General features: G+C 43.6%; 2 protein-coding genes across 3 annotated transcripts in view; one reads left to right on the top strand and one right to left on the bottom strand.

Moving 5' to 3' along the window:
• LOC132817305 (C-X-C chemokine receptor type 2-like) overlaps positions 1-3,762 on the top strand; it is a 4,964-nt gene extending 1,202 nt beyond the window's left edge. Inside the window, exon 2 of the mRNA XM_060827715.1 lies at positions 2,620-3,762. Coding sequence (XP_060683698.1) covers positions 2,620-3,762 — 1,143 coding nt within the window. The remainder of the gene's footprint in view (positions 1-2,619) is intronic.
• Positions 3,763-69,101: 65,339 nt separating this feature from the next.
• On the bottom strand, positions 69,102-136,468 carry LOC132817690 (FYVE and coiled-coil domain-containing protein 1-like). Of its 2 annotated transcripts, none has more exons than XM_060828204.1 (12): positions 136,360-136,468; positions 127,987-128,074; positions 125,961-126,164; positions 125,685-125,791; positions 125,023-125,148; positions 123,550-123,653; positions 112,903-113,046; positions 106,246-106,306; positions 103,296-105,530; positions 81,493-81,599; positions 72,017-72,163; positions 69,102-71,509 (listed from the first exon to the last, which is right to left on the bottom strand). In XM_060828204.1, the coding sequence occupies exons 3-12, from the start codon at positions 126,094-126,096 to the stop codon at positions 71,404-71,406; spliced, it is 3,273 nt and encodes a 1,090-aa protein (XP_060684187.1). In that variant the 5' UTR covers positions 126,097-126,164; positions 127,987-128,074; positions 136,360-136,468; the 3' UTR covers positions 69,102-71,403. The 2 variants fall into 2 exon arrangements, with proteins under 2 accessions (XP_060684187.1, XP_060684188.1); XM_060828205.1 differs by having other exon boundaries at positions 125,961-126,043.
• Between the last annotated feature and the right edge of the window lie 7,711 nt (positions 136,469-144,179).

Raw genomic sequence — 144,179 nt, 5'->3', positions numbered from 1 at the left:
AGCAATGTTTTGGCCTACGTAGCCTTCTCTCTGTGACCATTTTCCATTTGGTCACAAATCCACCTTGAATAGCATCAAAAGGAGGATCAGTAACCAGAGAGGAGAGATTTTAGAAAGTTGGAAAATGAAATTGAGGATAGATGAGCAGAAACAGAAACAGAAATTGCTGGAAAAACTCAGCAAGTCTGGCAGCTTCTGTGAAGAGGAAGCAGAATTAATGTTTTGTGTCCAGTGACCCCTTTTCAGAACAGTACTGAAATACATTATACTTTGCCCCTTCCAAGTCATTAATATAGATCGTAAATAACTGAGGTCCCAGGACTGATCCTTGTGACTCTACACTAGTTCCATCTGTCCAACATGAAAAATCCTATTAATCCCAACTGTTGTCTCATGTGCAGTGACTAATCTTCAATCCATGTGAAGACATTACTGAGATAATACCGTGAACTCTTCTTGAACAGGGACAGCATATTTCAAAGCTGGCAGGAAGAGAGCTAGGAGGGAATAGAAGAGAAACTTCTTTAATCAGAAAGTTTTTAGGATTTGGAACACATTGCCTTGGAGTGGTGGAGGCAGATTTCATCAGAGGTTTCAAAAGAGGGCAGAATATATATTTGAAAAACATAAAGTTAAAAGGACTACAGAAATACAACCGGAGATTGGCATGAATTGGATAGCTCTGTCGAGAGCTGGGACAGACACAATCGGTTGAATGACTTCCTTCTATACTGTGAAATTTTATGATTCTATGATTAGCACTTTTCAAAGTGAACGATGGAATATTCTGACCAAAGCCTCCACTATAGAGTCATAGAGTCATAGAGATGTACAGCACGGAAACAGACCCTTTGGTCCTACCCATCCACGCCGACCAGACATCCCAACCCAATCTAATCCCATCTGCCAGCACCCGGCCCACATCCCTCCAAACCCTTCCTATTCATATACCCATCCAAATACCTCTTAAATGTTGCAATTGTACCAGCCTCCACCACATCCTCTGGCAGCTCATTCCATACACGTACTACCCTCTGTATGAAAAAGTTGCCCCTTAGGTCTCTTTTATATCTTTCCCCTCTCACCCTAAACCTATGCCCTCTAGATCTGGACTCCCTGACCCCAGGGAAAAAGACTTTGCCTATCCACCCTATCCATGCCCCTCATAATTTTGTGAACCTCTATAAGGTCACCCCTCAGCCTCCGATGCTCCAGGGAAAACAGCCCCAGCCTGATTAGCCTCTCCCTATAGCTCAGATCCTCCAACCCTGACAACATCCTTGTAAGTCTTTTCTGAACCCTTTCAAGTTTCACAACATCTTTCCGATAGGAAGGAGACCAGAATTGCACACAATATTCCAACAGTGGCCTAACCAATGTCCTGTACAGCCACAACATAACCTCCCAACTCCTGTACTCAATACTGACCAATAAAAGAAAGCATACCAAACGCCTTCTTCACTATCCTATCTACCTGTGACTCCACTTTCAAGGAGCTATGAACCTGCACTCCAAGGTCTCTTTGTTCAGCAACACTCCCTAAGACCTTACCATTAAGTGTATAAGTCCTGCTAAGATTTGCTTTCCCAAAATGTAGCACCTCGCATTTATCTGAATTAAACTCCATCTGCCACTTTTCAGTCCATTGGCCCATCTGGTCCACATCCTGTTGTAATCTGAGGTAACCCTCTTCGCTGTCCACTACACCTCCAATTTTGGTGTCATCTGCAAACTTACTAACTGTACCTCTTATGCTTGCATCCATATCATTTATATAAATGACAAAAAGTAGAGGGCCCAGCACCGATCCTTGTGACATTCCATTGGTCACAGGCCTCCAGTCTGAAAACCAACCCTCCACCACCACCCTCTGTCTTCTACCTTTGAACCAGTTCTGTTTCCAAATGGCTAATTCTCCCTGTATTCCATGAGATCTAACCTTGCTAATCAGTCTCCCATGGGGAGCCTTGTCGAACGCCTTATTGAAGTCCATATAGATCAAATCTACTGCTCTGCCCTCATCAAACTTCTTTGTTACTTCTTCAAAAACTCAATCAGGTTTGTGAGACATGATTTCCCATGCACAAAGCCATGTTGACTATCCCGAATCAGTCCTTGTCTTTCCAAATACATGTACATCCTGTCCCTCAGGATTCCCTCCAACGACTTGCCCACCACTGAAGTCAGGCTCACCGGTCTATAGTTCCCATCTATTTCACTACAGTCTATATCTTCCATATCCTTTTCCACAGTAAATACTGATGCAAAATATTAATTTAGTATCTCTACAGTCACTTTCTTTAAAACCCTAGGTGCAGGCCAGGTTGTTAATAACCTGTCTGCAGTGACTTCCCCTCACTCGTTGATCAAACAACACTTGCAGCAAGTAAACAGCACTTGCAATTTCAGCCACAATTGAAAATACAGAAAAATGAGGAGATATCATCTTCACAACATACATGCTATAACAATACAAATTTGACAACATACTTTCACTCGAAGGTGAATCAGCTGAAACATGGAGAATAACCACAAGGCTTTTGCAGCATTTTGTTGGGTTTCTGATCCCACTGGCTGCCATGATTTGTCTCATTACCCAATCTACTCTTTTTCTTTCAGGAAATGGACGTGAAGACATTTGATTTGGAGGATTTTAACTTGAGTGATATATTTGAAGATTATACCATTTCCTATGATTACGTTTTTGATCCAGACATGTCACCCTGTACTTCTGTCGTGAATGAGTCAATCAACACGATTCTGGCTGTTATCTATAGCCTGGTATGCTTCCTCGCTGTGACAGGGAATATAATTGTAATGATTGTCCTACTTTATAATCGACGGACCATATCATCCACAGACATCTACCTGCTTCATCTGGCAGTGGCTGACCTGCTCTTTGCCATGACCTTGCCTTTTTGGATTGCAGATGCTGTATCCGGCTGGGTGTTTGGTGATGCCATGTGTAAAATTATCAGCATGTTACAGGAGGTTAACTTCTACAGTGGGATTCTGTTTCTGGTTTGCATTAGTATCAATCGTTATTTGTCCATTGTCTACGCTACACAGGCCCGCAAGCAAAAGAAACCTTTTCTAATTAAGCTGATTGTTGCCGCTGTTTGGTTAGTGTCTATTGCTCTGTCTTTACCAGTTTTGTATAAGGGCGAATATATTCATTCTGGTCGAGTCATGTGTTATGAGTTACTCGAAGGTGAATCAGCTGAAACATGGAGAATAGCCACAAGGCTTTTGCAGCATTTTGTTGGGTTTCTGATCCCATTGGCTGCCATGATTTTCTGTTACAGTGTAATGATCCTGAAACTGTGTCAAACAAAGGGATTCCAGAAACAGAAAGCTATGAAGATCATTATTGCCGTGGTGCTGTCCTTTGTAATTTGTTGGCTGCCGTACAATATAACTGTGCTCGTTGATACACTGATGAGAAGCAAACTCATTACTGAAACTTGTGACCGGCGCAATCATATTGACAGAGCTCTGTCTGCAACTCAAAGTTTGGGTATCCTGCACAGTTGTATTAATCCAATCTTATATGCATTCATCGGAGTGAAATTCAGGAGGAACCTGTTGAAAGTCTTTGTCAAGAAAAGGATCATTAAGCAAACAATTATGCCAAAGTACAGGAGATCTGTATCTTCAATCACTGAATCTGGATTAATCTCAACTAGTATGCACATTGCTTCTGATGAAAATATCAGGTCAGCCAGCAAGACAGCAGATAATAAACATGAAATAAAGTTTTAAAGAACTAAACGATTGAGTAAGAATGGTTTAGAGATTTCAGTTCTGAATACAGTAATTATGGAGTTTTGAGATGTATTGATGAGTCAATGAGATGGGTCAATGATGGTGCGATGAGATGTAACACGCAATTGTCTGAAAGCTTGATATGAGGAGTATTCATTCGGATCCAATTAGTTTCCTAAACTTGATAATGAGGGACATCCATATTATTGGTTGGATAATGAGCTGATTGCTAACTCTGAACAATGACTGCTTTGCTACCAAAGATACCCACATTCCTTAGTCACAGAATCGTGATAAGGAACAATTGCTTCATTTGCATGGCATGTAATGGAATTAATATAACTATGGTCAGTCTAAAACAATCCTGTGAAATGAACATCTCCTTGAGCTGGTCTTTCTTTTGACAATAACTTGAGTCAGTTTTATCAAAGTGCACAAAGACAGAACTAAGTCAAACAAAAGAAAAGGTTTCAAAAGCACAATGCCTGTACTAGAGCATAAAACATTACAGTTCAGTATAGGCCCTTTGGCCCTCGATGTTATGCCAACCTATGAAATCAATCTGAAGCCTATCTAACCTACACTATTCCATTCTCATCCATATGTTTATCCAATGACTATTTAAACACCCTTAAAGTTGGTGAGCTACTACTGTTGCAGGCAGTGCGTTCCATACCTCTACTACTCTAAAGAAACTACCTCTAACATCTGTCCTATATCTATCACTCCTCAATATCAAGTTATGTTGCCTCATGCTAGCCTCCACCATCTGAGGAAAAAGGCTTTCACTGTCCACCTTATCTAACCCTCTGATTATCTTATATGTCTCAATTAAGTCACCTCTCAACCTTCTCTCTCATGAAAACAGCCTCAAGTCCCTTACTCTTTCCTCACAGACCTTCCCTCCATACCAGGCAGCATCAGAATAAATCTTCTCTGAACCCTTTTCAAAGCTTCCACATCCTTCCTATAATGCGGTGACCAGAACTGCACGCAATTATCTATTTTCCCTGGAGTGTCGGAGGCTGTGGGGTGGCCTTACAGAGATCTATAAAATCATGAGGGGTATGCATAGGATAAATAGACAAAGTCTCTTCCCTGTGGTGAGGGAGTCCAGAACTAGAGGGCATAGGTTTAGGGTGAGAGGGGAAAGATCTAAAAGAGACCTAAGGGGCAACTTTTCATGCAGAGGGTAGTAAGTATATGGAATGAGCTGCCAGAGGAAGTGGTGGAAGCTGGTATAATTGCAACATTTAAAAGGCATCTGGATGGATATATGAATAGGAAGGGTTTGGTGGGATATGGGCCCGGTGCTGGCAGGTGGGACTAGATTGGGTTGGGATAGCTGGTTGGCATGGACAGGTTGGACTGATGGGTCTGTTTCCATGCTGTGCATCTGTAATACTTTATGACTTTAAGTGCAGCCGCACCAGCGTCTTGTACAGCTGCAGCATGACCTCATGGTTTCAAAACTCAATCCCTCTACCAATAAAAGCTAACACCCGTATGCCTTAACAACCCTATCAACCTGGGCAGCAAGTTTCAAGGATCTATGTACCTGGACACCAAGATCCCTCTTCTCAATACACCACCAAGAATCTTACCATTACTCTGCATTCCTGTGACTCCTTCGAAAGTGATCATCTCACACTTTTCTACATTAAACTCCATTTACCCACCTCAGCCCAGCTCTGCTGCTTATCTATGTTCCTCTGTAACCTACAACATCCAACATACTATTAACTCATTCCTCATCTGGTCTCAGCATTTCTTATCTGCATGAATTAAAAGGGCAGTAAGTAGTACGAACATAAGAAACAGGAGCAGGGATAAATCATTCATCCTCTCATGTCTGCTTCACCATTCAACAAGATAATCTCCTACTTGCGGCCTTCACTCCACTGCGTGTCTGTCCCATAATACTTGATTCGCCTGTCAATCAAAAATCAAAGTCCACTTCGAATATTTTCAATGACCCATCCTCCACCATTCTTTGTGGTAGAGAATTCCAAAGGCTAACAACCTCCTCATGTCGACGTTAAATGGGAGTCCCTTCATTTTAAAAATATTTGAATATCGCAGTGTACAAAAATTTCTTACCTTGACTTCTTAGTGCTTTTCCAACAGTCGTGGAAGGCTCCAGTGTGTTGGTGGTCAGAAGTGGAGCTGTATTCCATCTCCCACAAGTATAGGGACAAGGCCCAGACAAAGGGTGAACTCGAAATGATGTCATGCAAATGGGTCAATAACGAAAACATAAAAGTTACTTTCACTCAGGCTGGTGCATTGCAACTTTCAAAGGCCTTCAAGGAATGTTGACCCTGCTAATTTAATTACAAGGATTCAGGCAGAATTTTCTAAATCTTCCCTGAACTTTTAGAAGCATAGATGAGGGAATCTTCATTTGACTGGCGCTGGGAGGGAGGGGTGGAAAAAATACAGATTCCCGTTGGCTGGTTAAAATTTGGGATTGAAGTTCTCAGAATCTTTCAGGTAGGTCAGTTTTTCTGACCTTGAACTTATTTTGCATTAACATGCCAAGAATACTCAATAGTGTCTCAGCCTACTGGAATAACATTCAATTTAGAATTTCATTAACCTATGTCATGGTTATAACTGCTGCCTCACAACGTTGGGGACATGGATTTGATTCCAGCCTTGGGTGATTCTGTGTGGAGTTTGTACATTCTGCCTGTGTCAGTGTGTGTTTCCATTGAATGCTCCTGTTTCCTCCCACAGTCCGAAGATGTGTAAGTTAGGTGGATTGGCCATGGTATGCCTCCCCACTTACTTCTCTGACCATTTCAAGTTCTTTGTTGAAGACATGGAGCAGTTGACTAATTAGTTGTTCAGTCTTTTAGTCACTGATTAAACATAATGGCTTATGGCAAGTGATGAGAGAGAACTGCTTTCTTTCATTTCTAGGTTATATAGAAACATAGAAATTGGGATCAGGAGTAGGCGCCCCATCACTTTAAGCTTGTTTCATAATTCAATACGGGGTTGTGGCAAATGCTCTATCTCAATGTCATAATCCTGCTTTTCCCTCGAGATGCCTTTGAAAATCTAAAAATGTATCTCTTTCTTGAATATATTCATTGACTTGGCTTCCACACCCTCTTGTGGTAGAGAATTCCATTATCTTTTGAGTGAAGAAATCTTTCCTCATCGCAGTCCTAAATTGGTCTGCCCTGTATCCTGAGACTGTGTCTGCTGGTTTCCTCCTCAGCCAGGGAAGCCATGTTGGACTGGGGTGGACAAAGATAAAAATCACACAACGCCAGGTTATAGCCCAACAGGTTTACTGGTGTTGTGTGATTTTTAACTTCAGCCAGGGAAAACATCCTTCCTCTTTCTAGTCTGTCCAGCCCTGTTAGAACTTTATACATTTCAATCAGATTCCCTTTCATCCTTCTAAATGTTAGCAAACCAATATCTGCTCATATAACAGTCTTGCCATCCCTGACTTTAATCTAATGAACCTCTACTGAACTCCCTATGAAATCCAATCCACTTGCAATAAATGTCAGTATACCAGCTGCCTTCCTAACTGCTTGCTGAAACTGTTTACCCTCTTTCATTACTGGTGTACAAGGACACCCAGATCCATTTGTACATTTACACTCCAAATATATCACAATTTAAATTATACATTTCCTTTCCATACTTCACACTGAAGTATATAACTTCATTTAGGCACATTCACTCAACTTGATTAAATCACCTTGAAGCCTCTTTGCATCTACTTCCTAACTCACAATCTCACCCTGGTTTAAATGTGCAAATGGTCCCCCCATTCACATCATTTATGTTATATCATGAATAGCTGGGGTGAAGAACTGATCCCGTGGTACCACAATAGTACTGCCTGCCACTTAGAAAATTATCCATTTATTCCCACTCTCGGATTTCTCGATTCATGTCAATATACTATTCCCTTTTCCATGTGCTTAAATTCTGCCCATCAACGTCTTATGAGAGATCGTATGAAAATGTGTTTAAAAATCCAATTGATTTACCATACCTGTTTCACTTAGAGCTGTTACACAGGATCACCTTGCCTACATCCTGCCAGTTTTATCCAATCTCAGTCACACACATACGCATGTGCACAAGCGCGCGCACGCATGCGTGTATACACACACACACACCTTGGCCCAAATATTATACTGTAACCATTCTTGTAAATCTCTTTTATATTCTCATCCTTCCTACACTGTGGCACCCAGAACTGCTCATTGTACTCCATTGGAGGTTGAACAAACGTCATTCCCCCATATCTTATGTCCCTTTCAATAAACTCCAGGAAATGCGAATTGCTTTCTCCACCTGCCACCTTCAATGATCTGTGCATAGATATGTCTCTGCTCCTGGACCCCTTGAAAATTCTACCCCTTATTTTTTACTGTCCTACCTTTGTTGTTCTTTATATCAAAATAAACTACCTCACTCCATTTCTCTTCATTTAACTTCATCTGCTCTCAACTTGTCTATGTCCTTTTCAGGTCTACATTGTCTTCCTCAGAGTTTGCAATGATTCCCCTGGTACTTAAGTTCCATTGCGACTAAGACTAACATACCATTTGACTTCCCAACTGGATGCTAACTTTAAGTGACTCACTGAGCTCTTGTTGTGCCACGGTAGTGTCTTTACCTCTAGGCAGAAGGGCTGAGTTCAAGTCCAACGTGTCAAGGCATGTGTCATAAAATGTCCAAATACCTGATTAAAAATAATCTCAAATGACTCATGAACAAATGCAAATCTCTTTGGACATATGCATTTTCTAACTTCTCAGCATTTAAGCTAGGTCATTTCAGAATGAAATCAAAAAAACAAGATTTTCTCAGAACAGATAGCGGGAGTGGGGGAATGGGGGAATGTCTTCCCTGAAAAGCTTGTGGATAATGGATATAAAAGAAGGGCAGGGAATTAGGGTTAAGATACAGATTATCCATCATTTAAGTTAATAGAAAATGCTCAAGGTGGCTGAATGGCTTATTCCTGCATTTGTTATTTTACCATTCTGGGACATTTAGATGATATAATTCATGTAAATAACTTATTACATCACTGTCAGATTATTTGCTTGTTCATTGTTTATTTAATAAATTCACTTCATGTCTATATTTTAAACATGGTCTAATGGAGCCTCTATTCACTTTTGAAGACTTTTCCAGGTAATACTCAGTTTTATCAGACCTTAGGGCTGCTTTCTCATTAGACAGAGACACTGACAGTAGGTCATCACATCAGGTAAGGAGGGTCATTCATGATAAGATCAGCCAGCTGTAGGAATTGAACCCACACTGTTAATATTACTAACCAACTGTCCAGCCAACTGAGCTAAATCAAGTCCCTTTGAAGATTGTATGAAAATATTACACCAGTATTAAAGCATTTCTAAGCCACACTTTACAATTCATTAATGGAAGACTGCTTGTGAAGTCCTTTCTTCAAATTCTAGACAAAGATAGAAGGGATTATTTTAAGTAAAGAGTGAAACAAGTATGAATTGGTGCTGTGCAGTTTAAATGTCAATAGTTTTGAGGCTAATTAGCAATACCAATATATTAAATATGTCTGAAAGCATCATATATAGCTTCCAAAGATGCGCTTTCATTGAAAATGTGGAATGTGTGCACCGACAGTCAACATCTCATTACTGATGGTAGGCACCATGGGAGGTAGCTCATATATTCTCTGAGATGACACTGGAGATCCTGGTAGAGCAGGTATGGCAGAGGTTAGATATTCAGTACCTGCTATTGTGATGAAGGCCACAGAGGCAATAAATATGTTTCCAGTGCTCCAAAAATGTAACCGTTTGACCAGCCAAAATAAGAAACCACATCACAAACATGCGCTTCAATAAATGGATCACATCGAGAACCACAGTGTCATACTGCATGCACTATTAAACTTTTTAATGATATTGTACAACAATACTATTACATCCTTAGCAGGTAATACACACAGCTGAGCCTTATTTTACATCTCTTCAAACATGACATGCACACAGATGGACCAAAATACAATACAATTATTACTTTGTCTCCTCCAGGAACAAGATAGCAGATAAGCAGCAGCAGCAGGATTTATTGGGAAGGAGTAGCATGACTCCACGAGACTGTTTCACTTTTCACCGTGGCTCAGTTCCTAACATATTTGCCCCTGAGTCACAAGGCTTTGATTTTGAGCTAATTCAGAATCTTGTGTACAAAAACGTCTAACCAACATATCATTGTAAAACTGTGCACTGTCAGAAATACCTTCCTTGTGCAAGCATTTAAATGCCTTCTCAGGGGAACACAAATACGCTACACCACTGTTTAGAAGAAGCAGAGAAAATTTAACCCTTGTCAAGATTTATTCCTCAATCAGCATCATGAAACAGATTATTTGACCAGGATCACATAGTTGTGAGTAATTCTGTTGCTTATTTTTTTATATTACAACAATAACAATGCTTCTAAAATATTTATCTGGCCAGAGATCATGGTCAGTATAGCTTATGCATATTTTTTATACAGATATTTTTATTGAAAGAAAAAAGGAAATTTTTTAACATTTTTTACAAAATTACAAAGTAATACAAACAAGTATAAACACAAATATACAATTAAATATATAAAAAAGAAATAAATAACCAAATCACAACAAAAAAGAAAAAAAACTCAGCTAACTACTAATCTAGCCTATAAACAACCAAAGCATAAAATAAGATATCTTACATTACGAGTAAGACATAACATAATAATTAAGTACATACTCAAAATGGATTAACACCAAGTCATAATAAAACCCTTATTTATACGGGATCCCTCCCCCCCACCGCACCCCCCCCGGGGGGCCCCTGGACCAGCCAGAACCACGACCACAGCCAGACAAAAACCCTTGACAATATGGCCGCAATATCTGTGTCGATATAGTTCAGAAAGGGCTGCCATAGTTATAACTTTTCCTGATCTTTAATCAGCCAAACAAATATTCACTTAAAAGATCCGTCCAGTCTCATCACACATACTTTCTTTGAATGACCACATCCATTACACTAACACTACTCTAGCTATGTCACTGCACAGAACCAGTTGCAAGATTCACCCTGACCACCTCTCCCCAAATCTGGAGAAATTGGAAGAGGTTCTGAAGGAGAGTTCATTCTGAGATCAAAACATTAACTGTGTTTCTCTTTATACAAATTCTGCCAGACCAGCTGAGTTTCTCCAGCATGTTCAGTTTTTATTTCAACTCCCCAGCATGTTATTTAGTGTGTGGCTTTGTCATTGAGCAATCACTATCACAATCAAAATCACAATCACTATTCTTAGCCCTTAGCTTTGAAAAAAAATCTGAAATGCTTTTATCATTATTTCAGCTGTTGTAATGTGTAGGCATAACTGAGGACTGCATATGCTGGAAATCAGAGTCTAGATTAAAGTGGTGCTAGAAAAGTACAGCAGGCCAGGCAGCATCCGAGGAGCAGGAAAATCAACATTTCGAGCAAAAGTGCTTCATCAGAAATGAAGGCAGGGAGCCTCCAGGATGGATAGATAAATGGGAGAGAGGTGGGGCTGGGGAGAAGGCAGCCAAGAGTACAGTAGGTGGATGGGGCTGGGGATGAAGGTGATAGGTCAGAGAGGAGGGTGGAGCGGATAGATGGGAAGGAAGATTGGCAGGTAGGACCGGTCGTGAGGGCGGTGCTGAGCTGGAAGGTTGAAGATGGGGTAAGGTGGGGGAGGGGAAAATTAGCAAACTGGTGAAGTCCACATTGATGCCCTGGGGTTGAAGTGTTCTGAGGCAGAAGATGTGGCATTCTTCCTCCAGGCATCGGGTAGTGAGGGAGCAGCGGTGGAGGCCCAGGACCTGCACGTCCTCAGCAGAGTGGGAGGGGGAGTTGAAACGTTGGGCCACGGGCAGTGGGGTTGATTGGTGCGGGTGTCCCGGAGATGTTCCCTAAAGTGCTCTGCAAGAAGGCATCCAGTCTCCCCAATGTAAAGGAGACTGCATCAGGAGCAACGGATACAATAAATGACATTGGTGCCAAAAGAGAAAATGCTGGAAAATCTCAGCAGGTCTGGCAGCATCTGTAAGGAGAGAAAAGAGCTGATGTTTCGAGTCTAACTGACCCTTTATGACCAACTAAAAACATAATAAAGGAGGAAAAAATGAAATATGAGGGTAAGCTAATATGAAAAAAAGATTACAAAGGATTTATTTAAATATCTAAAAGATAACAGAGAGACAAAAATGGGCATTGGACTGCTGGAAAATGAAGCTGCAGAGATAATAATTGGGAACAAAGGAATGGCAGAGGAACTGAATAGGTATTTTGCAGCAGTTTCCACAGCAGAAGACACCAGCAACATAGCAGAACTTCAAGAAAATCAGGGGTCAGAGGTGAGTGCAGTGTTCATCACTAAGGAGAAGATGCTGGGAAGCTGAAAAGACCAGATAGGCTACACCCAGGGTTCTGAAGGATATACCTGAGGAGATTGTAGAGGCATTGGTGGTGATCTTTCAGGAATCATTGGAGTCCGGGAGGGTCCCAGATGATTGGAAAGTGACTTATGTAATATCTCTGTGTAAGAAGGGAGGGAGGCAGAAGACAGGAAATTATAGGCTGGTTAGCCTGACCTTGGTCATTGGTAAGTTACTAGAGTCCATTATTAAGGATGAGATTATGGAGCACTTGGAAATTTCTGGTAAAATAGGGCGGAGTCAGAACAGCTTTGTCAAGGGTGGCCATGCCTGACAAATCTGTTAGAACGCTTTGAGGAGGTAATGAGCAAGCTAGACAAAGGAGAGCCAGTGGACATGATCTATTTGGATTTCCAGAAGGCCTTTGACAGGGTGCTGCACAGGAGGCTGTTAAATAAGGTAAAAGCCCATGGTGTTAGTGACAAGGTACTGGCCTGGATAGAGGATTGGCTGACAAGCAAATGACAGAGAGTAGGGATAAAGGGGTCTTTTCAGGATAGCATCCGGTCACCAGTCTTGTGTGCTCTGGTCTTAAACTCTCCCATGAGGGGAAACATTCTTTCAGCATTTAGCCTGTCAAGCCCTTTAAGAATCTTATATGTTTCAATGAGATCACCTCTCCTTTTTCTAAACTCCAATGAGTGGAGTCCCAACCTGTTTAACCTTTGCTCATAGAATAATCCTTCCACATCAGGGATCATTCCTGTGAACCTTCTATGGACTATCTCCAGTGAAAAATATTTCTTTCTTAAATAAGGCCACTAAAATTGCTCACAGTATTCCAGATGTGGCCTCACCAGCACTTTGTATGGTTGCAGTAAGACGTCCCCACTCTTTAATTCCAAACCCCATGAAATAATTTCAGCAGCCTTCCTGATTACCTGCTGCCCCTGTGTGCTAGCTTTCTGTGTTTCGTGCACAAATATCCCTTTGTGTTGCAAACAGAGTCATTGAGTCATGCAGCATAGAAAAGGCCCTTTGGCCCATCGAGTCAACACTGATGTGAGAACCAATATAGACGTGCTAATCCTAGTTTCCTTGTCCCAATTCCTTGAGTATTATTGTATTTCAAGTACTAGTCCAAATATTTTTTTAAAGCTTTTAAGATTCCTGGCTTTCATTATGTTCCCATGCAGTGCATTCTAGATTCCCACCACCCACTGAGTGAAAAAGTGCTTTCCTACATCCCCTCTAAATCTCTTCTTCTTAATCAGCAACTATTCCCTTTTGTGATTGACTCCTCAACCTAGGGGAACAGTTGCTTTCTATTCATCCTGTCCTTACCCCTCATAACATTATACATCTGAATTATAACCCCCTCAGTCTTCTCTACTCCATAGAAAATAGTTAAAGCCATCTGGTCTCTCCTTACTCTTCAATTTTTCCAACCAAAACAACATCCTGGTAAATCTTCTCTGTACTCCCTGTAGTGCTATCACCACCTTCCTATAGTGAGGTGACCAGAACTGCACACAGTACTCCTGTGCTGTGGCCTGAACCAATACTCTGTACAATTCCAACATTAGCTCCTTGATCTTATACTCTATGCAATTGTCCCAAAAGCTTTCTTAACTATCCTATATATGTGCTCTGCTGACTTTAGTGATCTGTGAGTAATCACCCAAGATCCCTCTGTTCCTCTAAACTACCCAGTATCCTGCTAGTTATTAAATACTTCCTCATCTTGTTTCTTCTTCCAAAGTGCATCACTTTATACTTATCAAGGTTAATTGGCATCTGTCATTGCTCAACCCACCTGACCAATTCATCTATATTTTCCTGTGACCAACAGCCATCTTCTTCACTATTAATCACCCTACTAATCTTGGTATTATCTGCAAACTTACTTAACATCCCCTCACAATTTCATCTATATCATTTGTGCAAATAACAAACAATAAGAGTCCCAGTAGTGATCCTTGTGGTACACTGCTGTACACCGGCTTCCAGTCACTCAAATAGCCTTTGGCTACAGCAGTTTTTGTCCTTTTACTGAACCAGTTTCTGATCCACCAGTTTATCTGAATTTCACGTGCTTTAACCTTCTCAATCAGTCTCTCATGTGGGACCTTACCAAATGTATATATAATATGAGACATAATTTAGGCTGATGACTCGTCGCACAAATCCGTGATGATAACAATCAGTGTCTCATTTTCATATTCTGTGAAGAAATGTTGCAATACTCTGAAAAGCATGAAACAGCAGAGTTTTCAAACTGGATTTGGAGGGGTTTTATAGCAAGAGGAAATTGAAACAATTTACAGCAAATGCAAATCAAAACCACAGTTGCTTACCACTGCATTTAACAAAAAATAGATGCATTATGTTTTTAAGCAAAAAATAATTTATAGAGCGCTAGCAAAACCTTATCTTATGTTCTTTTGCAAGTTTATAGTTCTCCTTTTTAACAACCATTCAAGGCTAAAGTCCAGCACTCATCAGTTGCCCTTGTATACCATTTGTGATCACAGTCAGTGAATGTTGGTAATGAGTGCCAAATGTGAACATCTCATATTACAACAACAAACTGTATCAAAATGTCTTCTCTTAGTAAGATTTTTTTAGATTAGATTACTTACAGTGTGGAAACAGGCCTTTCGGCCCAACAAGTCCACACCGACCCGCCGAAGCACAACCCACCCACACCCCTACATTTACCCCTTACCTAACACTACGGGCAATTTAGCATGGCCAATTCACCTGACCCGCACATCTTTGGACTGTGGGAGGAAACAAGGCACTTCACGAGAAAATAATTTTGTTAAATAACATTTGGCACTGAGCCACACAAGAACTTACAATGAAAGATCTTCAAAAATTGAAGGGTCCAGGGAGGATTTCCTATGGGTTTAGGTCACAGGCTACCAAATGATGAAATTCAGAGTTGTACACATTGTATGTGGTGTAATAACAACTAGTCACTGGCTGGTTTTGCTGCTGCAATTTTCTATCCTTGACTAGGTCTAAGAGTTTATTTACTTTACAGTGATAAAGGAAAGTCTGGAGCGAATCTTTATGAAAAGTGGTTCATGTCTTACTCAAGATGTAGTTTATTGAATGAATTGAATTGAGTTGGATTAGCTCTATTGTCCCGTGCACTCGAACAAGTGCAGTGAAAAATTTGCAATGTCTCTACTTAAGCTGACATCTTAGATACAAGATACCTAGGTACAGATACTTAAGTATTTGATATACAGTCATAGAGTCATAGAGATGTACAGCACAGAAACATACTCTTCGGTCCAACCCGTCCATGCTGACCAGATATCCCAACCCAATCGAGTCCCACCTGCCAGCACCTGGCCCATATCCCTCCATACCCTTCCTATTCATATACCTATCCAGATGCCTTTTAAATATTGCAATTGTACCAGCCTCCACCACATCCTCTGGCAGCTCATTCCATACACATACCACCCTCTGCATGAAAAATTTATTACAAGCATCCAAGTTCCTCCTTCTATACTTCATCTGACATTATGGTTACTGTTCATCTGAGGATCACTCCAACAAGTGAATGTTTGTCGATACTATTCCTTATTTCTACTCAAACCAATTCTACAACCTGATTTTTTGAACTACGATCATCTCTAACTACTGTACCAATTCCACCTTTGATATGTCCTTTGCCTTTTCAAAGTTACCTATTCTTCTTGAATGGGTAAAAACAATGACTGCAGATGCTGGAAAACAGATTCTGGATTAATGGTGCTGGAAGAACACAGCAATTCAGGCATATCAAAACCCCGAGAATATTCAGGAACCAATCTTGGCCAAGCTACAGCCACCTCTCCATAATGGCCATCAGATCATATTTATCCACTCCAATGTATACTATCAGTTCATTTACTTTGCTATGAATTCTACAGAGAATGGATGCATGCAAAGCTTTAGCTTTTTGTTTGTTATTTTTGTAGCATCTAATCTTGACTGCAGGGATCGTCTTCTGACCTTATTTTCAACATTAGTACTTTGCTTGCTTGCCTTGACCCCATTTCAATTTGTTACATTTACCCAACTTTTAGTTGGTCAACAGCCCTCACCCTGTTTTGTTTAAAGTTTCTCTTTTTCCAGTTATGTGGCTCATGAGAACACCAATCCCAGCTTGATTAAGGTGGAGACCGTGCCAACAGTACAAACCCCATCTCTCGCAGTACTGGTGCCAATGAACCACAAACTGGAACTCATTTCTCTCACAGTCTTTGAATCAGGCTTTCATTACTCTTAATTTTTTTATACATCCTATGCCAAACTGCACACAGTTTGGGTCGTACTTCAGAGATTTTAAACTTTGCAGGTCCACTTTTTAGCTGGACACATACTTCTCATATTCACTCAGGAGAACCTTTTTCCTAATTCTATCTGTGTTGTGGTGCAGACTCAGTGCATGACCACTGGATTCTCCCTTTCTCAATGCAAGTTATTCGTTGGCCCAGAGCAGTTATTCCAAACCTTGGTACTGGGCAGACACAATACTGCTGCCTGGACTTTTATTCTTTGCCGCAGAGAACAGTGTCAACCCCCGTCATTAGATTCCTTCTAACCTCTCCCCACTTCCTGTACCATGGTGCCATGACCAGTTAAGCTCATCAACCCCACTGCCTTCACTCTCATCCAAACAAGCTGGAAAAACCTCAAACCTGCTGGACGATCGCAAGGTATAAGACTCCTAAACCAGCCTCACTTACAGCCATATCACTCACCAATCAGAACACCTTATTCCAAGGGAGTGACCACCTCCTTGGATAAAATGTCCAGTAACTTTCTCCACGATGTCTGCAGCCCTTGCGTCCAACTCAGCAACTCTGAGCTGAAGTTCCGACAGATATAGACACTAACTGCATGTCTGTTTGCCCTAGATTGAAGATGCAGAATCTGGTTTTAGAGAGTCAGTTAGCAGCAGCAGCCAGGATACTGAAACATACTGAAACATGTTTACTGAAATTATGATGCAGTGAGGGGAAATTATGATGCAGTGAGGGGGAAATTATGATGCAGTGAGGGGGAAATTATGATGCAGTGAGGGGGAAATTATGATGCAGTGAGGGGGAAATTATGATGCAGTGAGGCATGACTTAGGATGTGTGGATTGGAAAAACAGGCTTCAAGAGAAGAACACTAATGAGATGTGGGGAGTGTTCAAGGAGCAGCTACTGCGTGTCCTCGATAGGTATGTACCAGTCAGGCATGGTGTAAAGGGCCTTGTGAGGCAGCCGTGGTTTAGTAAGGAATTGGAGTCCCTTGTGAAAGGGAAGAAGGCGGCATATGTAAAGATGAGGCGTGAAGGTTCAGTAGGGGCGATTGAGAGTTATAAGGTAGCCAGGAAGGAGCTAAAGAGGGAGCTAAGAAAAGCGAGAAGGGGACATGAAAAGTCTTTAGCTGGTAGGATTAGGGAAAACCCAAAGGCTTTCTATAGGTATGTCAAGAATAAAAGGATGACTAGGGTAGGTATCGGTCCAGTCAAGGATAGTAGTGGGAAGTTGTGTGTGGAGGCGGAGGAGATTGGAGAGACATTAAATCAGTACTTTTCATCAGTATTCACTCAGGAACAGGACACTGTTGCTGATGTGAATATGGAATCACAAATAATTAGAATGGATGCCCTGGAAATATGCAGGGAAGAGGTTTTGGGAATATTGGAAAGGATGAATATAGATAAGTCTCCTGGGCCTGATGGCATTTACCCCAGGATCCTATGGGAAGCTAGGGAGGAGATAGCAGAGCCATTGGCCTGGATTTTTATGTCGTCGTTGTCAACAGGAATAGTACCAGAGGACTGGAGGATAGCGAATGTGGTCCCATTGTTCAAGAAAGGGAGTAGGGATAGCCCTAGCAACTATAGGCCAGTGAGTCTGACTTCAGTGGTGGGCAAAGTCTTAGAGAGAATGGTAAGGGATAAGATTTATGAACATCTGGGTAGGAATAACGTGATCAGGGATAGCCAGCATGGTTTTGTGAAGGGCAGGTCATGCCTCACAAACCTTATTGAGTTCTTTGAGAAGGTGACCAAGGAAGTGGATGAGGGTAAAGCAGTAGATGTTGTGTATATGGATTTTAGTAAGGCGTTTGATAAGGTTCCCCATGGTAGGCTAATGCTAAAACTTCGGAGGTATGGCATTGAGGATACATTAGAGGTTTGGATTAGGAATTGGCTGGCTGGAAGGAGACAGAGGGTAGTAGTTGATGGATTATGTTCATCTTGGAGCGCAGTTACTAGCGGTGTACCACAAGGATCTGTTTTGGGACCATTGCTTTTTGTTATCTTTATAAATGATCTAGAGGAAGGACTTGAAAGCTGGGTAAGCAAGTTTGCGGATGACACAAAAGTCGGTGGAGTTGTGGATAGTGAGGAAGGAAGTGGTAGGTTACAGCGGGATATAGATAAGTTGCAGAGCTGGGCGGAAATGTGGCAAATGGAATTCAATGTAGCTAAGTGCGAAGTCGTTCACTTTGGTAGGAATAACAAGATGATGGATTACTGGGCTAATGGTAGGCTACTTGGTAGTGTGGATGAGCAGAGGGATCTTGGTGTCCATGTACACAGATCTCTGAAAGTTGCCACCCAGGTAAATAGTGCTGTGAGGAAGGCATATGGTGTACTGGGCTTTATCGGTAGAGGAATTGAGTTCCGGAGTCCTGAGGTCATGTTGCAGTTGTATAAGACTCTGGTGCGGCCTCATCTGGAGTATTGTGTGCAGTTTTGGTCGCCATACTATAGGAAGGATGTGGAAGCTTTAGAACGAGTGCAGAGGAGGTTTACCAGGATGTTGCCTGGAATGGTAGGAAAATCTTATGAGGAAAGGCTGAGGCACTTGGGGCTGTTCTCATTGGAGAAGAGAAGGTTTAGGGGAGATCTGATAGAAGTGTATAAGATGATTAGGGGTTTAGATAGGGTAGATACTAAGAACCTTTTACCGCTAATGGAGTCAGGTGTTACTAGGGGACATAGCTTTAAATTAAGGGGTGGTAGGTATAGGACAGATGTTAGGGGTAGATTCTTCACACAGCGGGTTGTGAGTTCATGGAATGCCCTGCCCGTATCAGTGGTGAACTCTCCTTCTTTATGGTCATTTAAGCGGGCATTGGATAGGCATTTGGAAGTTATTGGGCTAGTATAGGTTAGGTAGGATTCGGTCGGCGCAACATCGAGGGCCGAAGGGCCTGTACTGCGCTGTATCCTTCTATGTTCTATGTTCTATGTTCTATATGCAGACAACCACAGCCTGCCAAGAGAGCTCGAATAATACAAAGACTTCAGCTAAGAATTGGCAAATAACAAATGGAAGCATATGCGTGTGTGTTTTTGTGTGTGTATAGATACATAATGTGTGTTTCTGTGATGGGTGTAGTGTGTGTAGTGTGTGTGCTTAATCACAAGCTTTCCAACAGCACCAATGACACCTAATTAAGAAACACAGAAAACCAATGCTATTGCCTTCAAATCCATTCACCCCTGTAAACCTTTTATGCAAGATAAACACAAACTCTTTGCTGTCTCTGGAAAAACAAAACAAATCTCTGTGATGTAATTACCAAAATACAATTGTATAGTAACATCATTATTAGCCCAACGGAGATTATTGTTCTGTGGCTTTTGTCTACCTAATGCTGTAAGTGGTAAACTGTGCTCATTTTGAACCTCAGTGGAGAAATACTTGGATAGCACGCAGAGAAGCAATGCTAGGCATGTGCAATAAAAGCACTCAAACTCTGCATCTGAACTCAGTGTCAAAACTTTATATATGAGCATTCACTCAGACCTTTCAAGATCATACTGACATCCAGAAACTTACACGTTCTGCAGTTACAGCACATCATTACTCTGGGAGAAAGTGAGGAGCGCAGATGCTGGAGAGTCAAAGTTGGATAGTGTGACATCGGAAAAGCAGAGCAAGTCAGGCAGAGTCTCGGGCATAAGCCCAATCTACCCTGCTTCTCTAATCTGGGTAAATTAATTGGTAATTGCTCATTAATTTATAATTAGTACAGCCTATACCCCTCAAGATTTTAGCACTGCCAGTAAACTTTACAACACTGATGAAACAAAACAATACCTAAAATACTGAAAAGGCTTACAATTTCTAATATAAGTTATTGATTTGAGCCACAAAAAATTAAAATCAATTACTGGAAGTTGAAAGAAAATATATTAAAAGAATGAAAGATATAAAATAGAAAAAATAATAAATAAAAAGTCAAGTATAATAAAAAGGAAAAATAAGAAAAAGTACTCAAGTTACAGTCTTTCTATCCCAATCCATGCAGGAACCTAGCCTGCAGACCGCACCAGACCAAGTCTCCAGACTATGCCAGGTTTCAAAACTTGAGGCCTCACCTCCAGTCTGCAAAGGACCTCACCTTCCCGCAACACCCTCCAGTCTGGAACTCACCTCCCCACAACAGCCCACCAGTCCTGAACTCACCTCCCCACAACAGCCCACCAGTCCTGAACTCACCTCCCCACAACAGCCCATCAATCCTGAACTCACCTCCCCACAACAGCCCATCAATCCTGAACTCACCTCCCCACAACAGCCCACCAGTCCTGAACTCACCTCCCCACAACAGCCCATCAATCCTGAACTCACCTCCCCACAACAGCCCACCAGTCCTGAACTCACCTCCCCACGGCAGCCCTCCAGTCCAGTAGTTATCTCCTATGAATTATGCGATCAGGTATATTACACTTGTAAGCTAGACATTATTACTAAGGCTATTGGGAGACCTGTGAATGCAGATCTTCATCTTCCATGATCCTACAATGTTCTGCTTTTTCCCTTACCAAGTCCATATGTCAACACTAGATTGGGTGGAGCTAAATGCAGTCTTCAACATTAACCGTTTCAAACCATTATCTTATAAACAGTACAAAATTTCAGAATTAGGTGCGCATCAATATCTTGGATTTGTGATACTGGAGGAAATCACAAAGATAGAGAAGGTTGAAACAATGGAAGGATTTGGAGACAAAGATCAGAATTTTAAAATGATGTCTTTGGAACAGAAGCTAACCACTGGACACAGAGGTGATGGGCAAATGATGTGCAAGATTAGAGACAGGCAGCAGACTTTTGGATGAGGCAGATGGAATTCAATGTCAGAAAGTGTGAGGTGATACATTTGGGCAGAAAGTATAGGGAGAGACAATTACTTTATGCTGCAGTTGCATAAGATGTGCAGGGACAGAGGGTCCTAGGGAAACAAATGTATAAATGTTGAAGGTGGGAGCCCATATTGAAAGAGTACCTAGCAAAGTACATGGGATCTTAGGCTTCACGATTAAAAATGTTGAATAAAAAGTAGAGATGTTATGCAGAATAGATACCACAGCTTCTAGTTTGTTCAAAGGCTTGAAGGCATTTCACTTAGGAGGGATGGATGACATTGTTCTTCATATAACTATGAATGTCGGACTGCTTTCCAACTCACTAATGACTTCAATTCAGCAGTGGTTGTTTAATCAATTGTTCAGTGAAATGTTATTATAAATATTTAGCTCTCCCACATCAACGAAAATTGTCAGAATTGAGTGAGAAGTCCAAAATCATGTTCCACCATCATTTTTAAAGCCAGCCCACTGTACATTTGCCCCAAATCAGGATGGAGCAATTCAGATGTCTAATTATGATTTTACAAATAAATTCCCCTGCTACTTTTTGATTATTATGTACAAATCAGCATCCACTTCTCCCAACACTCCCATGTTGTTTTTAATTTTCTTTTACAGACTTATCTTTAAAATGCTTTAAGGTTCTTTTAGATGGTTTTTTACTTTTTTCTCTTCATACTCTTTCAGCTTTCTTCTTTAAACTCATATTATTTTGTCAAATTTTTCTTGAGGTTTTTTTTGCTTGTATTCCTTTTATCTTTCCAAGATCACTGTTTACAACTTTGGTTGGCAACTCCCCTTTTCATTTATGGCATCCCAATAGTACATGTAATTTTTTGAGTAGTAAACTTAGTTATGGCATGGCTGAGAGATATATGAAAAGTGAAAGTCACCAAGTGCTGTAAAATGGGACAGGTAAAGATTTAGAGGATTTTTTTTGATTCAGACTCAAAGTGCCAAAAGGCCTCATCTGAACTTTATGGTTCTGTGACTGAAGGAGAAATATTGAGCTGACACCAGGGATAATGCCCCAGCTTTTCCTCAAAATAGTGCTAATGGATCTTTTCTGTCCCCCGCAGAGAGGACAAAGATTTGTTCATTTTTCATCTGAAATACAGCACCTCAGATAGTGCAACATTCTATCAGGTCCTTTTATTCCCATTGTTAACAAGTCTATTGTGTAATAATGTCTGCAACCTTTCCTTCCTCTAATATCATCCTGTAACAATGGAAGATCTGATGACAATGGCCAGACACTCTGCAATCTCCACTCTTAGTTCACTCAGTAACATTGCTGATGTTTCACTGCCAATACTTTGAATACTTCTTTATCTGATTTTATCTTATCCAATACTGTGATGACCTTCATCTGTCATATTAAAGGCATCCTCTTCATAAACGATAATCAATGTAAAGCATTAATTTAGTAGCTCTGCCATAACCTGTATCTTCACAAGAAGAGATTGAGAGTTTGTTCACAGAGCTCTGAAGGTGACAGGAAAAAAAATGATTCAAGCCTTTTATAAAAAGCTTTTAAAGTTATTAAGAATGTACATATGATTTTTTTTTGTCTCACAAATTGGGGTAGTGAAAAATTTTGAGAGGTGTTACAGATAAACGAGGAGAAATATTTTTAAATTGAGGGTTTTGGAGTTGTAAAACATTTTATGAAAGTTTGTGATTGAAAGAGACTTATGACATTCAAGGATAATTTTGATAAACATTTGAAAGAAAGCTGAATAAAAACATGAGAATAAGGTTTGCTGATATGTGGTGTAAAAACTAACAACACAGAATTGTTACATATCTGTTCGGTCTATCATGCCTGCGCCAACTCTTCAAACAAGTATCATTCCCAGTGCACATCTCCTACTTTTTCCCCACACCCTTGCACATAAATTCTACTCAAATAATCATCCAATGCCCTTTTAAATGCCACATTTGAACTTGTCTATACCGAATTTCCAGGCAGTGAATTCCATAACCTAACTATTCACTCTTATAAATGATTCTTTTCACATTACATTAAAGCTATGTCCTTTCATTCCTGTTCCTTTCATGAATGTGAACAGCTTCTCCCTATCTGCTGTGTCCAGTCTGTTCATGATTTTGAAAACTTCTGTCCGATCTCCTCTTACCTTTCCTCTTTCCACAGAGAACAGTCTGAACTTCTTCAATCTATGCTCACGATTGCAGTTTCGCATTCATGGGACCATTCTTGTAAATTGCTTCTCCAGTCTTTCCAGTTTAATAACATCCTTCTCAGGGCAAGGGTGACCAAAACTGAACACAATATGCTAGGTGCGGCCTCACTAATGTCCTGCATAACTGCAACATAACTTCCCATCTTCTATATTCAGTGCCGTGACTGATGAAGGCCAGTGTGACAAAAGCCTTCTTTGCTGCCCTGTCTAACTGTGACTCCACTTTCAGAGAACTGTGCACCTGAATTCCAAGATTCCTCAGTTCCACTACACTCTTAAGGCCCAATCATTTACCAAGAAACCCCTACCTTGATGGGTGAGTGCCGAACCAGAGGACACAGCTTAAAAATACGGGGTAGACCATTTAGGACAGAGAAGAGGAGAAACTTCTTTACCCAGAGAGTGGTGGCTGTGTTGAATGCTCTGCCCCAGAGGGCAGTGGAGGCCCAGTCTCTGGATTCATTTAAGAAAGAGTTGGATAGAGCTTTCAAGGATAGTGGAATCAAGGGTTATGGAGATAAGGCAGGAACAGGATACTGATTAAGGATGATCAGCCATGATCATATTGAATGGTGGTGCAGGCTCGCAGGGCAGAATGGCCTACTCCTGCACCTATTGTCTATTGATTTGACTTTCCAAAATGCAAAATCTCACACTTATCTATATTAAACTTCAACTGCCATTTCTCGGCCCACTTCCCCAGCTGATCAAGGTCCTGTTGCAATTTCTGAGAACCTTCCTCACTGTCCATGATACTGCCTATTTTAGTGTCATCTACAAACTTACTAGTCATGTCTTAGACATCCAAATCATTGACATAGGTAACAAACGGTAATGGGCCTAGCACCGACCCTTGAGGCACTCCACTAGACACAGGCCTCCAGTCCGACAAGCATCCTTCCATGATTACCCTCCGCTTCTCATCATCAAGCCAACTGTGTATCCAATTTGCCAGCTCACCCGGACTCCATGCGATTTAACCTTCCATGTGGAACTTTATCAAAGGCCTTACTGAAATCCATATAAACTACATCTACAGCCCATTTCATCAAAGAACACTAACAAATTTGTGAGGCATGATCTCCCACTCACAAAGCCATTCTGACTACTCCTAATCAAACTCTGTTCTTCCAAAAGCATGCACATCTTATCTCTCAGAATCTTCTCAAGTAACTGACTCACCTCAGATGTCAAACTTACTGGTCCATAGTTTCCAAGCTTTTCTTTGCAGCCCTTCTTGAATAAGGGCATAACATTCGCTACCTTCCAGTCTTCCAGTCTTCTGGGACCTCACCCATGGTTAATGATAATGCAAACATTTCAGCAAAGGGTCCTGCAATTTCTTCTTTACGTTTTTGCAATGTTCTTGGAAATAGCTGATCAGGACCAGGTGATTCATCCACCTTTATACATTCTAATACATCCAACAATTCCTCTACTGTGATATGGACTGTTCCCAAGATGTCCTCACTAACTTCCACAAGGTCTCAAGTCTTCATATCTTTCTCCATGGTAAACAGAGGAAAAATATTTATTGGAGACCTCGCCCATCTACTGCGGTTCTATACATACATGTCCACTTTGGTCCTTGAGGGGCCTTATTCTTTCTTTAGTTATTCTTCCTCTTTTAATACACTTGAAACACCTCTTCGGATTCACCCTAATCTTCTCAGCCAAAGCTATTTTTATGCACCCTTTTCACCCTCCTGATTTCCGTTTTCAGTAAACTCTGTATTCCATGTATACCACCAGGGATTCCCTTGATCCCAGCTGACTGTATCTGAGCCATGTGCCCTTCATTTTTTTCTGGTCAAAGCCTCAATATCTCATCATCCAGGGTTCCCTAATCCTGCCAACCTTGCCCTTCACCCTTACATGAACATATAGACCTTGAACTCTAGCTACTTTACTTTTAAAGGCCTCCCAATTGCCAGAGGTCCCTATGCCTGCAAACTACTCCAATCAACCCCTGCAAGCTCTTGTCTAATTCCATCCAAATTCACCTTGTCCCCATTTAGAATTTAAACCTGTGAACCAGTTTTGTCCCTCAGCATAATTATTTTAAAATTATTAGAACTATGGTCACTGGTCCCAAAGTGCTCCCCCACTGTCACCTCAGTCATCTGTCCTGCCCTATTTCCCAAGAGGAGGTTGAGCTTTTCCCCTTCTCAAGTAGGACCCTCTACATACTGCTTGAGGAAAATTTCCTGAACTCACTTAACAAATTCCACCCCAGCTAAGCCCATAATGCTCTGGCAGTCTCCGTCTATGTTAGAAATATTAAATCCCTTTCTATGACAACCCTATTGCTCCTGCAAGTCTGCCCCAATCTCCCTGCATATTTGTTTCTCTAATTCCCATTGACTATTTGGGGACCTACAGTACAATCTCCTTAATGTCAACATCCCCTTATTTCTTAACACCACCCAGAAAGCCTCATTGGATGATCCTTCAGTTATTTCATCTCTGACTCCTGCAGTAATACTTGCCTTAATCAAAAATACAACTCCCCTCCCCCTTTCCACCACTTCTGTCCTACCTAAAGTACCTGTACCCTGGCACATTAAGCTGCCAGTCCTGTCCCTACCTTAGCCATGTTTCTGTAATGGTTATAATATCCCAGTCCCACATACCTATCCGTGCCCTGACTTCATTGGCCTTACCTGTCAGCCCTTTTGCATTGAAATAGATGCAGTTTAATTTAACAGGCATTCATTGCTCCCTGTCATGTTCCAGCCTGACTTGTCTCTTCACCTTACTCTTTCTGATTACTATATCTCCTTCCAGCCTCGCACTTGCGTCCCTGATGTTGAAGATTCCCACCCCACCCCCACCCGCCAATCTAGTTTAAACCATCCCTTGCAGCAGCACTAGCAAACTTGGCCGCCAAGATATTGGTCCCCCTCCAGTTCAGGTGCAACCCTTCCCTCTGCCCCATAAAAGGTCCCAATGATTTCCAACCTTCTGGCACATCTCCTTAATCTCAGGAAGGTTGACAGATTATGGCCAGTACCACTGCAATTTCTATCCTCACTTCTTTCAGAGTGCTCAGATAAATCTAATTTGGTCCAAATATCTTGTCAACTTGAAGTACTGACAGATTATTCAAGACTTCTTTGTTATTAATTTTAATCCTGTCAAATGAGAGTTTCCTACTCTGTCATCATGGCCCGAGCAACAGCTTTTTTTTTATAAAGATAGATGCAAAGTATTAATTTAATACCTCAGCCATAACAACATCACCACTCTCACCTCTGTCCATGTGTAAATCCTCTTTCTAGTCTCAAATTAGTCTGACTTCTCCTTGAAATACTCTTTTACTACTTACATATCTGTAGAAATCTTTGGGATTCCCTATATGTTATCTTCTAGTGTTTGTTCTTAATTCTTCCCTGCTTTTCTTATTTGCTTTTTTACCTCCCCTCTAAGCCTTCTGTATTTCTCCAGGTTGTAGTTTTTCTCTACTAACGTAGCTTCTGGAGAGGGATGACAATGGCAGTATCAGGCTTGTTGAATCTAGCGGTTGGCTAGATGTCCAGTGCGAGGCAGTGGCTGGGCACCTGACCCATGACTCTCAGCAAGTTCCTAGCATTTGGACTGAAGGAGAACTGAGGCACAGACAGTGTCTGGATCAGGGTTTTGGTGGTCCAGTACGTGCCAGTGGCTGAAGACCTAGATCAGAGTTTTGACAGTCTGATATCCCAGGAGTGAGCCCAACATGGCAATGGGGGTTCCCCTAACACTGCAGAGATGATGAGCGAAGGGCAATCGAGCCAGTGTGAGGAAAGCGTGTCTAAACAAAGGAAATTGAGCCCTTGTAGAAAGTGCAGTCCCAGCATGCCCAAGCACTTAACAAAGACTGCCATGTTTGAACTTTGAGCTTTTTCTTTATTTTTTGACTTAATACTGAAAATGACTGTAATGTTTAACTTTTAACTTTGCTCCTCGTTTGTTTCTACCTTGCTCTTACATTTTTATACCTAGGTACTTGTAGCTAAATTGGCGCCGTATTTAGCAAGATTGAAAACTTCCCACTGTACTCCTATGCTTTTGCACTTTAGTATACCTGACAAAAAAGCCTAAATCTACTTTCTGCCTTATATATATCAGAAGCATGCATTTCTTTCTAATATTATTTTCAATCTCTTTTGTCATCTGGATTTGATGATCTACCTTTCCTGTTTGAGGGAATATACCTCGATTGTCCATGAACCATCTGCTTTCTATAAGTGGCCCATTGTATACTTTATGCTTTTCCCATCAACCTCTTGTTCCAGTCAATCCTGCCAAGCTCTGCTCTTGTTCCACTGAAGTCAGCTCTCTGCTAACTGATATTTTTTTTACTGTGGATTCTTATTGCTTTTCATTCTCCACCATAGTCCTGTGCTTTATGATACATTTTTATATCCATTACATGGACTACTTTTGAAAAGGTTACAATTCTCAGGTTACAATTTCTATGAAACCATTTGCAAAAATACAGCATGGGCAATCTGAGTGACTCATAATGTTAAATATTTAGTATTTTAATAATTAAGTATATATTGTGACCACAGCAAAACGGCTAAAATTTCCGTTTTGAGCATCTGTTTCCTTTATTACCCAAACTAAGTTTCCTTACACCAGAACATTAGCTAATTCAATCCACTCCACGTGATTAGATTCCCTACAGTGTGGAAACAGGCTCATTGACCCAACAAGTCCACACCGACCCTCCGAAGAGTAACCCACCCAGACCCATTTTCCTCTGACTAATGCAGAAAACACTATGGGCAATTTAGCATGGCCAGTTCACCTGACCTGCACATCTTTGGAATGTGGGAGGAAACCGGAGTAAACCCGCACAGACACGGGTCCACACAGACAGTTGCCCAAGGCTGGAACCAAACCTGGGGCCACAGCACAGTGAGTCAGCAGTGCTAACCACTGAGCCACCGTGCCGTCCCTAAATATAAAGAAATGGTTGGAGGCACTGAATACTGCAAAGGCTGGAGGCCCTGACAACATGCCAGCAACAGTACTGAAGACATGTGGTCCAGAAGTTGTCACTCTCCTAGCCAAGCTATCCCAGTGTAGTTACAACACTGGCATCTACCTGGAGAAAGTGAAGGCTATGGATGCTGGAGATCAGAGTCGAAAAGTGTGGTGCTGGAAAAGCACAGCTGGTCAGGCAGCATGCGGGGAGCAGGAGAGTCGATGTTTCAAACATAGGCTCTGCATCAGGAATGAGGGGGTGGCCCAAGGGAGCTGAGAGATAAATGGGAGAGGGGTGGGGTTATGGGGAAGATAGCTGGGAATGCGATAAGTAAATAAAGGTGGGGTGGAGGCGATAGGTCAGAGAGGAGGGTGGAGTTGATGGGTGGGAAGGAAGACGGACAGGTCAAGAGGATGATGCCAAGACGGTAGGTTGGATCAGTAATAAGGTCAGGGGAGGGGAACAGAGGAAACTGGTGAAATCCACATTGATCCAGTGTGGTTGGAGGGTCGCAAGGTGGAAGATGAGGTATTCTTCCCCAGGTGTCGGGTGGCTAGAGTTTGGCGGTGGAGGAGGCCCAGGACCTGTACGGTCTTGATGGAGTGGGAGGGGGAGTTAAAATGTTCAGCCACAGAGTGGTGGGGTTGCTTAGTGTGTGTGTCCCAGAGAAGTTCTCTGAAACATTCCGCAAGTTGGCATCCTGCCTCTCCAATGTAGAGGAGACCACATTGAGAGTAACGGACACAGTAGGTGACAGATGTGGAAGTACAGGTAAATCTCTGTCAGATGTGGAATGATCCTTGTGGGCCTTGGAAGGAGGTGAGGGGGCGGAGGTGTGGGCGCAGGTTTTGCACTTCTTGTGGTGCCAGGAGCGGAGAGTGGGTTGGCATGGTGGGCATGGACCTAACAAGGGAGTCACAAAGGGAATAGTCTCTCCGGAATGCAAATAGGGATTGGGAGGGAAACATTTCCCTGGTGGTGGGATCTGTTTGTAGGTGGCAGAAATGGCAAAGGATGATATAACATATCCAGAGGTTGGTGGGGTGGAGCTGAGAACCATGGGTGTGGGGCTTGTCCTTGTTGCGATTGGAAGGGTGGGGTTCAAGGGTAGAGTTGTGGGAAGTGGAGGTGATGCGCAGGAGGGCATGGGAGGGGAAATTGCATTCTTTGAAGAAGGAAGCCATCTCGAATGTTTTATGGTGGAATTGGTCCTCCTGGGAGCACATACGGCAGAGGCAGAGGAATTGGGAATAAGGAATAACGTTTTTACAGGAGGCAGGGTCCAAGTCCTCCATTTCTTCCTCTCCTGCCGACCCAACCACTACCCTCCATTGACACACATTGCTGAACTGGTGCTTATCCTCAACAATTTCCCCTTTGAATACTCCCACTTCCTCCAGGCCAAAGGGGTAGGCATGGACACCTGCATGGGCCCCAACAATGCCTGTCTCTTTGTTGAGTATGTGGAACAGTCCATCCTCCACAGCTACACCAGCATCATTCCCCACCTTTTCCTCCGCAATATTGACGACTGTATTGATGCCACCTTGTGCTCCCACAATGACGTTGAACAACTCATTAATTCCACGAACACCTTCCATCGTGACGTCAACTTCACCTGGACCATCTTGGACACCTCCCTTCCCTTCCTGGAACTTTCCATCTCCAGTTCCAGCGACCGACTCTACACAGACATCTAGTTCAAACCCACCAACTCCCACAGCAACCTGGACTACAACTCCTCCCATCCTGCCTCCTGTAAAAATGCTTTCCTCAATTCTCAATTCCTCCACCTCCACTGCATAGAACATAGAACATTACAATGCAATACAGACCCTTCAGCCCTCGATATTGCGCCGACCTGTGGAACCAATTGGAAGCCTATTTATCCTACACTATTCCATTATCATCCATATGTTTATCCAATGACCATTTAAATGCCGTTAAAGTTGGCAGGTCTACTACTGTTACAGGCAGGGTGTTCCACACCCCTACTATTTTGAGTAAAGAAACTATCTCTGACATCTATCCTATATCTATGACCCCTCACTTTAAAGCTAAGTCCCCTCATGCTAGCCATCACCATCTGAGGCAAAAGGCTCTCACTGTCCACCCTATCCAACTCTCTGATTATCTTATATGTCTCAATTAAGTCACTTCTCAACTTTCTTCTCTCTAACGAAAACAGCCTCAAGTCCATCAATCTTTCCTCATAAGACCTTCCCTCCATACCAGGGCAACATCCTAGTAAATCTCCTCTGAATCCTTTCCAAAACTTCCACATCCTTCCGAATGTGGTCACCAGAACTACACGCAATACCCCAAGTTCGGCCACACCAGAGATTTGTACAGCTGCAGCATGACCTTGTGAATCCGAAACTCAGTCCCTCCACCAATAAAAGTTAACACACTGTATGCTTTCTTAACAACCGTGTCAACCTGGATGGCAACTTTCAGGGATCTATATACATGGACACAGAGATCTCTCTGCATATCTGCACCGCCAAGAATCTTACCATTATCCCAGTAGTCTTTATTCCTATTGCTCTTTCCAAAGTGAATCACTTCACACTTTTCCACATTAAACTCCATGTCATCTCTCAGCCCAGCTCTGCAGCTTATCTATGCCCCTCTGTAACTTGCAACATCCTTCAGCACTATCTACAACTCCACTGACCTTAGTGCCATCTGCAAATTTACTAACTCATCCTTCTACATCCTCATCCAGGTCATTTATAAAAATGAGAAACAGCAGTGAACCCAAAACAGTTTCATGTGGTGCACCACAAGCATCTGCTTCCATGAGGACCAATTATACCATAGAATATCCCAGTTGGCCTCCTTCTTCAAAGTCTGCAATTTCCCCTCACATGTGGTCAATGATGTCCTCCAGCGCATCCCTTCCACTTTCTGCACCTCCGCAGTTGAACCCCACCCCTCCAATTGCAACATCACCTTCCACCCCAACAACCTCCAGATACAAAGCATCATCTTTCGCCATGTCCACCACCTACAAACAGATCCCACCACCAGGGAGATATATCCCTCCACACTCCTATCTACATTTCGTAGAGACCATTCCCTCTGCAACTCCCTTGTTAGGTCTATGGTCCCCATCAACCCACCCTTCACTCCCCCTGCCACCACAAGAAGTGCAAAACTTGCAACCATAACATTCCCCATTCCCCCTCACCTCTGTCCAAGGCTCCAAATGATTCTTTCACATCCAACAGAGATTTAGCTGTATTTCCACACACATCGTCTACTGTGTCCGTTGCTCTCGATGTGGTCTCCTTTATATTGGGGAGACAGTTCACCAACTTGTGGAATGTTTCAGAGAACATCTCTGGGACACAGGTACTAAACAGCCCCACCACCCTATGGCTGAACACTTTAACTCCTTCTCCCCTTCCGCCAAGGACATGCATGTCCTAGGCCTTCTCCATTGCCAAACCCTAACCACCCGACATCTGGAGGAAGACTGCCTCATATTCCATCTTGGGACCCTCCAACCAGACAGGATCAACATGGATTTCACCAGTTTTCTCAGTTCCCCTCCCACCCACCTTAACGCAGATCCAACCTTCCTATTCGGCACTGCCCTCTTGAACTGTCCTACCTGTCCATCTTCCTTCCCACCCATCCACTCCACCCTCCGCTCTGACCTATTCCCTTCACCCCCACCCTCATCTACCTCTCGCATTCCCAGCTACCTCCCCCCAGCCCCACCCCCTCCCATTTATCTCTCAGCCCCCTTGGACCACCCCCTCATTTCTGATGAAGAGTTTATGTTCAAAACATCGACCCTCCTGCTCCTCAGATGCTGCCTGATCGGGTGTGCTTATCCAGCAACATACTCTTCACCAGCATCTACCCAACAATATGGAAAATTGCCCAGGTATAGCGTGAACACAAAAGTAGGATAAATCCAAAGTCTGCTTTGATAATCGGTAAAGTGATAGACAGTGTCATTAACAGTGCTATCTAGCAGCACCTACTCAGCAATAACCTTTTCATTGACATCCAGTTTGTGTTCCACCAACACCACTCAACCCTTAACTGCATTACAGCCTTTGTCCCAACATGAACAAAAGTGGCACCTAAGAGTGGCAGTCCTTTACATCAAGGCCCCATTCGATCCTGTATGGCATTAAGGAATCCTAGCAAAGCTGGAGTTAATGGTTATTGGGGGGCAAACTCCCTACACGCTGCAGTCATACCTGGCACATTGGATTATGTTTGTGTTTGTTGGAGGTTAGTCATCTCAGCTCTGCAGGAGTTCCTCAGGTAGTGCCCAAAGCCCAATTATCTTCAGCTGTTTCATCAATGACTTTCCATCCGTGATAAGGTCAGAAGTGGGGATGTTCACTGACGACTTCACAATGTTCAGTACCATTCACGACTCCTCAGATACTGAATCAGCCTATGTTCAAATGCAAGAAGATCTGGACAATATCCCGGCTTGGACTGACAAGTGGCAAGTAATAATTGCACTACACAAATGCCAGGCAATGACGTCTCCAATAAGATAATCAGAGCATCATGACATTCAAAGGTGTGACCACCACTGAATCTCCCACTATCAACATCCTGAGGGCTGATCTCTAACCAGAAACTGAATGGACTTGCCACATAAACATAGTGGCTGCAAGATCAAGTCAGAGGCTAGGAATACTGTGGTGAGTAACTCACCGCCTGACTCCCCAAAGCCTGGCCACCATTAATAAGGCCCAAGTCAGGAGTATTATGAAATACTACTCAATACTCTAACCAATAAAGGAAAACATACCAAATGCATTCTTCACTATCATATCTACCTGCAGCTCTACTTTCAAGGAGCTATGAACCTGCACTCCAAGGTCTCTTTGTTCAGCAACATTCCCTTTCCCTGGAGGGTCAGAGGCTGAGGGGTGAGCTTATAGAGGTCTATAAAATCATGAAGGACATGGATAGGATAAATAGACAGAGTATCTTCCCTGGGGTGATGAGTCCAGAACTCAAGGCATAGGTTTAGGCTGTGATAGAAGAGATATGAAAGAGACCTAAGGGGCAACGTTTTTATGCAGAGGGTGGTACATGTATGGATTGAGCTGCCAAAGGAAGTGGTGGAGACTAGTACAATTGCAACATTTAAAAAGCATTCCGATGGGTATAGGAATAGGAAAGGTTTGGAGGGATATGGGCCAGGGGCTGGCAGGTGAGAATAGATTGGGTTGGGATATCTGGTCAGCATGGACGAGTTGAACCAAAGGGTCTGTTTCCATGCTGTACATCTCTACGACTCTTTGACTCCCCAATACCTGGATCAGTGCAGCTCCAACAACACTCAAGATGCTTGACACCATTCAGGATAAAGCAGCCCACTTGACTGGCACCATATCCACTTCATCCACCATTGACGCTCAATAGCAATAGTGTGCACCATCAACCCCAAGTCACTCACCATCCTGACTTGGAACCATGTCACTGCTCCTTCAGTCTTGCTGGGTCAAAATCCTGGAATTTTATTAGCTGTCACTTTTGTTGAGTTTGTTTTGGAGGGACATTTGTTGTAAGGTCTAGTGGGCATCATCTTTAGAAAGCCATTCTGCACCCATGAAAGCACTATCAGTCTGGATCTGCAGACGGGAAAATGGCTGCATACTTTGCCAGCAGGAGGCTGAATGTCTTGCTGTATGTAGTGGTGCAGTTGAGCAGTGTCCTATTTTCCAGTATCAGTAGCAGAAGTGAGCATGTTGTTATGAAGTTGAAGGCATGTACTGCACTTTTAAGAGAGAGTGGAAGCTGGCAAACAGGCACAGAGTGTACTGGAGAAGTAAAAGATGTCACATTAGTCACGGGGGGATGTGACTACAGATTGATTGTTTGGTTGGTCTCCCAACTGTGCCTGTGTAGTCACCTTTGCAATTGTTCTTATGTATTTTTACTGGGTGCAAAGTTGGTTGAACCTCCACGTGGTTCCCCGAAAATGGCCTGAAAGAGGAAGCTAGATAACGGAGGAATGATTTTAGCTTGCTTGAGGTGGTTTTACTGGTGTGGGTTTTAATCATTGGTTTTATTGTTGATATTATCGTTGGTTTTATCTGGTGCTGTGTGACCACTGCCGGTTTTATTTTACTCTTTCCGTTGCAAGAGCATTACTCTTATAAGGTCGGCTAATAAGACCAGAGCAAGAATATGGGACGGCTGGTGACCTTTCGGTCAATTTTATAAAACCCCATTGGCGGATTGACGATTATTTCCGGTTGGGTGGGAGACTGGGAAAATAACCGCCCCGCATGATTGCTATTGGTAGCACCATGCGCCAAATAAGGACTCGGCCATCCGTTTCCACACAAACGGAAAAGACCCTCACGATTATTCCTACAAGGTTACCCTCAGGCAGGCATGAGGGGACCACTTATAAGATCGGGACACGACAGAATCGAGTGGAAGGATCCGAAGAGAAGGTCCCTGTTGAATCTTGTCCGCTCGATACCCGGACGAGTTTTAACTTGAGTTTTAAAGGGCCATTCGATTTTAGTCGTAATAGAGAGTCAGAGAGCGACAGAGAGAGAAGTGAGAGTAGGGTTATTCCTCCAATTGTTACAGAGAAAGATAAAATTGAGATAATAATAAAGTACCCAATAGATAATTTTATATGTAAATTTTGTAATAACATTTATAAGACAGGGCAGTTTAGAAAACATCAAAACCAGTGTAAATCAGTAAGAGTAAAGTGTAGCAAGTGCAGCTGGGACGGTAGTTACCACTCAGTCGCGTGTCACTATCCTAAATGCAATAGTAATGAAAGAAATAATGAAGTAGATAAATTGTTCCAATGTGAAATTTGCCCACTCAGGTTTACAACAGCCATAGGTTTGGGACAGCATGAGAGGCACGTGCATCCAAATTTAAGGAATATTAAAAGACATAAAGATAAAAAAGATAGCTTGGAAAAGGTAGAAAAAGGTAGAAGAGGAGTCTGGCCCAACTCCGAAATAGAAATGTTAAAACTGTTAGAACAGGAATTTATAGGCTGTAAAAATATTAATAAACTTATCGCAGAAAAAGTAAAAACTAAAACACCAAAGCAAATCTCTGATAAAAGAAGATTATTCATAAAACAAAATAGGACCAGCGATAAAGAAGTGGGCATTAGTCAAGAAGTGGTCCCCATTAATGATAATAGAAATGAGGAGATTAGTGACATTGATTTAGATACTCCAACGTAAGGTGTAGAGATAGAAGGGAATAGTCAGCAAGAAAATATTAATATTAATGGGAGTTCAGAATCTATAAATAGGCCACTAATAGAATTACTAGACATGATGGAGGACAAAATAAGTAAAAGCAAATGTATAACAATAAATGACAATGATAGCATTATGAACATGGTAATTGGTAAGTTAGGAAGTAATAATGATAGCAATAATTTGGATAAAAAGGAATGTAAAGAGGATCTTACTCCTAAGCATAAGGATATTAGACAAAGATATAATACGAGATTAAAAAAACGCTATGAGAAGATATAATAAGAAAAAGGGAAAATTTAAAGAGGTACAGGTTTTATATAAAAATGAAAGACAATACCTAGCAAGATCTATGATGGGAGATCCATCCAAGTGTATGTGTCCACTCAGCAAGGAGGAGTTGGAAGAATATTTTTGAAACAGGTTGTCTCCTCCTAATGATAAAAGTAATTTAAGAGGCTTTGCCAAATATAAAGGTCAAATTGAGGGGTCCCTGTGTGACATGCTGACCGGCCCCATTGTGGTGGAAGACGTCAATCAGGCCTTCAAGGCGATGGATGTTAAAACCACGGCGGGACCAGATCAGATGACACTCAGAGACATAATTAGAATATTTAATAAAGATAATATGGTAATCCGTAGAATTTATAGTATTTGGCTTAAAATAGGCAGTATCCCAGACGTATTAAAGATAAGCAGTATTAATCCCTAAAGTCAATAATGAGGTCAGTTTAAAAGATATTAATAATTGGAGACCCATCTCAACAGGCCCAATTTTAAAGAGACTTTTCACAAAAATTATTGCAAATAGGTTAAGTAAGGTAATAAATCTAAATAAACGGCAAAAAGATTTTTTAGCAGGAGTGGCTGGTTGTGAAGAGAACATCAAAATACTTGAGAACATTACTAATAGAGCTAAGAAAAAGAAAATTGACTTAGCTGTGGAATTTGTCGACCTGGCTAAAGCCTTTGATACCATGGGGCACAAATTGATAATTAATGCCCTCAAAAGAATTCAACTTCCCCCAGTTTTTATTAAATTAATTATAAGTTTATACAACAATCATTTTACAAGGATTGAAGTTTTTCATTGTAAAACGAGTTTGATCAAAATTTTAAAAGGCTTTAAACAGGGTGACTCTTTGTCACCAATTCTTTTTAATATAGTAATGGACCCCCCTCATAAACACAATTGAAGAGGGTAAAAAAGGAATACTTTAAGGTCAGGATATGGACAGTCACCATGGTGCAACCCTAGCTTTTGTCGATGATATAGCATTGATCAGCCAATCCTATGAAGGAATGGCATACAATTTAAAACTCATAGAAAGATTTTGCAATAATACTGGTATGGAGGTTAACGTGAGAAAAATAAAAGGATTTTACTTTGCTAATAAAAATAAAACATTTATTTATAATAATAGGGCCAATTGGAAAGTTAATGAGGGAGACATACAGTTTATAGATCCAGGAAGCACCGATAAATATCTAGGTGCAAAAATTGATCCATGGATTGGGGTAAGTCAATCGCATTGGGAGGACCAGCTAGGAAACTGTTAGATAATCTTTAAAAATCTCTTTTAAAATCCGTACAAAAATTGGAACTCTTAAAAGTATATTTTATCCCTAGGCTTTATTATTATTATTTAGTTTTATCAGAGGCTTCACAAAATTATCTAAATAGACTTGATAATATAATTAAAAGTGCAGTCAAAGAATTATTACATCTCCCGCAATCTATCGCAGATGGGTTTTTATATACTAGGACTGGCGATGGTGGGCTTTGCGCTGAATAAATTATCAACATTTATTCCGATTGCCATTTTAAGAAAATATAAAATGTTATACAGATCCGCAGATCAAATTTTACATGCTTCATTTTCATTCGAGGGTAATAGTATAACGACAAAAATGCAAAAACTTAGTAAATTGAATGCGTTAAAGAAAATCTGGAGTCCATATATAAATGGGCAATTGGAAGAAATTATTAATATTGATGAGGAGAACAATGGTATTGAAGAATTTAGTAACAAAAATTATACCAACTGGAGGAATGTAGAACTACAGGAATGGATGGCCTTGCCCTGTCAATCTCCAATAATTGGTTGACAAAGATTCAGCATATGAAGACGTCCAAAGTAATAAATTTGATTTTATTACGAACAAATTTATATCCAACAAGGGCGTCGCTGAACTATGGAAGGCCATATAACATCAAAAATTGTCGACGATGTAATGAGACTTCAGAAACGATCGCGATATTTCGGGATGGTGTCCCTACGTAAAAAATATGAGGATCAAGAGACACAATAGAATAGCAGAAGAATTAACCAAGTTTATTAAGATAAAAAGATGGATAACCTACGTAGAACCACGCATTAAAGATAAAACCGGGAAATTATGGATCCCAGATCTAATCTTTAAAAAGGAAAATTGCGTATTAGTGGGAGATGTGACAATCAGAATGGACACTCAAACCTAACTCACTTGATCAGGCTTGTGAGGAAAAGAAAGACAAACATAAACATTTAGAGAGCGAAATTATGGCTCTCATAAAAGGAACAGTAGTATCCTTTTATGGATTCATGATGGAATTCCGACGAAAATGGTTTGAGAGAACAATGAGTTAATGAAAGACCTCGGGATCAAGAAATATAAGACTTTCGCCCAAAACATTACGAATCTCGCTTTATCTTTGACTCTTGAGCTTTTAAGGATTTTTATGGACTCTTAGGAATCTCTATTTGACATAATTTAATAACGTTTTAGAATTTTTAAATGTTTAATTTTAGATTAATTTTAACTAGGATTATATGTTAAATTTTACTTAGTATATTAATATTTTAACGTCTTAGTAATAAAAGTAAATAATTTTAATTCACCAATTAAGGGTGGCGGCTAATATGGGTGTATTACAATTAAAGTGCACTAAATACACAACAAATGATGAGCGGGAAAATAACTTAACGGTCGAAAAACCCAGCTCATTCCTCGCTTTATCGGTAATTCTGACTTACAATATTTTATCCCGTTCCCTTTAAGATTATCTGGCTGTGGTTAGCTAGATAGGAGTACACTTACGTCGACGAGCAACGATAAAACTCGAAAAGGACACGATCCATTCGTATGGCGAATGCATGAAATATGTAAACTTTGGCTGTAACCTAGACACTTCAATTGTTTTCACAGCAGCTCGAATTTAAATAATCAGCTTAAATTATGCCCCAAGACATTAAAACCCAATCAAATTTGAATTTTACTGTTTTGACAAATTGAACCAATGAGATGATCTGACGTTTGAGGTATACAAAGCAGGCATTTTGGACAGTTAGCCAGAAAGTGCACCAGCTGCCAATGTCAAACAGGCTATCCTTTTCATATGAAACATCTGTACAGCTAAAGACCAAAGATGATCCAGGGAGATCTAGAAACAGAGGAAGGTCGGCATTGGAAATGACATCCAATGTCTGGTTTTGAAAATTGAGTTGCTGTAGAGTTAACAGGGGCTTTATTGGATCAGTATATTGTTAAAGAGTGGGAGGTAGATAACAAACCTTCAAGAGAAAGGAGGCTTAATGTTGTAAACAGTTGTTGTTTAACATTTACTTTAGAGTTAAACAATAAAATTGATATTTTAGATTACTTACTTAGTGTGGAAACAGGCCCTACAGCCCAACAAGTCCACACTGACCCGCCGAAGCGTAACCCACCCAGACCCATTCTCCTACATTTACCTTTTACCTAACACTACGGGCAATTTAGCATGGCCAATTCACCTAACCTGCACATCTTTGGATTGTGGGAGGAAACCGGAGCACCGGAGGAAACCCATGCAGACATGGGGAGAATGTGCAAACTCCACACAGAGAGTCACCTGAGGTGGGAACTGAACCCGGGTCTCTGGCACTGTGAGGCAGCAGTGCTGACCACTGTGCCACCATGCCACCCATTATTTCTTGCTAAATAGTAGAATTTGGGTAGTTCTCTGTCACTCATACTTTAACAGATTACAAGGCGAATTGAGCTTTTCTGTGTGTTTGGTTTAATTAGCAGAAGGGTTTACAGCTGTGTCATAACAATGCAGGAAGAAGGTTCAACGACTTTCTCTACTCCATCTGCATCTTCATGGGTGGGTTGCTCTTCGGAGGGACTGAAGGGCCTGTTTCCACACTGTAAGTAATCTAATCTAATCTAATCTCTCTGATACCTCACACTAACCCTATTTTTAGCTACTGTACCCACCTCACACCAAGGCATATGCTTTACCACTCTCAATATTGCCTGCAGCATGTTGCCTTGTTTGCTTTCACCAATCCAAATCCCCAACAGCAAAACTTAGCATGCCCTCTACACTGTTCATTCACTCACTGATACAGTCATAGAGTTTTTACAGCATGCTAAAGGCCATTCAGCCCAGTATCTGTGCCATTCACCAAGCATCTACCTATATTAACCTAATTTTCCAGCACTTGGCTGAAAGCCTTGTTTCAAGTGCTCATCTAAATATTTTTCAAATATCTTGAGGGTGACTACTTCTTCCAGCTCTTTAGGCAGTGAATACTAGATCTCCGCAACTGCTAGGTGAAAGAAAATGCTTCCTCAAGCCCTATTTAAACCTCCTGTTCCTTTTCTTAAAACTATGCATCTTCGCAATGATTGCTCTCCTAAGGTGAAATGTTTCTCCATCGATACCTAGCTATGCCCTCATAACTTTGTATACCTCAAACATGTGCCCTCTACTCTAAAGGAGACAACACCAGCCTATCTAGTCTCTCTTCATAACATAATTGCTCCTGCCCAGGCAACATCCTTGTGAGTCTCCTCTACACTCTAGTGCAATCACATCCTTACGGCATGATTAACATCTTATAGAGCTCCATCATAACTTCCTTGGTGTTGTATTCAATGCCTTGACAACTAAAGATAAGAATCCCTCATGCCTTCTTAACCTACCCTTCAACTCCCCTGCCTTGTTAGTCCTCCCAAAATGCATCAACACACATCTTTTCCAATAAAATTCCATTCATCACTGTTCAGTCCAACTGACCAATCATTTATGTCGTTCTGCTTGGAATACCTCCCCACTTGCATCAGCATTAACAACTATGTCACCCACTTTCATCTCCCTTAATACCTGCCTTACTCTCATTCCAAGAGGAAAACTACAATAAGCAGAAATAGTCAAGACGGGCTGCCTGACATTTGGTTCATTGCCTCTTATAAAGAGAGGATCCAGACTTCTGACCACCCTAAATGGCTGACTGACCATGTCCAACTCCCAGACTAGTATCAGAGGCTATCTCTGACTTAGTGCTGGGAACACAGACTGAAAGCTACCTCCTTACATAGAATCCCTACACTGTGGAAGCAAGTCATTGAGCCCATCAATTCCACATCGACACCCCAAAGAACATCCCACCTAGATCCAGATATTTATTAAGTTCCAATTCCAACATCTACTGTGGCACGATTTGAATTCAGATTCCCAGATCATTGCCTAGGTGTCTGGATTAACAATCTAGTGATAATACTACTAGGTAATTAACTTGCCTGTACATGTTGAATGCCTATACCTGTGGATGTCAGGTGCATGCAGCTGGTGGCCATAGAGCATGCCCTGAGGTGTTGGTGCCCGGTGTTGAGCATGAAGGTCCTTTCGAGAATGTGACAAGGTGAAGCTGTCAATTGTCTACTCTGATTTCCATATCGAGAATTCTTGGCATCTAATTTGCTTGTGGCAGGTAGTAGGGTAGAAAGCTGCATATTAATGAGGTGAGATGAACAGTTAATACAGTTAGTGCCTACTAATAATCCCCCTTAATAGGCAACTCCCTACTAAGAATCTCACCTCGATGTCTGGAACTTGGCTAAAGATGCAATCATTTAATCCCATCGTTGAGACAGGCTTCACTGGACCAATTCAATTCTGCTATACTTTTCAGAATGGTGCCCATCATTCAGGTTCCGATAAGATTCTGCTCGAAAACAGAAAGTGCTAGGATTATCCAGCAGGGCAAATAAAATCTGGAGACAGGAACATAAGTTTTTGTTTCAGGTGTACAACTTTTGTAAAGCCCACACTTTTTTATTTTTCTTAATTTTGGATATGGACCAAAATTGTAGGAAAATAGAAAAAAAACAAGGACTGTGGAGAGAGTCATTGCACTTTTAAAGGCATATTGTGAATTGTGTTTCCACTGTTGCTTTGATCAAGCAATTGGGAAGATGTCTAAAGTGAACATTAAACAACAATTATTCAGAATTCTAAGCCCCCCCTTTCTCTTAACTGCTTACTATCTGCCTCCTACTCTATAATGTACCATTCCAATAAGACACTTATTAACATTACATCAATTTAATTTCAAAACTGCAAAGCCACTGTCTTCTTCTGTATCTTTCTTCTTCCGGCTGAGGAGCTCCCTGAGTCATCTTCTTTCTTTTTACTGTAAGTATGTTTCAAATGAAAATGTATCTTTGATAGACAGTGTTTCCTAATTTCTTGAGAGCAAGACATTAGCTCTCCATTTGTTTCTGTCTCGATGGCAATTGCTCTCTCTGACCAATTTTCAAAATGTCCGCACTCTATACACCTCCAACATTGGATAATCTCATTGGTTACATGTTGGCAAAACAATAAATTCAAATTCAATTGGGTTTTAGTATCCTGGGGCATAATTTAAATTGATTGGTTAAATTTGAACTGTTGTCAAAACAGCAACCCAAACTCAGGTATCAATTTCACAGCCAAATGTTACATATTTTCAATTTTCCAATAGATTCTGGGACTGCCATCTAGTCATATACAGAGGTGCTTGTAATCTCTCATCTCAGAACAGCATTCACCCTCTCTTAAAGGTACAGTACATGCCTAAAACTTCATAACACAACTCTCTGATTACCTTTTAGGCAAGTGAACAGATGGAAAACATACAGATGCAGAAGCTTAGAGACTGCAACAAAGGGACAGTCTCTCTCTTTTTGCAATGAAATAATCAAAATCTAGAAGATAGCTAGTTATTCTGTCCCACCATTTTGCCATAAGCTGTTGCCTCTAATCAGACTGAAAGACTGAACAATTACTGTGCCAATTGTGTCTTGTCTATAGTAAAGCACTGAAAGATTTGGAAAGGAAAAAGGATGTGGATTGGTGGTATTGAACTGCATTTGTCCAGTACTTTTCCTCCACCTAGTACATCCATGTTGGTTTATTTTCAATGTTTGCCTGCATGTGTGTGTAGGGGTTTAAGAAAGGGGTTAGAATTTTAACTAACAGGGATTTATATTGATAAATCAAGTTTGTGTTTGCCTGTGGTTAAAATTGATTTGTTTGTAATAAATAAATGCAACGTATTGCATTTTGGTACAGCATACAGGGCCTTGGGTAGTGTTGTAGAACAGACGGACCCAAAGATTCAGGTACATAATTCTTTGAAGTTTGCAATACAGGGTAAACAGGGTGGTAAGGAGGTGGTTTGCTCGTTTGTTTTCATTGCTGAGTTCTTTGAGTATTGGAGTTGGGAAGTTATGTTGAGGTTGTACAGGACATTGGTGAGGTCTCTTCTGGAGTACCATCCAGTTCTGGTCACCCAGTTGTAAGGTGGATATTATTAAACTGGAGAGTGTTCAGAAGAGATTTACTAGGATGTTGGCAAGTATGGAAGGTTGGAGTTGGATAGACTAGGACTTTTTTCACTGGAGTGCAGGACATTCAGAGGTGACTTTATAGAAGTTTATATAATCGCGAGGAGTTTATAGATAGGGTTAACAATAGGTGTCTTTTCCCTGGGTGGGAATTTTAAGATTAGAGGGCATATTTTTAAGGTGAGAAAAGAGAGATTTAAAAAAAGGTATGAGGAACGATATTTTAAACAGTGGGTAGTTCGCGTAGGGAATGAGCTTCCTGAGGAAGTGGTGATGGATGTGGGCGCAGGGAGTACTGGCACTCAGGTATCAACCCGTTTTCCCAAGTGGGTCATGACAACAGATCAGGGCTCTTGTGGGATAATCTTTCAATGGAGGAAATGAATTTTTGACTGTGATATTATCAAATGGGAGAAGACTAAAGGAAATGCCAAGTTCCATACCACAAATAATAAAGGGTCCTGAAAACAGCAAAGGACGTCCTGCAGGTAGCAGAGTTGTTTCCAGTGAACTTAAAAGAAAGTAAGAGACCTTGGAGTGCAGGTTCACAGTTCCATGAAAGTGGAGTCACAGGTAGACAGGGTGGTGAAGACCATGTTTGGTCAGAGTATTGAGTATAGGAGTTGAGAAGTCATGTAGTGGCTGTGCAGGACATTGAACATAAAACATTACAGCGCAGTACAGACCCTTCGCCCCTAGATATTGCACCAACCTGTGAAATAAAGTGATGCCCATGTAACCTACAGCATTCCATTATTGTATATATGTATGTCCAATGCCCATTTAAATGCCCTTAACGTCGGCGAGTCTACTGTATTGGAGTTGCAGACCTTGGTTAGGCCACTTTTGGAATACTGCATTCAATTCTGGTCTCCCTATTACAGCAAAGATTTTGTGAAATTTAAGAGGGTTCAAAAAAAACTTACAAGGATATTGACAGGGTTGAAGGGTTTAGCTATAGGGAGAGGCTGAAGAGGCTGAGGCCATTTTCCTTGGAGTGTCAGAGGCTGAGGAATTACCTTATAGAAACATCACAATGTTTTGGCAGTGCAAGGAGCGCAATGTTCCTCCTGCGTGATGTTTGAAGTGAGGGACGCCATTAGTGTCCCATCCAAGTACACCTGCAGGGAGTGCACCCAACTCTCGCTCCTCCAAGACCATGTTAGGGAACTGGAACGGTAGTTATATGAACTTCAGATCATTCAGGAGGCAGATGCTGTGATAGATAAGAGTTACAGGGAAGTAGTTACTCCTAGGCACGAAGAAAGCTGGGCGACTGTTCGAAGGGGAAAAACATAGTCAGTGGAACCACCTCTGGTCATTCCCCTGAAAAATATGTATACCATTTTGGATACTGTTGAGGGGGACGACTTACTAGGGGTATGCAATGGGGCCCAGGTCTCTGGCACAGAGCCTGTCCCTGTTGCACAGAAGGGAAGGAGGGAAAGGAGGAGAGTGTTAGTAATTGGGGACTCAATAGTTAGACGCTCAGATAGAAAGTATGTTGGGAGTGAACGAACTTGCAGTTGGTGTGTAGCCTCCCAGGTGTCAAAGTCCGTGATGTTTCGGATCATATCTTTGGGGTCATGAAGGGGTCATGTAGCAACGACATAGATAGAAAGAGGGATAGGGATGTAAGGCAGGATTTCAGGGAGCTAGGGTGGAAGCTGAGAGCTAGAACAAACAGAGTTATTATCTCTGGTTTGTTACCCATTCCACGTGATAGCAAGGCAAGGAATAGGGAGCGATATCAGCTGAACACATGGCTGCAAGGATGGTGCAGGAGGGAGGATTTCAGGTTCTCGGATAATTGGGGCTCATTTTGGGAAGGTGAGACTTGTACAAACATGACGGTCTTCACTTGAACCAGAAGGTGGGAAATTTGCTGGTGCTATTCGGGTGGGTTTAAACTAGCTCAGCAGGGGGATGGAAACCAGAGGTGTAGTTGCAGTGCACAGGAAGATGAGAGTAGGAAGGACAGGGACAGGACTTCAGGGTCACAGGAACGTGCTGGCAGACAGCAAACTGGTTTGAAGTGTGTTGACTTCAACGCCAGAAGTATCCGAAATAAGGTAGGTGAGCTTGCAGCATGGATAGGTACCTGGGACTACAATGTTGTGGCCATTTCGGAGACATGGATAGAGCAAGGTGAGGAATGGATGTTGCAGGTTCCAGGGTTTAGATCTTTCATTAAGAACAGGCAAGGCGATAAAAGAGGGGGAGGTGAGACCTTGTTAGTCAAGGATAGTGTAACGGTAGCTGAAAGAACTTTTGATGAGGACTCATCTACTGAGGTAGTGTGGGCTGAGGTTAGAAACAGGAGAGGAGTTGGAGTTTTTTATAGGCCTCCGCAGAGTTCCAGGGAGGTGGAAGAGAGGATCAGCAAATCAATTCTGGGTAGGAATGAAAGGAACAGGGTAGTCATTATGAGGGAATGTAACTTCCCCAACATTGACTGGAAATGCTATAACTCTAGTACGTTGGATGGATCAGTTTTTGTCCAATGTCTAAGGAGGGATTCCTGACACAGTATGTCAAAGGGCCAACAAGAGGGGAATACTTGGTAATGAACCAGGCCAGGTGTTTGACTTAGTGGTAAGTGAGCACTTTGGAGAGAGTGACCATAATTCAGTTACGTTTAGTTTAGCGATGGAAAGGGATAGGTCAAGATGCCACATATCAAGAGTTATGGATGGGGCAAGGGAAATTATAATGCGATTAGGCAAGAATTAGGATGCATAGAATGAGTAGCAAAATGCAGGGGATGCAGACAATGGAAATGTGGGGCTGGTTTAAGGAACAGATATTGCATGTCCTTGATAGGTATGTCTCTGTTAGGCAGGGAGGAAGTGATAAGGTAAGGGAACCATGCTTTATGACAGAAATTGCATCTCTCATTAAGCAGAAGGAGGTTTATGTGTTGATGAGGCAAGATGGTTCAGATGAGGCAATGGAGAGTTATAGATCAGCTCGGAAGGATTTAAAGAGAGAGTTAAGAAGAGCAAATAGAGGACATGAGCAGTCTTTAGCAAATAGAATAAAGGAGATCCCTAAAGCTTTCTGTGGTATGTGAGGAATAAAAGGATGATTACGGTAGGAATAGGGCCAGTCAAAGACAGAAGTGGGAAGTTTAGTGTGGACCTTGTGGAGATCTGAGAGGTGCTAAACAAACATTTCTCATCAGTTTTCACTCAGGAAAAGGAGAAAATTGTAGAGGAGGTATGAGGTATGAGAAATTAGACTAGAAAGGATCGAAGTTAGTTATGAACAGGTGTTATTAATTCTAGAAGGAGTGAAAATAGACAAGTCCCCTGGCCCGGATGGAAAATTTCTCAAGGATTCGCTGGGAAGCTAGGGAGGAGATAGCAGAGCCTTTGGCTTTGATATTTGAGTCGTCATTGTCTACAGGTTTAGTACCAGAGGACTGCAGGATTGCAAATGTTGTGCCCTTGTTCAAGAAGGGCAGTAGAGATGACCCAGCTAATTATAGACTAGTGAGCCTTACTTCTGTTGTCGGAAAGGTTTTGGAAAGGATTATAAGAGATAAGATTTATAATCATCTAGCAAGCAACAATTTGATTTCAGATAGTCAACACATTTTCATCAAGGGCAGGTCGTGTCTCACAAACCTCATTGAGTTTTTTGAGAAGGTGACCAAGCATGTAGATGAGAGTAGGGCAGTTGACGTGGTTTACGTGGACTTCAGTAAAGCCTTTGGTAAGGTTCCACATGTTAGGCTGCTGGAGAAAATGCAGAGGTATGGAATTGAGGGTGATTTAGCAGTTTGGATTAGAAACTGGCTTTCTGAAAGAAGGCAGCGAGTGGTAGTTGATGGAAAATATTCAGCCTGGAGTCCGGGCCACAAGGATCTGTTTTGGGATCACTGCTGTTTGTCAATTTTATAAATGACTTAGACACAGGCATAGGTGGATGGATTAGTAAATTTGCAGATGATACTAAAGTCGGTGGAGTAGTGGACAGTTTGGAAGAATGTTACAGATTGCAGGGGGACTTGGATAAACTGCAGAATTGGGCTGAGAGGTGGCAAATGGAGTTCAATGCGGATAAATGTGAGGTGATTCACTTTAGGAAGAATAACAGGAAGGCAGAGTACTGGGTCAGGGGAAAGATTCTCGGCAGTGTGGATGTGCAGAGGGATCTTGGAGTCCATGTACATAGATCCCTGAAAGTTGCCACCAAGGTGAATAGTGCTGTTAAGAAGGTATACGGTGTGTTAGGTTTCATTCGTAGAGGGATTGAGTTTCGGAGCCGCAATATCATGCTGCAACTATATAAAATGCTGGTGCGGCCACACTTGGAATATTGTGTACAGTTCTGGTCCCCATATTTCGGGAAGGATGTGGAAGCATTGGAAAAAGTACAGAGGAGATTCACCAGAATATTGCCTGGTCTAGAGGGAAGGTCTTATGAGGAAAGGCTGAGAGACTTGGGTCTGTTCTCATTGGAAAGAAGAAGGCTAAGAGAAGATTTGACAGAGACATACAAGATGATCAGAGAATTAGATAGGGTAGACAGTGAAAGTCTTTTTTCTAGGATGATGACATCAGCTTGTACGAGGGGGTATAACCACAAAAAGAGGGGTGATAGATTTAAGACAGCTGTCAGAGGCAGGTTCTTTACGCAGAGTGGTTTGGGCGTGGAATGCCCGACCTGCTAGTGTCGTCAACTCAGCCACATTAGGGAGATTTAAACAATCCTTAGATATACACATGGATAATTTTGGGATAATGTAGGGGACGAGCTGAGAATAGTTCACAGGTCGGCGCAACATCAAGGGCTGAAGGGCCTGTTCTGCACTGTATTGTTCTATGTTCTATCACAAGGGGTATGGATAGAATGAATAATCAAGGATTTTCCCTCGGCATAGAGGAGTCCAAACTAGAGGGCATAGGTTTAATGTGAGAAGGGAAAGACTTAAAAGGGACCTAATGGGCAACCTTTTCATGCAGAAGGTGGTGTGTGTATGGAATGAACAGCAAAAGGAAGATGTGGAGATTGGTACAATTACAACATTTAAAAGGCATGTGGATATGTAGGTGAATAGCAAGGATTTAGAGATATTTGGGCCAAATGCTAGCAAATGGGATTACATTAATTTAGGATATCTGGTAGGCATGGACAAGTTGTACCAAAGGGCCTGTTTCCATAATGTACACCTCTAGGACTCGACCAAAAGCCAGGTTACATGAACTAACAAATAAGTTGTGAGTGGAATTTCCTGCTGAAATGAAGAAGGCAGATACAATCACATGGCTAGCACAGAACTTGAAATTAGAAAATTCAGGAGATACCAGGTACTCTTGGTACTGAAACATCAGACACCACTTGAAGCAGCTTCAGCATTATGAAATATTAAAGGAACTTTTCACTCTGAAAACATTTTTTCCTCAAATGTCTACTAAACCTCTGGCACCTTACCTTAAAGCTCTACCCGTAGTTACTGACCACTTTAAGAAGGAAACTGCTTCTTCCTTTCTACCCCATTCCTTCAAAACTATATACACCTCCCTCAGTGTTCTCTGCTCTCAAGACAATCCTGAAAAAGGCTCCTGAAGAAGTGTGACACCTGAAACTTCAACTTCTACACCTGATTCTGCCTGGCTTGCTGTGTTCTTCCAGCCTCCTGCCTGTCTACTTTGGATTCCAGCATCTGCAGTTATTTTTGTCTCAAAAGATAATAATTCCAGTCTATCTAGTCTTTCAGCAACCAAATCTGTCTTCAGAGCTGAATCATTCCAGTCCAAACAACATCCTGTTCAATCTTTTCTTTTAGCAGTCTTTTTAGTTAAATCACATCGTCCCTGTCGTGTACCATCCCAGGATTTGATTTGGAGATGCTTGTATTGAACAGGGGTGTACAAAAATAAAAATCACACAACACCAAGTTATAGCCCAACAGATTTACTTGGAATCACTAGCTTTCGAAGCACTGCTCCTTCATTAGGTGGTTGTCGAGTATAAGATCTTAAGACAGAGTTTATCGTAAAAGTTTACAGTGTAATGTAAGTGAAATTATATATTGAAAAAGACCTGGATTGTTTGTTAAGTCTCTCATCTTTGAGAATTAACATGTTGGTTTCAATTCTTTCATATGTAAATCACAAAACTTTTTTAAAGTTACATTCTTAAGTAAACTTTAACAATAGGTGTCATGCTGGCCCAGATAATGCCTTGAAGGTGTGAGCTGCCCTATGTGAAACTGTCTGTGCCCCAATGGTCAGACTGATTCTAATCTAAAAAAACAGATTTACAGAATCTTACAAAGATTCATGCAGTTTTTGAATAAATAAAATGTAATTCTGCAAGTACAAGTTCACCCCACAAACTTCTATGTGTGTTTGTGTGTGTGTGGCGGGAGTATGGGGGAGGCGATTATGAGTGTTTGTGAGAGAGTGTGTGTGTGAGTGTAAAGGTGTATAAGTCTGTGAGAGGGTGCGTGTGCGTGTGAAAGTATGGGAGTGTATGTGTGAGTACATGAGAGAGACTTGTGTATGAGACAGGGTCTGTATGAGTATATGTGTCTGTAGGAATGTGTGCGTGTATAGGAATGTCTGTGTGTATTGTGTGTCTGTCTGTGAGTGTGTGCGTGTATCTGTGTGTAGTGCAGTGGGGTCAGCTGTTGTGTGACATGAACCTAAGGTCCCAGTTGAGGCCATTCACATGGGTAACGAACTTGACTATCAGTCTCTGCTCGGCCACTTTGCGTTGTTGCCTGTCCTGATATCTGCCTCAGAAGACGGTCACCCGAAGGTCCAAGGTCAAATGTCCTGGACTGCTGAAGTGTTCTCCAACTGGGAGAGAACACCCCTGTCTGGTGATTGTTGTGTGGTGCCCGTTCATCCATTGCTGTAGCCTCTGCTCGGTCTCACCAATGTACCACGCCTCAGGGTATCCTTACCTGCAGTGTATGAGATAGACAGCATTGGCTGAGTCACATGAGTACCTGCCACATACACGGTGGGAGGTGCCCACACTCGTAATGGTGGTATCTGTGTCTACACTCTGACACGTTTTGCAGCGTCTGCCGTGACAGGGTTGTATGGAGTTGTCCTGAAAGCCGGACAGTTTGCTACGAACAATGATCTGTTTGAGGTTTGGCGGTTGTTTAAAGATAAGAAGTGGAGGTGTGTGGCAGGTCTTGGCGAGGTTTTCATTCTCACTGATAATGTGTTGCAGGTCACGAAAAACATGGCATAGTTATTCAGCTCCTGGGAAGTACTGAACAATGAAGGGTATGCTGTCAGTTGCAGCACGTGTCTGTCTCCTGAGGAGGTCATTACGGTTTCTTGCTGTGGCACGTCAGGACTGGCAGTTGATGAATTGAGCATTGTCCCTGTTCTTATGATGGCATCCTTGAGTACTTCCAGGTGCCCGTCATATTCCTCCTCACTTGAATAGCTCCTGTGTATGTAGAGGGCTTATCCATAGGGTATGGCTGTTTTAATATGTATCAGGTGAAAGCTGCAGAACAGTAACATCATGAAGTTATCCATGGGTTTGCGGTAGTGAAGTAGAGGTGCCCATCCTTGATGGAGATGCATGTGTCCAAGAATGAGATGGATAGTAGAAAGTAGTCCATAGTGAGTTTGATGGTGGGATGAAACTCATTGATATCACTGTGTAGTTTCTTTCACTGACTCCTCACCACAGGTCCAGAAGAGGAAAATGTCGTCAATGTACCTGATGTATAGTGTTGGTTAGATGTCCTGCACACAGAAGTCTTGTTCAAACTTGTACATGAAAATGTTGGCATACTGGAGTGCAAATTTGGTCCCCGTGGCTGTTCTGTAAGTCTGGATGAAGAACTGGTTGTCAAAGATGAAAATATTGTGGTCGAGGATAAAGCGGATGAGTTGTAGGACAGTTGGTGTTGAGTACTGAGGCTGTTGCTGCGATGCCATCATCATGGGGGATGCTGGTGTAGAGTGCGGAAATGTCCATTGTGACGAGGAATGTTCCCGGTTCAACTGATCTGTGGGTGCTGAGTTTCTGTAAGAAATCTGTAGTGTCACAACAGAAGCTGGGGGTCCCCTGTACAATCGGTTTCAAGATGCCTTTGATATAGCCAGAGAGGTTCTCACACACGGTCCCATTCCCTGATAAAATGGGATGTCTTGGTGTGTTGGGCTTTGTGTAGCTTTGGAAGGCAGTAGAAGTCGCCTACGCAAGAAGTACATAGGATGAGGGCGTGTAGGGAACTCTGAAGGACTGAATCTAAAGTATTGATCAATGTGTTTAGTTCATGGGTGTGTTCTTTGGTTGGATCAGCTGGTGGTTGCCTTTCGTGTTCCTAGTTGTTCAGTTGTCAGTGCACTTCCTTGCAGTAATCTGTTCTATTCTGAATGACGATGGCACTTCCTTTATCTGCTGGTTTGATGACAACGTTGTAATTGATTTTGACAGCATGGATGGCGTTGCGTTGTGATTGAGTGATGTTTTGCTCTACCTTGTGGATGTGGCTGATGAATCTGGCATTTATATATTTCCTGACAGTTTGAGCATACATGTCAAGCTCAGGGCAGTGGGAGTGTAAAGGGGTATAAGTCTGTGAGAGGGCACATACGCACTGTCTCACAGATTTATACCCCTTTACACTCACACACATACACATACTCTCTCACAGACACTCATAGACTCCGCCTCCCCCTGCAACACACATATTCCCACATGCACACACACACAAGTTTGTGGGGTGAATTTGTACTTGCCGAATAACATTTTATTTTGCTCAAAAACAGCATGAAGTCATGTAAAATTCTGTAAATCCATTTTTTTAAGAGTAGAATCAGTCTGAAACACACCTTCAATGCATTATTTCAGCCAACATGACACCAATTGTTAAAGTTCACTTGAGAATGCAACTTTAAAAATATTTTGCGATTTACATATGAAAGAACTGAAACCAACATGGTCATTCTAAAAAAATGAGAGTTAACAAACAATCTGGATCTTTTGCAATATATAATTTCAGTTACATCACTGTAAATTTTTGCTATAAATTCTGTGTCTTATGATCTTATACTCGACAATGACCTGATGAAGGAGCAGTGCTCTGAAAGCTACTGCTTCCAAATAAACCTAGTGTTGTGAGATTTTAACTTCGTACATCCCAGGATTTGCTCTTCAAATCTTGGGCCCACTTGCCCCAGGGCTTTCCCAGCTTTGGAGTTTATCTCAAAATACCAATCAAAGGTCCACATCACCCTTTCTCAATGGGTAGGCAAAAGTGAGGACTGCAGATGCTGGAAATCAGAGTCTAGTTTAGAGTGGTGCTGGGAAAGCACAGCAGATCAGGCAGCATCGGGGGAGCAGGAAAATCTGCCAGATCCAAGGACTGATTTATGTAATACCACTCTTCTGAAAATACCCTTTGAATTACAGTGAGCAATGACATTGGAGATCCACTCGTGTTTTGTAAAAGAAGAATCTTTCATTTTGCTTGCAGGGAATGAAGAAAGACAAATGTCCAGCATCTTAATGTTTCCAATCCACAATCAGCAGGGTCACATGCTGCACAATACATTTATTTAACTAATGGCATTTTGGGTTTGTTAGCAAAATTGACTGGTGCGGTGCAGAGTGACACCAGCAGCATTGGTTGCAATTCCTGCACTCTGAGGTTACCATGAGGATCTCATCTTCTCAACCTCTATCCTTCACCTGGGATGACTCTGGGGTTAAACCACTACCAGTCATGTCTCGCTAATGAGAGAATGGCCCTTGGTGACTTGGTGCTCAATCTTGCAGTGACTGATTTCTGTTGAACAGCACATCATTTCCGACTTGAACCTCTTTGGTCAAAAAGATTGAAAATTTTGTTATCATTTGCTAAATGGACAGAAGACCCATGGCAAATGCAAAAATGAGGTCATTAGAAAGTGTTCAAACTCGTGCAAAACGTAGACATGCTGCCAATGAGCGAAGAAACTTGTAAGTCAGGGAACCATCTTTCCACTGGGAATAGTTGAGGCAACCTTCCTCGTTTTGTAAATAAGAATTACAACTTTTGCATTCAATCAAGTTTTGTTTTCACTTAATTCCCACATAAAACCTAGTTTTACTGCATCTTTGCCCAAGGAAACATCTCAGGGTAGTTTGCCCTTGTTCCATTCTGTCAGCTCAAGAACATTATGTTCAGTATCAAACGATGAACCCTTGTTTCTACTCCTCACCTCCTTGCCCACTCCATTCCCTCATACAGCGGCCATTCACACGCTGCTTTTCCAGCCCCCCGTTCCCTCCCTCAGCAGTTTCCAGGCACCCCCATTCCCGCTCTTACTCCGTGCAGCTCGAGCACTTAACAGTTTCCAGGCGCCCCGCTCGCATTCAGGCTCCGTGTAGCTCGAGCCCACAGCAGTTTCCAGGCGGCACCTGGCCGCTCAAACTCCGTGTAGCTCGAGCCCACAGCAGTTTCCAGGCGGCCCTTGGCCGCTCACACTCCGTGTAGCTCGAGCCGTCAGCAGTTTCCAGGCGGCCCTTGGCCGCTTACACTCCTTTATTCCTGATGAAGGGCTTATGCTCGAAACGTCGAATTCTCTATTCCTGAGATGCTGCCTGGCCTGCTGTGCTTTGACCAGCAACACATTTGCAGCTACACTCCGTGTAGCTCGAGCCCACAGCAGTTTCTAGGTGCTCCTCGTTTGCCGAGGGGCCTCGCTCTTGAGCGCGAGCCGGTTTAAACGTGAACGTAACCGCCATTCCCGTCGTTCCAGGAGTGGAACATGAGATTGTCAATTTCCACCTAATTAAATGTAGATATTCAAGACAATTTTAGAGGAGGAAACATTAGAAGTCACACTTGTCAACTGAACAGAGAATAATTAGGAATAAAGATAATGTGTATTGACTGGGGTGTACAAAGTTAAAAATTAGATTACTTACAGTGTGGAAACAGGCCCTTCAGCCCGACAAATCCACACTGACCCACCAAAGCACAACCCACCCATACCCCTACATTTACCCCTTACCTAACACTACGGGCAATTTAGCATGGCCAATTCACCTGACCCACACATCTTTGGACTGTGGGAGGAAACCGGAGCACCCGGAGGAAACCCACACAGACACGGGGAGAACGTGCAAACTCTGCACAGTCAGTCACCTGAGTCAGGAATTGAACCCGGATCTCAGGTGCTGTGAGACAGCAGTGCTAACCACTGTGCCACCGTGCCGCCCATAAAAATCACACAACACCAGGTTATAGTCCAACAGGTTTATTTGTAAGCACTAGCTTTTGGAGCGCTGCCCCTTTATCAGGTGGTTGTGGAGCACAATTTATTTGCTGTAATCTTTTGCCATAAGTTCTGTCTTGTCCTGCACCATAGCTACCTAATGAAGGAGCAGCACTCTAAAAGCTAGTGCTTCCAAATACACCTGCTGGGCTATAACCTGGTGTTGTGTGATTTTTAACTAGGAATAATGAAACTAACAAAGGATGGAGGTGTTGCTGCCATTATCACTGGCCTTCTAATTCAGAGAAAGACAAGCAGCTGGGAGAACACAAGTCAGGCAGCATCAGGAGGTGGAGAAGTCAACCTTTTGGGTGTAACACTTCTTCAGAACACAAGTTTATGTTCTGGGGATATGGGTTCAAATCCCCTCAAGGTAGATAATGGCAATTGAATTCAATTTTTAGAAACGTGGAGTCTGATGATGATTACGAATCCATTGTTGATTGGCAGGAAAAACCTATCTGGTTAACTGATGTTCTTTAAGGAAGGATATTGCCATCCTTACCTGGTCTGGCCTGCTTGTGACTCCAAACCCACAGCAACGTGGTTGTGTCTGAACTGTCCTCTGGGCAATTAAGGGATGAGCTAACGACACCCTCATCCCATGAATGAATAATAAAAAAAATCTATTTTGGAAACAATTGTGTTGTGTAGGCCGTTCAGCTCCTTGACCCTGTACCACCATTCAATAAGATCATGGTTCATCTGTAGTTTAACTCCGTTCGGCTATAAAACATTTACTTAATGTTTTAAAAAAACTCATATAAAATTAACAACTGATCTAGCATCCATTGTCATTTGTGGAAAAGAGTTCCAAACATCTACCATCCTTTCTGTGTAGAAGTGCTTCCTAACATCTCTCCTGAATGGTCTGGCTCTAAGTATCAGACCGTACCTCCTAGTTCTACAATCCCCAACCAATGGAAATAACTTATCTTTATCTACCCTGTCTTTTATTAAGTAGAGTCATAGAGTAACACAGCACGGAAACAGGCCCTTTGGTCCAACTGTCCATGCCGACCAGACATCCCAATCTGACCTGGTACCATTTCCCAGCATTTGACTTTTATCCCTCTAAACCCTTCCTGCTCATATACCCTTCCAGTTGCCATTTAAACATAATATCCACCTCCACCACTTCCTCTATCAGTCCATTCCATATGTGCAGCACCCTCTGTGTGAAAAAGTTACCCCTCAGGTCCTTTTTAAATCTTTTCCTTCTCACCTTCAACCTATACCCTCTAAGTCAGAAGTCATGCGACACCAGATTATGATCCAACAGGTGTATTTGACAACTTGCTGCGTATAACTAGTAAGTAATCCAAAACTGTACAAACTAATTAAGGTAGAGAGGTAACAATTTATCAAGGTGATGGTGTCAAAACAGGACAGTAAGGAAGATTTTACAGATACAGAACAATGTGGCAGGGTCACATGTAGTATGACATGAACCCAAGGTCACGGTTGAGGTTATCTTCATGAGTATGGAACTTGGCTATCAGTTTCTGCTCAGCAATTGTGCATTGTTGGTATCTCAAAGGCTGTCTTGGTGGATGCTTACCCGAAGTTCAGAAGCTGAACATCCTTGACCGCAGACGTGTTCCCCGACTGGAAGGGAACATTTCTGTCTGGTGATTGTTACACAATGTGAATTCAGTCATTGTAGTACCATCTGCATGGTCTTGACAATATACCATGCTTCGTGCATCCTTGCCTGCAGCATTTGACATTGATAATAAGATAAAAAGGGGATTTCTGAACAGTCCTTCTTGACAAAAGATGTCATTGTCTAAAATTTCTTTGTGTGGCAAAATAAGTCCTCTCCTCCAGGAGCTTCGTCAGCACACATTTGATGGTAAACAGAGTTTTGTTTGGGAATCTAATCTTCAGCCAACACCATGAGGCAGAACTCTTCAGTAAGGGAATATCCTTCTTGATTATGTTCTGGAAAGGGTCTCCAGCAGAGAAAGGCTGTTGGTTGAACAATTTCTCTGGAAGTTGGAGGAAGGGAGTTACAAAGTTGCTACTTCTTTAGACCTCAACCATTGTGTTTTGTTCTGACCATAGCTATGCCCTGTGTACAAAGAGCAAGACAAATCCAACTTGGCCAATTACTACCTTACCAATCTCTTGATCATCAGAAAAATTAAAGAAGTTGTCATCAACTGTACTATCAAGCAGCATCTGCTCAGCAATAATGTTTTCACCAGTTTGGGTTCTGCAAGGACCATTCAGTTCCTGATCTTATAAGTCCTAATATGGACAAAAGAGCTGAATTCCTAATCCTTGCTATCAAGGCCGCTTTCGACTGAGTGTGCCATCAATAAGTAGGAGCAAACCTGGAGTCACTGGATATCAGGGGCAAACTCTCTGCTGGTTACTCATGCCTGGCATATAGGAAGATGGTTATAGTTGTTGCAGATCAATCATCTCAGCTCCAGGACCTCTCTGCAGCAATTCCTCAGGGCCGTGTCCTGTGCCCAATCATCTTCAACTGCTTCATCAAGACTTTCCTTCCAAAATAAGGTAAGAAGTGGGGATATTCACTGATGATTGCTCAATGTTCAGCACCATTCACAACTCCTCAGATACTGAAGCAGTCCATGTTCAAGTGCAGCAAGACTTTAAAAATATCTAGGCTTGGCCTGACAAGTGGTAAATATCATTCACATTATTCAAGTGTCAGGCAATAACCATCTACAAAATGACTACATTCCAGCCCTGAACAGTCCAGAAATTCACTAATGCTCCTTAAACAACACCTTCAAACCTCAGACCACTATCATCTAGATGGACAAGGACAACAGATAATGGGAGTATCACCACTTGCAAGTTCCTCTCCAAGCCACTTACCATTTGACTTGGAAGTATATCACCATTCCTTTATTGTTGCTGGGTCAAAATCCTGGAAAGAATAGCAATACATTTCCTCGTCAGGATGGTGTTCCACTTGGGGAGGAACATTCAGGTGGTGGTGTTCCCATGCATCTGCTGCACTCATCTTTCTATCCAATAAAAGCCTTTGTTCACTGGCCAATAGACACGTTATGATTCTTACTTTCCCATTTGCCACAAAATCAAACTTAGAAGCAATATCATGAATAGGGCCCTAACATCTGCCACCAAAATGCTGAAATGCAGCATATCAAAACTATCTTACGTAATAATTAATACCCTGATTAAATCATCACTTGTTATTTAGTGCAAAAACCCATGAAAAGGCCTAATCCATACTCCCAATTCCTTAACCTCTGCCATATCTGCAACAAGGAGGAACAATTCCAATCCAGGACATCCCAGATGGCCTTCAATTTCAAGGACTGCAATTTCTCCTCCAATCTAATCAATAACGCCCTCCAGTGCATCTTCTCCACTTCCCGCACCTCGGCCCTTGAATGCTTCCCCTCCAACTGCACCAAGGATAGAGACTCCTGGTCTTCACCTTCCACCCTACTAATCTCCTGATACAGCGCATTATCCTCCACCATTTCTGCCACCTACAATCAGGTCTCACCACCTGAGATATATTTCCGTCCTCAATCCTATCTGCCTTCCACAGACACCATTCCCTCCGTGACTCCCTCATTAGGTCCACACCCCCACCAAACCACCCTCCACTCCCAGCACCTGCCCTTGCCACCACAAGACATGTAAACCTGCACCCACACCTCCCCCCTCACCTCCATCCAAGGCCCCAAAGAATCTTTTCACATCTGGTGGAGATTTTCCTGCACATCCAAATACTTCATCTACTGTTTCCGTTGCTCTAGATGTGGTCTCCTCTACATTGTGGAGATAGGATGCCAACTCATGGAACATTTCAGGGAACATCTCTGGGACACACCCACCAAAAAACTTCACTGCCTGTGGCCGACCACTTCAACTCTCCCTCCCACTCTGCCAAAGACATGCAAATCCTGAGCCTCCTCCACCACCAAATCCAAGTCCCCGATGACTGGAGGAAGAATGCCTCATCCTCCACCTCAGGATCTTTCAAACACGTAGCATCAAAGTCAACTTACTAGTTTGATTATCTCCCCTCTCTCCAACTCATCCCAGAACTGAACCCTTCACTCAGCACTGCCCTCCTGAAATGTCCTACCTGTCCATCTTCCTTCCCACTTATCTGCTCTACCATTCCCTTCAATCCGTCACTATCAATCCCCACCTGCATCTGCCATCTATCACCTTCCCAGCTATCTTCACCCCACCACCTTTCCCACCCTCCTATTTATCTCTCAACCCAACCCCTACATTCCTGATGAAGGGATTATGCCCTAAACGTCAAATCTCCTGCTCCTCAGATTCTGCCTGACCTGCTGTGCTTTTCCAGGACCACACTTTTAGACTCTGATCTCCAGCACCTGCAGTCCTCACTTTCTCCTAGTCACTTCCTCTGCAGGGGCTATTCAGCTGATGGAAAAGATCATAGCCAGGTATGACGATGGTGGTATCTAGGAAATTGATTGTAAAGTTCAATGGTATATTAGACTGATTGTCAGGCTGCTGCCTGACCAGGCTGTGAGACAACTCTCCCAATTTTCACATTGGCCCTCAGTGAATGGGACCAGTGTAACAGGAGCATTACACAGTAAGTCATTCAGAATATCACATTTGTGTAAATTGTGAGGGTTGACAAACAGTTATGAAACAGAACAGTGACGATGCAATAACTTATGCAAGCCTGCTTTGTAACTCAGATCTTGATTTTTAGTACCATGCTCAGTTATTAGGCAATTCTTACCAAGTTACAAGGTATCAAATGAGCTAAGACTTCTGAAACAGAATAGATGGGTGGGACTTGCCATTCCTGAGTTTTTACTGCACTCCAAGCAATAATGTATCAGCAAAAAAACTGTGGATGTGGAAATCTGAAACCCAGACAGAAAGTGCTGGAAGACTGGCAAGAGTCTGACAATATCTGTGAAGAGAGAGACAGTTACTGTTTTGAGTCTAACATGACTCAACAATCATAGTATGGTCACCAGTGGGTGAGTTTTTAATTCAAGACTTATTAATTGAAGTTAAATGTCATCAATGGCCACAGTGGGATTTGAGATCATGTCTCTAGATAATTGACCTGTGCTTTTGAACAATCTATGTATTGACACTACCAATATGCCACCATCTCCCATTATATGTGGAAGTGCATACTGCATGCCAATCATGACAGTGGTCAACTTCTAATACTGATTGGTACCAGAGTTTCTTTTTTTGACCCAGTACTTCTATTGCTGCCAATCTTTTCTGTGAGTCTCTATCTCAAGCCAAAACATTTCACTTGCAGATGGGATGCATTTAAACCATTGATTTGCTTTTGTAAGCACAGGTGACAAAAATAACTGTTTGCAAAGAGAAAAGCAAGAAGCTTTACCTATCTAGAGTGTTCTCTGCTATCTCCAGCCAGATCATCAGTATCTAACACCTGTGTTTTGTCAGGGTAGTGGCCAAAGAATTATATCACTCTCTCTAACTGAATAATTTATAATTATTCTTTTATGAGGTGTGCAAGGTCAGCACCTGTTGTTGAACTCTCTTTGTCCTTGAACTGACTGATTTGAAGAGGAATTTGCAGAAGACAGTTGGAGTCAACCACATTGCTGTGGGTCTGAACCCAGAGGACATTATTGGGACTTTACTACAAGTAATTATGTTGTTATGGTCAACATTACTGAGACTAGTTTTGAATTCCAGAGTTATTAATTGCCACTGTGCTAATAAATGGCAGACAGTGAAATTTGAATTAAATGTCTGGAATTAAAAGCTAGTCTAAAGGTGACCCTGTAACTACTCAAATGTTATTAAAAATCCATGTAGTTTACTAATAGCCTTAAGGGAAAAAATCTACCATTGTAACTTGTCTGGCTTAGATAGGACTCCAAACCCCAACAATAAGTTGATTTATCACTGCCCTTTGAGATGATCCAGCGAGCAGCTCAGTTGCAAGTCCGTTAGGGATGGGAATAATGCTGGGCACATCTGTAAAATTCACATTTAATTCACAAATGAAAAGAAAGGATTTAACTTTCACCATCCACCATGGTGGGATTTTAACCCATGTTCCTGGACCATTAGTCTGGGGTTATGGATCACAAGGAGAAAGTGAGGACTGCAGATGCTAGATATCAGAGTCAAAACATTTAGCGCTGGAAAAGCACAACTGGTCAGGCAGCATCCGAGGAGCAGGAGGGTTGACACTTCGAGCATAAACCCTTCATCAGGAATGATGGATCACTCACAAGTAATATTAGCATTGGCCACCATCACAGCTGCAGCCATCAAGTATACCATGAGCCTCAATTTACACAGAATAACAGAAATATTCAGTACAGAAGGAGGTAATTTTACCCATCATGCTTTCTTTTTTCCCAGTACTCTTGCATACTATTCAAACAGCCATTCAATGTCTCAAATGAACCTGCCTCTACCGCACTTCCAGAAAGTGAATTCCGTAATCTAACTACTTACTGCATGAAAATATATGTTTTGGCACACCCTTGCTTCCTGTGCAGATTGCTCTAAATCTATGTCCTCTTGTCAAGGTTGTACAAGACATTAATGAGACCTCTTTAGAATTAGAATCCCTACAGTGTAGAAACAGGGCCTTTGACCTAACAAGTCCACACTGACTCTCCAAAGAGTAACCCACCAGACCCATTCCCCTACCCTATATTTACCCTTGACTAATGCACCTAACACTATGGGCAATTTAACATGGCCAATTCACCTGACCTGCACATCTTTGGATTGTGAGACAAAACCAGAGTACCCGGAGGAAACCCACCCAGACATGGGGAGAATGTGCAACAGCCACACAGACAGTCACCCGAGGAAGGAATTAAACCCGGGTCCCTGGCGCTGTGAGCCACCGTGCTGTCCTGATAGTAATATAGTAATGAGTTGGAGAAATGAAGTGAATGTACTGTAGCCAGATTTACAAACGACACAAAAATAGATGGAAAGGCAGATGGTGAAAGGGATACAAACAAATTTACAGAGAGATATTTACAGATTAAGTAAATGGGCATCAAGTTGGCAAAAAGGAATATAAAGGGGGAAAATATAAAGTTGTTAATTTTGAAAGGATGAACAAAAGAACAGGGTATTATTTAATTGGAGAAAAACTGCATAAAGCTACAACACAAAGGATGTCAGGAGGCTTGTGCACAAAACACAGAAAGCTAGCGCACAGGGGCAGCAGGTAAAAAGGAAGGCGAATGGAATGTTGGAGTAAAAAGGTTAGGAAATCTTACTGCAACTGTTCCAGGTGCTGGTGAGACCACAGCAGGAGGACTGAGTATCGTTTTGGTCTCCTTATTCAAGGAAAGATATTATATCAATAGCGGAAGTGCAGGGAAAGTTCACAAAGATAATCCCTGATATGAAAGGATTACCATGTGACCAAAGGTTAAACAGTTTGAGACTCTCTGCATAGGAGTTTAGAATGATGGGAAGTGGTCTCATTGAAACATAATGGATTCTTCAGGGTAAATGCTGAGAGAATGTTTCCCCTCATGGGAGAATCTAGAGCAGTTTTGGGCTCTGTGTCTAAGGAATGTTGTGGTGGCCTTGGAGGGGGTCAGAGAAAGTTTACAAGAATGATCCTGGAATGAAGGGCTTGCCAGATCAGGAGTGATTGAGGAATCTGGGTCTGTACTCAATGCAGTTTAAAAAGATGCAGGGGGATTTAATTGAAACTTACAGATTACAGGAATGTCTGGATACAGTAGACATGGAGAAGATATTTGCACTGGTAGTCGCAGAATAAATGGGTATCAATTTAAGACTGAGATAAGGAAGAATTTGTATTCATAGAGATTTAGATTTAAATTGTATTTAGATTTAGATTTTATTGTCATGTGTACAGAAGTACAGGAGTACAGTGAAAACTCCTTGCCACAGACAGCTGTGGGCGCAGGGTCCACATGTATACTTAAGGCTGAGGTAAATAGATTCTTGAACCATTGAGGAATCAGGTTATGGAGAAATGGCAGAAAAGTGGGACGTGAAGACTGTTGGATCTGTAATGATCCTATTGAATGGTGGAGCAGCCTCGAGGGGTTAAATGGCCTACTCCTGTTCCTACTTCTTAATTGTATTATGATCTTAAAATGCATTCGTTTCACACTTGTCTGCACTGAATCCTGTCTGCCACCTTTTTAACCACTCAATTAACTTGCCAATGTCCTGTTGGAGTTCTACATCAGCTTCACAGTTTACAATTCATCAAAGTTTTGTTTCCTCAGCATATTTGATTGATTTATTATCATGTGTACCTCAGTACAGTGAAATGCTTTGTTTGCGAGCAGTTCAGGCAGATCATAGTAAGCAAGGACATACAGGTGATAGGATGAAAAAAGACTTGGACAGAGTGAGGAATGCAAGTTACTTAAACATGATTTCCCCTTTAGAAATCCAGGCTGATTTCATTCCAACAATCCTTCCAGGTCAGAACAATTGACATTGGCAATGTTATATAGTTCACTATCTACACATGTGTCCATGAAGTCACACATGCCTTGAAGACGGGGGAGAGGATTTTACTGCCATCTCTCTACCTTTGCTCAGAAAATGTAGAGTAAAATCTTAACTGTAAAATAGTTAGAAGACAAGAGCAATGACGTACTGCTGAGATTGTTTAAGCATCTGGTCAGACAGCATTTGGAATATGGAGAGCAGTTTTGGGCTCTGTGTCTAAGGAATGTTGTGGTGGCCTTGGAGGGGGTCAGAGAAAGTTTACAAGAATGATCCTGGAATGAAGGGCTTGCCAGATCAGGAGTGATTGAGGAATCTGGGTCTGTACTCAATGCAGTTTAAAAAGATGCAGGGGGATTTAATTGAAACTTACAGATTACAGGAATGTCTGGATACAGTAGACATGGAGAAGATATTTGCACTGGTAGAAAAGACTAGGAGCCAAGAGCACAGCCTCTGAGCCCCTTTAGAACTGAGATGAGGAGGCATTTCTTCAGCCAGAAGGTGGCGACTCTGTGGAACTCATTGTCGCAGAAGGCTGTGAAGGCCAAATCCTTGCACGTCTTCAAGACAGAAATAGATCATTTCTTGATTAGTACGGGGATCAAGGTTTATGGGGAGAAGGCAGGAGAATGAAGTTGTGAATCAGCCATTATCAAATGATGGAGTAGACTCAATAGTCCAGATGGTCTTATCGTCTCAGTTGGTGTGTAACTATCCCTTGACAGAAAGTTGATGAATGCCCTTTATCCTGGCAGCAGTCATGATACGTTCACCTTACGCCAATCCATAGTTCCAACAGCAAAGACTGATAACTCCTCTCCACAACCCAACCCACACATGTCCAGCAGCCATTCAATGAGAGCCATATTGCATCACATAACAGATTATCAACTTCCTGAAGCAACAGTTTTGTTGGACTGGTCAGAGAGAATCCTCCTGTGACTAGGGAATACAGACCTCATCTCCTCAATCTCTCCTGGTCAGGCTCAATCCCTTTGTGATAAATTGCTTGCAAATTGCTTTCTGTATCTGCATGTTAACTTTCAGTGATTCATGGACAAGGGCACCCTGGTCCCTTTGAACAATTGCACTTCCCAACTCTCACTTCTATAAGATATTCTGTCTTTTCTTTTTTGTCTATCAAAAGTAATTACTTCATACTTATTAGGTTCTATTTCCTTGTTCTAACCCATTCACACAGCTTGTTCAAATCTACTTGAAGCTTCCTTGCACACTCATCACAACCTGTATTACCATGCAGTTTGATAGAATCATAGAATCTCCAAAGTGTGGAAGCAGGCTATTTGGCTCATCGAGTCCGCACTTACTCTCCGAACAGCATCCCACCCAGACCTGTAACCCTTTGTTTCCTGTGGCTAATCCACCTAACCTGCACATCGTTGGACTGGGAGGAAACCAGAGCATTGGGACGATATCCACACAGACACAGGGAGAATACGCTAACTCCATAGTTGCCTGAGGCTGGAATCAAACCCAGGTCCCTAGCACCATGAGGAAGCAGTGCTAACCACTGAGTCACCGTGCCGCCCCAGTCTTGGAAATATTACAATAGGGGCCCACATGCAAATTAGTCATAAATTGTGAACAATTGTGGATCAAGCATTGATCTTTACTGTACCCCACTAACATCAACCTGCCATCCTTAGAAAATAGATTATTTATTTCTATTCTCTGTACTCTATCCATAAATCAATTCTCAATGTACTCTGACAAATTCCACCCCATCCCATGCATCATTTACCACTGTCCTCTGAGAGACCTTTTCAAACGCCTTCTGAAAACACAAATATATTACATCCACTGATTCTCCTTCCTGCTACAATTAACATCCACAGAAATTCCAACTTTGTCATCATAATTTCCCTTCCATAAATCCATGCATCCAATTTTACCATTCTTTCCAAATGTTGTTAGAGACGATCTTTCAGGAATTGCTAAAACCAGAAAGGGTCCCAGAGGACTGGAAAATCACTAATGTAACTGCCCTGTCTAGAAAGGGAGCAAGGCAAAAGATGGAAAATTACAAATAAATTAGCCTAACCTTGGTCATGGGTAAGATCCTGGAATCCGTTGTGAAGGGTGAGATTTCTGAATACTTGGAAGTGTATGGCAAAGTCAGCATTATTTCATCAAGGGAAGGTCATGCCTGTCAAATCTGCTTGAATTCTTTGAGAAAGTAATGAGCAGGTTAGACCAAGGAGAGTCAAAGAATGTTATCTACCCTGCACTTCAGGAAGGCTGTTGAAAAGGTGCAGCACAGGAGGCTACTAAGATAAGGGTCCCTGGTGCCAGAGGCAAGGTACTAGCATGGACAGAAGCTTGGCTGTCTGGCAGAAAGCAAAAAATGGGGATAAAAGGGTCCTTCTCAGGATGTCAGCTGGTGACAAGTGGTGTTCCACAAGGGTCAGTGTTGGGAACCACAATCTAGATGAAGGAACTGGGGACATTCTGGCTAGGTTTGCAGATGATACAAAGATAGGTGGAGGAGCAGGTATTATTGAGGAGAGGGGGATGGTGCAGAAGGATTTGGACAGGTTAGGTCAGAGCGGTGCTGGAAAAGCACAGCAGGCCAGGCAGCATCCGAGGAGCAGGAAAATCGACATTTTGGGCAAAAGCCCTTCATCAGGAATTTCAGTTCCCGCCTCAGGCGACTGTGTGGAGTTTGCACATTCTCCCCGTGTCTGTGTGCGTTTCCTCCGGGTGCTCCGGTTTCCTCCCACAGTCCAAAGATGGGCAGGTTAGGTGAATTGGCCATAGTGTTAGGTGAAGGGGTAAACTTAGGGGTATGGGTGGGTTGTCTTCGGCGGGTCAGTGTGGACTTGTTGGGCTGAAGGGCCTGTTTCCACACTGTAAGCAATCTAATCTAATCTATACTTGATAGAGTTTGGAAGGATGAGGGGGGATCTAATTGAAACTTGCAGAATACTGATTGGCCTGGACAGAGTAGACGTTGGGAAGATGTTTCCATTGGTAGGAGAGACATGGATCCAAGGGCACAGCCTTAGAGTAAAGAATGGAGATAGGGAGAAAGTTCTTCAGCCAGAGAGTGGTGAATCCACGGAATTCTTTGCCACAGAAGGCTGTGGAGGCCAGGTCATTGAGTCTATTTAAAATGGAGATAGATAGGTTCCTGAATATCAAGCGGATCAAGGGTTGTGGGGAGAAAGCAGGAGATGGGGTTTGAGAAACTGATCAGCCATGATTGAATGGCAAAGCAGGCTCCTTGGGTTGAATGGCTTAATTTCTGCCATGTCTTATGTCTTCTTATCACATGCTTTTTAATAGATTGTAACATAACCATGACTACTAACATGTCTGTATTTGTCTTTTCTCCTTTTTCCTCCTTCTGAAATGGTAGGATTGCATTCACTATTTTCCAGCCTTCAGGAACCTTTCCACAATCTGTAGAATTTTAAAAGACAATCACCAATGTATCCATTTCAGTTGTCTACAGCAGACACCTCAAGGCACTGGAGCAGTATTACCAATGCTGCCTACACAAGATCCTGCAAGTTCACTGGGAAGACAGGTGCACCAGCACTAGTATTCTCGACCAGGCCAACATCCTGAACATTGAGGCACTGACCACCCTTGAGCGGCTACAATGAGCTGGGCATGTCGTCAGCATAACGAAATGAGACCCCCAAGCAGGAAGTCTGCTCCCAGCATTGAAATGGCAGGTGAACCACAGGGTGAACAGATGAAACACTTCAGGGATACTCTCAAGGCCTCACTGGCAAAGTGCGACATTCCCAAAGACATCTGGGAATCACTGGCCCCAAGACCATCCAAAGTGGAAGAGGAGCATTTGGGAAGGCATTGAGTATATTGAGACTTACCGTTGGAAAAAAGTGGAAGCCAAGAGAAAACAGAGAAAGGAGCATGCTGCTACACCAATGCCCCACCCACCCTTCCCATGACCACGTGTAACAGAGCCCACCAATGCCCCACCCACCCCTTCCCATGACCACGTGTAACAGAGCCCACCAATGCCCCACCCACCCCTTCCCATGACCACGTGTAACAGAGCCCACCAATGCCCCACCCACCCCTTTCCATGACCATGTGTAACAGAGCCCACCAATGCCCCAACCACCCCTTCTGCACCACATGTAACAGAGCCCGTGGTGGCTGCGTTAGACAGTACAGCCAGGTATGGACTCTCCCTGAGATTGAAAGAGAGCCATCCTTGTCTGCAGCAGACCGCTGATGATGATGATGAATGTACTGCCAATAAGATCCTCTAATTATTATGGCTCATTGGGGCAGCATGTGAGCTATGAAATAAAGATGCTATTCCCTGAGTTGTCACAAGATTTAAAAAATTTAAAAATAGAATTTCTATCTGTCTTTCAGACCCAGGTTGATGGAAAGTACAGATCACATTTTTGGTTCTTGACAAGAATCACTATTTATTACAAATAAATAGACACCCTACAAGTAAACAATTATGAAGCATCAGTATATAACTCCATTAGTTACAACTCTATTCCCCTTATATACTCCCCCTTACACACACAAACACACAGGCAGGGAAAGAAATAGAGGACTTTTGAGCAGAGAGAAAGCAACTCAGTGGTTTTCTGTTCACAGGATCTGCTGAGATGTTTCTTATGCTGATCAAAGCATTGTTTCATTGTCCTCCTTCTCCAGATGCTTCTACTGGTTTGCAGGAGACTCAGAGTGGCTGGTTCACTCATATCAATGGTCTCTGGCTTATTTATTAAAAGGCATAATTTGCACGACTGTTGAAGGGAAAATAAACAGGTTTCCTTCAGTCGCTTATCCTGCGGAGAACAAGGGAGAGCTCCTGACCTGGTGGAGGTTTGAAGACTTCTCCCGATATAAATCAGAGGTTACTTAGATTAGATTACTTACAGTGTGGACAAAGGCCCTTTGGACCAACAAGTCCACACCGATCCTCCGAAGCGCAACCTACCAAGACCCATTCCCCTTCATCTAACACTATGGGCAATTTAGCATGGCCAATTTACCTAACCTGCACATTTTCGGACTGTGGGAGGAAACAGGAGCATCTGGAGGAAACCCACGCAGACACGGGGAGAATGTGCAAACTCCACACAGTCAGTCATCTAAGGCGAGAATTGACCTGGGTCTCTGGTGCTGTGAGACAGCAGTGCTAACCACTGAGCCACCGTGCCAGGGGTCCTTATCTACCCTGGGCATTGATTGGCAGATCAATGATCAATTGTCTTGATAATTAGTGGTTACATGCTGCTAGCTGTATTTCCATATGTACCCAATCTTTGTTCCAACTTCTTAGTTTCTTTTCCTACTTCTGATTGAACCAGCAGTTGTGTAAACAATAATAAAATCAGAAGTCGCTGGAAAAGCTCAGCAGGTCTGGCAGCATCTATGAAGAGAAATCAGAGTTAATGTTTTGGGTCGAGTGACCATTCCTCAGCAATTTATGTTTTTGTTTCTATTTACAGCATCCATAATTCTTTTGGTTTTTATTATGCTTTATAAACAGTGTTTACGATGAATGACAGTTACTTTCTTTCAAAAAAAACAGTAATCCTTTTGTAACCCCTGCTTTTTAAGGGAGTTATTTTCCTATTTCAATACACAATTTAAAAACATTTAAAAGGTTAAAAAAAAGTCAGTAGATAATTGAATGATCTCAGTGCACCACTGGAAACCCTGTGTCCAAGATGTACCTTCTGACCAACATTACTAATAAATAGGTCATGTGATTATATCACTTGGCAATTCCTGGGATCTTACTGTGCACAAATTAACTGCCACATTTTATAGTAAAAACTGAGGTCTGCAGATGCTGGAGATCACAGCTGAAAATGTGTTGCTGGTCAAAGCACAGCAGGCCAGGCAGCATCTCAGGAATAGAGAATTCGACGTTTGCTCGAAACATCGAATTCTCTATTCCTGAGATGCTGCCTGGCCTGCTGTGCTTTGACCACCAACACATTTTCAGCTGCCACATTTTATACATCACATTTTATACTTGGAAAAGAAATAATGCAAATGTACGAAATGTATTAACCCTGAGATGTCAGATCATTTTTCTTTCTTATGTTAAGATTATAGAACTAAAGGTACACACTGTTTGAAGTAGTGCAGAATGGCTCACCATAACTTTGGGGTGCACGGGCTATTTTATTGCATTCATTCCTGAGAGTCCTAGTACCTTGACTGGTGTAATGACCAGAGATGGACAGCTGAAATATCATTACCATTGTGAAACCAGTGTAATTCCAACAAAGAAAAATGTAAGGAAAAGCACAATGGATGTGCTGATATGAGAGCACAAAATGGACAAAACCCCCAGCCTTAAGAAGAATTAAATGACTGAAATGTGGAAATATTCCACAAAGCTATCAGCATCTGTGGAGAGAGATTTAATGTTTCAACTCTATTATGACTCTACAGAAGAAAGAGCCAGTACTGACGGAGAGCTGCACTGTTGAAGGGTCAGTACTGAGGGAGTGCCATATTGTCAGAGGGTCAATACTGAGGGAGTGTCGCACTGTCAGGGGGTCAGTACTGAGGGAATGCCACACTGTTTCAGGGTCAGTACTGAGGAGAGCTGCACTGTCAGAGGGTCAGTATTGAGGGAGTGACGCACTGTTGGAAGGTCAGTACTGAGGGTGTGCTGCACTGTCAGGGGGTCAGTACTGAGGGAAAGCTGCATTTTCAGAGGGTCAATACTGAGGGAGTGCCGCACTGTTGGAGAGTCAGTACTGAGGGAGAGCTGCATTTTCAGAGGGTCAGTATTGAGGGCGTGCCACACTGTCAGAGGGTCAGTACTGAGAGAGTGTCGCACTGTCAGAGGGTCAGTGCTGAGGGAGTGCTGCACTGTCAGAGGGTCAGTATTGAGGGAGTGCTGTACTGTCGGAGAGTCAGTATTGAGGGAGTACTTCACCCTTGGAGGGTCAGTGCTGAGGAAGTGCTGCACTGTTGGATGTTAAGTACTGAGGGAGGGCTGCACTATTGGAAGGTCAGTACTCAGGGAATGCTGCACTGTCAGAGGGTAAGTGCTGAGGGAGTACCACATTGTCAGAGGATCAATCCTCATGGAATGCTGGTGGTATGTGTGCCTCTCTTTATAGGTCTTGGTCTCTTAAGGTAGGTGATGCCATTTCCTGTTCTTTCTTTTTCAAAGGAAGGTAAATAGTTTTGTATTATCTTTCAGGTGTTCAGATCCTCTTGGCATGACTGGATAAAGAGGAAAGCAGCATTGTAAAAGGGTGCATGGGTCTGGTAAGGTTTAACAGTGCTATCACCCACTCTGATTGTGTGATTGGAATTGGTGGGAGAACAACTCAAGAGTAAGTGAGATTGTATGCTCAGGTCCTCCTTGTAGTCTCTATAAAAATGTGTACTTTACCTATTCTACACTTAGCTACATCCTGTTTATTACAAGAGTCTCTTCATGTTAGGCTCCCAAGTGATTATCCCTTTATCCCAGTAGATCCTGTTGATTCCTATAAGGAAATACTGTACCTCTGAGGTAACAAATATAGCTCTTGGTGAGGAATTGTGCAGATCATCTTGTACAACACAATGGTCAGCAGTGAGGACTGCTCACACAGCCAGCGGCACTGCTCAACATCCTGCTGCTTATCTATCCTTCAGCCAGTATCTACAGACAGACATTATGGGTCATCCTGTTCTTGGGGAACCTGCTGGCTGTCAGTTAGTTGCAGGAGCAGTCAGTCTACTATGAAGCTCCCACTTGTGCTGTGGAGTGTTTTGGGTCTTCCTAAGGTTCTGAGGGATGCAAAAGGAATCCAAGTTCTTCTTTAAAGAAGGCAAGGCAGGAAAGACAGTACAGTTTCAGCAGGCAGTTGTTAGCTTGGTGTTCACTGACTGGAATCAGCGGAATTCAAAGATAATTTATCAAAATAAATTGAACAAACATTTGAAAAAAGCAATGTATAAATGCTATGTGGAAAACGAACCCCTGCACTATGGTGAGTTTGTTTTATCAAACTTTTCATGAGTCCACTGACAGCCGTTACAGACTGTGGGAATTACAACTGAGAAAGGAGATCCAAATAAATGTGATCCAGATACTCTGGTACTGTTCCAGAGTATTAACACGTGCTCATTACAAATCCTCCCCTTCAGCTTTTAATACAGAAAGTGCTCACCATCTACCAGTACCCCACTTATCAAAAAGGATCAGAATTTCACCCACTCCAGGCACCAACAGAAGACAGAACCCATTGAAGCTCTCAAGTTTCCAGCTACTGATTAAATTCATTTCTTGCTTCCAAATTGATCTTTTCTCGACAAATGTTTCTGATCCAATTGTCGCTGGCTAAACTCCAAATTATTCGATTTCTGCCACAGGATATCCTTCTCCCTGGGAGAGACACAGAGTCAATATTAATTACACATCCTGTCACTCATCTCGTCATACTCACTACTCACACTGTGACACACTATATATCCATTGTGTCACACTTACTACGAAACCCTGTCACAATCATTGTATACGCTGTCGCACTCATCGCACACCTTATCAACTCACTATCCATACATTCTGTCTCACACTCTTCAGATCCTATTAAACTCCATATCTGCACATAATCACCACATACCCTGTTACTCTCAATGGACATCCTGTCACACTCACTACAAGCTATGTCAAACTGATTACACACAATCACACTCACTGTACATCATGTCACACACACTGCACACAATCACATTCACTGAACATGCCACACACGCTGCACACACTGTCACCCTCCATGCACTACCACATTCCATACCTTATCACACTTAGTTGAAATAATAAATTTGCCTCTTCTGATGGTCCCTTTCAGCTTTCATTCAGTGAGGTTTTTTGTGTTACTCAGTGCCTTACCTTAGCAGTTCCACTGTTCGGTCCTTCAGGGATCTGACTGTTTCCCTGAGAACCTGAATTTCACGGTGGGATTCCTCCTCCCTGCTTTTTGCGTTTTCTTGTGTCTTTTTCAAAGTTGCCTTCAAATCTTCTTCAGCTCTCCTCATTCTCAAAATGAATATGAAGAGTGAATTTCACTGATACAGAAATTAAATACTGTACAACTGTATATACCCTTTTAACTTCAAAAAGAGTTTTTGATGTGAAGGTCTCATAGGACATTCCTAATCAGCCCTTTCAATCAAACTGTGTGATTGACTCACAGGTCTATCAATGTCTGGATTTTACAATTCTCAGCCTTGTTTTCAATTCTTGCTACATCTTATGCCTTCTGTCTCCATAACCTCCTTCAGCTCAATAACATTCCAGGATCTCCGTGTTCATAGAGTCATAGAGTCCTATAGCATGGAGACAGGCCCTTTGGCCCAAACTGGTCCATGCCGACCAAAATGTCCATCCACGCTAGCCCCATTTCCCTGCACTTGGCCCACTAAACCTTTTCCATCCATGTATTTGTCCAAATGTTGTTAAAGTATCCACCTCAACCACTTCCCCTGACAGCTCATTCCAAGTGCTTACCACCCACTGTGTAAAAATGTTGCCCCTCAGGTTCCCTTTTATTCCTTCTCCTCTAATCTTAAACTAATGCCCTTTAGTACTAGATTCCCCAGTCCTGGGAAAAAGACTGAGTGCATTCACCCTATCCATGCCTTTCATGATCTTCTACACTTCTATAAAAGTCCTCATTCAGTCTCTTCAGCTCTAAAAAAAAGGTCCTAGCTTGTCCAACCTCTCCCTATAACTCAGACCCTTGAGTCCTGGTAACATCCTTGTAAATTTCTTCTGTGCTCTTTCCAGTTTAATAACATCCTTCCTATGGCAAGGTGACCAACACTGATCACAATACTCCATGTGCGGCCTCATCAATGTCCTGTAGAACTCCAACAAAACTTCCCAACTTCCACACTCAATGCCCTGACTGAAGATCAGTGTGCCAAAAGCCTTCTTCACTGCCCTGTCTACCTGGGACTCCACTTTCAGAGAACCATGCACCTTAACTCTAAGATCCTTCTTTTCTACTACACTCCTTAAGGCCCTATCATTTACCGTGAAACTCCTACCTTGATTTGACATTTCAAATTATCTATATTAAACTCCATTTGCCATTTCTGGGCCCACTCCCCCAGCTGATCAAGGTCCTGCTGCAATTTCTGATAACCTTCCTCACTCTCCATGATACTGCCTGTTTTAGTGTCATCAGTAAACTTACTAGTCATGTCTTGGACATTTTCATCTAAATCATTAATGTAGATAACCAAGAGTAATGGGCCCAGCACTGACCCCTGAGGCACTCCACTAGTCACAGGTCTCCAGTCTGACAAACATCCTTTCACTATTACCCTCTGCTTCCTACCATCCACCCAATTGTGTATCCAATTAGTCAGCTCCCTCTGGATTCCACATGATCTAACCTTACAGAGCAGCCTATCCTGTGGAACCTTATCAAAGGCCTTACTGAAATCCATATAGATTACAGCAGGTCAGGCAGCATCCGAACAGCAAGAGAGTCAATGTTTTGGGCATAAGCCTGATGAAGGGCAAATGCCAGGTATGTCGACTCTCCTTCTCCTCAAATGCCACCTGACCTGATGTGCTTTTCCAACACCACACATTTTGACTCTGATCTCTAGCATCTGCAGTCATCATTTTCACCATGTAGATTACCTGTACCACCCTGCCCTCGTCAACCTTCCTGGTAACTCCATCAAAGAACTCTAACAAATTTGTTCCTCCAATTCTATCCTCCCGATTTTAATTGTTCTGCCAACTGCAGATAAGACTTCAGCTACTTAGGCCCTGAGCTCTGGAATTCTCTCCCTAGACTACCCCATCTGTCTTTAAAATCTATCTTTTTAACATTCAATTAGCCATTGTGCACTAGTGGCTTGGTGTCATCTTGGTGAGTACTTGTATTTTGGAGATGCTTCATAAATAAAAGTTGCTATTGTGAACCTGATCACATTCTTAATGTAAAATAAACCAACAATGATGGTGTTGGCACAGGCTGGATTGTTGGTTGGTTCATGTTAATGGGAAAATCTGGACAGTCAGGATAATTAAGCGTCACATATCAACAGAATATCATAGATGTGTCTTGTATCATTCACTGTGTATGACTATTGTAACCTTGCATTACTCAGTGTGTATGACCCTTATAACCCAGCAGTAATCAGAATGGATAACAGATTCTGATGAAGACAATATCATTTCTATGACACACTGCAGTTCACCAATCTGAAGCAGAATGAGGCCTAATCTAGTGGCTAAAAAAACCTGGGAACCAACACCATGATTTACACCTACAGTATGTGCTGTGTATAGGGAATGATTTGCTGTTTAATACTGGATGGAGTGTGTGTTTAGGTGTGTGTTTGATGGTGTCTGTGAGTCCATGTCTGTGAATGTATGTGTGTATGAATCTGTATGTAAATATGTGTCAAAAAATGTGACGTTGGAAAAGCACAGCCAATCAGGCAGTATCCAAGAAGAAGGGAAGTCGATGTTTCGAGCATAACCTCTTCATCAGGAATATAGAGGGTCCCAAGGGGGCTGAGAGTTAAATGGGAGGGGAGTGGAGCTAGGGGGAAGGTAGCTGGGAATGTGATAGGTAGATGAAGGTCAGAGGAAACAGTGATAGGTTGGAGTGAAGGGTGGAGCAGATAAGTGGGAAGGAAGCTAGACAGGTCTATTGCTCTTGATGTGGTCTGTTCTATACTGGGGAGCGAGGACACCAACTTGTGTCAGAGAACATCCCTGGAACACATGCACTAAACAACCCCACTGTCCTGTGGCCGAAGACTTCAACTCCTCCTTCCACTCCACCAAGGGCATGCAAGTCCTGGACCACCTCCCCCGCCAAATCCTATCCACCAGACACCTGGAGAAATATCACCTCATCTTCCGCCTCGGGACCCTCCAACCACATTGGACCAATGTTGATTTCACCAGTTTCCTCATCTCCCCTCCCTTGACCTTACAATCCTCCAACTCGGCACCGCCCTCTTGATCAGTCCTACATGTTATGAAGTTGAAGACATGTACTGTACCTTTAAGAGAGAGTGAAGGCTGTTTTGGCAGTGAGAGTTTGCAGGCAGTCTCAGAGTGTACTGGAAAATTGAAAATATGTAACATATTGCTGTAAAATAGATACGTGTCGTTTTGACCACCATTTGAATTTAACCAATCAGTTTAAATTATACCCCAGGATATAAAACCCAATTGAGTCTGAATTTTACTGTTTTGACGACATTGAATCAATAAGCTGATCTGATGTTTGGGGTATGAGTAAGCTAGCCAGAGAGAGAGTGACAACCTGCCATCTAAAGGTAGAGACTGTCATCCAAAACACTCTCTATCAAAGGTACCTTTTTCACCTAAAACATCTCTGCAGCAAAAGAGTGAAGTTGACCCAGGAAGACCTACAGCCAGAGGAAGACAGATGCCAATGACAACAGTCGCTGGGTGGTTTTGAAAATTAATTTGATGTAATTTTAATAGGGACTTTTATTGGATCAGTATATTGCTATAGAGTTGGAGGTAGATAACAAACCTTCAAGAGAAAAGAGGCTTGCTGTTGTAAATAATTGTTGTTTACTGTTCACTTTTAGAGTTAAAGAAAAAAATTGATGTTTTTCTTTAAATAGTGGAATTTGGGGAGTTCTCTGCCACTCATATTTTAACAGATTATGATGCAAGGTGAGTTTTTCTGGATGTTTGGTTTAATTAGCAGAGGGATTCACCGCCATGTTGTAACAGTGTGGGGGCTTGTCCAGGATTCAGAATAATACCGACTTGATTTAAAGTGCTGTATACCTAAGCTATCCGTGACTTCTTTAAACAGCCTAGCTCTCTGGGTAGGCCATACCTTGATACTCCTTAACAGAACTGCCTCCAGACATCTGGCAGACACATCAATTATAGTTAAGAAGTACTAATTTCCACTTTTAGTTTTTGGGAGGGGACCTACACAATCAATTATAACCCATGTGAAAGGTCCTTAGAATGCGGGAATTGGCAACAAAGGTGCTGGTTTTATTACTGTCTGTGGCTTACCTACCATTTGGCATGTATAACATATACAGCACAAGTTTACCACATCCTTGTACATTCCAGGCCAATAAAAATGTTTTTGTACCTTAGCCTGAGTCTTCTATACACACAAATGACCTCCTACAGGTAGTTCATGTGTTACCCATAACACTTCCTGTCTGTATGCCACCGGCAACACAATCTGGTGTAATTCAGCCCATTTCTCCTCTGCGTTAATCTGCTGTGATCTCCATTTCCGTCTTAGGATTCTATCTTTAAAATAATAACCCATAGGAATATTCTCTGACATCTTTTCTGAGTATCCATCAACATGTACATCTTTTATTGTCTTGTTTTTCTGTTGTAAATCCATTAGCCTTTCAGGACTAAACACTTCCCTCTGTTTACGTTTTTCCTGCACTATTACATCAAACAGGTGTCCGCTAACTGAACCTCAACTCCTTCATCTTTCTCTTTAGTTTTTGCTTTGTGGTGTGATTTATGATAATGGGATCTTGTTTCTACGCAGTCTTGGAAAATACCAGGGTATTCTTCTTTTTAACTACTCCATTCCCTGGCCTTCCTTGGGCTTCTCCACAACAAGGGTGTCACTCCCACCTTGGATCCTGTCAAATCATTCCCAAGAACAAACTGAATTCCTGGGACTGACACCTTGTCAATATTCCCCACTGTAACTTCCCCAGTCTGAAGTTGGCACTCTAACCTGATCTTATATAGGGGAATGCTAAATTTCTATCCATTTATCCCACAAATTACCACACTCTCGGGTAACAGATCAGAAAGAGTGCATAGTCACTCATCTGTTACTATCAGCAACTGGTTAGATCCTGTATCTCTCAAAATTATAACTTCTTTCCCTTCTCCCCCTGTTCTTTCTGAGTAAACTTTACCCACAGAAGCAAATTCCTTACAGAGATCAGGCGCTAACGCTATACCCAGCCCGTGCCTAGGCTGCAGCTCCTCAGCTCTTCTTGGTGGTCTCCTTTACTACCTTCACTAATGTCACTGGCTTAGTTTCTTTTACCACATCATTTCCCACAATGCCTTTCTTCAACAACCAGCACTGTGTCTTTATATGTCCCAGGTAAAAACAATGACTGCAGATGCTGGAAACCAGAGTCTAGATTAGAGTGGTGCTGGAAAAGCACAGCAGGTCAGGCAGCATCCGAGGAGCAGGAAAAATCAACGTTTCGGGCAAAAACTTTGCCACAGTGGAAACACCTGAGGCCTTTCACCTTGTTTCCACCCTCTTGGGCTTCTTTTTTTTAAACATCTGGTAAACTATTGCCAGTGTTCTCTACTGTTTTAACCACAAGTCCTCTGAGCACTCCATTTACCGAGCCAATTTTTCAAATGAAATAAATAAGGCTTTGACATCTTTCTCATCAAAATGTGGCAGTGTTTTAACATATTTGTATATATCATTATCTTCTCTCTTCATGTCCATCATGTTAACTTGACTTTCCTGACTAAGTTGCAACTTTTAAAGTTCAAATTCTTTCTCTTTCTTTTCTTTTTTTCTTTCTTCTTTTCTTCTCTCTCTCTTTGCTCAGCTAAGAACCTTCTGTCTCTTTCTTTTTCCTCTCTCTCACTTTCTTCCCCCCCACCCCTTTATCTTCTAACTCCACTTTCCTCAATGGTAATTTAACTTTTTCTAACTCTACTGCATTTGTCCCTTTCTCTGAACACTTAAGTGTTTGAGTAACTCCCTTGCAATTTCAGCTTTATATTTGTCCTTAGTTAAACCCACATCTAACCTCTTTGCTAATTCTAAAAGTATGGCCATTTTCTGTTCTTCTAAACTTTCTAGGCAAATTTGGGAATCATCTTCAAACTACAGAATCTCTTCAGAAATCTTAAGAGCCATTTCTCTCACTTTTAATTTAACCAACCACAAGTAACTGAAATTAAACAAATTGTTTCATCTGTGTTTTATTTAAAGATCTAGGACACTAATTGGCAAATGTTAAAATCTGTTGGGATCTTTTGTACCCCAAATCTGTCCAAATCTCAATCTGGATCTGTCTAAACCTGTCCCTGTCCATCTTCCTTCCCACCTATTAGCTCCACCCTCCTCTCTGACCTATCAACTTTCACCCCCACCTGCATCCACCTATCGCATTCCCAGATACCTTCCTCCTAGCCTCATCCCTCCCTCCCATATATCTCACAGCCCCCTTGCCACTCCACCCCCCACACACATTCCTGATGAAGGGCTTATGCTTGAAACATTGACTCTTCTGCTCCTCGGATGCTGCCTGACTGGGCTCTGCTTTTCCACGTCACACATTTTGACTTTGATTTCAGTATCTGCAGTCTTCACTTTCTCCATGTAAATGGGTGTGCATGTCTGTGTATACATGAGCTTGTATGTGCATGATTGTGTATGTAAGAGTCTGTATGTGAATATCAAAGTTTGTATGTGTTTATGTATGTATGTGTATGAGTTTGTATGTATGTATGTGCATGTTAGTATTTATTGTCTATATGTTTACTCCAGTCTGGGTCTGTACTGCCTCAGTGTCAGCTCTTGAATGCGTTCTGCATGCAGTAAGTACATATTTTACATTCAATGATTTAGTGAGGTTTGTGTTTTCATTTAGTTTTGCAAGTTTTGATTTAAAGATGTTCTGAGTCTTGTTCTGAGACGAGGTATTGGACTGATGGTCACAATTTTGGAATGGTGCCTGACTCCCCTGATCCTCAATCTCACTCTCACCGTAACGTCCTACTCCCAAACACCCCTGCTCACTGCTTCCCACTCCCCAATCTTTGGTATAAGATGGAGGAACTGAAGAGGACAAAGTTAAAATCACACAATCTTTGATATGGGCAGCTTGAGGCAGCTTCAACTTCAAGCTTGTCTTCCTGTCTCTGGTCACTCATCTGCAGAACCCTCGGTTCACAAGTGACTTCTGGAAAATTAAACTAATTCACCTAGCCTGTTCATCATAGGCAATTTAGCACGGCTATTCCATCAAACCTGCTCATATTTGACTGTGGGAGGAAACCAGAGCACCTGGAGGAAACCCACGCAGACACGGGAAGAATGTACAAACTCCATGCAGTCACCAAAGTCTGGCATTGAACCTGGCTTCCTGGCACTGTGAGACAGCTGTGCTAACCACTGAGCTACTGTGCCACATCTGATAAATTCTGCCCCTGTTCCATCTGAGACATCCTCTTCCTCCAGTACTGATAGACTGTCTTTAACTAAGAATGCCATTCTCCTCCCTTTCTTCTTTCCCTGCCTGTTATTCATGAGAAGTTAAAATGCTTTTAGACAAAATCCAGGCATGCACTTTCTAATTAGTATTTTACATGAACTTTCATACAGCATAAAATCCACCAACCTGACTCTTCTTTCGATAGATTTGAATAAATACTTTTCTAAACAACTCATTCAGAGAGGTTGTGACAGATGGGAAAGCAGCAACCTAGTGGTATTATCACTAGATTTATTAAGCCAGAGACCAAGATAATGTTCTGGGGACCTGGATTCAAATCCCATCATGGTGGAATTCAAAATCAATAAAAATCTGGAATTAAGAGTCTAATGGTGACTGTGAATTGATTGTTGGGGGATAACCCCATCTGGCTCACTAATGTCCATCCTGGTCTCTATGTGACTCCAGACCTACAGCAATGTGGTTGGCCCTTCACTCCTCTCTCGTGCTGGCACTAATCAGTGATGTCCACGTCCTGTGAATGAAATTAACAAAAAAAACCACCTGTGGCTCAGGTGGGACTTGAATCCAGATTATCCTGGTTCAGAGTTAGAGACACTACCACTATGTGACAAGAGCCCTTATCTGTGTAGATATTTAGCAATGTGTAGCAACACGTTCATGTTGTGCATGAATCACAGAGGGTTGGTCTGCAGGTACAACAGGTAATTAGAAAGGCAAATGGAATTTTGTCTTCCATCGCTGAAGAGATTGAGTTTAAAAGCAGGGGGTTATGTTGCAGCTGTATAGGATGCTGGTGAGGCCACACCTGGAGAACTGGGTGCAGTTTTGGTCTCCTTACTTGAGAAAGAATGGACTGAATTGAGAGTTGAGAAGGTGGGTTTATGAGGAGAGACTGAGTAGATTAAGAGTATTTTAATTGGAGTTCAGAAGATTGAGCAGAAATCGTATAGAAACATATAAAATTATGAAGGGAATCGATAAGATAGAAGTAGAGAGGATGTTTCCACTGGTGAGTGAAACTAGGACAAGAGGGCATAGCCTCAAGATTAGGGGGAGCAGATTTCAGATTGAATTGAGAAGGAACTTCTTCACCCAGAGGGTTGTGAATCTGTGGAATTCCTTGCCCAGGGAAATAGTTGATGCTACTTCAGTAAACATTTTAAAAACTAAGGTAGCTATTTTTTTGAACAATAAAGGAATTAAGAGATATGGTGAGAGGGTGGGTAAGTGGACCTGAGTCCATGAAAAGATCAACCATGATCTTATTGGGCCCGATGACCTACTCCTGCTCCTAGTTCTTATGTTATTTTTCTATGTGTAAGGTTCTACCAAAGCTACCTACACTGTTTCATAGGCTGAATTTTAAAAAACCAATTTGCTTAAAGTTATTTCACTTAGATAGTTGAATTGTCCTGGAATGCAAGTTCAGTTTTAAGTAAAGACAGACTACATTCACTGTGCAGTAGCTTATACTTAACATCAGAAAACCGTATAGGAGAGATGGTATCGCTCTCTGATCACAAGTAGGGCCATCGGCGACTGACTTTAAACATTGTTAACTTTGATGCTGCTGTACCTGCTGGCACATTATACATTTATACATTGCAGGGTAGAGCATTTAAGGTGTGTGTGTGTGGATGTGCATGCACATGCACGTTGTGTGTCTGTGTGTGTGTGTCTCTGTGTGTGTGTGTTTGTGTGTTTGTGTGTGTGTGTGTGTGTGTGTGTGTGTGTGTGTGTGTACGCGCGATTATTTTTGTCTCTTGCGAGAGCAGAGCTTGGTTCAAGGCAAACTGATGAGAACACCACTTCCAATGACCGAAACCCCCTCGATCAGTCATTGAGATGGTTAGTCAGGTGCAGGAAGGGCTTTTTGGGAGTTGGGAAACAGGGTATCAGTGGATGTGCATCAGCAACAAGATTTCATCTGGCAACACGCAGAATTCAGGGCCTGAGCTCAGACTCCACCTCGATAGATATGAGTAGAGTGGGACCTGAATCTTCTGACTCAGAATGTATCCCCCAGTGGAGATCAATTAGGTAGAGAGTAAAATATCCAAGGTGGAAACAAACACTTACAAAGGTAAATGGACAATGCTTAGAAAGGTATTTGGATTGGAATCGAGGTAATCTTACTCTGCAAGAGATTCAGCCAGTGACAGAAGCTCATCATCCTTGCACTTTAGTTTTTCCATTTTGCATTCGATGTCCTTTCTCACGGTCAGCAAATCTTCATTGAGAGTCTGAGGATAAGAGGAAAATAGAGGGATTCATCTCAAAGGATAGTTCCCAACCCACTGTCGATTCATTTTAATACACAACAGGAACCCCTTCCTGTGAAGGTGCTGACCTTTGCTGCAATGTAGACTCCATGGGACCTAGTGATCCACCATGATGTCAGTCAAATACCCATTCCTCATCGGAGGGGTGAGGCAGCAAGGATCACCCAGATATTCAACTGAAAAGGCACGAGTGTCTTTTCTTTGTTTATGGGATGTGGGTGTAACGAATAGGCTAACAATTGCTGTCTTTCCCTACTTGCCCCCCGGAGAAGGCATTTTTGACCTGTTTCCCTCAAGTGCAGTAGTCCTTGGGTGTAAGGACATCCACAATGCTGTTAGGAAGAAATTGCAGAATTTTGACTCAGGGAAAATGAAGTTCCATATCAGGATAATGAATGATTGAAGAGGAACACAAATGTGTGGTATTCCCATGTATCTGTTGCTCTATCCTTCTAGATGGAAGTGGTCATGGCTTTGGTTGGTTTGATCAAAGGGGCCTTAGTGAGCTAGACCATAAGACTATAAGGCATAGCAACAGAAGTAGGCCATTCAGCTGATCAAATCTTCTCCACCACTAAATGTGATCATGGCTGATCTCATAATTCTCAAAATAAAACAAAGAACTGTGAATACTGGGAACAAAAATAGAAACTGTTTCTCCAGCAATCATCTTCAATTCCATTTTCCTGCCTTTATCCCTATAAGCATTATTTGTTGAAATTCTGTCTTTCTCAACCTTGAGGATACTTCACAACACAGCCTCGACAGCCCTCTGCAATAAAGAATTCCATAGATTCTCACAAAAACAGAAAGTGCTGGTGGAATTCAGCAGATCTGGCAGCATGTAGGCTAGCAAACCAACAGTCACCCAGTCTGAAACCCTGCAATTGTAAATATAAATATTGAACTTGCAGCACTTCACAAGTATCCAGTATCATAATTTATCTTGTTATAGTATGACTGCTACTAGTTAGAATGTATGACTATAACAAAATCGAACTGAAATTACTACTGACTCCATATTCTCATGGAGTTGCTAGCAAGGGCAATACCCATTGCCAATCCCTAATTACCTGTAAAAGTTGGAGGGAGCTGTCTTCCTGAGTTCAGTTCATCTTGTGTAGATATGTTACATCCACAGCTATGTTTGAAAGGATGTTCCAGGATTTTGACTCAGTTACAGCAAAATAGTTCTGTGTCACGAGGTTAATTGGCTTGGAAAGGAACTTAAAGGTAATGGTGTTCCCATGCACCTGCTGACAATGTTAGATGGTATTGAGCTTTGAGTGCTGTTGGGAGCTGAACTCCTCTACATGAGTGGAATGTATACCATCACACAACTGACTTCTGCCTGGTGGACAGGCCTTGGGGAGTTGGGTGGTGGGTTATTTGCAGCCTCAGAACTGCTCTTGTAGTTTTTAACTTATGTGGCTGATCCAGTTCAGGTCCTCATCAACAGTAATCCAAAGTTGTTGATGAAACACCAGAAATGCTATTAACTCCTGAAAATGGTTAGATTCTCTGGAGATGGTTACTGCGGTACTTGCGGTCTGAATTAGTTTGCTGTTTATCAGCTCACAGCCAAATGTTGTCCATGTTGCACTACATATTAAAATGGATTGCTTTTGTCTGAGTTTTAAATGTTACTCAGTACTAACTGTCATTGAATATGCCACTTCTAACCTTATGATGGGTCAGGCAGGTTAGGACAGTGGGTAAAGAAATGGCAGATAGAATACAGTGTGGGAAAGTATGAGGTTATGCACTTTGGTAGGAATAATAGAGGCATGGACACTTTTCTAAATTGGGAGAAAATTCATAAATCTAAAGTACAAAGGGACTTGTGAGTTAGAACATAGAACATAGAAAAATACAGCGCAGTACAAGCCCTTCGGCCCTCGATGTTGCACCGATCCAAGCCCACCTAACCTACACTAGCCCACTATCCTCCATATGCCTATCCAATGCCCGTTTAAATGCCCATAAAAAGGGAGAGTCCACCACTGTTACTGGCAGGGCATTCTCCTCCTAATAGCTGACCCCACACGTGGAAAAAGGTTCTCATGGTCAACCCTATCTAAACCCCTACTCATCTTGTACACCTCTATCAAGTCACCCCAAACCTTCTTTTCTCCAATGAAAACAGCCCCAAGTGCCTCAGCCTTTCCTCATACGATCTTCCTACCATACCAGGCAACATCCTGGTAAACCTCCTCTGCACCCGTTCCAGTGCCTCCACATCCTTCCTATAGTATGGCGACCAAAACTGCACACAATACTCCAGATGTGGCCACACCAGAGTTTTATACAACTGCAACATGACCTCAGGACTCTGGAACTCAATTCCTCTACCAATAAAAGCCAGTATGCCATATGCCTTCCTCACAGCACTATTTACCTGGGTGGCAACTTTCAGAGATCTGTGTACATGGACACCAAGATCCCTCTGCTCATCCACACTACCAAGTATCCGACCATTAGACCAGTACCCCAGCTTCTTGTTACTCTTACCAAAGTGAATCACTTCACACTTACCTACATTGAACTCCATGATTCTCTTAAGGTAAACTTGCAGATTGAATCAGTAGTCAGGAAGGCAAACACAATGTTAAAGAGAAACTTCTTCAGCCAGAGAGTAGTGATTCTATGGAATTTCTTGCCACAGAAGGCTGTAGAGGCCAGGTCATTGAGTATATTTAAAACAGATACATAGGCTCTTGATTGTCAAGAGGATCGAAGTTTATGGGGAGAAAGTGGGAGAATGGGGTTGAAAAACTTATGATTGAATGGCAGAGCAACCTCGATGGGCTGAATGGCCTAATTTCTGTTCCTATGTCTTATGGTCTAAGAAAGCAGAGTCAATGTTTCAAGTTCAGTGACTCGTCATCAAAACTGGAATTTAAACCTGAACTCTTCTTTCTTCACACTGATGCTGCTGGAGTTTCTCCAGCAGCCACAGATTTTTTTACTATCCACAGGTTCACCTTTCTCTGAGAGAAGAAATTCATCATTTCTGTCATAAATGGGTGACTCTCTACTCTGACACTGTGCCCTCTGATCCTAGAATCTCAAATAATGGGAAATAATCTCTCTGTACCAGTCAGACCACAACTGGAATTCAAGGTTTGTGGGAAGATTTGTAGCTCGGGTGCTCGTTGTTGTGGTTCTGTTCGCCGAGCTGGAAGTTTTTGTTGCAAACATTTCGTCCCCTGGCTAGGCGACATCATCAGTGCTCTGGAGCCTCCTGCGAAGCGCTTCTTTGATGTTTCTTCCGGTATTTATAGTGGTCTGTCCTTGCCGCTTCCGGGTGTCAGTTTCAGCTGTCCACTGTAGTGGTTGGTATATTGGGTCCAGGTCGATGTGTTTGTTGATGGAGTTTGTGGATGAATGCCATGCCTCTAGGAATACTGGAATACTGTGAATAGTTCAGTCTAGTGATTAGGATTCGGCGCTTTCACTGCAGCAGCCCGGGTTCGATTCCAGGTCAGGGAGCGGGTCCTTTCTTAACTGGGTGGCACAGTGGCTCAGTGGTTAGCACTGCTGCCTTACAGTGCCAGGGACCCGGGTTCAATTCCTGCCTTGGACAAGTGTGTGTGTGGAGTTTGCACGTTCTCCCCGAGTCTGCATGGGTTTCCTCCGGGTGCTCCGGTTTCCTTCCACATTCCAAAGAAGTGCAGGTTAGGTGAACAGGCTATGCTAAATTGCCCATAGTGTTAGGTGCATTAGTCAGAGGTAAATGTAGGGGAATGGGTCTGGTGGGTTGCTCTTTGGAGGGTCAGTGTGGACTTGTTAGGCCGAAGGGCCTGTTTCCACACAATAGGGAATTTAATCAACCATGTTAAAACCCCTAAGAAGCTTAATTAGTTCAATAAGGTCTCTCATTCTTCTAAACTCGAATGCATACACATCCCAACCTATTCAACCTCTTTTCATGTGTGCTATTAGCCTCGCAATCTATCTCTAGACTGCCTCCTGACAATACATCTTTCCTTAGATAAGGTGCTCTGAACTGTTCACAGTATTCCAGTTGTGGTCTGACTGGCATTTTGGACAGTTTTAGCAAGATCGCCTTATTTTTATACCCAATTCCCTATGAAATATGGAATTCATTCCATTTCCCTCCCCTTTTACCCATTGAACCTGAATGTTACCTATTTGTGATTCATGCCCGAGGACTCCCAAACCCCTCTGTGCTGCAGCTTTCTGCAGCCTTTCCCTGTTTAAATAATATTCATCTCTTTCCCATTCTTCACATAATCTGCCAGTCATGTAAGCTGTCAATATCCTTCTGCAGACTCTGAGTCATCCTCATCTCTTGTCTATCCAGCTATTCATGTGTCATCTGCAAACTTAGTGATAGTACATTTACATCTGCCATCCAAATCATTAACATATATTGTAAATAGTTGTGGTCCTGAGCATTGATCTCTGTGGCACTCGACTAGTTAAAGGTTGCCCCTTTTATCCCAACTCACCGCCTTTTATTAGTCAGCCAATTCTCTATCAATGCTACTACTTCTAATACCATGGGCTCTTATCCTATTAACAAGCCTACTGTGCAGTCCCTTTGGAAGTTGAAATCACTGGTTCCCCTTTATCTATCCAACTTGTTATCACCTCAAAGAACTGTAATAAATTTGTCAGGCATGATTTCCCCTTCATGAAGCCATGCTGACTGCTTGATCATGTTATAAAGTTAAAAATCACAACACAGGGTTATAGTCCAATAGGTTTATTTGGAAGCACTAGCTTTTGGAGAGCTGCTCCATTGGGTGGTTGTGCACAATCACCTGATGAAGGAGCCGCACTCCGAAAGCTAACCACATGTTGTTTTCCAATCCTCTAGACCTTGTCCACAATCTAAGGATTCTTGGAAGATTACTACCAATGCATCCACTAACTTTGTCGCTACTTTCTAACTTCTCTTTTCAATCCTCCCACTTCCTCAAAACTAGAGGAGTTGCCATGGGCACCCGCATGGGCCCCAGCTATGCCTGTCTCTTCGTAGGATATGTGGAACAGTCCATCTTCCGCAACTACACTGGCACCACCCCCCACCTTTTCCTCCGCTACATCGATGACTGTATCGGCGCTGCCTCGTGCTCCCACGAGGAGGTTGAACAGTTCATCAACTTTACCAACACCTTCCATCCCGACCTCAAATTCACCTGGACTGTCTCAGACTCCTCCCTCCCCTTCCTAGACCTTTCCATTTCTATCTCGGGCTACCGACTCAACACAGACATTTACTATAAACCGACTGACTCCCACAGCTACCTAGACTGCACCTCCTCCCACCCTGCCCCCTGCAAAAACTCCATCCCATATTCCCAATTCCTTCGTCTCCGCCGCATCTGCTCCCAGGAGGACCAGTTCCAACACCGCACAGCCCAGATGGCCTCCTTCTTCAAGGACCGCAGATTCCCCCCAGACGTGATCGACGATGCCCTCCACCGCATCTCCTCCACTTCCCGCTCCTCCGCCCTTGAGCCCCGCTCCTCCAACCGCCACCAAGACAGAACCCCACTGGTTCTCACCTACCACCCCACCAACCTCCGTATACAGCGTATCATCCGCTGTCATTTCCGCCACCTCCAAACGGACCCCATCACCAGGGATATATTTCCCTCCCCTCCCCTATCAGCGTTCCGCAAAGACCACTCCCTCCGTGACTTCCTCGTCAGGTCCACACCCCCCACCAATCCAACCTCCACTCCCGGCACTTTCCCCTGCAACCGCAGGAAATGTAAAACTTGCGCCCACACCTCGTCCCTTACTTCTCTCCAAGGCCCCAAGGGATCCTTCCATATCCACCACAAATTCACCTGCACCTCCACACACATCATCTATTGCATCCGCTGCACCCAATGTGGCCTCCTCTATATTGGGGAGACGGGCCGCCTACTTGCGGAACGCTTCAGAGAAACCTCTGGGACGCCCGGACCAACCAATCCAACCACCCCGTGGCTCAACACTTTAACTCTCCCTCCCACTCCACCGAGGACATGCAGGTCCTTGGACTCCTCCATCGGCAGAACATAACAACACGACGGTTGGAGGAAGAGCGCCTCATCTTCCGCCTGGGAACCCTCCAACCACAAGGAATGAACTCAGATTTCTCCAGTTTCCTCATTTCCCCTCCCCCCACCTTGTCTCAGTCGGTTCCCTCAACTCAGCACCGCCCTCCTAACCTGCAATCCTCTTCCTGACCTCTCCGCCCCCACCCCACTCCGGCCTATCACCCTCACCTTGACCTCCTTCCACCAATCACATCTCCATCGCCCCTCTCCCAAGTCCCTCCTCCCTACCTTTTATCTGAGCCTGCCTGGCACCCTCTCCTCATTCCTGATGAAGGGCTCTGGCCCGAAACGTCGAATTTCCTGTTCCTTGGATGCTGCCTGACCTGCTGTGCTTTAACCAGCAACACATTTTCAGCTCTGATCTCCAGCATCTGCAGACCTCACTTTTTACTCGAAGGGGAAGAGTTACCTGGATGCTGTGTTTCAGGAGGAAGTCACACCTCTTTGAATTTGGTCAGTGAACAAAGACAGGAGGATCCTCAACCAAGGATATCCCAGAATTGTGGTTGACAGGGCCCTCAGCTGGCTCTAACCCAGCTCCCACTCTTCAGCCCTCAACCCCTCCCTCTCCTCCTCCAACAGTGAAAGGATCCCTCTCATCCTCACCTACCATCCCCCAGCATCCACATCCAGAGGATCATTAGTTGCCATTTCCGCCACCTCCAGTGAGATGTCACCACAGACACATATTTCCTTCCCCTTCCTTGTCAGCCTTCCACAGGGACCGTTCCCCCTGCGACAATCCACTCTTACCCACTCCTCCACACCCCCAACCCCCTCCACCACCCCCCCCCCCACCACCGCACCCTGCACCCCTCCCCTCTCCAAGTGCCACGGCACCTTCCCTTGTAACCACAGAAGGTGTAATACCTGTCCATTTCCCTCCTCCCTGCTCCAGTAGTCAGGACAAAGCAGCCTGCTTGATGGGCACCTTCAGCAGTCACTTCCCTCATTATATGTGCTCTCTCAAAAATGCACTGCGATAACTCTTTTAATATATTATATATTTCAAAACTACTTCAGGAATGGGGCTTGGGAAATATTACTGGAAAGTCAGGAAATGGCAAAGAAATTGAATAAACAGTTTGCATTCATCTTCACAGTAGAAACCACTAATAACAATCTGCAAATACAAAATAATCAAAGGGCAAAAGGAGGAGAGGAAATGAATACAATAACTCCCTCCTCGGTATCCAAGGTTCTAAACACACCTTCCAGGTGAGGCAGTGCTTTACTTGCACTTGATCTAGTCTACTGCATTCTCTGCTCACAATGTGGTCTCCTCTATACCGGGGAAACATGGACTGGGTGACCGCTTTACAAAACATCTACGTTCTGTCCGCAAAAAAAGACCCTAAGCTTCCAGTTGCCATCCACTTCCACACCCCACCCTGTTCCCTGGCCAACGTCTCTGTCTCAGGCTTGCTGCAGTGTTCCTGTGAAGCTCAGTGCACAGGACTGGTAGCACAACATCTCATTTTTCACTTGAGACCCCTGCAGCGTTCTGGACTCAATATTGAGTTCAATATTTTTAGGGCTTGAGACACCTTCTCCCATGTCCTTACTCCAACCCTCACACACTAGGCCTTCTTATCACATGGTCTGCTATTACACACCACCTGTTGCAGCCATTCATTCTCCCAGGGTGACCATTATCCACCCCTTTGTCTGTCTAACTGCTCTTCTCTCTCTCTTTGGGCTCTATCTCCACCTACCATTGATTCCTTGCCCCATCCCCCCACCCTATCCTCTGCATAAAAAAAAGACAACTTTCTTCCCAGCTACCATCATTTCTGAAGAGGGGTCACTGGACCCAAAATGTTAACTGTGATTTCTCTCCACAGATCCTGCCAGACGTACTGAGCTTTTCCAGCGATTTCTGTTTTGCTTCTGATTTCCAGCCATTTTTTTCGCTTTTTTATTCAGATGGATTTAGGAGCCTCAGCCCTTGGGGAGGCATGTCTAGCAGGTTTGAGATTCTTGCTTCTTGTGTGGATGAGAGTGTTGGGGGAATGAGAAATATAGTTGTGATCAGGGATAGTATAGTCAGGGGAATAGATACTGTTCTCTGTGGCCAGGATTGAGAGTCTGCCTGCCTGCTGCCCTGGTTCAGGATATCTCATCTGGGCTTCAGAGAACTTGGAGTGGGAGGAGAAAGATCCAATTATCGTGGTTCATGTAGGTGACAATGATAGGTAGAAAGGGGAAAGAGTTTCTGTTGAGGGAATATGGGCAGCTCGATGCTAAATTAAAATACAGAAGTAACAAATTAATAGTCTCTGGATTAATACCTGAGCCATGAGCTAATTGACACAGAATCAACAAGATTGAAGATGTAAACACATGGTTCAAAGATTGGTGTGGGAGAAATTCATTAGATATCGGTTCCAGTACCGAGTAAGGAAGAGCTGTTCTGACGAGATGGGCACCACATGAATCATTCTGGGACCAGAGTGCTGGTGAATCATATAATTAGGTTTGTGGATAGGGCTTTAAACTAAACAGGGTTGAGTAGGTTCTGTTGCATAGAAAAATATAAAGTCAAGGTAAAGGAGAAGATAAGATTGCAGTTAAGTGATTTGGCTGATGTTACAACAAAATAAAAGGAAGGAACAAAATGTGTATTGTACCAAGAAACCATAAATGTGTCATGAAATTTGGTAATAGAACAAATATGAAAGCTTTGTACCTTAGTGTATGAAGCATTCAGAATAAAGTCAATGAATAGATGGCGCAAATCGTGGTAAATGAAAATGATCTCATAGTCATTACGGAAACATGGTTACAATGAATCAAAACTGCAAACTTAACATTCAGAGATATTTGGAAAGACAGGAGGGACAGGGGTTTAGCATTGTTGATAAATGAAATGAAGACAGTTGTGAGAGATGATCCAGGCTCAGATGATGTGGTGTTCTTCTGGGTAGAGGTTAAAAACAGCAAGGGAAAGGAGACAGTACGGGTAGTATACCGCCCTCCAAACAGTAGCCACTCAGTGGAAAAGGCTATAAATCAACAAATAATAGGAGCATTTAAAAAGAATAGAGTGATAATTATTGGTATTTTAATCTTCATGTTGATAAGGTGAAGCAAATTCGAAAGGGCAGCTATGAAAATGGATTCATAAAGTGTAATTGAGATAGTTTCCTAGAGCAATATGTTATAGAGCCAACCAGAGAACAGGATATCTTAGATCTGGTAATGGGCAATGAGGCAGGTTTAATAAACGACCGCCGAGTAAAAGATCCTTTCGGAAACAATGATCATAACATTATAGAATTTAATGCACAAACTAGAAATTGCTGGATAAACTCAGCAGGTCTGTCAGCATCTGTGGAAAGAAAGCATGGGGGTTAATGTTTCTGGTCCAGTGATCCTTCTTCAGAGAGGTTCTGAAGAAAATTTTCTGCTGATCCTTTCTAACAATTTCTGTTTGTGTTTCTGATTTACAGCATCTGCAGTTCTTGGTTTTATTGATAGAATTTTATATTCAGTTCAAAAGTGGGAAACTTGAGTCAGAAACAACTTAAATAAGGAGAATTAGAATAGCTTCAGAATAGAGTGAGACAAACTGAACAACGCAGATAGTTTAGCAGGAAAGTCAGTAAGCAAGCAGTGACAGAGTTTTAAGGAGATAATTCCTGACTCTTGGGCAGCACCGTGGCACAGTGGTTAGCACTGCTGCCTCACAGCACCTGAGACCCGGGTTCAATTCCCGACTCAGGCGACTGACTGTGTGGAGTTTGCACGTTCTCCCCGTGTCTGTGTGGGTTTCCTCTGGGTGCTCCAGTTTCCTCCCACAGTCCAAAGATGTGTGGGTCAGGTGAATTGGCCATGCTAAATTGCCCGTAGTGTTAGGTAAGGGGTATATGTAGGGGTATGGGTGGGTTGCGCTTCGGCGGGTCGGTGTGGACTTGTTGGGCCGAAGGGCCTGTTTCCACACTGTAAGTAATCTAAAACACCCCAGTGAGGAGGAAAGATTCTAAGAATGGGAGAAGCTGAAAATGTGTTGCTGGAAAAGCGCAGCAGGTCAGGCAGCATCCAAGGAGCAGGAGAATCGACGTTTCGGATATGAGCCCTTCTTCAGGCTCATGCCCAAAACGTCGATTCTCCTGCTCCTTGGATGCTGCCTGACATATTTTCAGCTCTGATCTCCAGCATCTGCAGTCCTCACTTTCTCTAAGAATAGGAGCAACCAACCATGGCTAACCAAATAAGTTAAGGAGAGTATTATTTTGCAAGAAAAAGCATATAGGAAGGCCCAAGTCAGTAATAGCCCGAAGACTAGGATAAATTCAAAATCCAGGAAAGGAGGACAAAAAGATATTAAAGCGAGAGAAAATAAACTGGGTGCTATCTGCTGACAATGAGAGCTTCTCTAAATAAGTAAAAAGGAACAGAAAGATCAAAATTACCCTAGTAAATTAATCCAGATAGGGTTCTGTGGAACAAGGACTCTTAGTCACTCACCTACAGTCACCATTTTACAGCACCTTTTAGTCCAACCCATCCATGCTGACCAGATATCCAAAATAAATCTAGTCCCATTTTCCAGCATTTGGCATGTCCTTTTAAACCCTTCCTATTCACATACCCATCTAAATGCCTTTTAAATGTTGTAATTGTACCAAACTCTTCCTCTTCCTCTGGCAGCTCATTCCATACATCACCCTCTGCATGACTATTTCCATGGTCCTAACAGCCTCCCCTTCACTATGGACGTCAAATCCCTTTACACCTCAGTCACCCACTCGGAGCAACTCAGAACCTATTGATTCTTTTACACTTACAGCCCAGAAGGAGACCATTTGGCCCATCATGTCTGTGCTGGTCAACAAAGATCTGACTACTCTAATCTCATCTTCCAGATCTTGGCCTATAGCTTTGGAGGCTATGGCAATGCAAAAAAAAACATAAATATGGTTGCATGAGTTTCTGACTCAATCACTCTTTCAGGCAGTGATTTTCAAGCTCCCATTACTCTTTAAGTAAAAAATATCTCTGCAACCCTCCTGTTATGAGCATGGAGTTGTGACAGGTAGGCAAAAGTGAGATTCCCTACAGTCTGGAAACAGGCCCTTCAGCCCAGCAAGTCCACACCGACCCTCCAAAGAGAAACTCACCCCCCTATATTTACCCATGACTAATCCACCTAACACTACGGGCAATTTAGCATGGCCAATTCACCTGACCTGCACATCTTTGGACTGTGGGAGGAAACCAACGCACTCAGAGGAAACCCACGCAGACACGGAGAGAATGTGCAAACTCCACGCAGACAGTTACCCGAGGCGGGAATTGAACCCGGGTCTCTGGCGCTGTGAGGCAGCAGTACTAACCACTGAGCCACCGTGCCACCCCCAGAGTCTAGATTAGAGTGGTGCTGGAAAAGCACAGCAGATCAGGCAGCATCTGAAGAGCACAAAAATCGATGTTTCGGGCAAAAGCTCTTCATCAGGAATCTCCTCCTCCTACTGCTCCCTTGATCATGACCCCACCACCGCACCCCCATCACCAAACCATCATCTCCCAGACCATACAGAAGCTCATCACCTCAGGAGATCTCCCACCCACAGCTTCCAACCTCATAGTCCGGGAACCCGCACTGCCCGATTCTACCCCCCTTCCCAAGATCCACAAGACTGACCACCCTGGCCGACCCATTGTCTCAGCCTGCTCCTGCCCCACCAAACTCATCTCCACCTACCTCGAAACTGTTCTATCCCCCCCCCAGTCCAGGAACTCCCCACATATGTTCGAGACCCCACCCACACCCTCTACCTCCTCCAAGACTTCCGTTTCTCCTGCTCCCAACGCCTCATCTACATCATGGATATCCAGTCCCTCGACATCTCCATCCGCCATGACCAGGGCCTCCAAGCCCTCTGTTTCTTCCTCTCCCGACGTCCCCAACAGTACCCTTCCACCGACACTCTCATTCGTTTGGCGGAACTGGTCCTCACCCTTAACAATTTCTCCTTGGAATCCTCCCTCTTCCTCCAGACCAAAGGGGTAGCCATGGGCACCCGTATGGGCCCCAGCTATGCCTGTCTCTTTGGCTACATAGAACAGTCCAAATTCTGTAGTTACACCGGCACCACTCCCCACCTCTTCCTCCGCTACATTGATGACCGCAAGGAGGTTGAGCAGTTCATCAACTTCACCAACACATTCCACCCCGACCTTAAATTCACCTGGACCATTTCTGACACCTTCCACCCCTTCCTGGACCTCTCCATCTCCATTAATCATGACCGACTTGACACTGACATTTTTTTACAAACCCACCAACTCCCACAGCTACCTGGATTACATCTCTTCCCACCCTATCTCCTGCAAAAATGCCATCCCGTATTCCCAATTCCTCCATCTCTGCCGTATCTGCTCCCAGGTAGACCAGTTCCACCACAGAACACACCAGATGACCTCCTTCTTTATAGAGACCGCAATTTCCCCTCCCACTTGGTTAAAGATGCCCTCCAACGCATCTCGTCCACATCCCGCACCTTGGCCCTCAAACCCCACCCCTCCAACCATATCAAGGATAGAACACCCCCGGTCCTCACCCTCCACCAACCTTTGCATAAACCGCACTTGTGATAGGTAGGTCATGCCTGACAAATCTCACCGAAGTTTTTGAAGGGGGTGATGAAAGTATTGAACAGAGGATTGTCTATGGATGTATTGATATGGAATTCCAGAAGGTATTTGATTAAGTCTTAAAAAAAGAGATTGTTAACTAAAGTAGATTTCCATGATGTTGAAACAAATCACTGACTTGGCTGGGAAATTGGTTGAGTGGCAGGTTATGGAAATTAGGGATAACTGATAGGTGGTCAAATTGGCCGGAAGTGACCAGTCCTTGTCTTACATGGATCTGTATTAGGGCCTCAGTTATTCACATTACAGAGGAACCTTGATTATCTGAATGACACGGGCAGGGAGTGTTTATTCGGATAATTGAATGTCTGGATAATTGAACATTGGATAACATAGTTTAGTCAAGCATTGGGACCTTGTGATCTTGTTTGGATAATCTGAAATTCGGATAATCGGCTTTCAGACAATCGAGGTTCTTCTTTATATATTGGTTGACGAGGGAGATTGAATGTCTAGTAAAGAGGAAGAAGGAGGCTTACATAAGGTTGAGGAAACAGGGTTCGGACAGGGCAGTGGAGGGATACAGGATAGCCAGAAGGGACCTGAAGAAAGGGATTAGGAGAGCTAAGAGAGGGCATGAAAAATCCTTGGCGGATAGGATCAAGGATAACCCCAAGGCATTCTACGCGTATGTGAGAAACATGAGAATGACGAGAACGAGGGTAGGTCCGATCAAGGACAGTAGTGAGAGATTGTGTATTGAGTCAGAAGAGATAGGAGAGGTCTTGAATGAGTACTTTTCTTCAGTATTTACGAACGAGAGGGACCGTATTGTTGAAGAGGAGAGTGTGAAACGGACTGGTAAGCTAGAAGAGATACTTGTTAGGAAGGAAGATGTGTTGGACATTTTGAGCAACTTGAGGATAGACAAGTCCCCCGGGCCTGACGGGATATATCCTAGGATTATGTGGGAAGCAAGAGAGGAAATTGCAGTACCGTTGGCAATGATCTTTTCGTCTTCACTGTCAACGGGGGTGGTACCAGGGGACTGGAGAGTAGCGAATGTTGTGCCCCTGTTCAAAAAAGGGAATAGGGATAACCCCGGGAATTACAGGCCAGTTAGTCTTACTTCTGTGGTAGGCAAAGTAATGGAAAGGGTACTGAGGGATAGGATTTATGAGTATCTGGAAAGACACTGCTTGATTAGGGACAGCCAGCACGGATTTGTGAAGGGTAGGTCTTGCCTTACAAGTCTTATTGAATTCTTTGAGGAGGTGACCAAGCATGTGGATGAGGGTAGAGCAGTGGATGTAGTGTACATGGATTTTAGTAAGGCATTTGATAAGGTTCCCCATGGTAGGCTTATGCGGAAAGTCAGGAGGCATGGGATAGAGGGAAATTTGGCCAATTGGATAGAAAACTGGCTAACCGGTCGAAGTCAGAGAGTGGTGGTAGATGGTAAATATTCAGCCTGGAGCCCAGTTACAAGTGGAGTTCCGCAGGGATCAGTTCTGGGTCCTCTGCTGTTTGTAATTTTTATTAATGACTTGGATGAGGGAGTCGAAGGGTGGGTCAGTAAATTTGCAGATGATACGAAGATTGGTGGAGTTGTGGACAGTGAGGAGGGCTGTTGTCGGCTGCAAAGGGACTTAGATATGATGCAGAGCTGGGCTGAGGAGTGGCAGATGGAGTTCAACCCTGTCAAGTGTGAGGTTGTCCATTTTGGAAGAACAAATAAGAATGTGGAATACAGGGTTAACGGTAGGGTTCTTAGTCAGGTGGAGGAACAGAGGGATCTTGGGGTCTATGTACATAGATCTTTGAAAGTTGCCACTCAGGTGGATAGAGATTGTAAGAAGGCCTATGGTGTATTAGCGTTCATTAGCAGAGGGATTGAATTCAAGAGTCGTGAAGTGATGTTGCAGCTGTATAGGACTTTGGTTAGGCCACATTTGGAGTACTGTGTGCAGTTCTGGTCGCCTCACTTTAGGAAGGATGTGGAAGCTTTGGAGAGGGTGCAGAGAAGATTTACCAGGCTGTTGCCTGGAATGGAGAATAGGTCGTACGAGGATAGGTTGAGAGTTCTCGGCCTTTTCTCATTGGAACGGCGAAGGATGAGGGGTGACTTGATAGAGGTTTATAAGATGATCAGAGGAATAGATAGAGTAGACAGTCAGAAACTTTTTCCCCAGGTACATAGTGTTACAAGGGGACATAAATTTAAGGTGAAGGGTGGAAGGTATAGGGGAAATGTCAGGGGTGGGTTCTTTACCCAGAGAGTGTTGGGGGCATGGAATGCGCTGCCCGTGGGAGTGGTAGAGTCAGAATCATTGACGACCTTTAAGCGGCAATTGGATAGGTACATGGATAGGTGCTTAATCTAGGATAGATGTTCGGCACAACATCGTGGGCCGAAGGGCCTGTTCTGTGCTGTATTGTTCTATGTTCTATTCTATGTTCTATGTTCTATATTCATTATTGATGACATAGAAAGCTATATATTCAAATTTTCTGATGATAAAAAAGTTAGGCAACATTGTAGACAATGTAGATGTTATCACAAAATTATGGAGGGATATTGATAGGCGAAGCGAATGGGCAAATCTGTTGCAGATGGAGTTCAATATCAGCAAGTGTGAGATTATCCATTTTGGACTCTAAAAGGTACTTTCTAGATGGTAAGAAATTAAATATAGTGGTTGTCTAAAGGGTCGCGGGAGCTCAGGTGCATAGACCTTTAAAATGTTATAAACAGGTGCAACAAGTGACCAAGAAAGCTAATGCAACGCCTGCCTATACATCTAAAGGACTGGGATACAAAGCTGCACAAATAATGCTGCAGTTGCACAAAGCCCTCGTCAGACTCCACCTGGAGCACTGTGAGCAGATCTGGGCACCACATCTTAGGAAGAGTAGGTGGTCCGAGAAGGAGGACAATGTAGATTTACAAGAACTATATCTAGACTTCAGGGGTTAAGTTATAAGGAGACATCACACAAATTAAGTCTGTTTTCTCTGAAATTTAAAAGGTTAAGGTGAGATCTGATGAAAATCATCAAGATGTTAGCAGCATTGATAAGGATAAACTCTTTCCACTGGTTTGGGATTTTAGAATGAAAATTATAGCCAGACCATTCAGGAGCGATGTCAGGAAGCACTTCTGTACACAAAGGGTGGGAAGGCTTTGGAACTCTCTTCCATAAATGGCATTGGACATTAATTTTACATCTGAGTTAGATAATTTTTTTGTGAAGCAAGGACATTAAGATAAATGTGATTTTTGAGAAGATTTGTAGCTTAGGTTGAGGTTCAGGTTGTAAGTTTGCTCGCTGAGCTGGAAGGTTTGTTTTCAGACATTTCCTCGCCATATTAGGTAACATCATCAGTTAGCCTCTGGATAAAGCATTGGTGTTATGTCCTGCGTTCTATTTATGTGTCTTGGTCTCACAAGATGAATGATATCATTTTTGGCTCTTTTTCTCAGAGGTTGGTAAATGTGTTGTGTGATTTTTAACTTTGTTCACCCCCAATCCAACACCTGCACCTCTTCATCATGTTTTCTTTAGAGCAGAGAAGATTGAGGGGGTATATGATTGAGGTGTGTAAGACTATGAGGGGTATGGACAGGGTGAATAGAGAGCAGCTGTTGCTTTTGGTTGAAGGGTCAACCACTAGACAGCATAGTTTTAGGTAAGGAGCTGCAGATTCAGAAAGGATTTGAGAAAATTCCTTTTCGCTCAGTGGGTAGCAGGAATCTGGAATGCACTGCTTGGAAAGATAGTGGAGGGCAGAAACCTTACAATCTTTAAAAAAAACATTTCAAATATTATAACACTGAAGGATATGGGACAAGAGCAGGAAATTAGGATTGGCACACCTTTAGTTATATTGGTGCAGACACAATGGGCTGAAAGGACAGTATGACTTTATGACTCCATATGGGACTAATGGCAGGTGTATGGAGTTAAGCCACAGATCAACAACAATCTGACTGGTAGAACAGATGCGAGGGGCTGAATGGCCTACTCCTATTCCTACCTTAAATTTATGCCCCCTGCTTACTGCTCCTTCGACTATAAGAAGTGTCTTCCTCTCCACCCTATCTGTGCCACTCATCACCATACACATTTCTCTCAGCTCCCCTTGACCTTCGCTGCTCCAGTCAAAACAACTCCAGCCTTTCCAGTTATTCCTTGTAGCTCAGACACTCCAGCCCAGGCAGTATCCTGCTAAATCCCCTCTGCACCTTCTCTCATACAATCACATCCATCCTATTATGTGGTAATCAGAAGAGTACACTTTACTCCTGTTCTGACTCAACCAGTGTTTTATACAATTCCAGCATAATCTCCCTGCTCTTTAAGATATTAAAGGCAAGTATCCCTTATGCCTTCTTAATCACCTTCTCTACCTACCCTGCTACCCTTCAGGGATTTGGGAGATGCGTATCAAGGTCCCTTTCATCTTTTCATGTTCCTGCTGTTCACAGTGTAACCCCTTGACTTGTCAGCCCTCTCCAACCTTAGGATTTTCCAGTCTGAATTCCCTTTACCATTGCTCCTTTACCCTCTACCATCACCCTCTGCTTCCTACCTCTCAGCTAATTTTAGACCCAGTGAGCCACTTTGTCTTAGATCCCAGGGGCAGTTACTTGCTTGAGCAGTCTTTATGAGGGAGCTTATCAAAAAACATTTTAAAGTCCACATCAAATACATTTCCTTCATCGACACTCTGGTTACCTCATCAGAATGTTTCATCAAATTGGTCGAATATGATTTCTATGAACAAATCCCCACTGACTATTCCTAATGAATCCATGTCACTGCAAGTGCCCTTAAAAACAATAACTTCCCCACCACCAAACTCTCTCTGCTTCTTTATTGAATAGAAGTCTGAACGGTTCCCATCCATCAAACACCTCCGCCTGGCTGAGCATGATGCTCTGAACAATGGTGGTTCAGTGGTCAGCACTACGACCTTACAGCAGCAGGGACCCAGGTTTGATTCCAGCCTTTGGTGACTGTGTGGAGTTTGCACATCTTCCCCATGGCTGTGTAGGTTTCCTATTCTCTCTCTAGTTATTCTTTTTCCTTTAAAGAACCTCTTTGGATTCACCCAAATCCGGGTGCTCCAGTTCCCTCACACAGTCCAAAGGTGTGCAGGTTTGGTGGATTGGCCATGCTAAAATTGCCTGTACTGTTCAGGGGAGTGTAGTTTAGGTGCATTAGTAAAAGAAATGTAGAGTAATAGGATAGGGAGATGGATACGGGTGGGTTACTTTTCGGAGGGTCCGTGTGGACTTGTTGAGCTAAATGACTTGTTTCCACACTGTGGGGATTCTATTTTATGATTCTAACTCTGACCTCACCCACGGCTAACGATGATGCAAAAATATCAGCCTGGGCCCCCGCAATTTCTTCTCCAGCCTCTTGTAATGTTCTTGGATATACCTGGTCAGGACCAGGAGATTTACCTACCTGCATATATTCTAATACATCCAACATCTCCTCTGTGATATGGAGTGTCCCCAAGATATCACCAGTAATTTCCTCAAGTTCCCAAGTCTTCACATTTTTCTCCATGGTAAACACAGAGGAGAAATATTCATTGAGGACCTCACCCATATCTTGCAGTTCTACACACACTTTGATCATTGAGGGGTCCTATTCTCTGTCCAATTATTCTTTTTCCTTTAATGTACTTAAATGACCTTTTTAGATTCACCCTAATCTTCTCAGCCAAGGCTATTTTTATGCACCCTTTTCACCCTCCTGATTTCCTTCTTCAGTAAACTCTGTATTCCGTGTATCCCTCCAGGGATTCCCTTGATCCCAGCTGACTGTATCTGAGCCATGTGCCCTTCATTTTTTCTGGTCAAAGCCTCAATATCTCTTGTCATCCAGGGTTCCCTATTCCTGCCAACCTTGCCCTTCACCCTGTCATGAACATATAGACCTTGAAATTAGCGGTCTCACTTTTAAAGGCCTCCCAACTGCCAGAGGTCCCTTTGCCTGTAAACAAACTACTCCAATCAACCGCTGCAAACTCTAATTCCATTAAAATTCGCCTTGCCCCAATTTAGAACTTGAGCCTGTGGACCAGTTTTGTCCCTCTCCATTTAGGAGGTCAGAAAACAAAAGAGGCATATGTAAGGTTTAGGAAACTGAAGACACACAGAGTCCTCGAAGAATTTGAAGATAGCAGGGAAGAACTCAAACTAGGAATTAGGAGGACCAAAAGGGGCCATGGGAAATGTCTTTGGCATACAGGATTAAGGAAAATCCCAAGGCATTTTATATAAGGAACAAGCCATGGGAAATCTAATAGGGTTACAGGGAAAGGGTTGGGGGATGAGTCTAGGTGGGATGTTCTTCGGAAGGCTGTTGGGTCAAATGGCCTGTTTTCACACAGTGGGGATCCTATAGGGAAGAAAGTAGCTGAGGAAAAGTTAGGTCCTCTCAAGGACAAAGGAGGGTATTTATGCATGGAGCCAGAGGAAGTGGGTGGTACAGAAACGGTTTCCCGGGTTTTGCCCGGTTTGGAGTGCATTAATTGATAGTGACCTGATAGAAGCTTGCAAAGTTATGGTAGAAAGGATAGTCAGAGTCTTTTTCCCAAGGTAGAAATGTCAACTACTCGGGGACACAGGTTTAAAGTAAAAGTGGGTAAGTTTAAAGGAGACTTGAGAGGCAAGCTTTTTTTTTATAAGCGGCCGGTAAGGGCCTGGAATGCACTGCCAGAGGAAGTGGTTGAGGCAGATACAAGAGAAATGTTTCAGAGGCATTTCGACAAATATATGAATAGGCTGTGAATAAGAACAAAAGGTTTTTAGTTGAGAAAAGCATCATGTGTTGGCACAAGCTTGGTGGGCCGAAGGGCCTGTTCTTATGTTGTATTGTTCTTGGTTCTTTATTCTTCAATTCCACCTACCTGTTACAAATAAATATGGTAACGTGCATGGGTCACAGCTTTGCTAGCCTTTTTGTGGGCTAGATGCAACATTCATATTTTCAGTCCTACTCAGGGCCGGACCCTCATCTCTTTTTTTCTATAAATTAGTGACTGTTTTGGCGCTGCCCTGTACACTTGCCGTGAACTGGAAAATGTCATTGCCTGTGCTTCCATTTTCCCCTTCTCCCCAATATCATCTGCTCCATCCCTGACTGCAGTTCTGAAGAAGTCAAATAGGACCCAAAGAATTAACTCTCTTTCTATCTCCACAGATGCTGCCATAACAGCTGAGTTTCTCCAGCACATTTTGCTCTTATGTCATTCCTGATCCTTTCTCAACTTCTCTGTTTCCATTTCCAGGGTAGGCTGTGTTCTACTATCCTTTACAAAATTATCGATACCCACAGCTAGCTCGATTACACTTCTCCATCACAGAATAAGTGATGGAGATTATATTGCCAGCACTGGCTCTTCAGATCAGCAGCATTCCTTATTGTCAATCTCCTGCCTTTTCTGTTATGTTTTCTCACTCTGCCTCGCAACCTCCTTGCGTCTGATCTGATGATGCAAGCTTCCATCATCACACTTCTGACATGTTTTCATTTTGCCACCATCGGGTGCCCCCACCCAGCAAGGTTAAAGGTTCCTTCAACATGTTCGATCTATTTCACGCACCTCCCGCGAGCAACCACAAACACATTCTCCCCTTCTCTCACTTTTCAGCATTCCAGAGAGACTTTCCATTCCTCAGTCTTCCCTGCCCCCTCTCAGACACACCTTTCTGGGCAAAATTAGTAGATGCAAACCCTTCCCTTTCATCTGCAGATATCTCCCCAAATAATTCTTTGAAATGAAACAGTGGATTCATTTGTTTTACTTGCAACCTATTTGTTTTTTTAATAAAATCATGGGACATGGGCATCGTTGACCAGGGCAGCATTTATTGCCTAAGCCTAGCAGCCTTGAGAAGATGGAAGTGAACTGGCTCCTTGAACCATTGCAACCCATTTAGTCTGGAAAGTGTAGTGCTGGAGAAGCACAGCAGGTCAGGCCGCATCTGAGGGGCACAACCCTGCTCCTCAGATGCTGCCTGACCTGCTGTACTTTTCCAGCACCACACTCTCGACTCTGATCTCCAACATATGCAGTCCTCACTATCTCCTAATCCATTTAGTGTAGGTAGGTCCACAGTGCTGTTCAGGATTTGGACTGAAGGAGTGGTGATATATTTTCAAGTCAGAATAGTCGGTGGCTTGGAGGGGAACTTGCAAGTCTCAAAAATTACTGTCTCAAAATCCTGGAATTCCCTCCCTAAGGGCATTGTGGGTCTACCCACAGCACATGGACTGCAGCAGTTCAAGAAGGCAGCTCACCCCCACCTTCTCAAGGGGCAACTAGGGACGGGGGAATAAATGCTGATCCAGCCAGCGATGTCCATATCCCAAGAATTAGTTTACAAAACATTTGTAACCCACTTCTGCACTCTCTCTAAGATAATCACATCTTTCCTATAATCTGTCAACCACAACTGTAAATCACACTCCAGCTGAGGTCTAACAAGTTTCTTGTACAAGTTCAGCTTCACCTCCTTGTTCTTGCACTCTGTCCCCTGGTTAACAAAGCTCAGGACATTATATATTTTACTCAATTCTCTCTCTATCTATCCTGCCACCTTCAATGATCTGAATACATCTACAGCCAGGTCTCTCTGCTCCTGCACCCCACACCCTCCCCCCTTTTGAATTTTACCCCCTAATTTATTTTGTCATTCAATGTTCTTCTGACCAAAGTTCATAAGTTCAGACTTCTCTGCATTAGACTTCATTTGTCACATATCCCCAACTCCACCAACTTGAAACTGGAATTCTACATCGGCCTACTCACACGTTACAATTCTTCCAAGATTTATGTCATCTTCAAACTTTGAAATTGCCCCCCTGCACACCAAATTTACAACAAATTTGGCAAAGTAACAGGCCAAAGACTGTTACTGTTTGGCACCACTACAGTCAGACTGAGCTTGTACCTCTGTTTGTAAGTTACATTCCGCTGTTTTCTTGGCCATTTCCAGCTCAAAGTCTGACCTCGCTTGTTGCATCGATTGCTGCAGTGAGCTCAGTTGTTCTCTCACAGTCTGTAATTCAGCTCGGAGTTCTTCATTTTCCTTTGCCAGGGATGCCAGCTTTTCCTTGCTGTCCTGTGCACTCTCCAGCTGGTAGGCTCCATCATCCTCCTGCTGGTTTGCCAACCTGACAGTCTTTCCCTCCAGTTCAACCTTCTCAGCAGACAGTTGTCCCAGCTGTGCATTGAACTGCTTCATCTTTCCTTGGTCTCTCTCCATCTTACCTTGAGATGGTTCATTACTCAGCTCAACGTTTACATTATTGTCCTTCAGCTGCAGCAGGTCCTCCTCGAGAATGGAAACTGTCTTCCTCAGGTTTTCCTTCTGTTGCTCCAGTGCTTCCTTCTCAGCTTCAATGGCCTTGATTCTTCCCAGCATTTCTTGAACCTTGAGATTATGAGCGTTCTCCAGCTCTTCCATTTGCTCCCTAACCTTGGTGACTTCCTGACCAGACTGTTCAAGAGCAGCAAGTGCTGAGCTCAGCTCCCTCTGTGTAGATACTCTCTCCTTGCTGACCTCTTGCAAACTCTGTCTTAGTTCAGCACTTTCAGCTTGTATCATTTCTGTATATTTTCTTGCAGACATTGTCAACTTCTCCTTCATCTCCTTTTCATCCACGTGTTGGTCTTTCGATCCTGTTGTTTGGTTGTCTGTACTTGAATGTTCTGCCATTAACATATGGAGCTGAGCCACAGTTTCCTCCAGTTTCTGTGTGGCTTCTAACTTCTCAGCATTTGAAGCCTCTAATTTCTGAGTAATCTCCTTCAATTTGTCCTTCAAAACATTTAGTTCTTCCTTTCCCCTTGTGGCAATGTTCATGTTCTCCGCTTTCTCCTCCTGTTGGCCTTCCCACTTCAAGGCAGAAAGGACTTCCAAACTTGCAGTGTCTTCCTGTTTGCATTCATTCCTTTCCAGCTCTTTATTGACCAATTCATTTTGGTCTTGCCTCGGGTTTTCTCCAGGATTCCCATTGTCTCCTGCCAGCATTAACTCCCTCCCATCAGGAGAGGGAAAAGCAGCACCACTCGGTTGAAGCAGCTGTTTCTCAGGAAGTTGGAGTTTGCTGATCTCTGACCGGAGTGAGATGACAGACATTTCTAATTCTTTGACTTCCTGTTGGCTTGCCTTGTACTTCTCTTCAAGTGAATTGTTGAGAGACTCCAGGTCTTGTAGCTTGATCTGTAGCTCTTCCATCTCAATCAACTGACGCCCATTTTCCAAATTGATTTTACTCTGAGTTTGAACCAGAACTGCCTCTATATTTCCTAGTTCCTCCTTCACTGTTCTGCGTTTTTGGTCAGTATCTCCTTTCAATCCATCGTCTTCCTTCTGATGTTCGTCAAGTGTGAGCTTCAGCTTCTCCAATTCTTCCTCGTGGAACTGTTGGGCTGCTGCCATCTTTTCTACCTGCTCCTTTTTCAGTAACATATTCTCGTGATCTTTCTCGACCAAAGCTTGTTTCAGTTCATCAAGAATCTTATCCATTTCCTCGACAGTTTCATTCAGGAAGTTGTTACTGTCCTCCAACTGCTCCACCTTGTTTGATTGTTCTTCAATATTCTTCTGCAATTCCTTGAAGTTTAGGATCTCTTGCTGAAGTTTGGAGGATTCCTCCTCATGGCTTTTCTCTTTCTCTTTGAGTAGAAAGTTCAGTTGCCTGATGGCATGCTCTTTCTCGGTTAGATCTATGCTGAGTTTTTCTAAGAGAGATCGCTGTTCTGCTATAACTTTGAGTTCAGTCTCTCTCTTCTCATCTGTTGTTGAGGTGGATACAGCATCCTGAGACCTCTGAACATCAATTTGGCTATCACCTCTGCACAGTTCTGATACACCAAGCTCTTGCTTCAAGTTGCTCACCAGTCCTATGTTCTGATCTTCACGATGGAGCACTTGCTCATCATGTTCAGATTGTAGTTGTTGACCTGGATCTGACCTGCAGTCATTAGTACACACCTCTAGAATTGGTTCTTGGTTTCCTTGGAGATCACCAAGACCCTTTGAGGCACTGTGTGTTGTTGATGCTCCTGGTGGTATTCCTGGTTCTTCAGATTTCATGAAACTCTGCGTCCTTCCATTGACCACTGGCTTCTCATGCTCAGCTTCCTTTTCTGCCCAATAATTTAGCTTCTTGTACAGCCCCTGAAAATGAAGCCAATTTCAACAATGTTGAACATCAGATCTTAAGCAGTAATTATGGAACATTCCTGTCTCCACCTCCACTAACATGGGAGGTGGAAAATGATCAACAAAATAAAATGGATTCAACAGGAAGGTCACAGACAGCATGTTTATTTATAAAGCAAACATTTACTTTGAACTAAAACCACACTGCGAGAGTCATAATGCAGTGTAGAGGGAGCTTTACTCTGTATCTAACCTTGTGCTGTCCCTGTCCTGGGAGTGTTTGATGGGGGACAGTGTAGAGGGAGCTTTACTCTGTATCTAACCCTGTGCTGTCTGGGTCCTGCTCTGATGAAGTGTTACCCTAGACTTGAAATGTTAGCTTGCTTTCCCTTCATGGATGTTGGCTGACCCGTTGTAATCTTCATCATTTTCTGTTTTATGTCCCTGTGTTGGGAATGTTTGATGGGGACAGTGTAGAGGGAGCTTTACTCTGTATCTAACCTTGTACTGTTCCTGACCCAGGATTGTTTGATGGGGACAATGTAGAGGCAGCTTTACTTTATATCTAACCCTGTGCTGTCCCTGTCCTTGGAGTGATTGATGAGGACCATTTTTACCTCGGTGCTCTACCTGAAACTAAAGATCAGAAGTGGCAATGTTTGCTTTTCCCAGAATGTCAGAAATACAATAAAATTAATATATTGGACATTATTTTGAAGACACTCATTACCTTAAACAGGTTGTTGAATTGAACTCTTGTTGTCATTGTCTTCCTGGGAGTCTTATATTCACTGTAATCAGTGGAGAAGTGGGGGCATTGATTAATGATAATGATAATTGTGTATTAAATCTTACTTATACAAATAGCTACAAATTTATTTGGCTGTTACTATAAAAATTAGCATTAATATTAAAAACATTAGTATCCACAAATGTTCATTCACTCTACTCCACCTCCAACACTCCAGTAGCAACAGTGTGTACTATCTACAAGATGCACAGCAGAAATTCACTAAGGTTCCTTAGACAGCACCTTCCAAACTCATGAAAACTTCCGTCTCAAAGGACAAGGGCAGCAGATACATGAGAACATCACAACCTGCAAGTTCCCCTCCACGTCAGTCACCATTCCGACTTGGAAATATATCACCGTTCCTTCGGTGTCATTGGGTCAAAATGCTGGAGCCCCCTCTCTCACAGCATGAGGTTGTACCTACAGTGAGTATGAGGTGGCAGAGGGAACAGTGTGGCATTTACTTTTGAATGGACCTTCTTGAGGCATTGCTGGCTGTTGCTCCATACCTTGAAGCAACACCGTCTGGGCTGGTAATCTCAACTGGGCTGCTAGGTGTGAGGATGCCATGGTTTTAAGAGGTTCTGTTTTCATCCTGTTTTTGTTGATTCACTTGTGGGACTTGGACATCGCTGACTGGCCAGCATTGATAGCCCATCTGTATATATCCTTGAGAAGGTGGGGGTGAGCTGCCTTCTTGAACCGCTGCAGTCCATGTGCTGTGGGTTGACCCACAATGACCTTAGGGAGGGAATTCCAGGATTCTGACCCAGTGACACTGAAGGAATGGCGATATATTTCCAACTCAGGATGGTGAGGGGCTTGGAGGGGAACTTGCAGGGGGTGGTGTTCCCATGTATCTGCTGCCCTTGTCCTTCTAGATGGAAATGGGTTTGGAAGGTGCTGTCTGAGGATCTTTGGTGACTAGTCTGTGAGACAGCTCTCCCAATTTTGGTAAGGAGGACTTCGTATGGTCGTTAGGGCTGTTTATGTTTTTCAGTTATCTTTTCTGGTTCCAAGGTCGATGCCAGGTGATCTGACTGGTTTCATTTCTTTGTTGTAACTTTCTAGCGATTGATACAACTGAATGCCTTGCTGGGCCATTTCACAGGGCAGCTGAGAGTCAACCCCATTACTGTGGGTCTGGAGTCACATGTAGACCAGACAAGATAAGGATGGCAGTTTCCTTCCCTAAAGGACATTAGTGAACCAGATGGGTTTTTCCAACAATTGAAAATGGTTTCATGGTCATCGGTCAACTCTTAATTCCAGAATTTTAAAAATTGAATTCAAATTCCACCATCTGCCATATCAGGATTTGAACCCAGGTCCCTAGAACATTATAATGGGTTTTGGGATCAATAGTCAAGCCATAATACCACTATACCATTGCCTGACCATGTGGAGGCCTTGGGATTTCTTGGAACAATAGAAGCAGCCTGGATGGGTGTGGCCAACTCTCACAGACCAAGATTTCTAATTTTTTAAAGTTTTTATGGTTAGCGTTAAGCAGTTGCTATTGTGGTCTTGAAGGAGGAGCTATCTTTCCCTCTGTGGGTTATATCTAGAAGCTGGGGTTTCTCTCTGTAGCTGGGTTACCTGTGGAAAAAAAATGTTTTTTTTTAATTTGCCTTTTTGCCAAATGATGTGTTTATGGGATGGTCCTATATTGGAACAGTTAATTAGTAATAGTTAATGTATCTATTATAAGTTTTCCAAAGAGTTGGTATCCTAAATCCTCCTTTCTTGCATTGTATTTTAAAAATGGTGTTTAAATAAATAAATACATTTGTATTTAGCTTAACATCGAGTAGTTTGGCCAATTGAATTGCATCAGGAAGAAAGCATTTCTGGATCAGTGGTGCTGGAAGAGCACAGCAGTTCAGGCAGCATCCAAAATGCAGCGAAATCGACGTTTCGGGCAAAAGCCCTTCATCAGGAATTATTCCGGAAACGTCGATTTCGCTGCACTTTGGATGCTGCCTGAACTGCTGTGCTCTTCCAACACCACTAATCCAAAATCTGGTTTCCAGCATCTTCAGTCATTGTTTTTACCTCAGGAAGAAAGCATGTTAAATTTAAAATAAGAAAATGTTAGGGTCTGGGCTACCTTCTTAAAATATTTTGAGTGTGTCGAGCCAAGTCTGTAACACAAGGTCCAGTGTCCTCTTCAGCTCACCCTCCCCATCTACCTGGACCTCAAGATCCTTGATGGAGAACCATTGCACATTTTCCCTTTCTTGAACATCTTTGAAACAACTGTCCATCAATGAACAGGACAGCCTCAGAATGTCAGTTCTTGTCTGAGTGCAGAGCAGTATTTTAAAGATGCTGCAGATATCAGCCCTTCAGCAGGTATTCAGTGAGTGGGGATTTCTGGGACTGGCAGGTGGTTGGATGGGGTTAGAACTGGGAAAGAACCAGGCAACAGAAGCAGGATAGGGTGTTAATGCAGCAACGTTTACGGGAGGCAATAGCATAGTGATAATGTTACTGGAATAGTAAGTGAAAATGCCAGGCTAATGTTCTGAATTTGTTGATTCAAATCTCATCAGATGATGAAATTAGAATTTGATAAATTATGGATCATAAAAAACCCCATGGTGACTATGAAATCATAATTGATTATTGTAAAAAAAATCTGCCTCATGAATGTCCTTTAGGGAAGGAAACTGTCATCCTTACCTGATCTGGCCTACATGTGACTCCAGACCAACAGCAATGCGGTTGCCTCTTAAATGCTCTCTGGGCAATTAGAGATGGGCAACAAATATTGACCTGGTCAGTGTCACCCACCTCCCAAAAAATAAGGCGTGGTCCAATGTGACGAGAGATCTTGTTCGGCCTCGCAGAGAGAGAAATTCTCCTTGAAACTTATTGTTATTATTAGAGTAACATTGAGCCAGTGCATCGCTCAGAGTAACACTGAGCCAGTGCACTGCTCAGAGTAATACTGAGCCAGATCATCGCACAGAGTAATACGGAGCCAGGGCACCACTCAGAGTAACTCTGAGCCAGTGCACCACTCAGAGTAACTCTGAGCCAGTGCATCGCTCAGAGTAACACTGAGCCAGTGCATCGCTCAGAGTAATACTGAGCCAGTGAATCGCTCAGAGTAATACTGAGCCAGATCATCGCTCAAAGTAATACTGAGCCAGTGCACCACTCAGAGTAACTCTGAGCCAGTGCATCGCTCAGTGTAACTCTGAGCCAGTGCATCGCTCAGTGTAACACTGAGTCAGTGCATCACTAGAGTAACACTGAGTCAGTGCATCACTAGAGTAACACTGAGTCAGTGCATCGCTCAGAGTAATACTGAGCCAGTGCATCGCTCAGAGTAACACTGAGCCAGAGCACGTCCCGGAGTAACACTGAGCCAGTGCACCTCCCGGAGTAACACTGAGCCAGTGCATCCCTCAGAGCCTAACAGAAGTTGTGGTGCATTCAGTTTTATCTATAGTGGATAACAGATACTTGGGAGTGAATTACAGATTGAAATCTAATCGAGAGGGTCGGGATGATTTTTAAGTATAGAATAACAGATATTTGGGAGTGAGTTACTTCCAGACTTGAATCTGAGCAATGGGTAGGAGTGATTATATACAGAATAAAGGATCCTTGGGAGTGAGTGAATTGCTTTGGAGGGTCTGTGGGATGAGAATATTTATAAAATAACCAACAGAAAGAGTGAGTGTTTTTTTGTGAACACTGTTGGTTTTGCTGCTCCTTTCACATGGCGTCAATTCCCCTTTTTGCTCATGACCGAATGAGGTCAGCACACTCTCCAAACGGTTTTGTTTCCATTTTACAAAACTGCTGATTGTTTCCTTAAAACACAACCGAAAGGACCCAAGCCCCAGTGAGAATCAGTGTGTGTGGGACTGTACCCCCGTGAGAATCAGTGTGTGTGGGACTGTTATCCAGTGAGGGTCAGTGTGTGTGGAACTGTACCCCAGTGAGAGTCAGTATGTGTGGGACTGTTATCCAGTGAGGGTCAGTGTGTGTGGAACTGTACCCCAGTGAGAGTCAGTATGTGTGGGACTGTACCCCAGTGAGAATCAGTGTGTGAGGAACTGTACCCCAGTGAGAGTCAGTGTTTGTGGGACTGTACCCCGGTGAGAGTCAGTGTGTGTGGGAGTGTAAAAAATGAGGTCTGCAGATGCTGGAGATCACAGCTGAAAATGTGTTGCTGGTCAAAGCACAGCAGGCCAGGCAGCATCTCAGGAATAGAGAATTTGACGTTTCAAGCATAAGCCCTTCATCAGGAATGAGAGAGAGTAGCCAAGCAGGCTGAGATAAAAGGTAGGGAGGAGGGACTTGGGGGAGGGGCGATGGAGGTGGGATAGGTGGAAGGAGGTCAAGGTGAGGGTGATAGGCCGGAGTGGGGTGGGGGCGGAGAGGTCAGGAAGGAGATTGCAGGTTAGGAGGGCGGTGCTGAGTTGAGGGAACCGACTGAGACAAGGTGGGGGGAGGGGAAATGAGGAAACTGGAGAAATCTGAATTCATACCTTGTGGTTGGAGGGTTCCCAGGCGGAAGATGAGGCGCTCCCCCTCCAGCCGTCGTGTAGTTGTGTTCTGCCGGTGGAGGGGTCCAAGGACCTGCATGTCCTCGGTGGAGTGGGAGGGAGAGTTAAAGTGTTGAGCCACGGGGTGGTTGGGTTGGTTGGTCCGGGCGGCCCAGAGGTGTTCTCTGAAGCATTCCGCAAGTAAGCGGCCTGTCTCCCCAATATAGAGGAGGCCACATCGGGTGCAGCGGATGCAATAAATGATGTGTGTGGAGGTACAGGTGAACTTGTGGCGGATATGGAAGGATCCCTTGGGGCCTTGGAGGGAAGTGAGTGTGGAGGTGTGGGCGCAAGTTTTACATTTCCTGCGGTTGCAGGGGAAAGTGCCGGGGGTGGAGGTTGGGTTGGTAGGGGGTGTGGATCTGACGAGGGAGTCACGAAGGGAGTGGTCCTTGCAGAACGCTGATAGAGGAGGAGAGGGAAATATATCCTTGGTGGTGGGGTCCGTTTGGAGGTGGCGGAAATGACGGCGGATGATACGCTGTATACGGAGGTTGGTGGGGTGGTAGGTGAGAACCAGTGGGGTTCTGTCTTGGTGGCGGTTGGAGGAGCGGGAAGTGGAGGAGATGCGGTGGAGGGCATCATCGATTTCCCTGGTTGGGTCCAAATTTTGTTGGTTGGAATGTAGTTCGGAGTCCGTGTGGGATCAGTCGGTTCCTTAGGCAGGTGCTGAGGAAGGAGATGTGGCTGTGGTAACGGGGCCCAATTCCTTCGTCTCCGCCGTATCTTCCCAATTCCTTCGTCTCCGCCGCATCTGCTCCCAGGAGGACCAGTTCCAACACCGCACAGCCCAGATGGCCTCCTTCTTCAAGGACCGCAGATTCCCCCCAGACGTGATCGACGATGCCCTCCACCGCATCTCCTCCACTTCCCGCTCCTCTGCCCTTGAGCCCCGCTCCTCCAACCGCCACCAAGACAGAACCCCACTGGTTCTCACCTACCACCCCACCAACCTCCGCATACAACGTATCATCCGCCGTCATTTCCGCCACCTCCAAACGGACCCCACCACCAAGGATATATTTCCCTCCCCTCCCCTATCAGCGTTCCGCAAGGACCACTCCCTTCGTGACTCCCTCGTCAGATCCACACTCCCCACCAACCCAACCTCCACCCCCGGCACTTTCCCCTGCAACCGCAGGAAATGTAAAACTTGCGCCCACACCTCCACACTCACTTCCCTCCAAGGCCCCAAGGAATCCTTCCATATCCGCCACAAGTTCACCTGTTCCTCCACACACATCATCTATTGCATCTGCTGCACCCGATGTGGCCTCCTCTATATTGGGGAGACAGGCCGCTTACTTGCGGAACGCTTCAGAGAACACCTCTGGGCCGCCCGGACCAACCAACCCAACCACCCCGTGGCTCAACACTTTAACTCTCCCTCCCACTCCACCGAGGACATGCAGGTCCTTGGACTCCTCCATCGGCAGAACATAACAACACGACGGCTGGAGGAGGAGCGCCTCATCTTCCGCGTGGGAACCCTCCAACCACAAGGTACGAATTCAGATTTCTCCAGTTTCCTCATTTCCCCTCCCCCCACCTTGTCTCAGTCAGTTCCCTCAACTCAGCACCGCCCTCCTAACCTGCAATCTCCTTCCTGACCTCTCCGCCCCCACCCCACTCCAGCCTATCACCCTCACCTTGACCTCCCTCCACCTATCCCACCTCCATCGCCCCTCCCCCAAGTCCCTCCTCCCTACCTTTTATCTTAGCCTGCTTGGCTACTCTCTCTCATTCCTGATGAAGGGCTTATGCTTGAAACGTCGAATTCCCTATTCCTGAAATGCTGTGTGGGAGTGTACCCCAGTGAAAGTCAGTGTGTGTGGGACTGTACCCCGGTGAGAGTCAGTGTGTGGGGGAGTGTACCCCAGTGAGAGTCAGTGTGTGTGGGACTGTACGCCAGTGAGGGTCAGTGTGTGCGGGACCAGTACCTGTCTATGTGGGACTGTACCCCGGTTGGATGTCCATGGACAGGCATGTACCTGTAACTATTATAAGTCAGTTTGATCTATCTCCTTACCGTTTGCCCAATGGCCAGGCTGAGTCCAAGTCAACTCCCTCCAAATCCAGATCGAAGTTTATTCCATTCAAGGAGTATAACTTGTCCACGATGTCAGAGCGGAGCCTATCTGACAGGAATGGGCTCCGTGCATAATACCACTCACTGTAAAGGAGCAATCAATGCAGTGTGTGTCAATGGAATGACGTGACAGGTCAAGGAAGTTTGTGGAAGACAATGCAACCAGCCAGTCAGAGGGCTCCTCACATATTTGAATCTCATTCATCTGAGATAACCTGTCTACAGATAATCTTCACCTGACAGTTACAGCGCACAGTGCCCAGAGCATATCCAGTCCAATGAAATCCCAGCCCACACACTATAAACTACTACAGCGTTGAAGGAGGCTATTCAGCCCATTGTGGTTGTGCTAACTCTTTGAAAGAATTGTCTAACTTTTAATTTGCTTTACATGGGAAGCTAGAGAAATGATTGCTGGGCCTCTTGCTGAGATATTTGTATCATCGATAGTCACAGGTGAGGTGCCGGAAGACTGGAGGTTGGCAAATGTGGTGCCACTGTTTAAAAAGGGCGGTAAAGACAAGCCAGGGAACTATAGACCGGTGCGCCTGACCTCGGTGGTGGGCAAGTTGTTGGAGGGAATCCTCAGGGGCAGGATGTACATGTATTTGGAAAGGCAAGGATTTATTCAAGATAGTCAACATGGCTTTGTGTGTGGGAAATCACGTCCACAAACTTGATTGAGTTTTTTGAAAAAGTAACAAAGAGGATTGATGAGGGCAGAGTAGTAGATGTCATCTATATGGATTTCAGGAAGGCATTCAACAAGGTTCCCCATGGGAGACTGGTTAGCAAAGTTAGATCTCATGGAATACAGGGAGAACTAATCATGTGGATACAGAACTGGCTCAAAGGTAGAAGACAGAGCGTGGTGGTGGAGGGTTGTTTTTCAGACTGGAGGCCTGTGACCAGTGGAGTGCCACAAGGATCGGTGCTGGGTCCGTTGCTTTTTATCATTTATATAAATGATTTGGATGCGAGCATAAGAGATACAGTTAGTAAGTTTGCAGATGACACCAAAATTGGAGGTGTAGTGGACAACGAAGAGGGTTACCTCAGATTACAACAGGATCTGGATCAGATGGGCCAATGGGCTGAGAAGTGGCAGATGGACTTTAATTCAGGTAAATGCGAGGTGCTGCATTATGGGAAAGCAAATCTTAGCAGGACTTGTACACTTAATGGTAAGGTCCTAGGGAGTGTTGCTGAACAAAGAGACCTTGGAGTGCAGGTTCATAACTCCTTGAAAGTGGAGTTGCAGGTAGATAGGATAGTGAAGAAGGCGTTTGGTATGTTTTCCTTTATTGGTCAGAGTATGTCTATCATACTAATCTGAAGCCCATCCCACCTACACTATTCCATGTACGTACATATGCTTGTCCAATGACGACTTAAATGCACTTAAAGTTGGCAAATCTACTACCGTTGCAGGCAAAGCATTCCATACCCTTACTACTCTCTGAGTAAAGAAACTGCCTCTGACATCTGTCTTATACCTATCTCCCCTCACTTTAAAGTTGTGTCCCCTCGTGTTTGCCGTCCCCATACTTGGAAAAAGGCTCTCCCTGTCCACTCTATCTAACCCTCTGATTATCTTGTATGTCTCTATTAAGCCATCTCTCAACCTTCTTCTCTCTAACGAGAACAACCTCAAAGCCCTCAGCCTTTCCTCGTAAGACCTTCCCTCCATACCAGGCAGCATCCTAGTAAATCTCCTCTGCACCCTTTCCAAAGCTTCCACATCCTTCTTATAATGCAGTGACCAGAACTGAACACAATACTCCAAGTGTGGCCGTACCAGAGCTTTGTACAGCTGCAGCATAATCTCGTGGTTCTGGAACTCAATCCTTCTATTAATAAAGGCCAAAGCACTGCAAGCTTCTTAACATCCCTGTCAATCTGGGTGGCAACTTTCAGGGATCTGTGTACATGGACACCAAGATCTCTCTGCTCATCTGCACTCCCAAGAATCCTACCATTAGCCCAGTACTTTGCATTCTGATTACTCTGACCAAAGCGTATTACCTCACACTTATCCACATTAAACTCCATTTGCCACCTCTCAGCCCAGCTCTGCATCCTATCTAAGTCTCTCTGCAACCTACTTCATCCTTCGTCACTATTCACAACTCCACCAACCTTAGTGTCATCCACAAATTTACTAACCCACCCTTCTAAGCCCTCATCCAGGTCATTTATAAAAATGACGAACAGCAGTGGACCCAATGCCGACCCTTGCGGTATGCCGCTAGTAACTGGACACCAAGATGAACATGTTCCATCAACTACAACCCTCTGTTTTCTTTCAGCAAGCCAATTACTGATCCAAACTGCTATGTCTCCCACAATCCCATTCCTCCGCATTTTGTATACTAGCCTACTGTGGGGAACCTTATCGAATGCCTTGCTGAAATCCATATACACCACATCAACCGGTTTACTCTCATCCACCTGTTTGGTCACTTTGTCAAAAAGCTCAATAAGATTCGTTAGGCACGACCTTCCCTTCACAAAACCGTGCTGACTGTCCCTGATCAGATTATTCTTTTCTAGATGGTTATAAATCCTAGCTCTTATAACCTTTTCCAACACTTTACCAACAACTGAAGTGAGACTCACTGGTCTGTAATTACCAGGGTTGTCTCTATTACCCTTTTTGAACAAGGGAACCACATTTGCTATCCTCCAGTCCTCAGGCACTATTCCTGTAGACAATGATGATTTGAAGATCAATGCCAAAGGCTTGGCAATCTCTTCCCTTGCTTCCCAGAGGATCCTAGGATAGATCCCATCTGGCCCAGGGGACTTGTCTATTTTCACACTCTGCAGTATTTCTAATCCCTCTTCCTTGTGAACCTCAATCTCTTCTAGTCTAGATGCAAGTATCTCTGTATCTTCCTCGCCAACATTTTCATTTTCTATAGTGAACACTGTTGAAAAATATTTATTTAGTGCTTCCCTTACCTCGTCTGACTCCTCACACAACTTCCCACTACTATCCTTGATTGGCCCTAATTTAACTCTCGTCATTCATTTATTCCTGACATACCTATGGAAAGCCTTAGGGTTAACCCTGATCCTATCCACCAACAACTTCTCATGTCCTCTCCTGGCTCTTCTGAGCTCTCTCTTTAGGTCTTTACTGACTGCCTTGTAACTCTCAAGCGCGTGAATTGAGTTTTCACATTTTGTCCTAACATAAACTGCCTTCTTCTTCCTTAGTAAACCAATGCTCATGCGTTCTATATCTTCCTCCCTGCCTGACAGGTACATACTTATCTAGGACACACAGGAACTTTTCCTTGAATAAGCTCCACATTTTTAATGTGCTCATCCCCTGCAGTTTCCTTCCCCATTCTACGCTTCCTAAATCTTTCCTAATTGTATCGTAATTTCCCTCACCCAGCTGTAATTCTTGCTCGGGGGAGTACATCTATCACTTTCCATCACTAAATTAAACCTGACAGAATTGTGGTCGCTGTAGTAAACCTGACAGAAGGGATATGGGCCGGGTGCTGGCAGGTGGGACTAGATTGGGTTGGGATATCTGGTCAGCATGGACGAGTTGGACTGAAGGGTCTGTTTCTGTGCTGTACATCTCTATGACTCTATGACATGGTATATAGGTGCTGCTGGCTAGCCCATCATTCATTGTACATTCTTAATTTCTCTGGAGAAGATACTGATGATCCCTGGGTTCTTTTTAGATTAGATTCCCTACAGTGTGGAAACAGGCCCTCTGGCTCAACAAGTCCACACTGACCCTCCGAAGAGCAACCCACCCATACCCATTCCCCTACCCTATATTTACCTCTGACTAATGCACCTAGCACTGTGGGTAATCTAGCCTGGCCAATTCACCTGACCTGCATGTCTTTTTGGATTGTGGGAGGAAACCGGAACACTCGGAGGAAACCCACACAGACACAGGGAGAATGTGCAAACTCCACTCAGACAGTCACCTGTGGTGGGAACCAAATACAGGTCCCTGGCTCTGTGAAGCAGCAGTGCTAACCACTGAGCCATCGTCAGGATTCTAACGGTCAGAGCGTTTCGGGATTTGAACTCGGAGAGTGCAGGTATATTTCCAAGTCAGGATGACGAGTGGCTCGGAGGTGGTGTTCCCATATATCTGGTGCACCTGACCATCTGGATGGAAGTGGTTTTGGGTTTGGAAGGTGCTGTTTAAGGGCCTTGGGAGGTTACTGCAGTGCATCTTGTGGATGGTACACACTGCTGTGACTGTATCAGTACCTGCAGGAAGTGAAGGTTGAAGCTTTTGGGTCAGGTGCCAACAAGCCAACTGTTTTGTTCTAAATGGTGTCAAGTTTCTTGCACTCATCCAGGTAAGTGGAGAGAATTCCATCATACTCTCAACTGGTGTATTCCAGGTCCTCAGCAAAATGAGGACCGCAGATGCTGGAGATTAGTGCCGGGAGTGTGGTGCTGGAAAAGCACAACGGGTCAGGCAGCATCCGAGCAGCAGGAGAGTCGACGTTTTGGGCAAAAGCCCTGTGTTCCAGATCCTGACCATTCACTAACATTATAGCTTCTTTTGCCAAGGCATTTCGGGAGAAAACTGAACACAGATCACGCAGTATCAGAGAGTCTTGAATTCCAGGGTCACAGGTATCGCTGAGACACACAAAGTTCCTTGGACAGCTGTTCTCACAGTCTCCTGAGATCCACACACAGGGCCGTGTACATCCACATACACTTTAACTGACCTCTCTGTCCATCAGCATCACCTCACACTGGCTCAAAACTGTCCTAGTCTCTTGGTCCATTTCACTCTTCATCTTACATGAAACCTTCACAAGGAGCTTTTTCTCCTCCTTTCACATGTTAAGGAATAGAAGTTCCATCAACCATCAAGTACCACAGCCCCTCTGGACCCTTCCTCCCCTCCCCTTCCCTTCCTTCCAACTCCAATCCTCCTCCTAATCTCATTGCTTGTTGTGGATTCGCTCTCCCCTCTGACCTTCTGCCATTTGATTGCTCACTGAGACTCAAAGAAGAGGTAAGCCTTGAACACCTCCATATTGTTCAGAAATAGGAATGTCCTCTTCTAATTACAAAAGACAAAACTAAAAGCTGAGACTGACCTGTAAGGGCGATGAACTTACTGATTCTGAATGGGTTTCAGTGGGGAGTCCTCTGTGTTGGTCTCGAGATTGGGGAAAATTAAATCACAAATTTCAGGCTGTCCCATGAGATCACACAGCAAGTCCCTGAACATTGTGTCAGTATGATGGTGTACGGGAATGGTTTCAGTTCCAAAGCTGAAAGGGCTCCAGAAAACTTTAACTCCATTGGGCAGAACAATGGAGCTCTCAAAGGCAAAGCTTTTCACTACGCCTCGTTACACGTGACAATAAACTCAATTCAATTCAAGATTCACCCACTGGCCACCAGTTGAAAATCTAGCAATGTGGACCAGGAGCACTGTGTTTACTGAACTGGCTGCTAACAATAGATTCTGGAAATCTCCCATGAATGAAGACTCTAGGTTTCTGATTATATTTATCTTTCCAAAGCTATTCTTTAAGTAGATTGCCTTTGGGAATCTAGAAATCTTTCAGAGAACGATATCCAACAGATTGGAAGACATTGATAGTATAAATGCTACCTGGAAGATGATTGTTAATACTGATTCATCAAAGAGGAACATGACCAAAGGGTCAGTGAGTTCCCGACAGTACACAGACTTAATACTTAATGTGAAATGAGAGTTCATTAAACCAATGATTCTTGAATGCATCATTAAAGACACTGGAATCATAGCTGACCCAATAAAGAAATACTTTAAGAGAATTTTCCACCACCCAGAAAGATCACAGAAACTCCGATTCCTTGGTACAGTGAATCAGTGAAAAGATTTTGACCAAGTTTGGCAGAAGTCAACAAGTTCTGAGACAAGATAAAAACTGGAAGCACTGTGGATGCTGTTAATCAGAAACAAAAACAGAAATTGCTGGGAAAACTCAGCAGGTCTGGCAGCACCTATGGAGAGAAATCAGAGTTAATGTTCAGAGGAAGGGTCACTCGACCCAAAATGTTAGTTCTGATTTCTCTCCATAGATACTGCCAGACCTGCTAAGCTTTCCCAGCAATTTCTGTTTAAGATCTTGAGACAGGTTTTGAGGGCAGGGTCAGCAATGTCGCGTGCCTTGCAGTCACGAAACGCTTTTGAAAAGCTGAAACAATTGCTATTCTCCCCATAAAGTGTAACACGTTACAATCCACGCTTATTGAACAGCAGATGAATTGCCAACGGGACCAGGGGAAATCCTGTCTCAGCGGAGAAAGGCAGCAAGTGTAGACCATTCTAGTGTGTCGCTACATCACTTAACACAGACAGAACAGTGCAACCCACAATAGAGAAAGAAGCTTTGGCAGTAATTTGGGCACAGATTCAGAGGATTTAACAGCACAGAAGGAGGCCAGTTGACCCATCATATCTGTACCAGATTCCGAAAGAGCTACCCAGCTAGCACTACCTCAAACCCAACCTCCATAACCCTCTAACTTTAATCACTTTCAAACATATATCCAGCTCAGTTTTGAAACCTCCGATGGAATTAAGCTCCATCACTCATGCAGTACATTGCACATCCTAACAACTCTCTGAATAAAGGAGTTTATCTTTGTCTCTTTCCTAGCTCTCTTGCTGACAATTGTGAAACTGTGACTTCTAGTTACTGCTGAAAATGTGTTGCTGGTCAAAGCACAGCAGGCCACACAGCATCTCAGGAATAGGGAATTTGACGTTTCGAGCATAAGCCCTTCATCAGGAATGAGAGAGAGTAGCCAAGCAGGCTAAGATAAAAGGTAGGGAGGAGGGACTTGGGGGAGGGGCGATGGAGGTGGGATAGGTGGAGGGAGGTCAAGGTGAGGGTGATAGGCCGGAGTGGGGTGGGGGCGGAGAGGTCAGGAAAGGAAGAAGCGGAGGGCTTTGAGTCCTTCGTGATGGGGGATGGAGGTGTACAGGGACTGGATGTCCATAGTGAAAATAAGGCGTTGGGGACCGGGGAAGCGAAAATCCTGGAGGAGGTGGAGGGCGTGGGTGGTGTCCCGAACGTAGGTGGGGAGTTCTTGGACTAAAGGGGACAGGACCGTGTCGAGGTATTGGGAGATGAGTTCGGTGGGGCAGGAGCAGGCTGAGACAATGGGTCGGCCGGGGCAGTCAGGTTTGTGGATTTTGAGCAGGAGGTAGAAACGGGCGGTGCGGGGTTGTGGGACTATGAGGTTGGAGGCGGTGGATGGGAGATCCCCTGAGGTGATGAGGTCCTGGATGGTCTGGGAGATGATGGTTTGGTGGCGGGAGGTGGGGTCGTGGTCAAGGGGGCGATAAGAGGAGGCGTCCGCGAGCTGGCGTTTGGCCTCAGCGGTATAAAGGTCGGTGCGCCAAACTACCACCGCGTCTCCCTTGTCTGCGGGTTTGATGGTGAGGTTGGGATTGGAGTGGAGGGAGTGGAGGGCTGCACGTTCTGAGGGTGAGAGGTTGGAGTGGGTGAGAGGGGTGGACAGGTTGAGGACTCAAAGCCCTCTGCTTCTCCCTTTCCCGCCGCACCAACCAGTACCCTTCCACTGACACCCTCCTTCGACTGACTGAACTGGTCCTCACCCTGAATAACTTCTCTTTTCAATCCTCCCACTTCCTCCAAACTAAAGGAGTTGCCATGGGCACCCGCATGGGCCCCAGCTATGCCTGCCTCTTCGTAGGATATGTGGAACAGTCCATCTTCCGCAACTACACTGGCACCACCCCCCCACCTTTTCCTCCGCTACATCGATGACTGTATCGGCGCTGCCTCGTGCTCCCACGAGGAGGTTGAACAGTTGGTCAACTTTACTAACACCTTCCATCCCGACCTTAAATTCACCTGGACTGTCTCAGACTCCTCCCTCCCCTTCCTAGACCTTTCCATCTCTATCTCGGGCGACCGACTCAACACAGACATCTACTATAAACCGACTGACTCCCACAGCTACCTGGACTACACCTCCTCCCACCCTGCCCCCTGCAAAAACTCCATCCCATATTCCCAATTCCTTCGTCTCCGCCGCATCTGCTCCTAGGAGGACCAGTTCCAACACCGCACAGCCCAGATGGCCTCCTTCTTCAAGGACCGCAGATTCCCCCCAGACGTGATCGACGATGCCCTCCACCGCATCTCCTCCACTTCCCGCTCCTCCGCCCTTGAGCCCCGCTCCTCCAACCGCCACCAAGACAGAACCCCACTGGTTCTCACCTACCACCCCACCAACCTCCGCATACAACGTATCATCCGCCGTCATTTCCGCCACCTCCAAACGGACCCCACCACCAAGGATATATTTCCCTCCCCTCCCCTATCAGCGTTCCGCAAGGACCACTCCCTTCGTGACTCCCTTGTCAGATCCACACCCCCCACCAACCCAACCTCCACCCCCGGCACTTTCCCCTGCAACCGCAGGAAATGTAAAACTTGCGCCCACACCTCCACACTCACTTCCCTCCAAGGCCCCAAGGGATCCTTCCATATCCGCCACAAGTTCACCTGTACCTCCACACACATCATCTATTGCATCCGCTGCACCCGATGTGGCCTCCTCTATATTGGGGAGACAGGCCGCTTACTTGCGGAACGCTTCAGAGAACACCTCCGGGCCGCCCGGACCAACCAACCCAACCACCCCGTGGCTCAACACTTTAACTCTCCCTCCCACTCCACCGAGGACATGCAGGTCCTTGGACTCCTCCACCGGCAGAACATAACAACACGACGGCTGGAGGAGGAGCGCCTCATCTTCCGCCTGGGAACCCTCCAACCACAAGGTATGAATTCAGATTTCTCCAGTTTCCTCATTTCCCCTCCCCCCACCTTGTCTCAGTCGGTTCCCTCAACTCAGCACCGCCCTCCTAACCTGCAATCTCCTTCCTGACCTCTCCGCCCCCACCCCACTCCGGCCTATCACCCTCACCTTGACCTCCTTCCACCTATCCCACCTCCATCATCCCTCCCCCAATTCCCTCCTCCCTACCTTTTATCTTAGCCTGCTTGGCTACTCTCTCTCATTCCTGATGAAGGGCTTATGCTCGAAACATCGAATTCCCTATTCCTGAGATGCTGTGTGGCCTGCTGTGCTTTGACCAGCAACATATTTTCAGCTGTGATCTCCAGCATCTGCAGACCTCATTTTTTACTTCTAGTTACTGACATACCAACTCACGGGAACAGGATATCGTCTTTACCCTGTCAATACTGTTCATCATTTTGCATCTCAATAAGGTCACCTCTTAATCTTCTCTGCTCCAAGGAGAATAAGGCTAATTTCTCTAATCTTTCTAATGTGAAAAATGCCCATATTATGTCATAGGATTATGTTTCAATATAGAAAATGACTGTAAGCTATTGGCCATCCTCCTGAACATGAACAAAATTGCCATGTTGCTGCTCAGAATCCAGTTGAGATTAAATTTAAAATTAAGGCTCACGAGGAATGATTCCTTGAACAAATGATTACAGGGGATGTACCAAATGACTGCATACACACTGCCAAGGATGCCATCGAATAGAACTGAAAGGACAACTTAGACCTCATTGAGAATGGTGAGACATGCACATCCTTAATCTCCACTGACTGTCATAGCATCACAAAGTCATAGAGTTGTACAGCACAGAAACAGATCCTTCATTTCAACTTGTCCATGCTGCCCAGATATCCTAAATTAATCTTGTCCCATTTTCCAGCATTTGGCCGAAATCCCTCTATATCTTTCCTATTCATATACCCATCCTTTAAGGTAAATTTAAGGTCAGGGTGGAATGTGTTGGTGAAGTTGATGAATTGCTCAACCTCCTCGCGGGAGCATGAGGTGGCGCCAATGCAGTCATCAATGTAGCGGAGGAAGAGGTGGGGAGTGGTGCCGGTGTAATTATGGGAGATGGACTGTTCTACGTAGCCAACAAAGAGACAGGCCTAGCTGGGGCCCATCCGGGGTCCCATGGCTACCCCTTTGGTCCGAGTTACAGATAGTGTGATAAATGCACTTGACAAACAGGAGTTAGAGAGACAGTTTCATTCAGGGATTGAGACAGAAACACAGAGCAAGAAGGATCCAGGCTGTGAGGATGGAAACGAGCTGAAAATGTGTTACTGGTTAAAGCACAGCAGGTTAGTCAGCATCCAAGGAACAGGAAATTCGACGTTTCGGGTCAGAGCCCTTCATCAGGAATAATTCCTGATGAAGGGCTCTGGCCCGAAACGTCGAATTTCCTGTTCCTTGGATGCTGCCTAACCTGCTGTGCTTTAACCAGCAACACATTTTCAGTTCTGATCTCCAGCATCTGCAGACCTCACTTTTTACTGTGAGGATAGAAAGATAGTGACAGGAATAATTGGGGGGGGACAGAGAGAGACAGCTGATAATTGACTGCTACATGGTAGAGCAAATTAAGATTTGTTATCTGACTAACATCAGGTGCAGTACATTCCATGAATAAAGGAAGGTAACTTTTATTTTCAATTGATGATGTGTCTCTCAGACTCCTCAGTCTCATCATTGCCCATCCTGGTGTATAAACTTCACCCAAATGTTACCTGACTAGTTGCTGATTGAGGAAGCACAGCTGCAAGGAGTCTGCCAGTTTCTGTTGGACCAGACAGTACCGGATAAAAGCTCGTCCCTTCCCCAGTGAGGTCAACTGCAGGGCACAAAAAGAGAGAGCACTTAGGGGCTTTATTGGCTGCTTGAAGATGGTACAGGTGCTGCTACCAGCTACGAGATTTACTGTGCACGAACAGTTTCCTTACAAACAGCACCGTGTAAATGTCTCCCTCTATGGTCTGTGCTGCAAAACTCATTCTGTGTGAATGATTGGAGACAATTGGGATTTATCAGTAGGTTGCTGGGGATAAGTTACCTCGGTCTCCTGCTTTACCACTAGGGACGGAAAGTAACTTTGCTGAAATTTTTACTGGCTGTTTCCTTTCTTTGCTACTATTCTGAGGAACAAAGTTAAAATTCACACAACACCAGGTTATAGTCCAACAGGTTTATTTGGAAGCACTAGCTTTCGGAGCGACGCTCCTTCATTAGGTGGCTGTGGAGCATAATATCGTAAGGCACAGAATTTATAGCAAACGTTTTGCTATAAGTTCTATGTCTTACAGTCTTATACTCCACAACCACCTAATGAAGGAGCGTCGCTCCGAAAGCTCATGCTTCCAAATAAACCTGTTGGACTATAACCTGGTGTTGTGTGAATTTTAACTTTGTCCACCCCAGTCCAACACCAGCATCTCCAAATTATTTCTGAGGAACTGCAGGGTGAGAGTAAGGGGTGGATAGATGATAATATGGACAGGATGTTAGAAAGGGGACTGGGTGATGAATGGTTTGGTGTGACAATGTCGGCACTTTATTTTGTCCTTTTTTTTAAGAGAGGTTACAAAGCAGAGGTACTGAACTGGCTACTGAAGTCGACTTAAGTGAACACGTTGTGAGGCCTTGGGTTATTTTTAAACAATGAAAGCAGCCTGGGTGTGGCCAGCTCTCCCAGACCAGGTTTTCGAGATTTTTCAGCTTGAAGTACCAGATGCCTTTGGGCACAAAACAGTTGCACACTTCAGTGACTGAATTCTAGCTGGTATTCTCTCTGAACCTTCTGTTGATGCTTTTTCCTCCTGGATTGGAGAATCTGTGTCTGAATTTGCCTTTTTGGATTGGGGTGTTTTTATGGGATGTTACAATATCGGAACAGTTAATTAGTAATTGGTAATGTATCTATTCGGTTAAGTGTTCCAACAGTTAAGTTATTCTAAATTCCTCTATCTTTTGTTTATGTTTTAACTATAGTGTTTAAGTAAATTGCTTTGCTTAACATTGTGTCTGGAACATGCACTTCACATCTACCCTTCAAAATAGGAAAACGTTAGGGTCGAGGCTACCTTCTTAAAATATTTGACGGGGTCTGGTCCATAACATTGGTCTCGTCTCCTTTTCTGTATATCTATGTTAATGAATAAACTGGTATATTTACAGATGGGAAACATGAAACTCATTCCACACACCTGTGATGTGAGGTTAATAAATTCCACAGCATTTGTTCCACATTTGTGACTATTCAGACACAGATTGATATAATCCCAATAATCCTTCCGGCTCCCAAAAATCGTCTTCTTCTCTTTCTGATCGTACTGGTAACGAGGAGAAAAGGAACAAAATGAACTCATCACAATTTGCTGGCCAGGCTGGCATTTGACATGTTAAGGTAGTAACAGCGATCTGAAGGTTTCGTTTATCAAATGTTATTTATTCAAAAAAGGAGGAAGGCTGAAAGCAGGAAACTACAGGCCAATCAGCTATCATAGGGAAAATATAATTGGGCAGAGTCAACATGGTTTTTGTGAAAGAGAAATCATGTTAAAGCAATTTATTGGAGTAATATTTACCATGGGTAAAGGGAAACTTGTAGAAACCTTGCTTAGATTTCCAACTGGAGTAAAAGTGAGTGACTCATCCAAAATATATTGTATAAAATAAAGGCCATGTGGGTAATATATTGGCATAGATAGAAGAATGGCTGACTTACAAGCAGAGAGTAGTCATAAATACATTATTTTCTGGTTAGTCACATGTAACAAGTATGCCACAGAAATCAGGCCTCAACTTTATTACAACTTGTACAAATGATGTGGTTAAAGCAAGGGGACAGGTTAGTCATATCCCTCACCTGTAACAGATATTCAAGTCTAGTGCACAGGCTGTGGAGAATTGGGTTGGCATCGGTGATGGGAAGTTCATTCCTCTCCTGATCTTTGCAAAGCTCTTCAATAGAAGCTGTCAAAATGAACAGGGTCCAATACAATTAACAAACCTCACACAGATAGAGGTAAAGTGTGTTCGAGGATTTAACGAGGACAGTGCAGGTGTAAAGCGTGTTGGAGGATTTAACACGGACAGTGCAGAGGTGGAGGTTGAGGAGATGATATGAATGAAATTGTTGTACCTTGAAAGTCTTTGATCACCCTGAGAAGCTGGAGGTCTGTATCTCCTGCCATCCTGGTGCAGTGATCTGCTGTGAAGTGATGCCTGTGACCGACAGTGAAGGATTGATTGTGACAATGGTTTCTCTTCCTGCTCATAATAACGAGGGTTCACAGCCTTAAATGTGATAGTTTCAGTAGCCATTCAATAACTCACTGAATCCCACCTGCAACAGGTCAACCAAACTTGCCACGTCAATAAATTGTCCTGAATCTGGACTTGTTTTCTGAAATCTGTTCCTTTGAAAACTGATGTTCCTGTCAGTGCAATCAGTTTCGCCTTATTCATGTGAACAAATTACCTCAGAATTTTGAACACTCCCCAATCTTTCCAATTATCTGAAGAAGGTTAACTCAACCTGAAACGTTCTCTCCATAGATGCTGCCAGACCTGCTGAGATTTTCCAGCAATTTCTGTTTTTGTTTCAGATTTCCAGCATCCACAGTTGTTTTGACATTTTTTCTTTCCTACTGTCTGTCACCTGACACCTAATCAAACAAAACTCACTTCACAACTCCAGTACCTTCCAACATCAGAGTTCAGAACGTTGCCAAATGTACAATTTGCAGAACCATTGAAGTGTTACAATGCAAAAGAAGGCAATGCCTCCCGTTGTGTCTGTGCAACTTTGTTAACAGCATTGTGACTTAATGCCATTTTCTTGAACTAGGTCAAATCAGGTAGGTAAGCCATGACTGTATGTACTGGGACCCTGCAACCGGCAACATTGTCATGGGATCACCCAGTCCCTCGCTTTCTCTGGGGCAGTTTGTCTCCAACAACAATCTCCCAAAACCAAGTTTAAGTGTGGGGACAATTCTACACAAAGTTCCCTTTAAGAGTCAAACAGCCTGAACCCCAAAGTAGGCAGCACAGGAAATCACTAACCCTTCTCTGAGTCAGTGTTCCAGTCTATCCTGCTGGAAAGTTGGGAATTGATAACCTCGGGAAATGTCCTGTCTTTGGCCACACTCCCCCTTGTCCACCGAAGGAGATCCATCTCCTCCAGAGGAGCTTTGGGGGCAGAGTCCTTGATCCCATGCAGATACTGGGAACAATGTATGCAGGGCTGCAGCCAATGGCATAGGGAATTTTAGCCAGTATACCCCAAACTGGGGAGCTCTTTCCCTTCAATTGTTTGACCCCAGCACCATCCCCACTACGTACTCATTTCCACACTCGCCATTGTCATAGACCTTGATGCCGTTGCTAGTCCTGCCATACTCTCAAACACTCCGCCCCCCTCTCAGGGAAGAAAGTAGGAGAAAGTGAGGCCTGCAGATGCTGGAGATCAGGGTCAAAGAGTGTGGTGCTGGAAAAGTACAGTCGGTCAGGCAGTATCCCAAGGGCTATCCTGACATTCCTGGTGAAGGGTTTATGCCTGAAACGTCAGCTCTCCTGCTCCTCAGATGCTGCTTGACTGGCTGTGCTTTTCCAGCACTATTCTACCTCCCCTCTGACTCCATTGCTGACTTTTCCCACTATTATCACTTCACTACTTCCCCAGTTTGGCTAAACACGGAATCATAAAATCCCTACAGTGTGGAACCAGGCCATTTGGCCCTCCAAAGTGCATCCCACCCAGACTTATCCTCGTATCCTATCCCTATAACCCTTCATTTCCCATGGTTAATCCACTCTAACCTGTACATTTTTGGACTGTGGGAGGAAACCCACGCAGACAGAGGGAGAATGTGCAAACTCTGCACAGACAGTTGTCCGAGGGTGGAATCGAACCGAGGTCCCTGGTGGTAACCACTGAGCCACCTCTCCTTCCCGTGGCCTTCCTCCTTCACAGAGCAGGATGGTGAGATGGTTGAGAGACCCAGGTTAACTCTCTGACATAATACAGTTGGTGAGATTTAAATTTAATTTAATTTAATTGAAAACTAATCTCAGTGATAGCGAGCATGAAAACCATCATCAAGTGTTGTAAAAAATCACTGGATTCATTAGTATCTCTCAGGGAAGGAAGCTGCTATCCTTACCTGGTCTAGCCTGCATGTGACTCGAGAGCCACAGGAACGTAGGTGACTGCTAACTGCTCTCAGTAGTGGTGCAACACATCATCGCTTTCTGGGAAAAGGAATTACACAGATTAGCAATCGCTTTAAGATCTCTATTTTAGAATGTGACCTTTTATTCTTAAACAGCATCCCCTAGTTTTTGTCTGATGCACAAGAGAAACATCTCCAGTATCCACCCTCAGGATCATTATGTTTTGAATGAAATCATCCCATTCTCCAGGAGGGTCGGATCCAACATATTCAACCACTCCTTAATAGGAATACATTGAGCGAACGCTCTCTGAATAGTTTCTAATACAAATCTATCCTGTTCAAAGAGGACACCAAACCTATCAGTAGAACAGCTGAAGAAAAACAGGAAGAGAGAGAGAAACAAACTTAATGTTTTAAGTCCAATATAATTTTTGCAGAGCTTCGTGTTCATGTCATACTGGACTCAAAACATTAACTCTGTTTCTTTCTCCACAGACACTGACAGATTTCCGAGTTTCACCAGAATTCTCTGATTTATTTTAATTAGGAACAAAGAACAATACAGCACAGGAAGAGGCCCTTCAGCCCTCCAAGTGTGCGCTGGCACATTTTGCCCTTCCATTCTAAAGCTGTCTTCAATTACAGGATCCATATCTCTCTATTCCCTTCCTATTCCTGTATCCGTCCAGGTGTTTCTTGAATGCTGCTGTTGTGTCTCCTTCCACCATCTCCTCTGCCAGTGTGTTTCAGGCACTCACTACACTTTGCGTTAAAAAAAACTTGCCTCACACATCTCTTTTAAACTTCTACCTTGAACCTGTGTCCCTTAGTAACTGACCCCTCCACCCTGGGAAAACTTTCCACTCTATCCATGCCATTCACAATCGTGTAAACTTCTATCAGGATATAGATAGCCTGTATCTTCATCTTCACTGTATTTTGATCTAATTGTAGTACTCTAAAAGTAGTCTCACCAACATCCTGTATGGTTGCAGTAAAGCTTTTCCATGTTTTTATTCCATTCCTCTTGCAACCGATGCCAATATTCCATTTGCTTCTTAATCACTTGCTGCACCTGCATACTAACGTGATTCATCTTGCAGGACACCAAAATCCTTCTGTAGGACAGAGTTCTGCATTGTCTGTTCATTTAAACAGTAGCCTCCTGTTCTATTCTTCCTGCCAAAGTGACAAGTTCACTTCTGCCCACAATATACTCTACCTGACAAATTTTATCTGATTATTTAACATATCTATATGCCTTTTCATACTCTTTACCTCCTCATGGCCACTGCATTTTCTACCAGATTTTGTGCCGTGGGCAAATTTAGCAATGATATAATTAATCCTTTCATCCAAATCATTCATATAGATTGTAAGTAATTAAAGCCCTAGCACTGATCCCTGTGACAGAAAATGGCCCATTTATCTCTATGCTCTGTTTCCTGTCCGCCATAAAGAAGGACTTATGCTCAAAACGTCGATTCTCCTGCTCCTTGGATGCTGCCTGACCTGCTGCGCTTTTCCAGCAACACATTTTTCAGCTTCCTGTCCACCACCCAATTTTCCTCCATTTCAATATGCTGCCCCTACTCCATGGGCTCTTCTGATTTACTGAGCTTTAAGTGTGTTTCTCAAGGGGATAGGGAACTGGACTCAATGATTATTTGGTGTACCTCACTACCAATGTGAAATCGATTATTAAGAAAGTATAAACAGCACATTTGGAAAACCATAAGGTAATCAAGCAGAGTCAGCAAAGCTTGATGAAAGGAAAATTGTGTCTGACTAATTTATTAGAGTTTTATTGAGGTAGTCTCAACCAGTCAATGTGTTGTATTTGAAATTCTAGATGGTGTTCAACAGAATACCTCACAAAAGGTTCTGTCAGAAGATAAGATCCCACAGTATGGGAGGTAGTGCATTGACATAGGTAGGGAATTGGCTTCTGGGCAGGAAACAGTGAGCGGGGATAAGGGATTCTTTCTCAGGTTGGTGATCCGTAACCAATGGGGTTCCACAGGGATCAGTGCTGAACTTAAGTTTAACATAAGTTAATGACTTGGAGAAAGAAAGTAAAATTACTGTAGCCAAATTTGCATTTGTCAAGAATATAGTGGAAAGGCAAGTTGTGAAGGAGATATAAACACTTTACAGGGAGATATTGATACATTAAGTTGGCAGGAAAATATGGGAAAATGCAAAGTAGTTCATTTTGGAAGGAAGAACAAAGGAACAGAATATTATTTAAATGGAGAAAAATAGCAAAAAAACACAAAGGAACTTGAGCTGACCTGTTTGTGAAACACGGAAAACTAGCACACAGGTGCAGCAGGTAATCAGGAAAACTAATGAGATGTTGGTCCATATTTAAAGGGGTTTGGGGATAAGGAATCTTAGTTGCAACTGTACAAGGTGCTGATGAGACCACATCTGAAGTAATGTGAGCAGTTTTAGCCCACTTAAGGAAAGCTATCATTTCACGGAGGCAGTTCATTGGGATGATTCCTGGTATGGAGGGATTATCTCATGAGAAAAGGTTAAACAGGTTGAGACCTTACTCACTGGAGTTTAGAACAACGAGAGATGATCTCATTGAAACATATTGGATTATTAAGGGATTGGCAGTGTAAATGCTGAGAGGATATTTCCCCTCATGAGAGAATCTTAGACCAGAGGGCACAGTCTCAGAATTAAAGGGACCCCGATTTAAGGCTGAGATGAGCAGGAATTTCTTCTCTCAGAGGGTTGTGAGTCTTTGGACCCCTTGCCACAGAGATCGGTGGGGGGTAGAGTCCTTCTGAACATTTAAGGCTGAGATCGAGAGATTCTTGATCAGTCGAGGAATCAAGGGTTATGGGGAAAGGGCAGGAAAGTGGACATGGGGAATGTCAGGTAAGCCATGATTTTATTGAAGGATGGAGTCGGCTTGAGGGGTTGAATGGCCTACCCCCTTCCAATTTCTTATGGTCTTCATCTTCAACATGTGAGAATCGAACCAACTCCTCTTCACATTCAATGGAATTACCATCACTGAACTCCCCATAATCAATATCAATACTAATTACATTAACTACAGGAGCAGGTCAGAAGCTGGGAATACTGCGGAAAATAAACCACCTTCTAACCCCCCAAAGCCTGTCCACTATCTCCAAGGCACAAGTCCGGAGTGTGATGGAATACTCCACACTTGCCCTGGATGGGGGCAGCTCCAACAACACTCAAGAAGCTCGACACCATCCAGGACAAACACTTGATTGGCACCACATCCACAGACATCTACTTCCTCCCCCACCGACACTCAGTAACAGCAGTGTGTACCATCTACAAGATGCACTGTAGAAGCTCACCAAAGATCCTCAGGCAGCACCTTCCAAACCCACAACCACTTCCATCTAGAAGGACAAGGGCAACAGATACATGGGAACACCACCCCCTTCAAGTTCACCACCACCATCAAGCCACTCACCATCCTGATCATGAAATATAGTGCTGTTCCTTCACTGTCGCTGGTCAAAATCCTGGAAATCCATCCCTGACAGAACTGTGGGTGCACCAACTCCCTAAGGAAGGCATTGGTTCAAGAAGGTAGCTCACTTCCACCTTATCCAGCGCATTTAGGGACAGGCAGTAAATGCTGACCCAGCCAGCAATACCCGGACATTATGAAAGAACTTTAAAAATGCAGTCACATCTGGATAAGGTGGAAGTTGATTTTGACCAGCGACAGTAAAGGAACAGCACTATATTCCCAAGTCAGGATGGTGAATGGCTTAATGGTGTATAGATATTGATATAGATTTCAATATGAATCTTGTTGATTTTCATGATGCTAAATCAGGGAATATAGTTATTACAAAGGCAGAACTTGCACTCTTGCAACAAGTGAATTCCTATCACTATGAATCCAAAAGGAATATGCCCTGAATGTCCTGTTTTCATTACAGTGGGGCAGGTTGTTGTTACAGTTAAACACAGATTCACTGGAAAGATCTCAGAGACAGCACAGCAATAGAAAATTATCCATTTATTTTTACATACTCATAGGACGGGAGTGTCACTGGGTGGGCCCAGCATTTATTGCCCATCCCTAGTTGCCCCTTGAGAAGGTGGGGGTGAGCTGCCTTCTTGAACCGCTGCAGTCCATGTGCTATGGGTAGACCCATAATGCCCTTAGAGAAGGAATTCCATGATTTTGACATAGCCCTCCCCCTCATCGTTCCTCACCTCCCAATACACTCTCCATACTCAAGGGAAATACCTAATCATGCTATCCTACTTCCCAGTCCCATGGCCCTCTATAGTTCCTCTAAGGGAACCTGTGCAGCATTAATCTTTTCATGATAACCCTTAGACTTATGTCAACAGATAGACAGTGTGATATAGCAAATACTGTCTTTTATAAATGTTAAACGGATTGTTAATGTAATTTAACAGAAGTATACTTCAATGAATCCACAGTTTGACAGCTCCTTTTAACAATTTCAAGGGGTCAATCCAAATTACACATCTTTGTACCTACGTTTCCAACTCAAAGGATACCTTACCTCTTCCTAATGTGGTGCTTTCTGTTCCCAAATGGCCCATCACCTCTCCTGAAGCTCCCTCAGGACTGTATCCAATTGGATACCTCTTCAAAGAAGCCTCATAATTTTAGCTCTTCTCCTGATTGGTCCAAAGCCCAGAAACAGAGGTTCAGGCAATCCACTCCCAAAACTTGATCTGCCTGAAAGGCAGAACTTTTGTTCATGCAGTTACTTCCATGAGCGATGGTCATGCAAAATACAACCCACATACCATTTACTCCCTTCCCCACATCTGCATAAATGATCAGGATCTGGTTCAGGGGAGAGATTTCTTTATTTATGACCCTAGATCCATTTTGTTTAAGTAAGGCACCCTCTCCATCTGTGAGAATATTACAGAGTCAAAGAATCCCTACAATGCAGATAGAGGCTGTTCAGCCCATTGACGCTGCACCAACACTCCAAAGAGCATCCTACTCAAACCCCATAATTCCATACTTCCTATGGCTAATCCACCTAGCCTACACATCTCTGGATACTACAAGGCAACTTAGCATCCACCCTAACCTGCAAAGCTCTGAACTGTGGGAGGAAATTGGAGCACCCGGACACAGGAAGAATGTACAAACTTCACACAGACAGTCACTCAAGGCTGGAATCAAACCTGACTTCCTGTTTCTGTGAGGCAGCAGTGCTAACTACTAACATAATTAATAATTGTTGTTCTAGTATGAATAATATATTAACACATTTGCAAAACGGACACAAAATTGACAACTGCAGCTCAATATAGATCGATGTGAGGTGATAGGTTTTGGTTGGAAGAATTAGAAGGTTACAAATCCCTGGGAAATAAATGTGTGAATAGGATTGAGGGATTCTGACGCCAGATACGCAAATCACAAAGAAGTGCTGACACAGGTTAATAAGGATGGAGAAAAATCAGAAACATTTCATTTCTGGAGGAATAGTGATCAAAAATTATTTTAAATGTTAGTGGAACATAGTTTGACCAGACACTGAGTAACAGGTCCTGTCTTCAGATTGTAAAAACATTGAGAGGCATAAGAGGAGACACCAAAGATTTATAATTATTGAATCAACCTATCTACTTGTCAGACTTAATACCTCTCAACAAAATCTGTACAGTCCTAGAACTCTTTCCTCAGGGAAGGAAAAACTGAGAGGTGATCTGACAGGTAAAAGGATAATAAAGTAAAATAAAGATTTGAGGATGCTGGAGATCTGAAACAAAAACAGAAACTGCTGGTGAAACTCAGCAGGTCTGGCAGCATTTGTGGGGAGAGAGAAAGTCAATGATAGGCCAGAGACAGATAAAATGTGTCCATCTTTAGTGGAGTCCAGAACTAGGACCTGCCAGGATAAGACAGTCACCGCTGAGTCCAAACAGGAACTCAGGTGAACCATCTTTATCCAGGTTGTGATGAGAATGTGTACGTTAGTCCCAGGGGAGCATTGAGGAAGATACGGTGAATGCTTTAAAGAGAAACTAGATAGTAGAGGATGTGAAAAAGTGAATTTAGGGAAGCTCAGACATAACATAGCATTAATGCGGTGTGTTGTTTGTCTGGTTTCTGTTTGTACACACAGTGTAGTTTCAATAATATTGTATTAAATCTGACGTCTCTGACCCAACACCCTAATCTGAGTGGTTGCACTCTCAGCTCTGAGTCAGAGGGTCAGAGGTTCATTTCTTACCCCAGACACAATCTGAGATTTACAGCATCAAAGGTGGGGCGGGGGAGGGGCAACTTTCTCATGAGATGATTAACCAAGGGCACACTAAGTGGGAACAAAAGGTTCCCCAAGGCCACCATCTCAAAGAAGTGCAAAGATGGTCTTTACAGTGTTGGGTCAATGTTCATCCCTCAAATAACATCACTGGAACAGATTAGCCAGTCGTCATCAGAATACTGTCTGTGAGACCTTGCTGTGCACTAATTGGCAGCTGCATTTCCTACATTACAGCATTAGCTGCTTTACAAGGTATTGTGTTAGACAGCAGCTTCAGGCCTGTTTAGTATCACATCCCTACAAGCACCGACTCCCTCCCCCACCCACACTCAGTAACAGCAGTGTGTACCATCCCCTCCCTCCCCCACCCACACTCAGTAACAGCAGTGTGTACCATCCCCTCCCTCCCCCACCCACACTCAGTAACAGCAGTGTGTACCAGCTACAAGATACTCTGCAGAAACTCACCAAAGATCCTCAGACAGCACCTTCCAAACCCACAACCACTTCCATCCAGAAGGACAAGGGCAGCAGATACGTGGGAACACCAGCCCCTATAAGCTCCCCTCCAAGCCACTCACCATCCTGACTCGGAAATATGGAATGGCAGGACATGAGGAAACTCAGAGGAGCAGAGGGATCTTGTGGTGATTGTTTAGGGATCCTTGAGGATGGGACAGGATAATAAAGTGTATGGAATGTTTGCCTTCTTCAGTGAAGGCATTGATTATAAGAGCAGGGAGGTGATGTTGGAGTATAAAGAGCTTTAGTTAGGCCACAGCTGGAGTACTGTGTGTAGTTCTGGTGCCCACACTATAGGAAGGATGTGATTGTACTGGAGGGGGTGCAGAGGGAGAGTCACCAGAGTGTTCCCTGCGATGAAGCACTTCAGCGATAGAGAGAAGCTGGATAAGCTCGGAATGTTTTCTTTGGAGCAGAGAAGGTTGATGGAGGACATTATAGAGGGGTACTAGATCATGAGGGGAGGGACAGGGGGATAGAAAGCAGTTTCTCTCTCTAGTTGAAAAGTCAATAACAAGGGGCACAATTTGAAGATAAAAGGCAGGAGGTTTACAGAGGATTTAAGGGTCTATTTTCTCACCTGGGGAGGGAACATTTCTGGGATGCACTGCCTGGGAGGGTCGTTGAGGCAGGAAACCTCATAACCTTTAAAAAGTATCTGATGAGCACCTGAAATGTTATAATATTCAAGGCTATGGGCCTATTGCAGGAAGTGGGACTGGTGTAGATTGAGAATAGTTTTTGTTGGGCTCGATGGGCCGAATGACCTCTTCTATACTTTATGATGTTATGATTCTATGAATATATCATCATTCCTTAACTGTCACTGGGTCAAAATCCTGGAATTCCCACCGAATGGGCATTCTGTGTTTACACACGACACCTGGACTGCAGTGATTCAAGAAGACAGCTCAGTCCCACCCTCTCAGAGGGCAACTAGGGACGGGCAATAAATGCTGGGCCCAGTCAGCAACAAGCACGTCCCAAGATCAAATTTATAACAAACTTTTAGAATTCCTTTACTAACGCCATCCTGACTCTATTAGCAGCTGGTAAGGCCAGGAAAAAGCACTCAAACTCAAATACTGAGTCTGATTCTCTCTCTGGTTCTCTGCATCTGTCTGATAGCTACTCTGTTGGTTGAGCTGACTTTGTGATTGTCTGTCTGAATCTCTGATTGTCCGACCGTGTTTTGCTCTGTATAATTATTCCTCTCTCTGTCTGGTAATCTCTCTCTGATAGATTGTAGACTGCTATAAGTGTCTGCCTGCCACTTTTCTCATTGGCTAGCTGCCTGATCGTGATTTAGTGTCCAGCTTCCTGTGTCTGTCTCTAGTGGATTGCCTATTTCACTGTCTTCCTGTCCGTAGTCAATTGTCTGACTCTCTTTGTGTGTCTGCGTTTGATTTTCTGTCAGTCTCTCTCTCTCTGTCTGTGCTACAGTTTGACTTTTCCATGAATTCTCTCATGTGAGTGACCCTTCGCCATGTATACTTGCAGATAGTAGACATAAAATCTCCTCATCCTGTTGTGTCCCAACACAGACACAGCTTCCTACCTTCCCCCTGTGCTGGGGCAGCGATGTGCGTTTTGCTCAAAGCGACAGTTTTCTGCTCGGCATTCCTATCAAGTGTTGTTGACTGCTCTTGTGTGTCTGCAGAACTTGTTACACAGAGACAGGAAGTGTTCCAAGTTAATAGAGCACCGCCCAGAGCCTATTAACCCTTACCAGCCCACGTCGCCTGTCTTGCATGTCAGGCCCCATCAATAACCTCTGAGATGCTCCTTCATGCTCCCAACAATAGGCCAGTGAGAAACCATGGATATCAGCGAAATAAATCTTCGAGTAAAAAGTGAGGTCTGCAGATGCTAGAGATCAGAGCTGAAAATGTGTTGCTGGTTAAAGCACAGCAGGTCAGGCAGCATCCAAGGAACAGGACATTCGACGTTTCGGGCTGGAGCCCTTCAGCAGTATCAGCGAAATAACCCCTGACCCACTTTCACCCCAGTTTCCCTTCTAGAGCAGAGAGAACGTGAGGACTGCAGATGTTGGAGAGTCAGAGTTGAAAAGGGTGGTGCTGGAAAAGCACAGCAGGTCAGGCAGCATCTGAGGAGCAGGAGAGTCAACATTTCGAGCATAAGCTGTTCATCAAGAATGTGGAGGGGGAAGGAGGATGAGAGATAAATTGGGGGTGGGGGAGGGTTTGGGGAAGGTAGGTGGGAAGGCGATAGATGGAGGAGATGATCTGGGGCTTGCAGTGGGAGAGAGACTCTCTGGGATCCTTGTGGATGGAAGAGGAGAACCTCTTCAAGGTGGGCATCCTGGAAAGAGGCTTCGCAGTGAGGTTATAGCGATTCTGGGAAAGTGAGGACTGCAGATGCTGGAGAGTCGGAGACCACTTCAACTCCATCTCCCATTATCTGTGGGCCTCCTCCACCACTAAATCCAAGCCACCAGACATCTGGAGGAAGGACATCTCACCTTCTACCTTGGGATCTTCCAACCACACGGAATCAACATCGACTTCACTAGTTTCCTCACCTCCCCTCCCCCACCTCATCCCAGATCCAACCCTCCAACTCAGCATCGCCCTCTTGAACATCATCCTGTCCATCATCCTTCCCACCCATCTGCTCTACCCTCCTCTCCGAACTATCACCATCATCCTCCCCACCTGCATCTACCTATCGTATTCCCAGCTATATTCCCCCCCAGCCCCACCTCCTATTTATCTCTCATCCCCTTCCCCTTCCACATTTCTGATGAAGGGCTTGAAGTGGGGCAGGGTGACACTAGTCACACGAACACGCAAGATGGCCACTGAACCATATGTTGGCCACTTGACACACAAAATGGCCGCCGGATCACAATATGGAGAGAGACAGCAGAGCAAACACAGACTCTACCTGGGGCAACCAGAATGCCAGCACAATGCACTTCCAACCTAGTTGATTAGTTTAAGGTGGTTGAGGGAAAGAATAAATATGGGTAGTGTACACTGCCCGCCAAAGTGTCTGGGTCCAGTCAACGCCTTTGATAGAAATGCTAACACTCTGATACAGACTCAATACAAAGTGCTAATAGGCAGGGCTGCAGTAATTGTCCTTCTCAGGGAGAGCGATTAGCACCCATTACTACAGCAATGGGCTTCTATGCAGACATTGAAACTGACAATATCTGCGCTGAAACTGACAACAGCTGTATTGAAATTAACAAAGGTTGCGCTGGAACTGACAATGACTGCATCGGAATTAACAGGGATTCTGCAATGGTTACAACAAACAATGTTACAGAGACAATAACCTCATCACTGTCCTATTATATCGCAAAATATATAAAAGTATCTTGACATGTGCTCCAGGTGGAGAGAAGAATCGCAGCTGACCGCTGTACTGTTGGTGTCTTTCTGTCCCCAGAGCTCCAGTACTTCCTTGTACAATAAACTCTGTCATTGAACCCTGACTCTGACTCCGAGGGTGGTGATTTTCCCCACAACAGACTTATGCCTGAAACATCAACTCTCCTCCTCAGATGCTGCCTGACCTGCTGTGTTTTTCCAGAGCCACGCTTATCAACTTCCTTCAACAACAGGTTCTTCAACCAGTAGGGTCTTGTGGCTGCAGATGCTCCGACAGCACATTCTTTATCTGTGAAAGCTTCAGAACACAGACCAAATAATCGCTTCAAAACAGTGGGTCCAGACACTGGACAGAGAAATCAATGGGCAGTGATCAGGAGCAGGAACCCTGGCTGATTTCCCCTCTCATTCACTCTAACCCAGGGATCACTGAGCAGTGATCAGGAGCAGGAATCCGGGCAGATTGGCTCTATTGCTCTGTCACTCTCTCTCTAATGCAGGGACCACTCCGTGTGTAGGAATGATACTGGGATAAGGGAGTACTGACTGGCATTTATTAGATCCTATGCAACACATTATGGTCATGAAATGGGTCATTTCTCCCATCAATTAAACTCCAATCACAAGTTTCTACCCCAGCAGTTAACTGCTGGCAGTGTTACATGGGTTACTGGGTGCTGTTTATCCTGCCAAGGGCTATATTGCGTTATTGAGGATGGGTGGGGTGGAAGGTCAGGGGGCAATTCCTCATGATAAGGGGTTTGGCACACAAAGCTGCTTTACCGAGAAGAATCTGAATCCCTGATGTTTATGATGTTAACAGTGAAAGGTAGCCTCTGCAGAGTTACTCTCTTTGACTTTTGTTTGAGAGTTTGATCAGTCTGGGCAGGCAGGAGTTTGTCTGAACACAGACACTCGCAAAAAGCAGGTTTGGCAACAGTACAGAGACAGTGGGTGTGGCACAGTCTTCCAGACTCTTCGATCAGGTTTTTAAATGCTGCAGAAACAATTCAGAATGTTTTAATAAATGGAGAAGACTTGACACCACAGTGTACCAGAGTCCTTGTGGTAAACCAAACCCCAACTATCACCCTAAGGAAGGTACGGCATGACGTTAGATACTGAGTAAAGCTCCCTCTACACTGTCCCCATCAAACACTCCCAGGAAAGGGGCAGCATGGGGTTAGATACAAAGTAAAGCTCCCTCTACACTGTCCCCATCAAACACTCCCAGGACATAGACAGCACGGAGTTAGATACAGAATAAAGCTCCCTCTACACTGTCCCCATCAAACACTCCCAGGACAGGGACAGCACGGGGTTAGATACAGAGTAAAGCTGTCTCTACACTGTCCCCATCAAACACTCCCAGGACAGGGACAGCACTGGGTTAGATACAGAATAAAGCTCCCTCTACACTGTCCCCATCAAACACTCCCAGGACAGTGACAGCACGGGGTTAGATACAGAATAAAGCTCCCTCTACACTGTCCCCATCAAACACTCCCAGGACAGGGACAGCACTGGGTTAGATACAGAATAAACCTCCCTCTACACTGTCCCCATCAAACACTCCCAGGACAGGGACAGCACTGGGTTAGATACAGAATAAACCTCCCTCTACACTGTCCCCATCAAACACTCCCAGAAGAATGCAACAGAGTTAGACACAACTTTGATATACAGAGGGATTGTTGGGTACAAGTCCAGCATTCCCTAAAAGTGGCAACACAAGTGAATAAGGTGGTAAAGAAGGCTTATAACGTGTTTACCTCCATCTGTGAGTGCTGGAGATAGTGATGACTGCAGATGCTGGAGAGTCGGAGTGGATAAAGAGTGGAGCTGGAAAAGCAGCGTCAGAGGATCTATGAGGGAAGACGAGTAGATGTGATCTGTATGGACTTCACTAAGGCAGTTTTTAAAATTAATTTGTTGGACTTGGGAATCGCTGGCTGGCCAGCATTGATAGTCCATGCCTTGTCAAACTGTCAACAAGGTTCCCAATGGGAGATTGGTTAGCAAGGTTGATCACAAGGAATACAGGGAGAACTAGCCATTTGGATACAGAACTGGCTTGAAGGTAGAAGACAGAGGGTGGTGGTGGAGTGTGCTTTTCAGACTGGAGGCCTGTGACCATGGTGTGGCACAAGGATCGGTACTGGGTCCACTGCTTTTTGTCACTTATATAAATGATTTGGATGTGAGCATAAGAGGTACAGTTAGTAAATTTGCAGCTGACACCAAAATTGGAGGTGTAGTGGACAGCGAAGAGGGTTACCTCAGATTACAACAGGATCTTGATCAGATGGGTCAACAGGCTGAGGAGTGGCAGATGGAGTTTAATTTAGATAAATGTGAGGTGCTACATTTTGGGAAAGCAAATCAGAGCAAGACTGGAGTGCAGGTTCATAGCTCCTTGTGAGTGGAGTCGCAGGTGGGTAGGATAGTGAAGAAGGCGTTTGGTATGCTTTCCTTTATTGGTCAGAGCATTGAGTACAGGAGTTGGGAGATCATGTTGCGGCTGTACAGGACATTGGTTAGGCCAGTTTTGGATTATTGCATCCAATTCTGGTCTTCCTACAGGAAGGATGTTATGAAACTTGAAAGGGTTGAGAAAAGATTTACAAGGATGTTGCCAGCGTTGGAGGGTTTGAGCTATAGGGAGAGGCTGAACAGGCTGGGGCTGTTTTCTCTGGAGCATTGGAGGCTGAGGGGTGATCATACAGAAGTTTATAAAATCACGAGGGCATCGATAGGGTAAATAGACAAGGTTTTTTTTCCCTGGGGTGGGGTAGTGCAGAACTAGAAGGCATTGATTTAGGGTGAGAGGGGAAAAATTTAAAAAGGACCTAAGGGGCAACGTTTTCACACAGAGGGTGGTACGTGTATGGAATGAGCTGCCAGAGGAAGTGGTGGAGGCTGGTACAATTACAGCATTTAAAAGGCATCTGGATGGGTATATGAATAGGAAGGGTTTGGAGGGATATAGGCCAAATACTGGCAAATGGAACTAGATTAATTTTGAATATCTGGTCGGCATGGATGAGTTGGACTGAAGGGTCTGTTTCCGTGCTGTACCTCTCTGTGACTCTAAGTCTCTATGTGCGGGCAGATGGAGGTTAGTTTAGAATGGCATCACAGTTGGCACAGACATGGTGGGCTGATGGGCCTGTTCCTATGCTGTACAGTTCTATTCCACTCAGTCCTGTCCACAAAAAAAACATGACAAATCCAACCCGGCCAATTCCCACTCCACCAGTCTCCTCTCGATCATCAGTAAAGTGATGGAAGGGGTCAGTAACAGAGTTATCAAGCAGCACCTGCTCAGCAATAACCTGCTCAGTGACGCCCAGTTTGGGTTCCCCCAGGGTCACTCAGCTCCTGACCCTATTCCAGCCTTGGGTCAAACATGGACAAAGGAGCTGAATTCCAGAGGGGAAGGGAGAGGGACAGTCCTTGGTATCAAGGCTACATTCGTCCGAGTGTGGCATCACGGAGCCCTGGCTAAACCGGAATCAATGGGTATCAGGTGAGAATTCCTTCTTGTTAAATATAATGGCCATGGCAGAGGGAATCCAATGGCTGAAATGACCATTATTTCCCCAAATGAAAGTGAGCCACATCATGTCACGTGGAATCTGATGGTTGGCTTACCAACAGAGAGGAAACAAGCAAAATAAGGAGAGTTCCTTCCAGACTTCATCGGCAACTGATCGAGGAGGGAATCTCAGAACCCAGACCACAGTTTGGAGACCTCACTGCTTGCTGTCTGTGTTCACTGAGCCTTGGCAGATAAACTCTGAGATTAAAGATTGGGGTCAGGCTGCATAAACCAGAAACAAATCCTGAAAGAACTGTGGATGCTGGAAATCAGAAACAAAAACAGAAATTGCTGGAAAGACTCAGCAGGTCTGGCAGAGCGAAAGCAGAATTAACACTTCAGTTCCAGTGATCCTTCTTCAGAACTGATCGTAGTTAGAAAAGGGTGGTATTTATGCAGAAAATAGGGAGGGGGGAAAGGGGGGAATGATCGGTGGAGATAGAGCCCAGAGAGAGAGAAAAACAGTCAGACAGACAAAAGACAGGGTAAAGGTCAGTCTGGGAGAACGAATAGCCACAAACTGAAACTGACACAAAGTGTCAGAGGAATCCTGGAATTCAGTGGAAGGATCTGGACAAGTTCTTGGGCTCCAGCCACCTCCTCTTTACCATGGACATGCATCCCCTTTCCATGTTCATCCCCCATCAAGGTGTCTCAGGGCTCTCTGCTTCCTCCAGGAAGAAAGGCCTGAAACTGTCCCCACCCACCACCACCCTCCCCCGCCTGGCCACCCTCATCCTCACCCTGAACAACTCTTCACACAGCATGGAAACAGAACCTTTGGTCCAACCTGTCCATGCCAACTACGTTTTCCAATTTAAACTAACCGCATTTGCCTGCTCTTGATCCCTATCCCTCTAAACCTTCCTTATTCATGTAGCTGCCCGAATGATTTTTAAATGTTGTAACTGTACCTGCATTGATCACTTCCTCTGGCAGTTTATTCAAAGGACGATCCACCCTCTGTGTGAAAACGTTGCTTCTCAGGTCCCTTTTAAATCTTTCTCCTCTCACCTTAAAATTATGCCGACTAGTTTTGAATTCACCCACCCCAGGGAAAAGACCGTTGCTATTCACCTTATCCATGCCCCTCATGGTTTTATAAACCTCTATAAGGTCAACCCTCAACATCATAGGTCCCAGTGACAATAGTCCCAGCCTATCCAGCTTCTCCTTATAAGTCAAACTTTCCAGTCCCAGGAACATCCTGGTAAATCTTTTTGGAATCTTCTCCAAATTAATAATATCCTTCCTATAGCAAGGTAGCCAGAACTGTACCCAGTACTCCAGAAGACACCTCATCAATGTACCAACACTGCAACACAATGTCTCAGCTCCTGTAAGCAATGATTTGAACAATGAAAGCAAGTGTACCAAATGCTTCAGACCGTGATAAAACCAAGAACTTTAATGCCAATTCCAGCATCTGGGAAATGTTTTCCAAGAGTCATAATCGATGGCATAAGATCCCCCTCTAAAACAAAAAGTGGGAATAATATTTTTTGATCGTAATAGTTGTGTCTGTGAAATTTCTGAAGGCCATTCAAATACGCAATATCAAAGGATCATAGTAGAGTTACTCAATTGGTACAGAGATATAACCAGGTCAGGCATCAAATTTTACATCAAAAGTATTCAAGGAAGCTATGGATAGCTTGGCAATAAAACAATTTAAATTAACTGTATACCATCCAGAATCATAAGGAGCATTAAAACACCAGCATTAAACTTTAAAAACTATGTTGAGGGCTTATAATCAAGACTATCCAGTGCATTGGGATAAAAGAATTCCATGTGTACACCTTGCAATTAAGGATGCACTTAGTGAATCAACAAAATTCAGTCCATTTGAAATTATTTTCAGACATTGTTATGGACTAGGCCAGACCACTCAAAACATTCTTAAGCAGGCAGCCCGGACCATAACTTTGCAATTTGTTTCGGCAAGTGTACAGTGAAAGTTACCCAGATTAAGTTAGCTAGGTTGACTACCAGGTTTTAAAGCACAGCAGGTTAGGCAGCATCCAAGGAATAGGAAATTCGACGTTTCGGGCATAAGCCCTTCATTCCTGATGAAGGGCTGATGCCCGAAACGTCGAATTTCCTATTCCTTGGATGCTGCCTAACCTGCTGTGCTTTAACCAGCAACACATTTTCAGCTGTGATCTCCAGCATCTGCAGACCTCATTTTTTACCAGGTTTTAAAACAGACAAAAATGTATTCACAAAATTACACAATGAAACACAAAGAACAGAATCAAGAACCCCTATAGAACCCAGTCTGTCCAAACTGGACTTAATTATGTTTTTTTCTGAACATACACAGCAGTCCCAATAAGCAAACTCCCTTTAAAATCCAGGATAAATGAAACACAGGCTGAAGTTGAAGGGCAGAAAGAGAGAGAGTTTCCACACAGC

Source organism: Hemiscyllium ocellatum, chromosome 7, assembly GCF_020745735.1.
Source record: "Hemiscyllium ocellatum isolate sHemOce1 chromosome 7, sHemOce1.pat.X.cur, whole genome shotgun sequence".
Lineage (NCBI taxonomy): Eukaryota > Metazoa > Chordata > Chondrichthyes > Orectolobiformes > Hemiscylliidae > Hemiscyllium > Hemiscyllium ocellatum.
This window is presented reverse-complemented; position numbering and strand designations above follow the sequence as displayed.

Coding starts and splice junctions, on each gene's coding strand:
- LOC132817690 (XM_060828204.1), bottom strand. CDS start 126,096: ATGAGCAGGAAGAGAAACCATTGTCACAATCAATCCTTCACTGTCGGT. Junction 113,047..123,549: donor CTCAATCAGCAACTAGTCAG/GTAACATTTGGG, acceptor GCTCCTTTACAG/TGAGTGGTATTATGCACGGA. Junction 81,600..103,295: donor AATGTAACTTACAAACAGAG/GTACAAGCTCAG, acceptor TCTTATCCTCAG/ACTCTCAATGAAGATTTGCT.